This window comes from Scyliorhinus canicula, chromosome 25 (assembly GCF_902713615.1).
Source record: "Scyliorhinus canicula chromosome 25, sScyCan1.1, whole genome shotgun sequence".
Lineage (NCBI taxonomy): Eukaryota > Metazoa > Chordata > Chondrichthyes > Carcharhiniformes > Scyliorhinidae > Scyliorhinus > Scyliorhinus canicula.
Window position 1 is genome coordinate 19,474,642 of NC_052170.1, and position 143,732 is coordinate 19,618,373.

Consider the following 143,732-nt stretch of genomic DNA (forward strand, 5'->3'; position numbering starts at 1 on the left):
TTGGGATTGACGTTCCCCCTGTTTGGGATTCACGTTCCCCCTGTTTGGGATGCATATTTCCCAAGTTTGGGATTGACGTTCCCCCTGTTTGGGATGCATATTTCCCAAGTTTGGGATTGACGTTCCCCCTGTTTGGGATTGACGTTCCCCCTGTTTGGGGGTCTATCAGACAGCAGGTAGGTGGGGGTTATTTTCCAGTCCAGGCTGCAGGATGGTCTTTGCCCCTCTGCCATGTGTGGCAGCCGCCCGATGCGGGAGCTCCGCCCGCCCGGGAGGTGGAGCGGGGAGCGGCGCTTCCGCCTTGGGCAGAGCGGGGCGCTGGGGGGTGGGAGGCAGGACGGGGAGAGCTGGGGGCAGCGCCGGCTGCGGGATGTCGGAGGCCGAGTGCAAGCAGTGGATCCTGGACACCATCGAGTCGCTGCGGTGCCGGAAGGCTCGGCCGGACCTGGAGCGGATCTGTAAGATGGTGCAGCGGAGGCACGGGCTGGCCCCCAGCCGCACCCGGCGCCAGCTGGAGCGGCTGCTGCGCTCCCGCACCGTGCTGCGGGTCAGCTACAAGGGTTCGCACTCTTACCGCAGCGCCGAGCGGGCGGCGGCGCCGCCGCCAGCCGAGCGGGGGCAGCCCCAGCCCCACGCCGTGCTGACCCGAGCCCGCCTCAGGGGGCACCGCCAGCAGCAGGTGGACCCGGCCGGAGGCAGGAGGCAGCGGCCGGCGGAGCGGAGCGGCACCGGGAGCCGGAGGAGGATCCCCGAGCCCGGAACCGGCACTGAGCGCAAGGCGAGTGACAGCTAGTTAGTGAGGGAGTGACTGGTTACTGAGGGAGTGACTGGTTACTGAGGGAGTGACAGCTAGCTAGTGAGGGAGTGACTGGTTACTGAGGGAGTGACTGGTTAGTGAGGGAGTGACTGGTTACTGAGGGAGTGACTGGTTAGTGAGGGGGTGACTGGTTAGTGAGGGAGTGACAGCTGGTTAGTGAGGGAGTGACTGGTTAGTGAGGGAGTGACAGCTAGTTAGTGAGGGAGTGACTGGTTACTGAGGGAGTGACTGGTTAGTGAGGGGGTGACTGGTTAGTGAGGGAGTGACAGCTAGTTACTGAGGGAGTGACTGGTTACTGAGGGAGTGACTGGTTAGTGAGGGAGTGACAGCTAGTTAGTGAGGGAGTGACTGGTTAGTGAGGGAGTGACTGGTTAGAAGTGACAGCTAGCTAGTGAGGGAGTGACTGGTTAGTGAGGGAGTGACTGGTTACTGAGGGAGTGACAGCTCGTTAGTGAGGGAGTGACTGGTTAGTGAGGGAGTGACAGCAAGTTAGTTAGGGAGTGACCGGTTAGTGAGGGAGTGACTGGTTAGTGAGGGAGTGACAGCTAGTTAGTTAGGGAGTGACCGGTTAGTGAGGGAGTGACTGGTTACTGAGTGAGTGATAGCTAGTTAGTGAGGGAGTCACAGCTAGTTAGTGAGGGAGTGACCGGTTAGAAGTGACAGCTAGTTAGTGAGGGAGTGACTGGTTAGTGAGGGAGTGACAGCGAGTTAGTTAGGGAGTGACCGGTTAGTGAGGGAGTGACTGGTTACTGAGGGAGTGACAGCTAGTTAGTGAGGGAGTCACATGTAGTTAGTGAGGGAGTCACAGCTAGTTAGTGAGGGAGTGACTGGTTAGTGAGGAAGTGACAGCTGGTTAGTGAGGGAGTGACTGGTTAGTGAGAGAGTGACTGGTTAGAAGTGACAGATAGTTAGTGAGGGAGTGACTGGATGGTGAGAGTGACAGCTGGTTAGTGAGGGAGTGACTGGTTAGTGGGAGTGACAGCTAGATAGTGAGGGAGTGACAGCTAGTTAGTGAGGGAGTGACTGGTTAGTGAGGGAGTGACTGGTTAGTGAGGGAGTCACAGGTAGTTAGAGAGGGAGTAACTGGTTAGTGAGGGAGTGACACGAGTTAGTTAGGGAGTGACCGGTTAGTGAGGGAGCCACAGCTAGTTAGTGAGGGTGTCACAGCTAGTTAGTGAGGGAGTGACTGGTTAGTGAGAGAGTGACATGTTAGTGAGGGAGTCACAGCTAGTTAGTGAGGGAGGGACAGCGAGTTAATGAGGGAGTGACAGCGAGTTAGTGAGAGAGTGACTGGTGAGTGATGGAGTGACCGGTTTGTGAGAGTGACAGCTGGTTAGTGAAGGAGTGACTGGTGAGTGAGGGAGTCACAGCTAGTTAGTGAGTGTGTCACAGCTAGTTAGTGAGGGTGTAACTGGTTAGTGAGGGAGTGACAGCTAGTTAGTGAGGGAGTGACTGGTTAGTGAGGGAGTGACAGCTAGTTAGCGAGGGAGTGACTGGTTAGTGAGGGAGTCACAGGTAGTTAGTGAGGGATTGACTGGTTAGTGATGGAGTGACAGCGAGTTAGTGGGGGAGTGACTGATTAGTGAGGGAGCCACGGCTAGTTAGTGAAATTGTCACAGCTAGTTAGTGAGGGAGTGACTGGTTAGTGAGGGAGCCACAACTAGTTAGTGAAGGTGTCACAGCTAGTTAATGAGGGAGTGACTGGTTAGTGAGAGAGTGACTTGTTAGTGAGGGAGTCACAGCTAGTTGGTGGGGGAGTGACAGCGAGTGTACATAGAATTACATAGAATTTACAGTGCAGAAGGAGGCCATTCGGCCCATCGAGTCTGCAGCGGCTCCTGGAAAGGACACCCTACCCAAGGTTAACACCTCCACCCTATCCCCATAACACAGTAACCCCACCCAACACTAAGGGCAATTTTGGACACTAAGGGCAATTTATCATGGCCAATTCACCTAACCTGCACATCTTTTGACTGTGGGAGGAAACCGGAGCACCCGGATGAAACCCACGCACACACGGGAACGATGTGCAGACTTCGCACAGTGACCCAAGCCGGGATCGAACCTGGGACCCTGGAGCTGTGAAGCGATTGTGCTATCCACAATGCTATCGTGCTGCCCAAAGCTAGTTAATGAGGGAGTGACAGCGAGTTAGTGAGAGAGCGACTGGTAAGTGTTGGAGTGACCGGTTCATGAGGGAGTGACAGCTGGTTAGTGAGGGAGTGACTGGTGAGTGAGGGAGTCACAGCTAGTTAGTGAGGGAGTGACTGGTTAGTGGGAGAGTGACTGGTTAGTGAGGGAATCACAGCTAGTTAGTGAGGGAGTGACAGCGAGTTAGTGAGGGAGTGACTGGTTAGTGAGGGAGTGACAGCTAGTTAGTGAGGGAGTGACAGCGAGTTAGTGAGGGAGTGACTGGTTAGTGATGGAGTAACTGGTTGGTGATGGAATGTCTGGTTAGTGATGGAGTGACAGCTGGTTAGTGAGGAAGTGACAGCTGGTTAGTGAGGGAGTGACAGCTGGTTAGTGAGGGAGTGACTGGTTAGTTAGGGAGTGACTGGTTAGTGAGGGAGTGACAGCTAGTTAGTGAGGGAGTCACTGGTTAGTGAGGGACTTACAGCTAGTTAGTGAGGAAGTGACAGCTGGTTGGTGAGGGAGTGAAGCTGGTTAGTGAAGGAGTGACTGGTTAGCGTGGGAGTGACAGCTGATTAGCGAGGGAGTGACAGCTGGTTAGTGAGGGAGTGACTGGTTAGTGAGGGAGTGACTGGTTATTGAGGGAGTAACAGCTGGTTAGTGAGGAAGTGACTGGTTAGTGAGGGAGTGACTGATAGGTGAGGGAGGGACAGCTAAATAATGAGGGAGTGACTGGTTAGTTATGGAGTGACTGGTTAGTGAGGGAGTGACTGGTTAGTGAGGGAGTGACTGATTATTGAGGGAGTAACAGCTGGTTAGTGAGGAAGTGACTGGTTAGTGAGGGAGTGACTGGTTACTGAGGGAGTGACAGCTAGTTAGTGAGGTTGTTACTGGTTAGTAAGAGTGTCTGGTTAGTGAGTGAGTGACAGCTGGTTAATGAGGGAGTGACAGCTAGTTAGTGAGGGAGTGACTGGTTAGTGAGGGAGTGGCAGCTGGTTAGTGAGGGAGTGACTGGTTAGTGAGGGAGCCACAGCTAGTTAGTGAAGGTGTCACAGTGAGTTAGTGAGGGAGTGGCTGGTTAGTGATGAAGTTACTGGTTGGTGATGGAATGTCTGGGTAGTGATGGAGTGACAGCTGGTTAGTGAGGGAGTGACAGCTGGTTAGTGATGGAGTGACAGCTGGTTAGTGAGGGAGTGACAGTGGTTAGTGAGGGAGTGACTGGTTAGTTAGGGAGTGACTGGTTAGTGAGGGAGTGACAGCTAGTTAGTGAAGGAGTGACTGGTTAGTGAGGGAGTGACTGGTTAGTGAGGGACTTACAGCTAGTTAGTGAGGAAGTGAAGCTGGTTAGTGAGGGAGTGAAGCTGGTTAGTGAAGGAGTGACTGGTTAGTGAGGGTGTGACAGCTGATTAGCGAGGGAGTGACAGCTAGTTAGTGAGGGAGTGACTGGTTTGTGAGGGTGCGACAGCTGATTAGTGAGAGAGTGACAGCTGGTTCGTGAGGGAGTGACAGCTGGTTAGTGATGGAGTGACTAGTTAGTGAGGGAGTGACTGGTTAGTGATGGAGTGGCAGCTGGTTATTGAGGGAGTGACTGGTTAGTGAGGGAGTGACTGGTTATTTAGGGAGAACCAGCTGGTTAGTGAGGAAGTGACTGGTTAGTGAGGGAGTGACTGATTAGTGAGGGAGCCACAGCTAGTTAGTGAAGGTGTCACCGCTAGTTAGTGAGGGAGTGACTGGTTAGTTAGGGAGTGACTGGTTAGTGAGGGAGTGACAGCTAGTTAGTGAAGGAGTGACTGGTTAGTGAGGGAGTGACTGGTTAGTGAGGGACTTACAGCTAGTTAGTGAGGAAGTGAAGCTGGTTAGTGAGGGAGTGAAGCTGGTTAGTGAAGGAGTGACTGGTTAGTGAGGGCGTGAAAGCTGATTAGCGAGGGAGTGACAGCTAGTTAGTGAGGGAGTGACTGGTTTGTGAGGGTGCGACAGCCGATTAGTGAGAGAGTGACAGCTGGTTCGTGAGGGAGTGACAGCTGGTTAGTGATGGAGTGACTAGTTAGTGAGGGAGTGACTGGTTAGTGATGGAGTGGCAGCTGGTTAGTGAGGGAGTGACTGGTTAGTGAGGGAGTGACTGGTTATTTAGGGAGAACCAGCTGGTTAGTGAGGGAGTGACTGATTAGTGAGGGAGCCACAGCTAGTTAGTGAAGGTGTCACCTCTAGTTAGTGAGGGAGTGACTGGTTAGTGAGAGAGTGACTTTTTAGTGAGGGAGTCACAGCTAGTTTGTGAGAGAGTCACAGCGAGTTAATGAGGGAGTGACAGCGAGTTAGAGAGAGTGGTGAGGGATGGAGTGAACGGTTCGTGAGGGAGTGACAGCTGGTTAGTGAGAGAGTGACTGGTGAGTGAGGGAGTCACAGCTAGTTAGTGAGTGTGTCACAGCTAGTTAGTGAAGTTGTTACTGGTTAGTAAGAGTGTGTCTGGTTAGTGAGTGAGTGACAGCTGGTTAATGAGGGAGTGACAGCTAGTTAGTGAGGGAGTGACTGGTTAGTGAGGGAGTGGCAGCTTGTTAGTGAGGGAGTGACTGGTTAGTGAGGGAGTGACAACTGGTTAGTGAGGGAGTGACTGGTATGTGAGGGAGTGGCAGATGGTTAGTGAAGGAGTGACAGCTGGTTAGTGTGGGAGTGACTTGTTAGTGATCGAGTGACAGCTAGTTAGTGAAGGGGTGGCTGGTTTGTGAGGGAGTGTCAGTTAGTTAGTGAGGGAGTGACTGGTTAGTAAGGGTGTGAAGCTAGTTAGTGAGGGAGTGACTGGTCAGTGAGGGAGTGACAGCTAGTTAGCAAGGGAGTGACTGGTTGGTGAGGGAATGGCAGCTAGTTCATGAGGGAGTGACAGCTAGTTAGTGAGGGAGTGACCGCTAGTTAGTGCAGAAGCAATAAATGGTTACTGTGGGTCTCACAACAAGCTGGTCGAGGAATAATAACTAGTTAGTGAGGTAGTGACACCAATTAGTCCAGGAATAAAAACAACTAGTCAATAAGGGAGTAATAACTAGTTACTGTGGGAGTGCCAACTTGTTAGCGAGGGTGTGAGAGCATGCTCTCTGGTAGTTGTTGATGCCAGCCTACAGCTGGGTGATCACTACTACTGCGTTCACTATTGGTTAGCGTTGGAGTGGCATGTCCACTGGTTACGTTTGGACCGTCTCTAATGATTAGACTGAAAGAGACCTTACTGCAGGTTACTGCCAAGACTGTGGACCTGCCCACTGGGTAGTTTCAGACTGTGCTTGCCTCGTAGTTAGTGCAGGACATTTCCTAACCAATGGTTAGTCTCAAACTGTTGTCCAATTAATTTTGGTCTTGAAGTTGCTGTGAAACAGGAGTTAGTGTTGACCGTTTGTAATTAACTGTTATTGTGGAACCCTCCCAAATTAGCAATAGATGTTGGCTGTGGCTAATGATTGGTGTCAGATTGCATGACAGTTAATGACTCACCGTGGCCAAGAATTAGGGGCTGGTTTAGCTCACTGAGCTAAATCGCTGGCTTTTAAAGCAGACCAGCAGCACGGTTCGATTCCCGTACCAGCCTTCCCTCAACAGGCGCCGGAATGTGGCGACTAGGGGCTTTTCACAGTAATTTCATTGAAGCCTACTCGTGACAATAAGCGATTTTCATTTTCATTTCATTTCAATTAATGTTGATTTTGCTCAACTAATGGTTAGGGTCGGTCTGTACCTCTTATACTGCTGGGCTATGCTCAGTTATATTTGGGTTAGTACTCTAACAATAGTTGTTATTGAACTGTGCTCACTAGTTTGTGTTGGATTGTGTCCACTGTAGAATGTGCCTACTATTTAATATTGCCTGTGCCAATCTAATGGTTACTATAGGACTCTACCCACTAGTTAGTCATGGTTTCCTGCCCACTAGTTCACCTTGGACTGTGTCTACCTGTTCCGTGTCCAACTGATGGATTATGTTTAATGTTCTACCGACCCATTCATTAGTTTTCGACTGCGTCCATCAGTTAGTGTTGGACTGTATCTAAGTAATACTGTGTCTAATTAACTATTAGTAATAATCCAACAAATGGTGTGGCCAATGTCGTTGTGTCGAGGTAATGATTAGTTTCGGACATTGCCCATTCGTTAGTGTCAGATTCCACTTGTCTAACAGTCGACGTGTCTCAGACTGTACCCGCTAGTTAATGTCAGACTGATTAATGTCAGAAAGGGCCAGTTAGTTGGCACCAAACCATGTCTAACTAATGGTTGGTGTTGGACTCTGACTGGTGGTTAGTGTTTGACTGTGTATGATGGATGATAATGTCAGACTCTGCCCATTTGTTGGTACTGGATCAACTAACTAAGGGTTAGTTTCAGACTCTGCCCAGACAATGTCTGGGGTTAGACTGTGACCACTAGTTAATGTTGAGCTGTGTCTGTTTAGTGGTTGGTGTCGGACTACGCCTTGCTAATGATTAATATCAGACTATGGTATGTCAAACTAAAGATTAGTGTCGGACTGTCGCCCCCGGGTTAATGAAGGACTGTGTCTAACTAGTGGCTCAAACCAATCTTGACCATGAAAGGGCTAGGCTGTGTGACTCTTGAGAGTGGCTTGGTGATCCTAGTTAATGGTGGACTCTATATTAGGGTTGCCACCAGCCGATGCTGGACTGCTTCCGACTAATCATTGCCTCACACGACACAGAACGTGGCCATTTGGCCCATCATTCCATTACTGGTGCTGAAATAGCCATCCATATCCTGCTCCCTGTGGCAGTGCAGTCGAGATCGCCGCTGCATTAAAATAAATTCTCCTCCCCTCCCTCTTGATTGCATTTCTCAAATCTGTGTCCTCCAGTGGAATTATTATCTCCTTATTACCCCTCGCAAGCTAATAGTTAGTCCAGACCGCATCTAACTAATGTCAATATCAGACTGTATTGCACTAATTCAGGATGGCCTTGTACCTATTAGGTAACTAATGGCTCGGATTGACTGGACTCATGAAATCCCTACGGTGCAGAAGGAGGCCATTCGGCCCGTCGTGTGTGCACAAACCCAAGGGATAGCACGGTGGCGCAGTGGGTCAGCCCTGCTGCCTCACGGCGCCGAGGTCCCGGGTTCGATCCCGGCTCTGGGTCACTGTCCGTCTGGAGTTTGCACATTCTCCCCGTGTCTGTGTGGGTTTCGCCCCCCACAACCCAAAGATGTGCAAGGTAGGCGGATTGGCCACGCTAATCTGCCCCTAATATGGAAAAAATGAATTGGGTGCTCTAAATTTATTTTAAAAAGAAGAGCCTGCACCGACTCTCCGAAAGACCCCCCTACCTAGTGTGCACCGAACCCACTCCCCCGCCCTATCCCCGTTACCCTATCTAACCTGACATTCACAAACACTAGTGGTTGTACAGTCAAAGGTGCTCGAATCATTGGTGCGTTACAGCAATAATACAGGGGGGGGGGTTGGTTAGCTCAGTCGTAAATGCTGATGGCAGAACAGCCTGGAGTAATGGACAATTCACATTGGAATAAAGGGCGTACCATGAAATGAAATGAAATGAAATGCTCTTATTGTCACGAGTAGGCTTCAATGAAGTTACTGTGAAAAGCCCCTAGTCGCCACATTCCGGCGCCTGTTCGGGGAGGCCGGTACGGGAATCGAACCGTGCTGCTGGCCTGCTTGGTCTGCTTTCAAAGCCAGCGATTTAGCCCAGTGAGCTAAACCAGACAAGGTAATGTCAATGTCGCCACAGTTCCCTTTGAGGTGGTTTAACCTGAGGGTCACCACACCTCAGGCGAGGGGCGGGGTTGAGAGGGCGGGGCCTGCATGAATCAGCTCAGCCGGTGCGGGAATTGAACCCGCGCTGCTGGCCTCGCTCCGCATCATGAACCAGCCGCCCAGCCAACTGAGCGAAACCGATCCCATTGTTTGCACCCTCTGCTGCCAGAAACCCCAGGTCGGCGGGGTGGGGGGGGGGGGGGGGGGGGGTGGGGGGTCAGCGTTGGCGGGATGCGCAGGAAAAATCCCGCCCAATGTTTCAAGTCCGAACCTTCGGAATTTGGTTCTTGATTTTGTTTAACCGATGTTGGTTGGGCAGGGAGGGAAACCCCCCCCCCCCCCCCCCCCCTTCCTCTTCAAAATCGTGCCACGGGATCTTTTACATTCACCGTAATCCCTCCGTCCTGTCCCCCGAATTGCAGCAGTACAGGATAGCGATCGGAATGTGAGACTTTCGTCCGGTGCGAAAGAACAATCGGATTGGTGAATCCCGACAAGCGAGGGGGGACAAAATTGAAGTCGAACCTCTGCCCCGTTATAATCCTCATCTGTGAAATATCTCCAGCTCATTGGCCCAGAGGTGATCTTCATCGATTGGCTTTCACCCCGCCAGTTGCTGACGTGATTGGTTGGAAGTTATGTACAAAGATGCGTTACTGAGCTGATATCATTTTGGTTCTTTGTAGGGTCCTTGGGTTTTCTAGACTTTAAGGTGGGCAACGATAGTCGCAAGAGCAGATTTTAAAAATCCCTGGAGTCTGTTCTGCCATTGTTCTTACATCAATACTGACTCGTATCTCACTTCCGTCTACTCAGCTTGGTTCCTCAATGTCCTTATTTGAGACAAAATCTATCGCTCTCAATTTAGGAAGTTTCAATTGAAGCTCCGAACATTTTTCGGGAAGAGAGTTCCAGGTTTCCTCACATTTCCCCTGATCGGCCTGGCCTCAATCTTAACATCGATCCCCCTTGTTCTGGATTCCCTCTCTGGAGGAAACAGTTTCTCCCCATCTAACCTCTCAAATCCTTTAATCATCTTCAAAGGGCAGCAGGGTAGCACAGTGGTTAGCACAATGGCTTCACAGCTCCAGGGTCCCAGGTTCGATTCCGGCTTGGGTCACTGTCTGTGCGGAGTCTGCACATCCTCCCCGTGTCTGCGTGGGTTTCCTCCGGGTGCTCCGGTTTCCTCCCACAGTCCAAAGATGTGAAGGTTAGATGGATTGGCCATGCTAAATTGCCCTTAGTGTCCAAAATTGCCCTTAGTGTTGGGTAGGGTTACTGGGTTATGCGGATAGGGGGAGGTGTTGACCTTGGGTAGGGAGCTCTTTCCAAGAGCCGGTGCAGACTCGATGGGCCAAATGGCCTCCTTCGGCACTGTAAATTCTATGATCTATGATCACAATACTTCAGTCGGGCCCCTCCTCAATCTTCAGTAGTGTCTCTAGTTGGGTAACTGATGAATTACTGTGGTTCCCGTTACCAACGCCATTCATCTGTGCTGGCTGAGGATGGCACTGCCACTCCTGAATGGGCAACCACAAGTGTCCAGTCTAGAAGTGGCGTACACCCCGGGGGCAGTCCATCGTCTGCCGAGACAGACGGGTGCCAATAACCGAAGCTCGGTGTATTTCCTGTGTCAGGTTCACCGCGTCGAAGATGTCTGTAGCACATCCCGTGTCTGAGCACTGTTGCTTTGTCTCTCTGCAGAAGGCCAGGAGATCGAAAGAAGCTGACCCATCAGATGGTGAAGAAGGAGCCCCACAGGAGGAGCAGGACTCCGTTAACCAAACCTTTAGTGGGGCGCAGAATGGGCCGGTACCGTCGGTCACTGACTGCGCCAGTGAGGAATGTGACACTGAAGAGAGCGCCACCAAACCGCCGACCCCCGAAGAGCGGCCAGCTGGAGATGTCATCGAGGAACTGCCCGCAGACCAGCCGGTCGAAGCATCTTCGGCCGTGGAGCGCAGTCCCTCGCGTTGTCCAAGTGTCAGGAGCAAGGATCCCCTTGGTGTCGAGGCGAAGCTCGACGTTGAGGCTGTTAAGGCCGTGCAAGAGCGACTCTCTCCGGACGGGTCAGGCAATGTTGGCTCGTCTGAAGAATCATTCCCTGTGGCGGAGGGTGAGGAACGCTCCCAGGAACCCTGCACCAATCAAGGTAACTTGGATTTAGAGCTGGTGGAGGGCAATATAATGGTAGCACGACCCGGAACAAGGTTCCACTGCCAGTGATTTGCACAGAATAGAATCCCTGCACTACAGAGGGAGACCATTCGGTCCATTGAGTCTGCACCAACCCTCCGACAGAGCCCCTTATCTCGGCCCACTCCCCCGTCCTACCCCCAAAACCCCACCTAATCTTGACAACCCTGGACACTCGGGGGCTGTTTAGCTCACTGGGCTAAATCGCTGGCTTTGAAAGAAGACCAAGGCAAGCCAGCAGCACGGTTCGATTCCTGTACCAGCCTCCCCGAACAGGCGCCGGAATGTGGCGACTAGGGGCTTTTCACAGTAACTTCATTCGAAGCCTACTCGTGACAATAAGCGATTTTCTTTTTTTTTTTCATTTTTCACTAAGGAGCAATTTAGCATGGCCAATCCACCTAACCTGCACATCTTTGGACTGCGGGGGGAAACCGGATCACCCGGAGGAAACCCAAGCAGACACGGGGAGAACGTGCAGACTCCACACAGACAGTGACCCGAGGCCGGAATTGAACCCGGGACCCTGGCGCTGTGATGCAGCAGTGCTAACCCACTGTGCCACCGTGCCGTGAAGCTTCATAACATAACGTTTTAATGACAGAAATAAAGTTTTAATGTCAGAAGCTTTAGCAGAGTACTCCCTATTGTTAAATCGGCAGTTTGGCATACATTCCCCTAAATCTGTATTTCATGTAAAACTATTCACAAGAACATGAAATGAGTGGGTTAACCGAAGGTGGGATGGGTCAGTGATTTATCGCCATTGCGATGTTGTGTTGACTGCAACACTTAATGTTTCAACCCCAGAATCATATTTGCAGTGATATTAAATTATTAAGGAATATACATAGTATTGTTCTGGGGTAACCTTTTGAGTTTTAAGGTAGCCCTTAATCCTCTTTTTTTTCACTCTCATACAGCTTGCTGTGTCTATCCATAGAAATCAATGGATATGGGGGTGGGATAGGGCAGCAAAGTGGGATAGGAGATCAGCCTTCTGATATTGAGGCAGAGTGCGATCAAGGAACTGTGTATCCTCCTGCTCCTATAGCCCATCGGAGTTCTGTCTGGCCAGCAGGTATCCCTCCAGGAACACCGAATCCGACTAGCCATTACAACTTGCTACTTAGATACATAGAAAATAGGAGCAGGAGGAGGCCGTTCGGCCCTTCTAGCCTGCTCCGCCATTCATCACGATCGTGGCTGATCATCCAACTCAACAGCCTAATTCCTCTCCCCCCCCCCTTCTCTTTGGGTGAAGAAATTGCTCCTCAGCTCCCTCCTAAATGTCAGCCTTGTCCTCAGACTGTGACCCCTGGTTCTGGACCCGCCCACCATCCTCCCTGAATCCACCCTGTCCAGTGCTGTTCGAAGGTTACTATGAGATTCGCCCCCTCGTTCTTCTGAACTCCCAACGAATACAATTCTAACCAACTCAATCTCTCCTCGTACGCCAGTCCCAGGAATCGGCCTGTTAAACCTTCGCTGCACACCCTATACAGCAAGAACATCCTTCCTCGGATAAGGAGACCAAAACTACACATAATATTCCAGATGTGGCCTCAATAGTGCAGCAATAATGAGACTGAGAGCAGAGCCGGGAGAGAAAAGAGCGTGAAAGAGCGAGACTGAGCGCGGGGCCAGGAGGATAACAGAGTGAGAAAGAGCAAGACGGAGAGCGGAGCCTGGGAGATAAAAGTGCGAGAAACAGCGAGACTGAGAGTGGAACCGTGGAGGAGAAAGAGCGAGACTGAGAGCGGAGCCGGAGGGGTGGGGGGGGGGGGGGGGGGGGAGACCGCAAGAAAGAGCGAGACTGAGAGCGGAGCCGGAGGGATGGGGGGGGGGGGGGAGAGCGCAAGAAAGAGCGAGACTGAGCAAGGAGCACAAGTTTGGAAATCCTGAAGTGGCATCAGGATTCAAAGCTGACGCGGGGCAAGTGGAAACAGCTGATTGGGAGAGTACAATTGGGTCGGGATTTACCACTAATATCGCTTATAGTTTGTAAAGTCCAAACTTTGTGGTCTACTGTTTTTAAGGGCTATGTTGGGGAGTGACAAGGAGCAGGGAAGGGTGGCCTGAGAGAACTGATACGATTTGATTTTAATTATCTTCCAAAAGGTTTAATTTAAAGTCACGGCAGGAGAGCCCAAAGCCGTGGTGTGTTCCTCCTGCTCTATGTGGGAAGCCGGGAGTTTTTCCAGTGCCCAGGACCAGCATGTGTACAGGAAGTATCTCCAGCTGCAGTTCCTGGAAACCCAGGTTTCGGTGCTGGAGTGGCGGCCGGGGTCACTGTGGAGCATCCGCGAGGTAGAGAGTATTGTGGACAGCACACCAGAGGCTAGGACTCCACGGGCAGGAAGGGAATGAATGACCACCAGGCAGAGCAAGGGGACGAGGCAGGACCTGCAGGAATCTCCTGTGGCCATTCTCCTACAAAACAGATCTATCACTTTGGATACTGTGGGGGAACGATCTCTCTGGGGAAAGCAGCAACCGCCAAATTTGTTGCACCAGTGGGAGAGCAGAGTGACGCAGTGGAAGTGCGCTGGGCCCATAACCCAGAGATCAATGGATCGAAACCAACCTCTGGTATTTACCTTCTCCATTACAGCAAAAAGGAAATATTCAGCTGCTCCTCACGAATAAATCTGATATTTCTCGGGCGGCGCAGTGGTTAGCACTGCTGCCTCGCAGCGCCGAGGACCCGGGTTCGGTCCCGGCCCCGGGTCACTGTCGGTGTAGAGTTTGCACATTCTCCCCGTGTCGGCGTGGGTCTCACCCCCACAACCCAAAGATGTGCAGGGTAGGTGGATTGGCCAGGCTAAATTGCCCCTTAATTGAGAAAACAAAATTGGGTACTTTAAATTTATTTATAAAAATGTGCTGCACCATGGTTGACTGCTGCACAAGAAAGGAGTAAAAGGTGTGGGAATTCAATAGTTATCGGGGATTCAATTGTAAGGGGAATAGATGGGGTGTTTCTGTGGCCGCAGACGAGACTCCAGGATGGATATGTTGCCTTCCTGGTTCTCTGGTCAAGGATGTCTTGGAGTGGCTACAGGACGTTCTGGAGGGGGAGGGTAAACAGCTAGTGATTGTGGTATGCATTGGCACAAACGATATAGGTTAAAAAATGGGATGAGGTACTAAAAGCAGTGTGTAGGAACTTAGGAAGATGAAACGTGGGACCTCAAAGTTAGGTGATCTCAGAATCACGACCAGTGCCACGTGCTGGTCAGAGTAGAAATAGGATATATCGGATGAATATGTAGCTGAAGGGATGGTATGAAGGGTTTCAGATTCATGGGACTTTGGGACTGGTTCTGGGTGAGGTGGAACCAGTACAAACTGGGCGGGTCCCACCTGGGCAGGGGCAGGACCGATGTCCTCGGGGGAGTATTTGCCACAGTGGTTGGCGAGGGTTTAAACTAAAATGGCAGCGGGTATGAAATGAAATTTAAATCGCTTATTCTCACGGGTAGGCTTCAATGAAGTTACTGTGAAAAGCTCCTAGTCGCCACATTCCGGCGCCTGTTTGGGGAGGCCGTTACGGGAATCGAACCGTGCTGCTGGCCTGCCTTGGTCTGCTTTCAAAGCCAGCGATTTAGCCCAGTGTGCTAAACCAGCCCCTATGAACATGTGCACAGTCATCCCTTTAAGTAAAGTTTCCCAATCGATCATAGCCAACTCGTCCCTCATATCATCGTAGTTTCCTTCATTACATTTCGGGACCCTAGTCTCAGAATCAACTACGTCACTCTCCATCTTGATGAAACATGGATTGGGGACATTCCTTAAAGTTGGATAGGCAATGGCAAACATTCAAAGAGCACAGGGGTGAACTTCAACAATTGTTCATTCCCGCCTGGCACAGAAATAAAACAGGAAAGGTGGCCAAACCATGTCTTACAAGGGAAATTAGAAAGAGTATTAGATCCAAGGAAGAATGATACATATTGGCCAAGAAAAAACAGCAGAGCTGAGGATTGGGAGCAGTTTAAAATTCAGCAAAGATGGACAAAGGGATTGATTGAGAAGGAGGAAAAGGGAGACAATAGAGTCCGAGAGTGGGGAATATAAAAACAGACTGTAAAAGTTTCTACAGGTATGTGAAGAATGGTAGGCAGTCACTAGCGGTGTATGCAGGGATCGGTGCTAGGACACTATCTATTCCCAATATATATGAATGATTTCAATGAGAGAAAGGAATGTGCAACGAGACCATTGTACTCCAGTCGCTGAAACTAAACTGTTGGTGCAGGAGGCGGCAAGTCCAAATGCAACTACTTTCTGCACACAATCCCCTCTTTCACCTAAATCATTAATCTAATCTAACAATCTGCAACAACTCCTCAAACCGCTCCCTCTGCCCCGCCCCAGCGTCCACACACTGTTGCTATATTTATCTGGTTCTAAATATGTCGGTCAATATGGTCGCCTTCCTTCATCCTGATTATGTTTGCTCTAGAGTCGCCAGGTATCTTTCGATACCGCCACACGGTTCAAACCCGAATACTGATCAAAGAACCAATGCACCAGTTAGTTAGTTCAAAGTTAATACTATTTAGTTACACACACAGTAATATCTACTCATGCACAGATACCATAAACTAAACTATCTCTAACGCTAACGCCTATACTTAACTTTGGGTGCCCACTCAGTCAGAGGAACAGTGGCCGTTCGGATCTGAGGTTGTTGGGTTCGAGGAGGTAACAGGAGAACAGCTAAGGGCGTCCGTCTGATAGCGAGCGTTGACCTTGGACTTACTGCTTCTGGTGCAGCTGGTGGACGGATCTCTCCGCTTCGAGAGCCGAGTCCAAGAGAGCGATTCTCTCTCGGGGGTTTCTTCTTATACCCAAAGGGGCTTCGCACGCTTTGGGCTGGCCTTGAACTTGGCCCCGATTAATTGGGCCGCATCCTGATCATTGGTATCGATCTCGACCAATAAAGGGGTGGGTGCCCTGATGGCTGGGCGTGTCCTAGGTGGCCGTTGGCCTTGCTTTGTGTCTTTCTGGCGCCGGGGTGTCTGCCTTAGTATCAGTTACTTGAGTGTCATTCCTTTGTTCCCGGAGATGGGCCATCAATATGCTAATTGACCCACAGTTTCAGTCTCGTCTGGGAGTTGCCTTCTCAATAAGCACCCAGGCTCTGTGCCTGCCTGCTTTCTTAGCATTGTCCGTGTGTCACTATAGTCTTTGCAAACATCCATTTTGTATTCTGGAAGTGGCCACCCTAGATGGCTCCAACCCCCCCCACCACAGTGACCCCTTTGCCCTGCCATTCTGCCCCTCCCCGGCATCCAACCCCCCCCACCCCGGTGCCCGCCCTGCCCAGCCCCAGCGCCCCCTCTGCCCCGCCCCAGCGTCCAAACCCCCCCCCCCCCGCCAGCGCCCCCTCTGCCCCTCCCCGGCAGCCACACACACCCCCCCCCCACCCCGGTGCCCGCCCTGCCCAGCCCCAGCGCCCCCTCTGCCCCGCCCCAGCGTCCAACCCCCCCCCCCCCGCGCCAGCGCCCCCTCTGCCCCTCCCCGGCATCCACACACACCCCCCCACCCCGGTGCCCACCCTGCCCAGCCCCAGCGCCCCCTCTGCCCCGCCCCAGCCTCCAACCACCCCCCCGCCAGCGCCCCCTCTGCCCCCTCCCAGGCATTCCCTCCTGGAGTGGGATTTGAACCCACAATCGGAGCTCAGGAACGTTTCGTCACCCCTCCTGCTGCCTGTTCAGAGGTGCCTCTGAAAAGTGTGTTTACACGGTTCTATACAACGTTATACAGTCTTGTTCCGTACTGCATTGCCTGTATCGCCACATTAATTGTGTCCGAACACGACCTTCTTTTTTCTCCTCAATCCTCTATTTAATTGGGTGAGGTTACTTTAGGGTGTGTTCAGATCGCAGCAACAGAAGTTGTCAGATGATGTTTCCTCTCACGCAGGAGAAGGCAGACCTTGTTTATCTCTCTGCTCAACTCGTATTGCAAAACGTTGATTGTACTGAGACAGTATCCGGGGGGGGGTCAGGAATTGGTGTTTTGGGTCATTTAATAAAGACCTACTCTTTGGGAAATCATATTCTTAATGGGGTGAGAAGGAGACAGTTCTGGGGGGGGGGGGGTTAGAGGTAAAAATAACCACAACTAGAGGCACCATTTCATCAGGCCCCAAAATGCCAGTGAAACTTTGGGCTGTGTGAGGATGAGAATTCAGAAGAAGAGATGTTTAGACCTGTGTCAAACCTTGGCAGAGCTTCTGGGAGTGCTGTGCACCGATCTGATCTCTGTACGACATGCCAAAGACTGTAAAATACTGGAGAAAGTGAAAATAAGATGCACAAGAATGATACCAGAAGTGAGAGGACGGAACTGAATGAGCCTCTTTCCTCTGGGAGAGAGAAGGCCGGGAGACCTAGTAGAGGTCTTTACAATGGTGATGGGTTCATTAGGATCGACGTAGGGAAGATAATTCAACTTGTGAGGGGATCAAGACTCGGGGCCCTATATAGTCACAAATAAATCCAACAGGGAATTCTGGAGAAACAACTTTACCCAGACAGGGGTAAGAGCTTGTTACCAAAATGAACTATTGAAGTAAATCCTATCAATGCCTTCAAGGGAATCAAGGTAAGGACACTAGGTAGGGTTGATGGGCCGAATGGCCTCCTTCTGCACTGTCGGGATTCTATTCTAAGACACAGCTGGCTTGATGAGCACTCCTAACACCAACTTCAACATTCACTCCCTCCACCAACTTCAACATTCACTCCCTCCACCAACTTCAACATTCACTCCCTCCACCAACTTCAACATTCACTCCCTCCACCAACTTCAACATTCACTCCCTCCACATCACTCCCTCCACCAACTTCAACATTCACTCCCTCCACCAACTTCAACATTCACTCCCTCCACCAACTTCAACATTCACTCCCTCCACCAACTTCAACATTCACTCCCTCCACCAACTTCAACATTCACTCCTTCCACATCACTCCCTCCACCAACTTCAACATTCACTCCCTCCACCAACTTCAACATTCACTCCCTCCACATCACTCCCTCCACCAACTTCAACATTCACTCCCTCCACATCACTCCCTCCATCTTCAACATTCACTCCCTCCACCAACTTCAACATTCACTCCCTCCACCAACTTCAACATTCACTCCCTCCACATCACTCCCTCCATCTTCAACATTCACTCCCTCCACATCACTCCCTCCAACTTCAACATTCACTCCCTCCACCAACTTCATCATTCACTCCCTCCACCAACTTCAACATTCACTCCCTCCACATCACTCCCTCCACCAACTTCAACATTCACTCCCTCCACCAACTTCAACATTCACTCCCTCCACATCACTCCCTCCACCAACTTCAACATTCACTCTCTCCACATCACTCCCTCCACCAACTTCAACATACATTCCCTCCACATCACTCCCTCCACCAACTTCAACATTCGCTCCCTCCACCAACTTTAACATTCACTCCCTCCACCAACTTCAACATACACTCCCTCCACATCACTCCCTCCACCAACTTCAACATTCACTCCCTCCACCAACTTCAACATTCACTCCCTCCACCAACTTCAACATTCACTCCCTCCATCAACTTCAACATCACCTCTCCCCTCTTTCCCCCTCCCCCGTGGGCTTGAGTAGCCAGGATTGGATCAACCGGAGTGTTCCTGATTGAATTCTCTTGTTCCTGGATTCGGAATCCTGCCCGCTCTCAGTGCGCCTCAATCATTGCGCTCACATAAGTTCCGGTCAGTGTTTTGCACGTTTTATTTCTTTTCCTTCACGTTACAGGGGAGACAGAGCCTGACCTGGGGCGAAATGCTCACGAGGAAGCCAAGCTGTGTGATTCCAGTGAGGTGTCCCACGATGTGCCGGAAGTGAGTATTGCGGCATTTTCCTCCTTTTGACGTGTTAATCATAGCTCAGGGGTCTTCTTTCCCCACCGATTCCTGGGATTCTGATCTTCCCCCCCCCCCCCCCCTCCCAATTTGGAAAAAGTGCAGGATGGGTTAGAGGGGGAGGGACATGGGAAGGGAATTGGTACGGGGGGGGGGGGGGAGGGGGGGGGGCAATGGGGCACAGATGGGGATGCGGTTCAAGTGGATGGGAGAGGGGGAAGGACATAGGCTGGGGGCACCAGAACGAGATAGGGAGGGTTGCGGTGACAGGTGTGGGTACTGGTAACTTCCTCCCCGAACACGAGATCGGTTCCTTCCTCTGAAACCTGGTGGTTCCCTCCCTGATAATCCCTGCTGCCATCTTCTACTTTTTCAAACTGGTGACCTTGCTTATTTCTTCAGGCCTTGTGAGAGGGTGTTCCAATCTGTAGACAGAGCGTCTGGGTGGGTGGGTGAAGGGATGGAGGAGTGACAGAACCAAGTTGACACACTGATTTCTCCTTTTCAGAAACCCCACGAAGAATCCTTGGCTTACCAACAACCAGAAGCCGACGTTACTGAAGGTAAGGAATGTTTAGCCCCGTCACCCATTACCTGTCCCCTCGTGAAACACTTGGACCTTTTGTTTTGCCCTGGTTGAGATGAAGCTCCACAGACCACCTCCCCCCCCCCCCCCCCCCCCCCACCCCCCCCCCCCTCCCCCCCCCCCCCCCCCCCCGACCAAATTGGGGTGTTTACTGACGATGGGACAATATTCAGTACCACTCGCAGATACTGCAGCGCTCCACGCCCATATGCAACAAGACCAGGACAACATTCAGGCTTGGGCTGATAAGTGGGAAATAGCATTTTGTGCCACACAAGTGCCACATCAACAACAAGAGAGAGCCTAACCATCTCTCCTTGACGTTCAATGGAATCTGCCCCATCATCAACATCCTGGGGGTTAGCATTGACCAGACACTGAACTGGACCAGCCATGTTAATACTGTGGCTACAAGAGCAAGTTAGAGGGTGGGGATTCTGTGGCAATGAACTCATTCCCTGACTCCCCAAAGCATGTCCACCGTCTAGAAGGCGCAAGTAAAGACTGTGATGGAATGTCGTCCACTTGCCTGGATGAGCGCACCAACAAGAAGCACAACTCCATTCAGGACAAAGCAGCCCACTTGATTAGCACCCCATTCCTCCATTCCTCACCTTCCACATTCACTCCCTCCACCACCGACGCACAGTGGCGGCCGTGTGCACCATCGCCAAGATGCACTGCAGGAACTCACCAAGGCTCCTTCGACAGCACTGTACGGACCTGCAATCTCTACCCACGCCAAGGATAAGAGATAGATGGGATCTATCCCACCACCTGGAGGTTCCCCTCGAAGTCACCCACCACCCTGACGTGGAAATATATCGGCCGTTACTGCACTGTCCCTGGTTGAAAATCCTGGAACTCCCTTCCTAACAGCACTGTGGGTGTACCTACATCTCACGGACTGCTGCGGGTCAAGTAGGCGTCTCACCACCACCTTCTCAAGGGCAATTATCAACTCCATGAAAGATTTTTAAAATCCTAAGTTCCCATTTGCAACACCTCAAGTTTAAAAAAAAAATATTCCATGGGATGTATTTGTGAAGGGAGGGCCATTGACCCATGCCTTTGGTATAGACTAATCTGCTGAAACCAGAGATGTCCCAATATTAATATACCCAGGCCATCAACTTCGTACCATTCTGGAATAGTTGATCTTCACACAGTGATGTACTTTGCTCACTGATGTATTAAATCTGATCACAGTTGCTGAGGCAACGCGTAACCATGACGACTTGTTCAGCTGCCACTTGAACAAGACTATTCTTATCAATTTCCACAGAATTTGGATGTGGGTGTCGCTGGCAAGATCAGCACCCTTAACTGCCCTTGATCTGAGTGGGGTTTGTTGGGCCATTTCAGAGGGCAGTTCAAGGGTCAACCACACTTCCAAGGGTCTGGAGTCACATGTAGGCCAGGCCTGGTAAGGACGGCAGATTTCCTTCCCCGTCCCAAAGTCCATTCGACCCAAAGTGCTGAGGACATTTTTTTTATTCGTTCTGAGGACGTGGGTGTCGCTGGCATTGCCCATCCCTTGAGAAGGTGGTGGTGAGCCGCCACCCTGAACTGCCGCAGTCCGTGCGGTGTAGGTACACCCACCGTGCTGTTAGGGAGGGAGTTCCGGGATTTTGACCCAGCGACGGGGAAGGAGCGGCCGATATATTCCCGGGTCGGGATGATGTGCCACCCGGGAGAGGAACTCGCAGGTGCGGCTGCAGGATTATTTTCTGCTGCAGGGATTGCGCTGGGTTTGACGGTGGCCCATCGCCTCATCCTCTCACGTGCCTTGGGTGCCTTTTCAACAGACCTGGAACGCGTGGGAAAAACTGCCAGTGGGCACTGAAGTATCTGCTTGAAAACAGGATGAGTGGACCCGACATGTGGGCACCAGCCATGGCCGATTCTACATTTCAAGTTCCCGATCACGCTCTAGTCGCCTCCAGTTGGGGCTGGTTTAGCTCACCGGGCTAAATCGCTGGCTTTTAAAGCAGGCCAGCAGCACGGTTCGATTCCCGTACCAGCCTCCCCGGGCAGGCGCCGGAATGTGGCGACTAGGGGCTTTTCACAGTAACTTCATTGAGGCCTACTCGTGACAATAAGCCATTTTCATTTCATTTCAGTTACTCCCTGCCAATTTCAGGTTCTCACCATTCCCTGCCAATAAGACCTTGCTCCAGAAGGCCTCGCTCTGATTTATGAATGGTCTTCATTCTTACGAAAGGTCGTGTGGCTCAGTGGCTATCGCCCCTAGCTCTGGGCCAGACGCTCCGGGTTCAGGACCTGACAGCCATGGAAAGGTGCCTTCGTAACGTGGCCGAACCGGTCGATTATCCTACAATCCTTCCCACATGCCTGAGGGGCGGGTATTGAGAGCAAGGGTTTCCTGGTCAGCCATATTGCAGAAGGGGAGGGCAGGCCGCCATTTTGCTTTGCCAAGCATAATGGTGCGCCAATCCAATGGACCGCCATGGTCGCCTGTGCCTGAAGGTAGAGGAAGGTCCCCCTTAAAGGTGTACCATCGGTTAGGGTCAAGCCAGCTCCAGCATTAAGACCGCCACAATAAACCTCGGAGCTAGGGTGCCACAAGGCATCCTTGGCTTCATTCAATACTTCTTTTCCTATTCATCCATTGGATGTGGCAAGGACATCCTTAACTGTCCTTGAGGATTAGCTCGGCACTAATTGGCAATGGGGTGGGGAAACCGATTGTCAATAAGCAGCACTCGATGCCAGTTTGAATTCAGCTCATTTCAGTCCTGTTGGCAAAGGAATGATCAAAAAGGGGGAAAAAAAGACATTTGATTGACCAGCAACAGTTTATACATAAATAGATACATAGAAGATCGGAGCAGGAGGAGGCCTTTTGGCCCTTCGAGCCTGCTCCGCCGTTCATCACGATCATGGCTGATCATCCAACTCAATAGCCTAATCCTGCTTTCTCCCCATAGCCTTTGATCCCATTCTCCCCAAGTGCTATATCCAGCCGCCTCTTCAATATATTCAATGTTTTAGTATCAACTACTTCCTGTGGTAATGAATTCCACAGGCTCACCACTCTGTGGGTGAAGAAATGTCTCCTTATCTCTGTCTGAAATGGTTCACCTTGAATCCTCAGACTGTGACCCCTGGTTCTGGACACACCCATCATTGGTAACATCTTCCCTGCATCTACCCTGTCTCGTCCTGTTAGAATTTTATAAGTCTCTGTAAGCTCCCCCCTCATTCTTCTGAACTCCAGCAAGAACAATCCTAACCCAGTCAACCTCTCCTCATAGGACAGTCCCGCCATCCCTGGAATCAGTCTGGTAAACCTTCGCTGCACTCCCTCGAGAGCAAGAACATCCTTCCTCAGAGAAGGAGACCAAAACTGCGCACAATACTCCAGGTGTGGCCTCACCAAGGCCCTGTATAATTGCAGCAACACATCCCTGCTTCTATACTCGAAACCTCTCGCAATGAAGGCCAACATACCATTAACCTTCTTTACCGCCTGCTGCACCTGCTTACCTTCAGCGACTGGTGCACAAGGACACCCAGGTCCCGCTGCACACTCCCCTCTCCCAATTTACAACCATTCAGGTAGTAATCTGCCTTTCTGTTTTTGCTTCCAAAATAAATAACCTCACACTTATCCATATTATACGCCATCTACCATTGGTTTGCCCATTCGCCCAACCTGTCCAGATCTTGTTGTCGGATCCCTGCAACCTCGTCACAGTTCACCCTCCCACCCAACTTGGTATCATCTGCAAACTTTGAGATGTTTTTATTCCCTCATCCAAATCATTAATATATATTGTGAATAGGACGGCACGGTGGCGCAGTGGTTAGCACTGCTGCCTCACGGCGCCGAGATCCCGGGTTCGATCCCGGCACTGTCCGTGTGGAGTTTGCACATTCTCCCCGTGTCTGCGTAGCTTTCGCCCCCACAACCCAAAAAGATGTGCAGGGTAGGTGGATTGGCCACGCTAAATTGCTTCTTAATTGGGGGGAAAAAAATTAGATACTCAAAATTTTTTTTACAAATATATATATATATTGTGAATAGCTGGGGTTCCAGCACCAATCCCTGTGGTAACCCCACTGGTTACTGCCTGCCAATTTGAATAGGACCCATTAATCCCTACTCTTTGTTTCCTCTCTGCCAACCAGTTTTCTATCCACCTCGATACACTTCCCCCAATCCCATTGGCTTCAATCTTGCATAATGGGGCAATTGCTTTGGGGCAGCACGGTAGCACAAGGGGATACCACTGTGGCTTCACAGCGCCAGGGTCCCAGGTTCCATTCCCCGCTGGGTCACTGTCTGTGCGCAGTCTGCACGTTCTCCCCGTGTGTGCGTGGGTTTTCTCTGGGCGTTCCGGTTTCCTCCCACAGTCCAAAGACGTGCAGGTTAGGTGGATTGGCCATGCTAAATTGCCCTTAGTGACCAAAAAGGTTAGGAGGGGTTATTGGGTTATGGGGATAGGGTGGAAGTGAGGGCTTAAGTGGGTCGGTGCAGACTCAATGGGCTGAATGGCCTCCTTCTGCACTGTATGTTCAATGTTCTATGTTCATAATAATCTCTTATGTGGGACTTTGTCAAACACCTTCTGAAAGTCCAAATAAATCACATTGACTGACTGGCTCCCCCTTCTCAACTGTACTGGTTACGTCTTCAAAGAATGCAACAAATTTATCAAGCATCATTCCCCTTCAAAAATCCTTGCTGACACTGACTGATCCTGCCACTGCTTTCTAAATGTTCTGCAATAAAGTCCTCAATAATGGATTCAAGAATTTTCCCTACTACCGATGTTAGACTTACTGGTCTATAATTCCCTGCTTTCTCTCTACCTCCCTTTTTGAATATTGGAGTGATGTGAGCTACCCTCCAATCTGTAGGGACTGTTCCAGAGTCTACAGAATCCTGGACGATGACCATCAAAGCATCCACTATTTCCAGAACCAAAGTATGTATTCAATTGCTCAGCCATTTCTTTGTCCCTTATTATGCATTCCCCTGTTTCTGTCTGTAGGGAGTCCTACATTTCTCTTTACCAATCTCTTTCTCTTCACGTTTTTATAGAACTCTTTGTGTCAGTCTTTATGTTCCCTGCAAGCTTCCTTTCATACTGTACTTTCCCCATCTTCATCAATCCCTTTGTCCTTCTTTGCTGAACTCCAAACTCTTCCCAATCCTCAGACCTATTATTTTTCTTGGCCAATCTGTATGCTTCTTCCTTGTATCGGATACTATTTCTAATTTCCTTTGTAAGCCATGGATTGGCCCTCTTACCCATTTTGCTTTTGTGCCAGACAGGAATAAACAGTTGCTGTAGTTCCTCCATGCATTCCTTGAATGTTTGCCATTGTCTATCCACTGTCATCCCTTTAAGTAACTCTCCCCAATCACGGCCAGCTCACACCTCATGTCCTTATAGTTCCCTTTATTAAGATTCAGCGCCCTGGTCTCCGAATCAACTACTTCACTCTCCACCTTGATAAATAATTCTATTATGTTATGGTCACTCATCCCCAAGGGGTCTCGTACAGCCAGGTTGCCAATGATTCCCTTCTCACTACACAGTACCCAGTCTCAGATGGCCTGCTCTCTAGTTGGTTCCTCCACATATTGGTCAGGAAAACCATCCCGTATACACTCCAGGAATTCCTCCTCTACGGCATTGTGGCTAATTTGGTTTGCCCAATCTATGTGCAGATTAAAATCACCCATGATCACCGATATTCCCTGATTACATGCATCTCTAATTTCTTGTTTAATGCCATTCCCAACCTCACCAGTGCAGTTTGGGGGTCTATATATGACACCCACTCATGTTTTGTCCCTTGGTATTTCTCAACTCTGCCCATACTGATTCCACATTGTCAGAGCTAATATCCTTTCTCACTAAACATTGAAACATTGTTCCGCTAGAAAGGGTTTGTCGGAGCTTGATGTGCACAAATTGGCTGCCAGCAGTGACCACACTGCATTGGCTGTAAAAAAAACAGTACCTGGAGGAGGAAGAGGAGGATGTCATCTCTAACATAAATACTGACACTAAGAGTTTCTATAGATACATAGAACATAGAACAGTACAGCACAGAACAGGCCCTTCGGCCCTCAATGTTGTGCCGAGCCATGATCACCCTACTCAAACCCACGTATCCACCCTATACCCGTAACCCAACAACCCCCCCCTTAACCTTACTTTTTTATTAGGACACTACGGGCAATTTAGCATGGCCAATCCACCTAACCCACACATCTTTGGACTGTGGGAGGAAACCGGAGCACCCGGAGGAAACCCACGCACACAGGAGGAGGACGTGCAGACTCCACACAGACAGTGACCCAGCCGGGAATCGAACCTGGGACCCTGGAGCTGTGAAGCATTGATGCTAACCACCATGCTACCGTGAGGCCCCTAATACGTAATACGTGAAGAGAAAGAGATTGGTAAAGACAAATGTAGGACTCCCTGCAGACAGAAACAGGGGAATGCATAATAAGGGACAAAGAAATGGCTGAGCAATTGAATACAAACTTTGGTTGTGTTGAATACATACTTTGGTTCTGTCTCTTCATAAAAGAGGACACAAATCAGATACCAGAAGTGTTGGAGAATGAAAGGTTTAGTGAGAGGGCGGAACTGAGGGAGATCAACATTAGTAAAGAAATGGTGCTGGGAAGACTGGTGGGATTGAAGGCGGATAAATCCCCCGGGCCTGAGAATCTGCATCCCAGAGTGCTTAAGGAGGTGGCTCTGGAAATAGTGGACACATTGGTGGTCATCTTCTGGGATTTTATGGACTCTGGAACTGTCCCTGCAGATTGGAGGGTAGCTCACGTCATTCCAATATTCAAAAAGGGAGGTAGAGGGAAAAAAGGGAATTATAGACCAGTAAGTCTAACATCGGTAGGAGGGAAAATGCTTGAATCCATTATCAGGGACTTTATAGCGGAACATTTAGAAAGCAATGGCAGAATGAGTCAGAGACAGCATGGATTTATGAAGGGGAAGCCAATCGATGTGGTATATTTGGACTTTGAGAAGGCGTTTCACAAAGTCCCGCATAAGAGATTATTGTGCAAAATTAAAGCGCATGGGATTGGGGGAAGTGTATTGAGGTGGATAGAAAACTGGTTGGCAGAGAGGAAACAAAGAATAGGGATTAATGGGTCCTTTTCAAATTGGTAACCAGTGAGTTACCACAGGGATCAGTGCTGGGACCCCAGCTATTCACAATATATATTAATGATTTGGATGAGGGAACAAAATGTAACATCTCAAAGTTTACAGATGATACCAAATTGGGTGGGAAGGTGAATTGTGACAAGGATGCAGGGACCCTACAACAAGGTTGGGTGAGTGGGCAAACCAATGGCAGATGCAGTATAATTTGGATAAGTGTGAGGTTATTCACTTTGGAAGGAAAAACAGGAGGCAGATTACTACCTGAATGGTTGTAAATTGGGAGAGGGGAGTGTGCAGCGGGACCTGGGTGTCCCCGTACACCAGTCGCTGAAGGTAAGCAGGTGCAGCAGGCGGTAAAGGCGGCTAATGGTATGTTGGCCTTCATTGCGAGAGGTTTCGAGTACAGAAGCAGGGATGTGTTGCTGCAATTATACAGGGCCTTGGTGAGGCCACACCTGGAGTATTGTGTGCAGTTTTGGTCTCCTTCTCTGAGGAAGGATGTTCTTGCTCTCGAGGGAGGGCAGCAAAGGTTTACCAGACTGATTCCAGGGATGGCGGGACTGTCATATGAGGAGATATTGACTAGGTTGGGATTGTTCTCGCTGGAGTTCAGAAGAATGAGGGGGGATCTCATAGAGACTTATAAAATTCTAACAGGACCAGACAGGGTAGATGCAGGGAAGATGTTACCAATGATAGTGGTGTCCAGAACCAGGGGTCACAGTCTGAGGATTCAGGGTAAACCATTTCAGACAGAGATAAAGAGACATTTCTTCACACAGAATGGTGAGCCTGTAGAATTGTTACCACAGGAAGTAGTTGATCCTAAAACAAATATATTCAAGAGGCGGCTGGATATAGCACTTGGGGAGAATGGGATCAAAGGCTATGGGGAGAAAGCAGGATTAGGCTATTGAGTTGGATGATCAGCCATGATCGTGGTGAATGGCGGAGGAGGTTCGAAGGGCCAAAAGGCCTCCACCTGCTCCTATCTTCTCTGTATCTGTGTAATGACCAGATAATCGGTTTTTGTCATGTTGTTTGAGGCATACATATTGACCCTCCCCTGCCCATCTTCGAAGTATTGGTGTGGGATCTTTTACATCGACCCGAAAAGAAAGGGGCCTTGGTTTAGTGGTTGAGCACTCCCAACAGCGCCGTGCTCCCAACAGCGCCGCGCTCCCAACAGCGCCGCGCTCCCAACAGCATCGCGCTCCCAACAGTGTCGCGCTCCCTCAGCTCTGCCCTGGGGTGTCGGCCTTGGGTTCATGCCCTTGAACTTGAATCGAGCGTTGTGATGAAGAGGTGAGAGAGCTGCCAACGGAGCCACGGTTCGTCCCCAAAACCAGAATGGTGGCACGGCGGTTAGCACTGCTGCCTCACAGCGCAAGGGACCCGAGGTTTGATTCCGGCCTTGGGTGAATGTGCGGAGTCTGCACGTTCTCCCCGTGTCTGCGTGGGTTTCCTCCGGGTGCTCCGGTTTCTTCCCGCAGTCCAAAGACGTGTAGATTAGGTGGATTGGCCGTGCTAAAATTGACCCTTAATGTCCAGAGATGTACAGGTTCGGTGGGGTTACGGGACAGGCTGGGGGAGTGGGCCTAGGTAGGTTGAACTTTCAGAGGGCCGGTGCGGACTCGATGGGCTGAATGGCCTCCTTTCTGCACTGCAGGATTCTATGGATAACATCTTAAGAACAGGAGGTGACTACTTAACCCTTTGCGCCAACTCGGCTATTCAGTGGCTGGTCTGTGAGTTAATTCCAAATACCTGCTTTTGCTCCACATACTGGGGTAAATCTCCAAATTCAAATTTGCAATTGATCACGTATCAATTTCCACTCGCAGAAAGAGAGTTCCAAATTTCCGTCCATCCTTTGTGTGTAGAATTGTTTCCCAGTTTCATTTATGAATGGTTTCATTTGAAACTATACCCGCTAATCCTCGACTCCCAACGAATATGAATAATTCCCCACCCTACCACAGGGATGCCTGGTTCCCACCAGTCCTAAATTTTCAAAGCATTTTTTGATTACTTAAGTAAATGGTCATTTTGCTTAAGTGGCATCCAGCTCTTAGACAAAGGTGCATTTCAAATGTTAGTTAAGTATGTCATGCCTCTTGATTTCCATTCAAGGTTGATGGCTCCATTTCAAGGTTGAGTGATGCAGTGGGTTAGCATCCCTACCTCTGGGCCAGTAACTCTGGGATCCAGTCTCACTTCAGGACTTGACGGCCACGGAATATGCCGAACAGGCTGTACACCCCTCCAATACGCCTGACAGCAGGCAGTAAGACCGGCAGAGCTCCCTGATTAGCCATACTGCGGAAGGCAACGGCAAACCACTGCCGTTTTTTGCCAGTGGACTCCCATGTCGCCAATGCCTACTCAGGGTACAGTACCTGGAGGGGGAGGAGAATGCCATCTCTAACATCTTGGGCATATTACAGGGCGGCACGGTGGTTAGCACTCCCGCCTCGCAGTGGGGTTCAATTCCGACCTTGGGTGACTGTGTGGAGTCTGCACGTTCTCCCCGTGTCTGCGTGGGTTTCCTCCGGGTGCTCCGGTTACCTCCCGCAGTCCAAAGATGTGCGGGTTAGTTGGATTGGCCATGAAAAATTTCCCCTTAGTTGGTTTCCTCCCACAAGTGCCCAAAGACGTGCTTGTTAGGATAATTGGACATTCTGAATTCACCCCCAGTGTGCCCGAACAGGCGCCGGAGTGTGGCGACTAGGGGATTTTCACAGTAACTTTGTTGCAGTGTTAACGTAAGCCTACTTGTGGCAATAATAAAGATTGGAATAAGGGTGTGCAGGATAGGGCGAGGGAGTGGGCCTAGAGAGGGTGCTCTTTCAGGCTCGATGGGCTGAATGGCCTCCTTCTGCATTGGAGGGATTGCAAGATTCCTTGGTCATCAGCGGCTGCCGGCCAGTCAGTTTAATCCAGCAACTACAGAGCTGAAGGAATAAAAGGTACAGTAGCAACAAGGATATGAAATTAGCTGAGTGACAGTTTTGTGGCCAATGGATGTTATTCAGACTGGAGGAAGATTTATAATGGAATTCCCCAGGGTCGGTGTTAGGACCCCTGCTCTTCCTGATAATATATTAATGACTTTGAGCACATACCTAGGCCACTCCCCCACACTGTCCCCATAATCCCACCCAACGTTTTGGACGGTAAGGGGTAATTGATCATGGCCAATCCACCTAACCTGCACATCTTTGGACTATGGGAGGAACCCGAAGTACCCGGAGGAAACCCACGCACACACGGGGAGAACATCCAAACGCCGCACAGTCACCCAAGGTCGGAATCGAACCTGGGTCCCTGGCGTTGTGAATCAGCAGTGCTGGAACCTGTCACCTGGATGGTTAAGCTCATCCTTTGCATTGGGACATCACATCGCAGTCACCCATCTTCTTGAACTTGAATGTATCTTGATGTTCCTGAACCCTGGAACATTTTCTTCATCAATAGTGCGGGCAGGACCTTTACCACTCATACAGCATGGCGCCTAGTCTCAATTCCATAGTGCGGCCAAGCTCGGACCAAGGTAGCTGTGATAAGCGGGCACCCAAATTGCGTGAAAGCCTCCTCGACGATGGCGGGGCCTTTAAATTGGGCTGGGGATGAGGAAGTTTCCTATTTGGAGCGAAATATCCTCTTGCGGTCCGGAAGGAAAGAAATATAATCTTCAGAGTCATTGTTTGGCTTTGTGTTGTCTGCAGAAGGAGCCTGGATTCCGTGAAAGGTAGGAATTAGGAGCGGAAGGAGGCCGCTCAGCCCCTCGTGCCTGCTGCACCATTTGGCCAGATTATGGCTGATCTACCTCCACGCATTACCCACTCGCAATATCCCCATCCCTTTATAATAATTCATTATTATAACATCTATAATTCCAATGGTGGTGACCAGAATTCTGGAAAAGGCCTCTCTTTGGCTACCAGGCTTTGGGATCTTGCTGGCCCCCTCTGGGTGAGGCTGCGGTACCTTCCCCCTTCCTCCAGGGGGCGGTGAGGGAGGGACGGCGCGCGCTCAGTCTGCGTCGCCGCACGTTCCCGTCGCGTGCGTGCGTCGTGACGCACCCGCGCAAATGGGGCCCGCCGCAGAGCGCGCCGGATAGCGGGGGGGCGGACGGGCGGCTCCTCCCGCCGGAGGGGTTGCTCGGCGCCACTCAGGTAAAGCGGAAAAGGCGCCGGCCGGGCGGCCGCCAGCCATCCCCGGCCGGCCTTGTCGCGGTGCGCGTTGCCCCCCCCCCCCCCCGCCCCGGCGGCCAGCGCGGCGCCTGATTGGGTGAGGGCCCGGTTGAGTGATAGCCCCGCCAGCCAATCGGAGGGGCGGCCGAGCGCGGGCGGTGGGGGGTGGGGGGTGGGGGGGGGCGTGTCAATGGGCGGGGCTACATTGGAGTTCAGAGGGTCGTGTGGCTATTGTTTGGCTAGGGGATGACGATGGTCAAACTAGCCTCAGCGAGGGTCACCGCGGCAACCATCATCCATTGTTGTAAAAACCCATCTGGTTCACGGACGTCCGATTGGGAAGGAAATTTTCCGCCCTTACCCGCTTTGCCCTACAGACCCACCGAAAATGGGGTTCACCCTTAACTGCCCTCTGAAATATTCCAGTTTGAGGTCAATTAGGGATGGGCAGCCTCTCTGTCTTGGCCACTGACACTCCCATTCGGTGAAAGAATGAAGAGGGAAAGAAAATCACTATGGGGGAGAATTTGGCTCATCGGGTCTGAATTTGGCTCATCGGGTCTGCAACGACCCTCCGAAAGATCACCCTAGATGCAACCATAGAACAGTACAGCACAGAACAGGCCCTTCGGCCCTCGATGTTGTGCCGAGCAATGACCACCCTACTCAAACCCACGTATCCACCCTATACCCGTAACCCAAACAACCCCCCCTTAACCTTACTTTTTAGGACACTACGGGCAATTTAGCATGGCCAATCCACCTAACCCGCACATCTTTGGACTGTGGGAGGAAACCTGAGCACCCGGAGGAAACCCACGCAGGCACGGGGAGGGCGTACAAACTCCACAGAGTCACCAGAGGTCGGAATTGAACCAGCGTCCCCGGCGCTGTGAGGCAGAAGTGCTAACCACCGGGCCACCTTGCAAAGTGGAGAATGTTGGCATCGATCCCAATAACCCCTCACGTGCTAAGCGAGTGCTCTATCACTTGAGCTCATTCCCCCCTATGTACTTGCATTTATCCGGCACTGTGGACTATCTCAGCTTGTACCAGAGCCAACAAAGTTCTCTGAAAGTACAGCGGGCCTGGCAGCCAATTTGCGCACAGCAAGCTCCCCCTCCCCCACCCCGAACAGGCAATGTGATCAAGACCAGATGGGCTGATTTCAGTCGAAGTACGAATATTGACCAGCCTGCCTTGCCTCAGTGGGTAGCACGCTCATTGCTGAGGCAGAAGGTTGTGGATTTGCTCCTGGGACAAGTGCATAACCCAGATTGGCAATCGGCAGCACGGTAGCATGGTGGTTAGCATAAATGCTTCACAGCTCCAGGGTCCCAGGTTCAATTCCCGGCTGGGTCGCTGTCTGTGCGGAGTCTGCACGTCCTCCACGTGTGTGCGTGGGTTTCCTCCGGGTGCTCCGGTTTCCTCCCACAGTCCAAAGATGTGCAGGTTAGGTGGATTGGCTATGCTAAATTGCCCATAGTGTCCTAAAAAATATAAGGCTAATTGGATTGGGGTTGTTGGGTTACTGGTATAGGGTGGATATGTTGACTTGAGTAGGGTGATAATTGCTTGGCACAACATCGAGGGCCGAAGGGCCTGTTCTGTGCTGTACTGTTCTATGTTCTACCCACCCACACCAGCGGTTCGCTTTAATGCCCAGCTTGTAAGTCAGTCCCTGTTTTTTTTCACGAGGCTTCGGAGGCTGTCATATTACACACCTTCGTTCAGCACCAGGGTATTCCCGGGGTTTGACATCACAGCCAGTTTTCTGCAATCTGACCCGCAACATCGAATCCTCAATGCATGGGCAACGTTCCACTTATGTCGTATTTCTGTTCCAATTCTGAACAGTTAAATTGTGATCTGTTCTTCTTGTCCTTCCCACCAAATAATTTTGCCTACTTTTTTTATTGGAAAGGGGTAATTGTGCCATTGTCTGGATTTAAATTCCATTTTAAATCTGTTCCGAGGTTGTGCTATTTAAGGAATCGTGAAGTGTTATCCCTGTGTGCTATATCCCAATATGAAGTGGGTCTGCGGCTTGCTGGGTGACACTCTGGGACGTGGAGCTATCTGGCCTTTCAAATCCAACAGCGTTCAGCCAATCCCGCGCTGACCCCTAGCAAAAAGAGTCCTTGTTGAGACAATCATTTCTAAAGAAAGCAAACGTGTGAAACAGGCCTGGAAAAGCCATTCCTACTAGTCTTGGGGACGCGGGAGTTAATTGCGACAGGTGCTTCAGTAAACATTTCCAGAATTCGCTGGGTCCCAAAGGCGCAGTTTTGTCGGAAGCTGTATTGCTTCAACACCAAAGGATCCAAGGATCTGGATGCCTGTCTGAGGGGGAGGGAATAGCGGACTGGTGCTGAAGTGTCCCAACCCTAACAAGGGGCACTGCGTCCAGGTGAAACATGGGGCAGGATTCTCCATCCCGCCAGCTTTGCACAGTCCCACGCGGTCAGGAAATCCGCAGGCGTGAGTGAGTTGCCGGCACAACGGAGCATCCTGCCAGCAGAGAATCCAGCTGCAAAGACCCAGAACCTGACAGTACTTTGAAACCTCGCCCCACCAATGCTCTGGCCGGAGGACATCCGTCCGGCAATAAAGAGGGTTTCGGAAGATCACCTCACAACCTTGGCACTCCGCACTCTTCACAACCTTATCATCCCCCTCGCCCTCGACCATTAGGGACCAAGCATTTTACCCTCGTGAGATCCACAATTTATTTAGTAGTTGCAATCATTTGAACTGAGAAACTTGATATCGAAGGGGATTGTCCGTACGGACATACGAATTAGGAGCAGGAGGAGGCCACTCGGCCCCTCGAGGCTGTTCCATTCAATAAGATCATGGCTCAACCAACCTCGATAACCTGAGCGGAGGAGGATGAGAGGCGACTTAATAGAGGTGTGTAAGATGATGAGGGGGATAGATAGAGTGGACGTTCAGAGACTATTTCCTCGGGTGGATGTAGCTGCTACAAGGGGGCATAACTATAAGATTCAGGGTGGGAGATATAGGAGGGATATCCGAGGTAGGTTCTTTACTCAGAGAGCGGTTAGGGTGTGGAATGGACTACCTGCTGTGATAGTGGAGTCGGACACTTTAGGAACTTTCAAGCGGTTATTGAATAGGCACATGGAGCACACCAGAATGACAGGGAATGGGAAAGCTTGATCTTGGTTTCGGACAATGCTCGGCACAGCATCGAGGGCCGAAGGGCCTGTTCTGTGCTGTACTGTACTATGTTCTATTTCTATTTCACCCCCTTGTCAATCAGTTATCTATCTTTTGGTATACAATGGAATTGGCCGTCCTAAACTGGTCTGGCCTCCCATGTGACTCCGCGCCCGCAGCAATGTGCTGGACTGTTTACTGCCCTCCGAAATGACCGAGCAAGCCACTCGGTTATCGCCGCCACCTTCTGGAGGGCACTTAAGGGTGTGCAATAAATATAAACCTCGCCAATTGTGCCCCATGTGCAGTGAAACAAAAACCAATCAATTGAAAACTGAGGCAGTCCTCTTCGCGCGCCCCCCCCCCAAATGCACCAGGACAACCCGGCATGCGAGAAATCTTAAAAACTAACAACGAGTGAATGCCCGGGGCCTGAGGGTTCAGAGCGCACAATGTCATTGTTTGCAGATTGAACATTATAGTTGCACTTGAACTGTGGTTGGTAACATTGGAGAGCAAAATCTGAAATATGTTCGCATTGAGAATCAGGAACAATGGTTTTCTTGATGCTTTAATCCTGGATTTTATTTTAGTACTTCTTTCTAATCTTTGGATCACTTTGTCTGTCTTTTGCTCTCTACCTCTTGTGTCATCCACAGCTCAGGGAGCACTCCCACTTCCGAGTTTCTTTTCTCTTCCATGTGATGTAGGCATCGTTGGCTGGGCCGGTATTTATTATCCATCCTAACTGCCCTTGAGAAGCCGTCTTCTTGAACCGCTCCAGTCATTGTGGTGTAGGTACAACCACAGCGCTGTTAGGAATGAAATTAAATGAAAATCGCTTATTGTCACAAGTAGGCTTCAAATGAAGTTACTGTGAAAAGCCCCTGGTCGCCACATTTCGGCCCCTGTTCGGGGAGGCCGGTACGGGAATTGAACCCGCACTGCTGGCCTTGGTCTGCTTTCCAAGCCAGCTATTTAACCCACTGTGCTAAACCAGCCTCTGAGGGGTGGACAATAAATACGGGAGAGAGTTCCAGGATTTTGATCCAGCGGCAGTGAAGGAATGGCCGCTATATTTCCAAGTTAATTGGGTGGCGCGGTGGTTAGCACTGCTGCCTCACGACGCCGAGGCCCCAGGTTCGATCCCGGCTCTGGGTCACTATCCATGTGAAGTTGGCACATTCTCCCTGTGTTTGCGTGGCTTTCGCCCCCACAACCCAAAAACCACAACCCACGCTAAATTGCCCCTTGATTGGAAAAAAATGAATTATGTACTCTAAATTTAATAAAATATATATTTCCAAGTCGGGGTGGTGAGCGGCTCGGAGGGGAACCTGCAGGTGGTGGGGTTCCCACGTGTCTGCTGCCCTCGTCCTTCTAGGTGGCGGAGGTCGCAGGTTTCGAAGTTGCTGCAAAGTCAAGACGGTTGTGGGTTGGAGACTGGCTGCAGAGAACGTGGCAAACAATAAGCCCGTCTTTCCACTCCAGTCCAGAATGGGCGAGTGTTGTACCATCGGCGACGCTTGTTTCCAGGCGAGACGTTAAACCGAGGCCACATCTTGCCCCTCGGGTGGAGAATGTGAAAAGATCCCGTGACACTGTTTCAAAGAGGAGCGAGAGAGCTCTCCTCTGTGCCATGAACAGTACTTATCCCACAATCAACATCACAAAAATAGATTCATCTGTTCATTGCTGTTCGTGGGCAAATTGGCTGCCTCTCATACATCACCACAGTGACTACACTTCAAAAAGTACATCAGTACGGTAGCATAGTGGTTAGCACAATTGCTTCACAGCTCCAGGGTCCCAGGTTCGATTCCCGGCTTGAGTCACTGTTGTGCGGAGTCTGCACGTTCTCCCCGTGTCTGCGTGGCTTTCCTCCGGGTGCTCCGGTTTCCTCCCACGGTCCAAAGATGTGCTAAATTGCTCTTAGTGTCGAAAATTGCCCTTGGTGTTGGGTGGGGTTACTGGGTTATGGGGATAGGGTGGAGGTGTGGGCTTGGGAGGGTGCTCTTTCCAAGAGCCAGTGAAGCCTCGATGGGCCGAGTGGCCTCCTTTCTGCACCGTAAATTCTATGATTCAGCCGCTGCACAATACCTTGGGCCACGCGAAAGGCTTAAGTGAAAATAGTTCTTTCTTTTTCTTATAATTTGCCATCTCACAATCTTTCTTCCCTTTGATGTATTTTCAGTATTGAAGATGCATTGTTAGATATAACTGCAAACACCCATACCGTATTCCTTTTTCCTCTCCTGTGATCTGTCTTCTGCGCCTGACCCTTTATCTTGTGCTTCGAACTTACCCGCCTCTGCTGCTCGTTTCTGTGCAACATGGTGGGGGCGTAATATATTTTTTTAACATTTCCAGTTTCGCGCCTGATCAATGCTGCACTAGTTACTTCATGTTGGTGAACTGGTGAAGTGAAGTCATCAGACAAAAGCAATAAAACATAATAAAAGATCCCTTGAGGAAAGGGTGATCATAAGACAATTGAAATGCAAATTAGGTTTGAGAATGACATGTCCCAATTAAGAATCTTAAACTTAAGCACAGGCAACATGGGTCTGAGCGGACAGCTGGCAACAGACTAAGCATTGTGGGAGACAACACCCATTGGGAACACTTAAAGCAATGATTCTCGATGTTTAACAAAAATACATTCTCTGTTAGATTTTTTAAAAAGAGGTTTAGAATGTTGCAAAGAATAGTGGTGACTTGGGAGATTCGGAGAGCTTTAGAAACCAGCAAAGTTATTAAAAGGAGAAAAGGTAGAAGGAGAGTAAACTAGCCAGGAATATCAAAATAGATTGTCAGAACTTTTGCAACTACATAAAAAGGAGGAGAGTAGCTAAAGTAAACACGATTCCTTAGAGACAAGGACTGGAGAATTATCATGGGGAATGGATAAATATTTTTGTGCCTCTCTTCACAGTTGAAGACTGAAATTACATACCACAAATAGAGAGCAACCAAGGAGCATTCAATATCAATATGAGCAGAGCAAAAAGGAGGCACTTCAGGGACTAAAAAACACCAAAGCCCCAGGACCTGATGGCCACAATGCAGAGGCCGAGCATTCTCCGCTGAGGTCCCCTATCTAACCCGAGTACCGTTCGATAACATTGCATTTCTCTGCACTGCGAGCGCCGGGAAACAGGCAGCAAAATGCGTTCGCTATGGGACCATGTTCGGTAAAGTTTTTTTAAGGACACGACTAGTAGGGTAGATAAAGGGGAGTCAGTAGATTTAGTATACTTGGATTTCCAAAAGACATTCGATAAGATACCACACACAAAGGTTAATGTGCAGGATAAGGGCTCATGGAGTTGGGGGTAATAGATTAACCCAGGTGGAGGATTGATTAAAAGCCGGGAAGCAGACAGTCGGTATAAATGCGCCATTTTGAAGTTGCCAGGCTGTAATTAAAGAGCAAAGAACAAAAGAACAAAGAACAGTACATCACAGGAACAGGCCATTTGGCCCTCCAAGCCTGTACTGGTCATGATACCAACCTTGGCCAAAACCCTCAGCACTTCCTTGTGCCGTATCCCTCTACACCCATCCTTTCCATGTGTTTGTCAAGATGCCTTTTGAACGCCGTTAATGTATCTGCTTTCATAACCTTCCCTGGCAGCACGTTCCAGGCACTCACCACCCTCTGCGTAAAAAAAAACCTGCCTTACACATCACCTCTAGACTTTGCCCCACGGACCTTAAACCCCGTGGTGACTGACCCCTCCACCCTGGGAAAGTGCCTGCCCATCCGCTCTATCCATGCCCCTCATAATCTTGTAGACCTGAATCAGTACATGGGCCTCTGCTGTTTATACCATCAGTGAGGTTATTCTACATATTATAGAAAATTAGAATACAATTTAAAGGCATGAAACTTTTACGTGTTGATATTCAGAGAGGCTTGAAAGTGCTCGTGCAAAGAAAGTTAACATCAAGGTGTAACGATCAATTAGACAAATGACATATTGGTCTTTGTTGCAAGAGAATTGGAGTACAAGAGTAAGGAAGTCTTGCTTTAATTGTGCAGATCTTTGGTGAGACCACATCTGGAGTAGCGTGTGCAGTTTTGGCCTCCGTATGGAAGAAAAAATATACTTGAATTGCATATGGTACAGTGAAGGCTCACTCGATTCGTTTCAGGGAAGAGAGGGTTGTCCGATGATGAGAGGTTGAGTGGAAAGGGCCTCTACTCCCCAGAGTTCAGAAGAATGAGAGGTGATCTCATTCAAACGTCCAAGGTTGTGAAGGGGCTTGACAGAGTAGACATTGAGAGCTTGTTCCCTGCTGGCTGGAGAACGAAGAACACAGGGACAGAGCCTCAACATCAGGAATTGATCATTTAGGTCGGACATTCTTCAGGCGGTGGGTTTTAAACCTTTGCAGTTTTCCAGCCCAGAGCGTGGCTCTTGTCCCGGCATGGAAGGTACCCGAGGCTGGGTCTTTAGATTTTCAATCACCCAGGAAATCATGGGATGTGGGTTGCTGGCAGGAAAGCGGAGTTGAGGCAGCAGACGGGCCATGGTTATATGGAATTTGGAGCAGGCTGGAGGATCCCGATAGCCATCAGCCTAGTGGGGCCCGGGTCACTTCCTGTGAGCTGAATTTCATGTTGGCTGATGGATGATGTATTTTCTTTGTGTGCAGATACGCCGCTGTCCAAAGATTGCAGCCCCAACAACGCGGACCGCCCCTTGGACACTATGCTGCTGGGCCAGAACCCTGCAGCCAATCCGAGCCCAAAGCCTGAAGCCGTAGAGTCTGCAGCAGGGTTGAGCCCTGGCCCCAGAGACTTGGGTAGGTTTAAAACTCCGCACCCGACAAACAAGCCGGCAGCTTTTTCTGTGTATCTGTGACTTCTATTTTCTGGATAGTGATCGCAGCGAATCTTTGGCAGCCAGCAGCGCGTCACAGTCAATGATGGGCAACTCCCTTGACCTAATGCAGAGCTTCTAAACAAACAATAGAAACTATACACGTGGGAAATAAATTCAGGAAATACTGCAAATGCACAGTGGGGCTGCAGTATCTGTGAAGAGGAAAAAACGCTCTACATTCTTCTATGATATAGTTTTGAGATTGATAGCATTTAGTGAAATTAATTTGTCCCCTAGAAGTCAGAAGCTGCACATTCTCAGTTGCTGGCCTTGAGGAATAACCATGATCCTGCTTTTAACCTCTGGGTGGCTGGATATCTTGGTGTGACATTATGCTTTTGTGTTTATTTCACACTGCCGCTTCATTAACATCAGATATAGGTGGCCCTAAAGAGGAATGTTAAGATTATACTTAGTTTCCCCTTAGTAATAGGATAGTCCGTTATGCTTTGCAAAGTAAATGTTCATCACCATGAAACAGCCTATCCACTGTTTTACTGTAAGCGGCAACACGAGGAAGAGCATAATGGGGTCCAGTGTCATTGGATCAAAGCAAATCACTGCGGATGCTGGACTCTGAAACCAAAAGAGAAAATGCTGGAAAATCTCAGCAGGTCTGGCAGCATCTGTAAGGAGGGAAAATAGCTAACGTTTCGAGTCCAGATGACCCTTTGTCAAAGGTAACCTGGACTCGAAACGTTAGCTCTTTTCTCTCCTTACAGATGCTGCCACGCCTGCTGAGATTTTCCAGCACTTCCTCTTTGGGTCCAGTATCGTAGTGGTTATGTTACAGAGCGAGTAATCCAGGCATTTGGACAAGTGATTAGCAGACGTGAGTTCATATCCCACCGTTTTGAAGGGGGAATTTAAATGCAATTAATTTACTGCACATGAAAGGCGGTGTGCCAACTGAGACGAGCAAGGAGTGCAGTTTACGGACATGGAGATAAGTATGTTAGCAGGTCAGCTCCGGAGGGAAGCAGCGGCAAGGGAAATTGTGCAGGTGAGGGATAGCAACAGGGAAGTTGGTGGTGGCTCCGGATCTGATTAACAACGTTCTTGAGGAATTTTATCAGAGGTTGTACAGGTCAGAGCCACCTGGGCGAGACCGTGAGATGCAGGAATTCCTAGATGGGCTGGAGTACCCGAGGCTAGGGGAGGGGGACAGGGCTACATTAGAAGGAGCGATAGTGGAGCAGGAGATAAAGGATGCGATTGGGAGGATGCAGTCGGGGAAGGTGGCAGGGCCGGATGGGTTTCCGGTGAAATATTATAGAAAATTCAAGGATAAGCTGGCACCCCTGATGGTGGGGATGTTTGAAGAGGTGATAGGGAAGGGGGTGTTGCCACAAACTTTGGGGCAGGCATCGATTTCTCTGTTGCTAAAAAAAGATAAGGATCTGACGGAGTGTGGGTCTATAGGCCCATATCGTTTCTGAATGTGGGCGCAAAAGTATTGGCAAAGGTACTGGCGGGTAGGCTGGAGGAATGCCTCCTGAAGGTGATAGGTGAGGATCAGACGGGGTTTGTGAGAGGGAAGCAGCTCTTTTCAAACATTGGAAGGGTATTGAACGTCATTATGGCACCGATTTTCCTGCCAAAGGCTTATTTCAGAGAGATTGAGGGGAGGATAACGTCGTTCATATGGGGAGGGAAGGTGGCCAGAGTTAGAAAGGTGCTGCTACAGGGGGGAAGGCAGGCAGGGGGTTTGGGTCTTCCAAATCTGATGTATTACTACTGGGCGGCGAATGTGGAGAAGGTGCGGAGCTGGGTCAGAGGGGTTGATTCCCAGTGGGTCAGAATGGAGGAGAGTTTGTGCAGGGGGTCGGGATTAAGAGCACTAGCAACAGCGCCGCTCCCGATAGCTCCGGGGAAATACTCAGGGAGTCCAGTAATAATAGCTTCATTGAGAATGTGGAGGCAGTTTCGCCAACACTTCGGGTTGGGGGCAGATCAAGGGAAAGACCAATTCGGGGGAACCATAGATTTGAGCCAGGGAGGTGGGATGGAAATTTTGGGAAATGGGAGAAGAAGGGTATTAAGACACTAAAGGATTTGTTTCTTAGGGGTCGGTTTGCAGGACTGAAGGAGCTGGAAGCGAAGTATGGGCTGGAGCAGAGGGAAATTTTTAGATACATGCAGGTTCGAGATTTTGCCAGAAAGGAGATACAGGGCTTCCTGGTGGAGCTGGCCTCCACATTGCTGGAGGAGGTGCTGACGACAGGGGGACTGGAGAAGGGGTAGTGTCAGTGGTTTACGGAGCTATTTTGGAAGAGGAGAAGGCACCGCTGTAAGGGATCAAAGCAAAGTGGGAGGAAGAGTTGGGAGAGGATATGGGGGAGGGGTTCTGGTGTGAGCTGGTCCGGAGAGTGAACGCCTCCACCTCGTGCGCGAGGTTGGGGCTGATACAGCTGAAGGTGGTATATGAGGATGAGCCGATTCTTTGAATGAAGATATGTGTGACCGTTGCGGGGCGGACCCCGCTAATCACGTTCATCTGTTTTGGTTCTGTCCAAAGCTAGAGGATTACTGGAAGGAGGTGTTTAGGGTAATTTCTAAAGTGGTGCACGTGAAACTGGACCCGGGCCCCCGGGAGGCCATATTCGGGGTGTCGGACCAGCCGGGGTTGGAAACGGGCGCGGAGGCAGATGTTGTAGCCTTCGCCTCGTTGATCGCCCGAAGGCAGATCCTGATGGGATGGAGAGCAGCCTCTCCACCCTGTGCCCTGGCGTGGCGGGGGGACTTGTTGGAATTCTTGACTCTTGAGAAGGTTAAGTTTGAACTGAGGGGAAGGATGGAGGGGTTCTACAATTCAGGGCCATTATTCATTATGCACTTTCAAGAACTGGATAACATCGAACATTAGTGGGGGGGGGGGGGGGGGGTTGGGGGGAGGGGGGGCTGTGTGTGTTAATGGTGGCTCTGGGTGATTCCTGATTCCTTTTTGTCATTTGTTGGTGTGAACATGCGGGCCAATGTTTGGGGATTTGGTGGGAGGATGGGATTGTTTGTTATTGATATGGGGATTGACATATTTGTTACTGATTATTGTTTATTGTTGGTGGGTGTAAATTTGGGGGAAAATGTGAAAAAGGAGGAGAATAAAAAATTTTTTTTTTTTTTTAAATTACTGCACATGAATCTGGAATAAAAACCCTTCTGATTCCTAAATGTGCTTCAGGGAATAAAATCTGCCGCCCTTGCCTTATCTGGCCTACATCTAACTCCAGAACCACGGCAATGTGATTGCTCTTAACTGCCCCCCGGAACCAAGCTTGCAAGCCACTCTGTAAACAGGGCAGGGCATTAAGTGCTGCTCTTATATCCCATGAATGATCAACAAAAAAATTCTAGGTTCAAACTTCATTACAGTGCAGAGGGGATGCTGAAATTGGCAGTGAAATTATTTGGATGAACCTGGAACTGATTCTTAATGTGCCTGTTGGGATGCCTATGAAAAATTCTCAGTGGCACTAAAAGAAGAAAAGAGAGTTTTCCAAGATGCCTGGGCAACATTCCTCCCTCATTCACTCCTGGCAAAAGGCCCCGGGTCCATTGGTCCCACACCTCTTGTTGTTTGTACTGCAAGGAATCCGGAGGCACTGATAGGGCCCGATCTATATAGTGGCATAACCCTTCTTCTTCAAGCAAATTTTGTTTGATTGGACTCTGCGAAGTGCATTTTACAGTGTGAAATGCACCATACAAACCTAAATTGTATTGTTACTGCAGCAAGTTAAAAATAAATCTCCTGGCCGATCTATCAAAGGGTTCAGCCAGAATTGCGATATTGTTTCAGAAAGCTGCAGTGCTTTTGGAGTGAGGGATTTGGAGGAACGTAACAATCGCTGTATTCATGATTCATTGGGTAAATTATATGCATTGAAATATCTGAATGACTACTGTTAAGATCCCAGCCCAGACCCCAACATGTGCTAGGATACCAGACAGAACCCCAAGCACTTTTTGTAAATTTATAAAACTGAGGAAAGGATACTTTGCTCCAGAAATCCACTGACAAATAAGTGATATGTTATATTGAAAAAGCTTTATCATTAACACAGAAAATAGCTTACAATTAACAGTTAAACAATTCTCAATAATAAAATGAAACACTTTAATTTCTAACTGATACCTTTTCTATCTCCAATCAAGCAAAACCCATCACAGGTCAAAGGCCACTTGTAAAATCAGTTAGCAAACACAGGGATACTTAGAATCATAGAATTTACAGCGCAGAAGGAAGCCATTCGGCCCATCGAGTCTGCACCGGCCCTTACAAAGAGCACCCTACTCAAGCCCACATCTCTACCCTATCCCAGTAACCCCCACTTAACCTTTTTGGACACTATGGGCAATTTAGCATGGCCATTCCACCTAACCTGCACATCTTTGGACTGTGGGAGGAAACTGGAGCACTCGGAGGAAACCCACACAGGCACGGGGAGTACGCGCAGACCGTCCGCGCAGACAGTGACCCAAGCCGGGAATTGATCCTGGGACCCTGGAGCTGTGAGGCAACTATGCTAACCACTATGCAACCGTGCTGCCTACTTGCTGCATACTTGAATAGATATTTCTTGGAAATACTGGTTGAAGAGAGAGAGGGATCCTGTAAGGAGGCAGCCTGTAGATCCTTGACTGTGTCAGACTACTGCTTACCGTGATGGCCTCTTTCAAAACCTGCTGCTCAGCTCAAAGCTCCCAGCAAAACTAAAAAAAACTGTCTGCTACAGACCCAGCTCCTCCCATTTATTACATCATCTTTATCCCATTCAGATCCCCTGACCTGCGTATCCAAGTCTAAACGCAATGTCTCAAATTATCAGCTCCCAAGGGAATCTCCAACAATTGTAACAAAATTCCATTCATTCTCTCTTTGCAAGCGTATGTATGGTTGGAATGAATGATGATCTCACCTTTACGACATCTTGATTACACCTTCTGTAGCCACAGTATTTGGAAACCTTAACCTGGATTCTTTAATAATCCTACTGCGACATATTTATATGCCTGAACTCCGGCGTCAAAAAATATTACTGCAACAGAGATAAAATAAACTATATATATACCAATTTCTTAAATTCATCACACTAATTTGTGTAACTCTAGATTTCAACGTGCAGGCAATAGGCGAATCCTACTTTCCTCTTCCATGAGTTAATTTGTGCGCTGTTCTTTGGACAAGTAGATCTGTGAGCTAATGTTTAACCAGCCATTCGCACTGGACAAAAGGCAACTCAAATTGCATTCAAGTGAGCATCAGCACTTTCAATGAATCAGTCCAATCTAGGATCTAAAGACACCAGCTGCTCCTCTTTAATTACAAATGAAACAAAGTAAATTCCACTCTCTATTTGATAGGAGAATCCAGAGTTTGCTTTTTAACCTGACTGAGTAGCTCTGATCACAGGTCAGTGTTTCAGGAGCGATGCGCGTTGCCGGTGGACTGCGCTTACCACCCTCGGTGTGAAGTTTAGGACTTTGGTTGAGAGGTTAGACGGAGGCTCCACCTGTCGTCAGGGCTGGTGTCAAAGATGCCACAGCACGTTTTGAAGAAGGGCAGGTGTGTTCGCCCCAGTGCCCTGTCCCACATTTACCTCGTGTACAACTTCACTACGACAGATTGCCCGGTCAGTTATCTCAGCGCTGTTTGCGGAATCTCGTTGTGTGTAAATTGGCTGTCGCGCTTCCGACATTACCGCAGTGACTACAATTCCGAATTATTTAATTGGCTTTAAACCTTTTTGGAGGATCTTGTGGTCATGAAAGGCGCGATAGAAATGCAGCTGCTTTCTTTTAAGCTCGTGGGCGGGGGAGTGGGGGCGGTTTCTGACTTTGGCTGATTCTTTCCACAGCTGCGTTGTCACATAATAAACCAATTTGTGGTCAACCGTTAACTTTCAGCTGCAGGACAGAGTGTACACTCATCATATTATGGCAAGGGCAGTGAGAAACTCTGTTCGGACCTTTTGTACAGCTGCCTGGGGTTTTAGTCGGGGGGGGGGGGGGGGGGGGGGGTTGGGAGTGGTCCAGGATCGCCATTCTAGTCAGGTTTTTCTTGGAAGTTCTGACTCTGCGTACCATTGGCAAAGCATGTTTCAAGGAGCATGTATATGTGCTGTAGCTGCAGCAAAATTGGCCACTGCGCACGTGCTTGATATAATTGCATCAGGACCCTGTCAGCAAGGTGCGGCAAAATTCTGCCGCCATCTTGATTGGCGTGCTTGGGTTCCCTTGCATGTGAATCATTGCTGTCACCTGGTGGCGTTTTCTTCTTGCCCGGTTTTAGATGTCAGTTCTTTTATCCTGTAAACCCGCTGTTTGATTGCATTAGGAGGCAGGTATGCGAATGACATATGGTTTTAGCAGCAAGCAGATTTATTTATTTATTTAAATTTAGAGTACCCAATCAATTTTTACCAGTTAAGGGGCAATTTAGCATGGCCAATCCACCTAGCCTGCACATCTTTGGGTTGTGGGGGTGAAACCCACGCAAGCACGGGGAGAACGTGCAAACTCCACACAGACAGTGACCCAGAGCCGGGATCGAACCTGGGACCTCGATGCCGTGAGGCAACAGGGCTAACCCGCTGCGCCACCGTGCCGCCTGGGCAGGCAGATTTATGAGTCATCCAAACTCGAGGCGTTAGCTCCGTTCGCTCCCTCGCCACAGATGCCGTCGGACCTGCTGAGATCGGCCAGCATTTTCTGTTTCTGTTTGAGGCAGTTTTAAATTCAACGAAGATTGAGTTGCCACTACCGCATTACCTTTACTACCCACAGTCTGAGTGTAGGCAGATGCTTGTCAGGAAATCCTGGCAGGTCAACAATAAACACGCAGGCATTTATAAAGTGCCCCAAGCTGCTTCGCAGGAGAGTTACTGAGCCAAAGGGGATATTAGGACAGATGGGCAGCATGTTAGCACAGTGGTTAGCACAATTGCTTCACAGCTCCAGGGTCCCAGGTTTGATTCCCGGCTTGGGTCACTGTCTGTGCGGAGTCTGCACGTTCTCCCTGTGTCTGCGTGGGTTTCCTCCGGGTGCTCCGGTTTCCTCCCACAGTCCAAAGATGTGCAGGTGAGATGGATTGGCCATGCTAAATTGCCCCTTAGTGTCCAAAATTGTCCTTAGTGTTGGGTGGGGTTACTGGGTTATGGGGATAGGATGGAGGTGTTGACCTTGGGTAGGGTGCTCTTTCCAAGAGCCGGTGCAGACTCGATGGGCCGAATGGGCTCCTTCTACACTGTAAATTCTATGAAAGATGGCCCATGTCTTGGTCAAAGAAGTAGATTTTAAGAAAGGTCCACCGCTCTATTTTCCTTCTTTAAGATTAATTTTAAAACGTACCTCTTTGGGGGGTGGGGGGGGGGGGGGGGGGGGGGGGGGGGCGGCATGTGATGTGAGCGCGGGGCCCGGTTGCGTTTTTGCCCGCTCCGGCTCCGTTCATCTTTTAATCCATTAATTTATCCTTGTGCGCATTTCATATTTGCTTTCTCCTGGGATGCATGGATGCACTATGTCCCTGATTGGCAGGTTTGTGATGAAGAGCCCGGATAACAATCCTCATTTATTTATGATAATTGGAGGGGGCCCAGCTTTGCAGTGGTGTAGTTGCTGCTCAGCCGGGGGGTGGGGGGATCTCACCCTGGCGGCGCCGTGTGCGAGTTACCGGGCAGGTCAGCAAAGGTCACGGAGCAAACGGGAAAGTCGCAACACGGATGCCGAAATTGGCTGAGCGACGGGAAACGGTTTAGTCTCAGACTGGGGGAAAGTATTCAGTGGGGGTTCCCCAGGGGGTGAGGACCCCCTGCATTCCCTGATCTATATTAATGACCTAGATTTGGGGGAATTGGGCACAATTTTAAAATCTGCAGATGACACAAACCTTGGAAATGCTGTGAGCTGTGAGGAGGATACTGAGAAACTGCAAAGTGACATCGGCTGGTAGAATGGGCAGACAAGTGGCAGAAAACGTTTAAAGCAAGGAAGTGGGAAGTGATTAATTTTGCAAGGTAGCATAAGTTGAGGCAATAAAAAAATGAAAGTAGAATTCAAAAGAGTTTGCAGGAGCCCACGGACCTGGAGATACACGTGCACGACATGTATCAGAACAGGAAGGTAGCAGAACAAGTTGAGAACGTGGTGAATAAAGCATATGGGATCCTGGCCTTCGTAAATAGACGCATCGAGTACAAAAACAAGGGTAAATCTGAGTAAAACACGAGGCGGCTGAACTGGAGTATTGTGTCCATTTCTGGGCAGCGCACTTGAAATAGGGTGTGTCAGGAATTAGTCTGTACAGGAGAAATGTGGTGAGAATGGCCCAGGAATGAGGAACCTCAGTTGCTTGGATAAATCGGAGAAGCAGCGAGCATTTGGGATGTGGAATGCGCGGCTTAGGAATGGTGGAGGCGGGTTCAATTGTGGCTTTTGGATCATTATCTGAAGAGAAGAGAAATCGCAGGGGTATGGGGAAAAGGCAAGGGAGTGGGGCGTAGCTGAGTTGTTGCAGAGAGCAGGCGTGGACCAAATGGCCTCCTGTGTCATAATCATTATAACATTCTCTCTGTCCCACGACAGAGACTTGTTTACAATATTGGCTGATAGTTCACTTGAGTAATAAAGGTATGTTACACAATAGAAGGTGTAGTCTTTCGGGTGAGACCTTATGTCGACAATCCGCCTGTTAGATCGTAAAGATTTGAAGAGAAGGTGTTCTGGCCAAAACTCAACCCTCAATCAGCAACAAAATAAAAGCTGACCATTCTCACCTTGATGTTGGTGCGACTTTGCTCTGCGCAAATTGGCTGCCGTATTTACCTGAAAAAGCAGAAGTTAACACTTTACGACATCCTAGGAATGTGAAAGGCACGGTGGCACAGTGGTTAGCACTACTGCCTCACAGCGCCAGAGCCCCGGGTTCAATTCCGGCCTTGGGGGACTGTCTGTGCGGAGTCTGCACGTTCTCCTCGTGGGTTTTCTCCGGGTGCTCCGGTTTCCTCCCGCAGTCCAACAATGAAATGAAATGAAAATCGCTTATTGTCACGAGTAGGCTTCAAATGAAGTTACTGTGAAAAGCCCCTAGTCGCCACATTCCGGCGCCTGTTCGGGGAGGCTGTTACGGGAATCGAACCGTGCTGCTGGTCTGCTTTCAAAGCCAGCGATTTAGCCCTGTGAGTCATGCTAAATTGCCCCTTGGTGTCCATGGATGTGGTTTACGGGGTTGCAGGGGCTAGAGCGGGGTAGTGGGACAGTTGTACGGTACTCTTTTCAGAGGGTCAGTGCAGACTCGATGGGCCGAATGGCCTCCTTCTGCACTGTAGGGATTCTATGAATCTACAGAATGTACTGTGGCGGTGTGCCGTTTTGAGTAAAGAGTGTTTGTATCAGTCTTTCTGCAATGTAATTGTTTTACTGGCATCTGTTGAGGTTTCTCAACACGTACGAGCTTTGGGTGGGCTTTTTCAGTCTGCAAGAAGTGACTTGGAAGCAAGACCTGGTTTACAGGAGCTCTTGTTTTCATAGTCATTACTGTACCTACTGCTCTGCTCAGTTACTGTTATTGTTAAACTTCATTATTTATTTATATTAAGTTCCCCTTTTAAACAACGCACCCAACTATCTCCTTTGTGGTCTCAAGTTACCACATGTATGTTTGTTCAAAATGGCTCCCTTTCTTCCTTAACACATAAGAAGGGACTTCTGAAATAAAAGCACTGATCTGGTTGGCCTATTTCTGTGCTGCAGCAGTCTATGATTGTAAAGTGCGATGGATGCTCTCATAATACAGCTCAGTACACCCTACAGGGAAATGGGGAGTGTAGCTGAATGAAGACATGGGGCCCGAGTGATACCCCTGTGGGGTGACAACCATCCTCGACCTCAAACCCACCACCGTGGCCAAAACAAGCTCTGCATCGCTTTCGAAGTCAGGCGGGACCAGGGGCTTTCAGACAGTAACACGGAACCCGTGTTAGACACACCGAGATCGGTGAACATTTTTAGGAATATAGACTGCTGGAAATGCTCCGCAGGGCTGGTGGAGTCTTGTGGAGAGAGGAGGAGAGATAACGTTTTGAGTCAAACATTACTTATCCCGTCCTGAAGAAATCCTATTCGACTCGCAACAGATCTGTTTCTCGCCCCACAGACGCTGCCAGACCTGCTGAGTATTTCCAGCGCTGTCTCTTTTTATTTCGGATTTCGTACATCTGCCCATCGTTTGGGTTGATTGTTCAATTTGGTTATGCAAAAAAAAGTCGCTGGCCGAGAACAAAGGTGCAGCTTTCAGCTCATAAAAAAGACTCGCGTCTGCTTGCGTAAACTATAGCCTCGCAAGGTCATCGTTGGAGTGACAAAGATTGAAATGTAACACCAAAGGAGGTTGCTGTCCCAAGACCGAGGAAATACATAAGAGACAGCATCCCTTCGGGACGTTTAACATTACAATGTTGACAGAGAGGCGCTTGTAGTTTTTCTCACCCTGCCCCCTTAAAGTAGAAAAGGCACATTGTATGTTTTGCTTCAAAGGCAAATGTTCTGGGTTCTGCCACATTCAAATTGTCTCCAAGTAACTTATTGAGATTGGTTGGAAAGGATGTGTAAGGCTTTGGGGATAAGGCGGGGTGGGGGGGGGGGGGGGGGGGACTAAGTAGAATGCTGTTTCAGAGCCAGTGCAGACCCGATGGGCTCAATGGTCTCTTTTTGCACTATATAAAGATTCTGTGGTCCTAATCAGTCCCAGGATTCACTCAAACTGGAAATGAGTTGAACAGAAGTAACGTATAAAGTTCCGGTGTACTTTTACTGTCCCTGGATGTGACGTCTGGTGCCGGGACTGTCTCTGTTCACATTTCCCTTGACCACAATGCCAGCAATGCCCTAGTCAATGTTTTGGAATTGGGGCTTCGTACCACACACACACACACACACACACACACATTCAACCAACTGGTGCCACCCATGGGCCCAAAAGGACCGATGGTGTTAGCTGAGAGTATGTCATTGACCAATTTCACTCGAGGGCCGTCTCAATCACCATCTTATTATGTTTCACAACTGATTGATTTGCTGATACCCTCTCACCATTAGCTGTTGACCCCAATACTCAATGGAGGAAACAGAAGGGGAAAGAGTAAAAGCAAATTTACTGCGGATGCTGGAATCTGAAACCCAAAGAGAAAATGCTGGAAAATCTCAGCAGGTCTGGCAGCATCTGTAGGGAGAGAAAAGAGCTAACGTTTCCAGTCCGATGGCTCTTTGTCAAAGCTAACAGACAGAGAAAGTTGGAAATATTTATGCTGTGGAGTTAGAATGAAAGATGAGTCATAGCCACAGAAACCCAGAGAAACCGGGTGCTGATGGCCACAGAAACCAAGGGGAAAGAGTGCTAATGGCAGTCCCCAGAGAGGACAAAAGATGTGAAAGGTCAAACAGCAGAGAAACTAACATCAGAGGGTAAGCTGTAGGTGTGGGGGGAGGGGAAGGGGGAAGCAAAGAGGAGAAAGGTGCAGGAAAGATGGATAAGTTTGGGAGGGGGGGAATTTAAATCTATATTAAGAAAGAAAGAAATGGTAAAAGACAGTTAAAATGAAATGAAAACAAATGGGGCGAGGCGGGGCTGATCATCTAAAGTTGTTGAATTCGATGTTCAGGCCGGAAGATGAGATGTTGTTCCTCCAGTTTGCGTTGCGCTTCACTGGAACATTGCAGCAGGCCAAGAACAGACATGTGGGCATGGGAGCAGGGTCTTGTGTTAAAATGGCAAGAAACAGGAAGGTCAGGATCCTGAATGCGCACAGACCGAAGATGCTCAGCAAAGCGATCACCCAGTCTGCGTTTGGTCTCCCCGATATAGAGGTGACCACATTGGGAGCAGCGAATGCAGTAGACCAAGAAGGGGAGAGAGATTGCCAGGAACTGAGCCCAGGGGAGTGGAAACAAATGGCTAGGTACTTGTAATACAAGTGCTTTGGTGCAGTACCAAGGGGGTACTTGCACTGTCAAACGTGTTGCCTTTCAGATGCGACACTGTACCAAGACCCTATAAGTTCTCTCAGGCAGACCTAAAAGATCCCTGGGTGCACTGTGCCTAGGCTTGCCTACCTGTTGCTCACTTTAATAGTAGTGGAAATTGTGCAATCCAATCCTAGCAAGGCTATCGGCCAGGACAGAACTCCTGCCACTGTCCCTCCGCACCCCTAACCCAGCCCATCGACCAGATAGACAAATGCATGGGACAGGTGACTCTTTACATAGTGTTGATCCCGGGCGTGGTTACCATGGAACTGGTCTTTCCCATAAGCGGGTGTTCCAGCTTCGGGCTATGGATTGGGCTGTGCAGAAACACCGAGAAAAACATATCATATTACAGTTTGGCAACCTTGTGAAGGCAGTCTCGCCCAGTGATAGGCGGGGACACACCTGACGTAGGAAGGTCACTGAATCCACCTACTGGCTCAGTATAAAAGGTAAGGGAGAGGCAAAAATAGACATTGGACCAGTAGAAAATGTGGCTGGAGAAGTAATAATAGGAAACAAAGAAATGGCAGAGGAACTGAATAGTTACTTTGCATCAGTCTTCACGGTGGAAGACACCAGTGGGATGCCAGAGCTCCAGGAGAACCAGGGGGCAGAGGTTACTAAGGAGAAGGTTCTGGGGAAACTGAAAGGTCTGAAGGTGGATAAGTCACTTGGACCGGATGGACTACACCCCAGGGTCCTAAAAGAGATAGCTGAGGAGATTGTGGAGGCATTGGTGATGATCTTTCAGGAATCACTGGAGGCAGGAGGGGTCCCAGAGGACTGGAAGGTGGCTAATGTAACAGCACTGTTTAATAAGGGAGAGAGGCAGAAGATGGGAAATTATAGGCCGGTTAGCCTGACTTTGGTCATTGGTAAGATTTTAAAGTCTGTTATTAAAGATGAGATCACGAAGCACTTGGAAGTGCATGGTAAAATAGGACTGAGTCAGCACGGCTTTGTCAAAGGGGAAATGGAAGGGAAAATGGAGGCTATTTTCTAATTGGGGAAATGCTTCGGAAAGCAGAAGCACAAAGGTCCTTGGGAGTACTTGTTCACGATTCTCTTAAGAATAATGTGGAGGTTCAGTTGGCAGTTAAGAAGGCAAATGCAATGTTAACATTCATGCCAAGAGGGCTGGAATACAAGACCATGGATGTACTTCTGAGGCTGTATAAGGCTCTGGTCAGAACCCATTTGGAGTATGAGAGTAATTTTGGGCCCCAAATCTAAGGAAGGATGTGCTGGCCTTGGAAAGGGTCCAGAGAGGTTCACAAGAATGATCCCTGGAATGAAGAACTTGTAGTATGAGGAATGTTTGAGGACTCTGGATCTGTACTCGTTGGAGTTTAGGAGGATGAGAGGGGATCGTATTGAAATGTACAAGGTTCTGCGAGGCCTGGATAGAGTGGAAGTGGAGAGGATGTTTCCACTTGTAGGAAAAACTAGAACCAGAGGACACCATCTTAGATTGAAAATGAAATGAAAATCGCTTATTGTCACAAGTAGGCTTCAAATGAAGTTACTGTGAAAAGCCCCTAGTCGATACATTCCGGCGCCTGTTCGGGGAGGCTGGTACCGGAATTGAACCATGCTGCTGGCCTGTCTTGGTCTGCTTTAAAAGCCAGCGATTTAGCCCTGTGCTAAACCAGCCCCAAACCAGATTTAAATCCCTTTAAAACAGAGATGAGGAGGATTTCTTTCAGCCAGAGGGTGGTGAATCTGTGGAACTCTTTGCCGCAGAAGGCTGTGGAGGCCAAATCACTGAGTATCTTTAAGACAGAGATAGATAGGTTCTTGATTAATAAGCAGATCAGGGGTTATGGGGAGAAGGCAGGAGAATGGGGATGAGAAACACATCAGCCGTGATTGAATGGCGGAGCAGACTCGATGGGCCAAGTGGCCTAATTCTGCTCCTATGTCTTATGGTCTTACAGTACACTCACAGCTATTGACCCCAAAATCAAAACATTGGTGGGGGGTGGAACGGGCACCTCCTTTTATGGATTCTCAAATCTTCTCCCTATCTCTGTAACCTCCTCCAGCCCAACAATAATCCCAGGATCTTTCAATGCTGGTCTCTTGCGCATTCCCATTGGCTGCCGTGCCTTCAGCTGCCAAGACCCGCAGCTCTGAAATCCTCTCCCTAAAGCTCTCCGCCTCTCTACCCCCCCTGTCCTCTTTGACCAAGCTTTTTGTCTCCTGTCCAAATATGTAATGTGGCTCGCCGTCAAATTGTGTTTGATAATGCTCTCCTGTGAAACGCCCTCTGGATGTCGCGCTGCATTAGGGGCACCGTATAAGTGCAGGTTGTTGTACATTCTGCAGTTTATCCTCCTCTTGTCCCTTTCGCCTCAGCTGAGGTAGCTTCCTGTTCCCAGTATTGACGCTAATTGAATTTGATATATAACCAGCTGCACACAAAGCCTCCCTCTCTGAGCTATTATTAGAAGCTTCTGAATGGGTGATGGTGTTTGATCTTTTCTTCTGCGTCTGCAGTGCTGGAGCAGGAGTGTTCACCTCCGATTAATAATGACAGCTTTATAGCAGAATTAAAATAAAGCTGTGTTTCTGTGGCAGGCCCTGTAAGTGACAAACATTACTCCTCAGTACTTTACTTGCTGGTCTTGGATGCGGTCCAATTGACCTGTCATCCACAGTAATTGCCAAAAGTGGCATGTTTATTCCACTGGTGTTTGGGAGCCGGTTAGAGGAGAACTGGGAGGTGATATTGAGCAGAAAGTGGATCTTGCTTTGAATGGACGTGGCGTGAAGTTTTTAAGCCGATCTTATAGGTTTCAAAAACAAATTGTGACTTCACCGTCTGTGCCGGTTAGCTGTTTAAAAAGTGGATGAGCACCTGACACGTCATAAGATTCAATGATATGGGCCAAGTGCTGGCAGATGGGACTAGGTCAGGTGTTCTTAATGTGTCAGTGCCAACTCGATGGGCCGAAGGGCATCTTCTGCACTGTATTGTTCTGTGATTCTGTGGTGTGAAAGCGAGTGCCTGTAATGGTGAGCACGAGAGTACTGAATTGTCCTAAAAACCCATGTGGCTCACTCGCGCCCTTGAGGGAAATAAATCTGCTATGCTTACCGGTCGGGCTTGTAGGTGACTGCGGACCCGCTGTGGTGTGGCTCACCCTTTGCAGATCATTAGAGAAGGACAATAAATGCCATTTGTCCCCTCGGGTGAGGGCAAAAGATCCTGTGGCACTATTTGAAGAAGAGGTCGAGTTTTCTCTGGCTATTAAACTATCATCGTTTGTTGTATAAAACCCACCTAGTTCACTGTTGCCCCTTTAGGGAAGGAAATCTGCCGTTCTTACCCGGTCTGGCCTACACGTGACTCCAGACCCACAGCAGCACAGCCCTCTGAAAGGGCCGAGCAAGCCGCTAGGTTATGCCAGAGTAGTTGGGGACGGGCAGCAAGTGTTGGCCTCGCCCTATCCCAGGAAAACAAAAATTAAAAGCAACGGGAACCTGGTTTATTAAAATCAAAAACCTTTTTTCAGGTTTGTTTCTTCCGAGTTATGGAACAATACAGCACGGAAGGAGGCTGTGCAGGCTGTTTGAAAGAGCTGTACAATGAGTGCCACTCCCCCACATGGCTCTGCAAAGTTTTCCTTTTCCGGTTCAGGGGATGTGGGCGTCGCTGGCCGGGCCCAGCATTTATTGCCCATCCCTAATTGCCCTCGAGAAGGTGGGGGTGAGCTGCCTCCCTGAGACGCAGCAGTCCCATCGTGCTGGTAGGGCGGGAGTTCTAGGAATTTGACTGTGACGGAACGGCCGATATGTTTCCAGGTCAGATGAACCTGGAGGGGAACTTGCAGGGGACGGTGGTCCCATGCATCTGCAGCCCCTGTCCTTCTAGACGCTAGCATTCGTGGGTTTGGGAGGTGGAAGCACCTTCAGCTTCACCAGTTGAAGCACCTCCTCCCCACCTATGGCACCAAAATACATGACAAATTTGAACACCTCTGTTCAGTCTTCACCTTCGCAATTTCGAGGGACACAGCTCCAGCTTCTCTGGGTGCTCCATTAGTGTGTCCGCACTTCAACAATTGGTGACATTTAAATTTGTTGCAGCAAGTTGCGTACGTTTTTGTGTTTTTGTAATCTTATTTTTACGGTAACCAGAGTGTCTGAATATTTGTATTTTTATTCTTTGCTGGACAGTTCCTGAGGTTGCTGGGGCCTCCTGCCTCCTTACACCATCAGCATCCCCAATAGACATGGTGCCTGAAGAGAACGGCCCCACCGACAGACACCTGTAAGTACTTGACTCGGCTCGTCCACGGCGTGCGTTCCGGTGCCTGCTCTCCCACATTCCGATCAGAACTTTCCTGCGCGCTTCACGTTTCGTCCTGTCTTCCCTTTCAGCGCGACGGTTAAACTCAACATCAGTCAATGCTCAAAGCAACTTTCGACTGTGACCTTTCTCCTCCCATCTTTCCCCTCTTTTTAATCTTTCCCAAAGATGTTCCTGTGCCTATGCAAGAAAACCCTTCCTCCCCCCCCCCCAGTGGGCCATCTGTCACTTGATCTTCAGTTTTGCTGATCACTCCCCACTGTTCCACCCCCTCATATATAATCACACCTCTCCCATTCTTCAGCTCTGAGGAAGTGCCGTTCAGACTCAAAATGCTTTCCCCTCCTAAGGATGCCGCCAGACCTGCTGAGCATTTCCAGCTTGCTCTGTTCCTGTATCAATAAATGTACAGTGGTCACCTGCAGAATCCTCCAGCTATAACTGTAATCCACATCAGTGTGCAGCGTGACGGTTATCATCCACTTTGGCAGCAAAAACGGGAAGGCAGATTATTATCTGAATAAGGGATTGAGGGAGGGGAACGTGCAACAAGACCTGGGTGTCCTCGTACACCAGTCGCTGAAGATAGGCATGCAGGTGCAGCAGGCGGTAAAGAAGGTAAATGGCAGGAGGAGCTTGGTGGGGAGTTGGAGGGAGGCGTATGGGCAGACGCTCTGAGGAGGGTAAATGCAACCGCAACATGTGCCAGGCTCGGCCTGATTCAGTTCAAGGTGGTTCACCGGGCCCACATGACGGTGGCCCGGATGAGCAAATTCTTTGGACTGGAGGACAAGTGTGCTAGATGTGGGGGAGGACCAGCGAACCATGTCCACATGTTGAAATGAAATGAAAATCGCTTATTGTCACGAGTAGGCTTCAAGGAAGTTACTGTGAAAAGCCCCTAGTCGCCACATTCCGGCGCCTGTCCGGGGAGGCTGGTACGGGAATCGAACCGTGCTGCTGGCCTGCTTGGTCTGCTTTATAAGCCAGCGATTTAGCCTTGTGAGCTAAACCAGCCCCTGTTCTGGGTGTGTCCAAAACTCAGGGGATACTGGCAGGGATTTGCGGACGTCATATCCCGGGTACTGAAAACAAGGGTGGCGATGAGTCCAGAGGTGGCGATGTTTGGGGTGTCGGAAGACCCGGGAGTACAGGAGGGGATAGAGGCCGACGTTGTGGCCTTTGCTTCCCTGATAGCCCGGCGACGAATACTGTTGGCCTGGAGGGACTCAAAGCCCCCAAGGACCGAAGTATGGATGTCGGACATGGCAAGCTTTCTCGGCTTGGAAAAAAAATCAAGTTCGCCTTACGAGGATCACTATCGGGGTTCGCCCGGAGGTGGCAACCATTCATCGGCTTCTTCGCGGGGAACTAATCGTCAGGGGTGGGGGTGTAGAAGAATAGTGTAGAGTAGGGGGGAAGAATAGGCGGGTCTATCTGCGAGAGAGGTACTGTTATTTGCACTATGTTTTTTGTAATTGGTACCTGCATACTAATGTATATTGTTACTGTTTACAATGCCAAAAATACCTGAATAAAATTGTCTGTTTAAAAAAAAGAAGGCAAATGGCATGTTGACCTTCACAGCGAGAGGATTCGAGTACAGGAGCAGAGGTGTCCTGCTGCAATTATGATGAGACCACTCCCGGAATATTGTCTGCAGTTTTGGTCTCCTTATCTGCAAAAGGATATTCTTGCTATAGAGGGAGTGCAGCGAAGGTTTACCAGACTGATTCCTGGGATGGCGGGACTGATGTATGAGGAGAGGTTGAGCCGGTTAGGATTATATTCGCGGGAGTTCAGAAGAATGAGGGGGGGAATCTCGTTGAAACCCAGATAATTGTAATGGGACTAAACAGAATAAATGCAAGCAGGATGTTCCTGATGGCAGGGGGTGTCCAGCACCAGGGGCCACAGTCTAAGCATACAGGGTAGATCATTTAGGATAGGGGTGAGGAGAAATATCTTTACCCAGAGAGTGGTCGGCCTGTGGAATTCGTTACCACAGGAAATAGTTGAGGCCAAAACATTGTATGTTTTCATTGCATGCAGTTAGATATAGCACTCGAGGGCGATGGGATGAGAGGATATGGGGGGGAGGCGGGACAAACTATTGAGTTGGATAATCAGCCATGATCATAATGAATGGCGAAGCAGTCTCCTCCTGCTCCTATTTTCTGTTGCTTCTGACCGTGAGTCCATATTTTACAAGCACTTCATTCATCACGGTAGCATTGTGGTTAGCACAATTGCTTCACAGCTCCAGGGTCCCAGGTTCAATTCCGACTTGGGTCAGTGTCTGTGTGGAGTCTGCACATCCTCCCCGTGTGCGCGTGGGTTTCCTCCGGGTGCTCCGGTTTCCTCCCACAGTCCAAAGATGTGCAGGTTAGGTGGATTGGCCATGCTAAATTGCCCATAGTGTCCAAAATTGCCCTTAGTGTTGGGTGGGATTATGGGGATAGGGTGGAGGTGTTGACCTTGGGTAGGATGCTCTTTCCAGGAGCTGGTGCAGACTTGATGGGCTGAATGGCCTCCTTCTGTAAATTCTATGATAATCAATGCCGATCAACTTCTAAAATTATTCCTAAAAGGATATTTCACATAAACACAACTGCACTGTGATAGCACATAAATATTCAGCATCACTAACCCGTGCTAATTCACTTACTGTGCACAACAGCATGAGATACATTAATTTCAATTCAAATTAACATACTAATTGTAACATCTGCCCTCCTATTGATGTTTTTCTCTTCCTGTTTTCCTTTGATGATTCTCATGTTCTTCTGGTTTCTGTGCTTTCTATTTGCTGACCCATGGAAATGCCCCCCCCCCCCCCCCCAATGGCTTTTCCCAGTAAACTCAGCGACAACAAAGGAGCTCTTCATTTTGAGGCAGGCGTCAGGAGTCTGATTGTGATCCAGGCGGGGACTGTGACTAAACATCCGAGACCGAATCTTTCTTCCTGTCCCGAATGGAGGATCGCCATCAGATGGGGGTTGCGGGACTGTTTTTCTGTTCCTCCCTTATCATGTCTCATTCTTCATCTCACTTTCTTCCACCCAATTATCACTGCTCCTTTACCCCCCCTGCCCTCTCACATTTCAACTGGCTGAGAAGCAGTGGGCTGCCTGGGTAAACTGGAACCACGGCCCCAGTATATTTCGACAGCCTTGGGGGGGAAATGTAATAATGGTGTCTTTGTTAACAGCTTGGAAGAGAATGGCAAGCCTGTCGACCCAACTGAATGGAGCATCGCTGATGTGGTCAATTATTTTAAGGAGGCAGGATTCCCAGACCAGGCTAGTGCTTTCGAGGATCAGGTGAGTGTGGGACCTTTCTGGTGCTGGGATTCTTCCGTGTGAGTTTGAATTTAGGAACGTTACCATTGGTGTGGGACTATTTTCTGAATGCACGCTGCAAAATATTGAAGAGTGCACTTAAAATGTGTGTTTAGAATAGCTTAAACAAGAAATAACACGTCCCACACTTGTCATTAACTCTAGTGGAATTCTCTTTGCGAAGGATGGAATAGTGTATCCCCTTACAGCAGGGGATAAAGCGATATCCGGGATAGTGACTTCCTGCTCACTGCAGTCAGTTCAGGCTCTGGAGTGTCAAGGTTCTAGATGTCAATGGTCCATACCCATTGGATTTTGTGCCGGTGCCTCCCAAAGTGTGGGTCCTGAATCTCAATGAAGGAAACAATGATGATGTCAGGCATGAGTTGGCTATGATGGATTGGGTAATGTTAAGGGATGACGGTGGATAGGCAAAGATTCAAGGAACGGATAGGGGAGCTGCAACTGCAATTGTTCATTCCTGTCCGGCGCGAAAATAAAATGCGAGAGGGGCCAAACCACACAGTGGTTAGCACTGTTGCTTCACAGCGCCAGGGTCCCAGGTTTGATTCCCGGCTTGGGTCACTGTGCGGAGTCTGCACGTTCTCCCCTTGTCTGTGTGGGTTTCCTCCGGGCGCTCCAGTTTCCTCCCACAAGTCCCAAAAGACGTGCTTGTTAGGTGAATTGGACATTCTGGCAGCATGGCGGCGCAGTGGTTAGCCCTGCTGCTTCACGGCACCGAGGTTCCAGGTTCGATCCTGTCTCTGGGTCACTGTCCGTGTGGAGTTTGCACATTTTCCCCGTGTTTAACATAGAACAGTACAGCACAGAACAGGCCCTTCGGCCCTCAATGTTGTGCCGAGCCATGATCACCCTACTCAAACCACATATCCACCCTATACCCGTAACCCAACAACCCCCCCCCCCCCCCCCCCCCTTTAACCTTACATTTATTAGGACACTACGGGCAATTTAGCATGGCCAATCCACCTAACCCGCACATCTTTGGACTGTGGGAGGAAACCGGAGCACCCGGAGGAAACCCACGCACACAGGGGGAGGACGTGCAGACTCCACACAGACAGTGACCCAGCCGGGAATCGAACCTGGGACCCTGGAGCTGTGAAGCATTTATGCTAACCACCATGCTACCCTGCTGCCCCTTGCGTGTTTGCGTGGGTTTCGCCCCCACAACCCAAAAATGTGCAGGGTAGGTGGATTGGCTACGCTAAATTGCCCCTTAATTGGAAAAAATGAATTGGGTACACTAAATTTATATTACAGAAAAGAATTGGACATTCTCAATTCTCCCTGTGTACCCGAACAGGCAGTGGAATGTGGCGACGAGGGGATTTTCACAGTAACTTCATTGCAGTGTGAATGTTAGCCTAATTGTGACAATAAAGATTATTATTATTAGAATTAGAGGTAGTATTAGATGCAAGGAAGAGTCAATCAAACTGGCCAAAAGAAGCAAGAGCTGAAGATTGAGAGCAGTTTAGAATTCAGCAAAGGAAGACAAAGGGATAGATAAAGAAGGTGAAAATAGAGTAAGAAAGTAAGCTTGCAAGGAACAGACGAACTGTCTGGAGAAGCTTCTCTAGGTATGTGAAGAGAAAAAGATTGGTGAAGACAAATTTAGGACCCTTACAGTCAAAAATAGGGGAATTTATATATATTTTAAAAATTAATTTTTTAAGGAATGTGGGCATCACTGACTGGGCCAGGATTTGTTGTCCATCCTTAATTGTCCATCAGAAGGTGGTGGTGAGCTGCCTTCTTGCACAGCTACAATCCATGTGGTGTAGGTGCACCCACAGTGCAGTTAGAAAAGGGGTTCCAGGATTTTGACCCAGTGAAGGAACGGCGATATATTTCCAAGTCAGGATGGTGAGTGACTTGGAACTTCCCGGTACTGGGGAAGAAAGAAATGACTGACCAACTAAATACATGCTTTGGTTCTGTCTTCACAAAGGAGGATTGGGATTGGATTGGATTTGGGTTTATTGTCACGTGTACTGAGGTACAGTGAAAAGTATTGTTATGCGTGCAGTCCAGACAGATCATTCTATACAAAAAAACAAGATAAATACGTAACGTAAATATACAAACGCAGGCATCGGATGAAGCATACAGAGTGTAGTACTACTCAGTGGAGAAGATGTGTGAAGTGATCAGTTCAGTCCATAAGAGGGTCATTCAGGAGTCTGGTAACAGCGGGGAAGAAGCTGTTATTAAATCTGTTAGTGCGTGTTCTCGCATAAATGACATGCCAGAAATGCTGGGGAACACGGAGTTTAGTGAGCGGGAAGAATGGAACGAAATCAGTATCACTAGGGAAAGTTGTTGGGGAGATTGATGGGATTGAAGGCCGATAAATCTCTAGGGCTTGATAATCTATATCCCAGGGTATTTAAGGAAGTGGTGCTAAAAATAGTGGATGAATTGGTGGTCATCTCCCAGGATTCTATAGACTCTGGAACAATTCCTACAGATAATAATTTTATTAGTATAATAATTTTTATTGGTCTCACAAGTAGGCTTACATTAACACTGCAATGAAGTATTGGAAGGTAGCTAATGTAACCCCACTATTTGGAAGGGGAGATTGAGAGAAAACAGGGAATTATAGACCAGTCAGCCTGCCGTCAGTAGCAGGGAAAATGCTAGAGTCCATTATGAAAGATTTACTAGCAGTACACTTGGGAAAACAGTTGCAAGATCGGACAGTCAGCGTGGATTTATAACGGGGAAATCATGCTTGACAAATCGACTGGAATTCTTCGAGAATGTAACCAGCAGAGTTGATGAGGGAGAGCCAGTGGATGTGGTTTATTTGGACTTTCAGAAGGCTTTCGACAAAGTCCCACATAAGAGATTAGCGTGTAAAATTGAAGCGCATGGGATTGGGGGTAGTGTATTGAGATGGATAGAAAACTGGTTGACAAACAGGAAACAAAGAGTAGGAATAAACGGGTCTTTTTCCAAACTGTAGGCAGTAACGAGTGGGGTACCGCAGGGATTGGTGCTAGGACCCCAGCTAGTCACAATATATATCAATGATTAAGATGAAGGGACTAAATATAGCATCTCCAAATTTGCAGATAGTACAAAGCTGGGTGGGGGTGTGGAGAGTGAGCTGTGAAGAGGATGCAGAGATGCTTCAGTGTGATTTGGACAAGTTGAGTGAGTGGGCAAATGCATGACAGATGCAGCATAATGTGGATAAATGTGAGGTTATCCACTTTGGTAGCAAAATCAGCGAGGCAGATTATTATCTGAATGGGTATACATTGAGAAAGGGACTGTGCAACGAGACCTGGGTGTCCTCGTACACCAGTCGCTGAAAGTAAGCGTGCAAGTGCAGCAGGCGGTAAAGGCAAATTGTATGTTGGCCTTCATAGAGAGAGGATTTGAGTACAGGAGCAGGGATGTCTTGCTGCAATGATACAAGGCCTTGGTGAGACCACACCTGGAATATTGTGTGCAGCTTTGGTCTCCTTATCTGAGGAAGGATATTCTTGCTGTAGAGGGTGTGCAGCGAAGGTTTACCAGACTGAGTTCTGGGATGGCGGGACTGACGTAGGTGGAGAGTTGCACTGTTTAGGATTATATTCGCTGGAGTTTAGAAACAGGAGGGGGGGTCTCATAAAAACCTATGGATAAGGGGCAAACCATTTGGATTTGGATTTTGTTTATTGTCACGTGTACAGAGGTACAGTGAAAACTATTTTTCTGCGAGCAGCTGAAACAGATCTTTAAGTGCATGAAAAGAAAATATATAATAGGGCAACACAAGGTACATAATGTAAATATATAGACACCAGCATCGGGTGAAGCATACAAGGGTGTCGTGTTAATCAAGTCAGTCCATAAGAGGGTTGTTTAGGACAGAGATGAGGAAAAATGTCTTCACCCAGTGAGTGCTCGGTCTCTGCAATTCGCTACCACAGAAAGCAGTTCGGGCCAGAATATTGTATGTGTCCAAGAAGGAGTTAGACATAGCACTTGGGGCGAAAGGGATCAAAAGATATGGGGGGAAAGTGGGAACAGTTACATGGAACATACAGTGCAGAAAGAGGCCATTCGGCCCATCGAGTCTGCACTGACCCATTTAAGCCCTCACTTCCACCCTATCCCCATAACCCAATAACCCCTCCTCACCTTTTTGGACACGAAGGGCAAATTAGCACGGCCAATCCACCGAACCTGCACGTCTTTGGACTGTGGGAGGAAACCAATGCACCCGAGTTACTGAGTTGGATGATCAGTCATGACCATAATGAATGGCGGAGCTGGCTCGAGGTGCCGAGTGGCCTCCTCCTGCTCTTATATTCTATGTTTCTATGGGTCACGTGCAGCTGAGTAGCAACCCAAAAGCCTTCCGGCTGCATTTTCCTTAAGGACAACCCCTATGAAGGTCCGGGTAACAAAATGGCTCTTTTTGGTGGCTGTCTCTTAATACGTTTATGCTGGGACTCTCTCAGGCTTCTGGTATTTCCACTGACTGTCTAAACCTGCCCAGCTTTTTAAGTTGGTTATCAGCCTCTTGCCTCAGCAGTGCCCTCATTAGTGAAGAGAGCGCTCATCAGAAACTTACGGTAAATGAAAAAGCCCTGAGGAAAATTGATGTACAGAGAGCTCTGGGTGTTCAGGTCCATTGTACCCTGAAGGTGGCTGCGCAGGTCGATAGAGTGGTCAAGAAGGCATACTAAGCTGGAACAAGCCTTTCCATTCACCTGAGGAAGGAGCAGTGCTCCGAAAGCTCGTGTTTGAAACAATCCTGTTGGACTTTAACCTGGTGTTGTAAGACTTCTTACTGTGCTCACCCCAGTCCAACGCCGGCATCTCCACATCAAGAAGGCATACAGCATGCTTTCCTTCATCGGAAGGGGTATTGAGTACAAGAGTCGGCAGGTCTCGTTACAGTTGTATAGGACTTTGGTTAGGCCACATTTGGGTTACTGCGTGCAGTTCTGGTCGCCACATTACCAAAAGGATGTGGATGCTTTCGAGAAGGTGCAGAGGAGGTTCACCAGGATGCTGCCTGGTATGGAGGGCGCTAGCTATGAAGAGAGGTTGAGTAGATTAGGATTATTTTCATTAGAAAGACGGAGGTTGAGGGGGGGCCTCATTGAGGTCTACAAAATCATGAGAGGTATGGACAGGGTGGATAGCAAGAAGCTTTTTCCCAGAGTGGGGGACTCAATTACTAGGGGTCACGAGTTCAAGGTGAGAGGGGAAAAGTTTAAGGGAGATATGCGTGGAAAGTTCTTTACGCAGAGGGTGGTGGGTGCCTGGAACACATTGCCGGCGGAGGTGGTAGAGGTGGGCACGATAGCGTCATTTAAGATGTATCTAGACAGATACATGAATGGGCAGGGAGCAGAGGGAAACAAATCCTTAGAAAATAGGCGACAGTTTTAGATAGAGGATCTGGATCGGCGCAGGCTTGGAGGGCCGAAGGGCCTGTACCTGTGCTGTAATTTTTCGTTGTTCTTTGTACCATCGTTTTGCAGTAAATGGCACTTGTTGGTTGAATGAGAAGCAGAACACTGTACACGCTGGAATCTACTTAGCGACAGCTGGCTGGACCATAAATGGACCGGAACTACCTTCTGGCCTCAAGGCATGGGAGTGGCTATCGGACTCCCGTTCAGAGGGATCTGATGCACCTTATTTCTGGAGGGATCTAATTGAAAATTAGGGAATCCACACCGAAACCGTCTAGAACCTTGGTTGGACTGCACATGGAGAGCTCCATGCGGTTCTGACACCGTGTTAGAAAGAAAAGGGTGTTGGGGACATTGGAGAGGCTGCAGCGAAGACTTGCTAGGATGATGTCAGAAATTCCTGGGTGTACGTATCAGGAAAGGATCGATAAGCCGGGGTCTCTTTTTTTTCTTGAAGAAAGAAGGCTATGGGGTGAGCGGTCTCAAAGAAAAGATGCTTTTGATAAGAGTAGATACGGAGAGAATGTTTCTGCTTGTGGGGTAGAGCTTGTACTGGAGGTCATCAGTGTAAGGTGGCCATCGAGGAACCCAGAAATGAAATTCGGAAGAATCCTTTTCACCCAGAGAAAGTGGTGAGAACGTGGAACTCGCGACCACAGGGAACGATTGAAGCAAATGGCATTGAGGCAGTTTAAGTGAAAACAGGCAAGCGCATGAAGGCGAAAGGAATAGAGGGTTACCGCTAGACTTAGATGATGTGGCGCAGTGGTTAGCACAGCTGCCTCACCGCGCCAGGGACACGGGTTGACTGCCTGTGGAGTTTGCACGTTCTCCCCGTGTCCGCGTGGGTTTTCCTCCGGGTGCTCCCGTTTCCTCCCACAGTCCAAAGATGTGCAGGTTAGGTGGATTGGCCATGCTGAATAGCCCCTTGATGTTCAACGGTTCGGTGGGATTAAGGGGATTGGGCCTGGGTAGGGTGCTCCTTCGGAGGATCGGTGCAGACCTGATGGGCCGAATGGCCTCCTCGGGATTCTATGGTGGGAGGAGGCTCAAGTGAAGTGTAAACACCGGCATGGACTGAATTGCCTATTTCTGTGCCTTGTAGCCTCTGTATGTAATAACGTTCCTCTATATGCATGAATGTGGGCTTCCCGAATCCAGCGGGGTCTGGTACCCCAAGCAATGATTGCCGGATGTCCACCCAGAGCGTCTCCTCTCCTTGTGTGTACATAGATTCCAAGTGCGCGAGTTGGATGTTGTAGTTGAGGCGTAACGGGGTCTGTGGCTGGGACAGGAGCGCACACCTCATTCTAGTGAAGTAATGATGTTATTGAGTTAAAGATTCTTATTCTTCCTTATTGCAGGAGATTGATGGCAAGTCCCTGCTCCTAATGAAGAGGAACGATGTTCTGACGGGACTGGCAATTAAACTGGGCCCCGCACTGAAGATATACGAGTATCATATCAAGGTGCTGCAGTTACACCATTTTAACAATGAGGCGCTCTCATGCTGATGGATGCCTGCCATTGGCAGCAGATTGTGTGCCCTGTCCACCCAGCTTCTAACTGCACGTGCTCCACTGCAGCCTCACTTTAATGTATTCCCAAATTAAATTCGTCCGATTTTTAAAGGGAAAGGAGGAACGCCGGCAGGAATAAGACATTTATTTAAGAAGAAGTGCTGGGTTTGTACAAAGCAGGATTTGGGGAGCGTTGAAACCTCTCTCGTCACGGTATGACCCACACTGCACTGGAATCCCCCACCCCCCTCCCTTTTCTGTGGCCCAACTGAGTGCCCCGTGCTGGGCTTGTTGCGGGATCTCGTCACCTGGCTGGCGCCAAGAAAATGGCCGTGCTGAATTGGCTGCGATTGTGAGTGTGCCGGCCTGTGATGGGGGAGGTGGCGGAGGGGAAGATAGAGCAATAAGTACTGAACAGAATGAGCGTCTTCCGACAGTCGGGGTGGGGGCAGGCAGCTCGATTGTAGCTCCCCAATAAAGGGAAATCCCCTTCAAAATGAACACTCAATCTTTTCGTGGGGGCCCATAGGTTGCGGTGCAGCGGGATTGTTATAAATGTTATCCCCCATGCTCTCTATCTCTTCACAATTACGCCCTCGTTACGTTAATTACTTTTGGAGTCTTGCTTCAAGCGAGTACAGTTGTCACTGGTGCTGGAAGTGTGCCTCGTCTATTTTGAAAGTTTTTGTTACACTAGATGTCACCTGTGTGCTCCGAAATGCAACAAGCCTTAAATTGAAATCTTGTGAGCTGGGGGTTCTGACTGTTTACTCACACTCGCAAGATTTTGTGTGTTGCCGAATGAGTCTGCAGAATAAAAAAAAATGTATTTAAAATGTTCGCAATTCCTCTCAACTGTTTTCTTCCTTTGGCTATCCCTGTATGGAATTCTGGCTGTGTAAACTTGCCATGTAACTGCGCCCCCGCCTGGCAGAAGGATGTAACTGCAACGTGACGTGTTTACATGGGCAGTTTGTATTATAAATCTGGAATTTATTTGGGGAAATATCAAAATGAGTACAGGATGTATTCCTTTGTAATGGAAGCATAATTCAGTGTGCTCTAGTCTGGTTATTCCTCGCTCAGTCTGAAACTATGCTTGACCTGACTCTTCATCTCCAACTCCGGGGCAGGTTGTTTTGCCGTTATAACCACCCTCTTGGGGTGTTCAGTGGGTAGAGCTTTAATGCAGTGTTGCTCAGTGAAGGTGACAGATTAGCCAATTCCTTGCTTTCGGGGATTCATTTCCTGTAAATCTTTTGGGACATTTGCCTTCAGAAGATTTAAGTGCAAACTTGGCTTGTGTTCACGTGCAGGGTTCTGGAAGTTTCTGCCCGCGTGTGTCCAGATGCTGGGTTAAAAACGTGGCCTTTTTTTATTTAGCCTTTCTGCTTGGCAAACCTTTGAGCTAAACCTTTCTTCCTGTGACCTACGTCTGGTTTTCCCTTTTGAGTTTTTTTTCCCCCCGCCAGTTTCAGCTGATAGTTTCACTCACAGTCTGGTTGAATCACCTCGAGGGGTTACCTTGGGCCCATCTGCGCGCCTGAGGCCCTGGTTTGAAAATGACTAAAGCGGAAGGTGCCTTTGTTGGCCAGCTCTTGCTCAGGCTGAGGAATTATAGGGTATTCGGTCCCGCTCATTTTAAACGCTCGTCGTCTGGGCCACGTGAGAAACCCTTCTTTGGCGAAATCAAAATCGGGGCGTTGGTGCCACCATAAGTTACCCCACAATTCAGCTCAATTGCAGAAGTGATTCAATAAAAGTTGGGATGGGGAAGAACTCGACTTGGGAGTATTTGCCTTGGTTTCAGGAAGACATCACTCAGCATCTTCACTGCAGCTCTGCACGGTAGATACAGAGCGAATGCCGTGCATCGTGAAAACATAGCGTACCGTTACGAAGCATTAAATCCACCACATAGCCAACCCACCAACATAGAATAGTGTTCTGTTCTATTATAATAATCGTATTCTGTTCTATGATGGTGAGTTTATTTGACTACTTGGCGCATTTAACATTTCGTAGAATATTCATAGAATTTACAGTGCAGAAGGAGGCCATTCGGCCCATCGAGTCTGCACCGGCCCTTGGAAAGAGCACCCCACTCAAGCCCCCGCCTCCACCCTATCCCAGTAACCCCACCTCACATTTTTTTGGACACTAAGGGCAATTTAGCACGGCCAATCCACCTAACCCGCACATCTTTGGACCGTAGTAGGAAACCGGAGCACCCGGAGGAAACCCTCGCAGACACGGGGAGAACGTGCAGACTCCGCACAGACAGTGACCCAAGTCGGGAATGAAACCTGGGACCCTGGAGCTGTGAAGCAATTGTGCGAACCCCACCGTGCTGCCCATTTCACAAGCCTATTGTGGTCCCAAACTGACTTTGGAACAGGAGGAGGCCGTTCAATTAGATGAGGGCTACTCTGTATCCGAGCCCCGTCGACACCACCAGCTCTGTACCCCTGAACAGCCTTAACCAACTTCATCTTATAAATCTCCGTTTTGAAATCTTCAGTTGAGCCTCCAGCATCTTTTTGCAGGGGAGGAAGTTCCAGGTTTCCAGCAGCCTTTTGAAAGTTTGCCTATGAACAACAATGCTGTGCGGCCTAGCCCTAATGTGAGCAACATCCTTTATTCGGGATCTTATCATTTCAGGAGTGGTCGTGGACGCTACCAGTGAGGGGACAGTGTGACCCTAAGTTAGGGATCTGGCTGGGGACGGTGGCATTGTGGGGGGGGGCTTTATAAAAAGAAACAGGGGCCTTTATAAAAAGCAATGAGGATAATTTGAAAAATCTCGCACATGTGTTAGGAATTGCTGAAAAGGGAATGAAAATTAAAAGTTCTGTCCACCGGGTTTACGGCAGCTTTTCCTGTGCATTTACGTCCTTGCCCAGCTGGAGAATGATCAGCTTTTCTTTTGCACTCCAGGTGTGCTGTGCTGTTTTCAGAGTTGTCTCTCTCAGTCAGTCGTCGTACTCGTATTCCCGCGGTGGGAGGGGGCTCCATCCCAGGTTCCGAGACAGGTGTGCCTTTTCCTGCCGAGCCTCACCGCTCAAGAGCCCTGCGGCCTGCGGCACTAAGGCGCACGCCTGTGCAATGGGCCTCCCGTGTGGTGCAAAACGCTACATTGCCACAACCTGGGCCGCTGCCCTTTCCCTTTGAGTGAGGCGGGGGGGGGGGGGTCCCAAGCTGGTGCGGAGAGATTGAGCCCTGCAAACAACAGCCGTCAATGCGCTTTACCGATTCTTTTTGTGTGTTTGAATTGTGAGATTTTATAATAAAGGAGTAACAAAAAGCCATGTGTTTTGAATGGAATGCACAAAATGGATAGTGTGAGTTTTTAAAGAGGTTATTCTTGCTAACTGAGATGCTGTTAAGCAATAAAAGTAACAGTGTTCAAATGAAAAGTGTTTAATAAACTTGTTGATTCAAAATGGTTCTTGTTGGTTTGTGGAATTTCTCAGGCATGTTCATTTTATAGCAACAACCCGCCGTTGGATAGTGACTTATACATTACTTGGGAGTAAAATGTCCCACGGTGCGTTAGAGACGCATTATCCAACTTCAATACCGAGCTATGTGAGATCATAGAATTTACGGTGCAGAAGGAGGCCATTCGGCCCATCGAGATAGGACATGTGACCAAAAGCTTGGTGAAAGAGGCAGATTTTCAGGAATTCCTTTGAGGCGATTCCTGAGCTTGGGCGCAGCTGGCTGGAGTCACATTGGAGCCGCATGTAGGCCAGACAAGGTAAGGACGGCAGATTTACTTCCCCAAAGGACATTAAGTGAAACCAGATGGGTTATCACGGCAATCAATAGTATTTTCACGGTCATCGTTACTGAGGCTAGCTTTCAATTCCAGATTTATTCAATTGAGTTTAAATTGCACCCACTGCCACAGTGGGATTTGAACCCACGTCCCTGTAGCTTTAGCCTGGGCCTCCACATTACTAGTCCAGTGAGATTGCCCCCACTCCACCGTCTCCCCTAACGCCACGTGACATGCACATCCAAGTATTTTCCGAACAGATGCTGATTGGTCTCTGAGTCAAAACAATCATCAACTCCCCTCTAATTCTCCCAATTGCTTTAAATCTACTCCCCCTGGTTAATCAGCTCTCTGATAGATGAAATAGGCCCTTCCTGATCCACTCCATTAATTTTATATACCTCGGTGAAATCTCCCATGAAAGGTTAGATAGGAAAATCCTAATCTAACTCGTGGGTAACTATACAACTGAACCCCCCCCAATTACACACTGGCCCCCTTCTCCCCCGCCTGCCTCCTCGTTCCGACTTGCCACCCAACTGCCCTCCATCCTGACCTCGCCACCTTACTAACCACACCACCCAGGTGTCACCCTACACGTACCTGCTGCTGGAATATTGACTGTGGGGACTGTTGCCTCTGGCAGTGCCGGGACTAGAGAGCTGCCAACCAACCAGATTACCCTCCAGAAGGCCTCTGAAGGCGGATCTCCCTCCTGAAGGAAGGAAATTCGCTGTCCTTACCTGGTCTGGCCTACATGTGACTCCAGACCAACAGCAATGTGGTTGATCCTCAACTGTCCCTCTCTGAAATGGTCTCGCCTGCCACTCCGTATGAGGACAATTAGGGATGGGCAACAAATGTTGGGCCCAGCCAGCGATGCCCGTGTCCCATTGAAATATAAAGAGAGAAAAAATATGGCACTCCCTTCATCGGCCCTCTCCGTCATTTCGTCAAACAATGTTTATCAAACAAGATTAGTCTCGCAACAAATCCATCCCTTATTACTTCTTGTTATTGGGGCGGCATGGTGGCACAATGGTTAGCACTTGCCTCACAGCGCCAGGGACCCGGGTGACTGCCTGTGTGGTGTTTGCACTTTCTCCCCGTGTGTGCGTGGGTTTCCTCCGGGGACTCCGGTTTCCTCCCACAGTCCAAAGATGTGCAGATTTGGTGAATTGGCCAGGCTAAATTGCCCAAACGTTAGTTGGGGATATGGGGTTCAGGCCTAGGTAGGGTGCTCTATCGGAGCAAGGGCCAGTGCAGACTCGATGGGCTGAATGGCCTACATCTGCACTGTTGGGATTCTATGAACCGTTGCTTATCGAACTGAGAATTCATCCGTACCCAAGCTACCTCAAAAGGCGGCGTGTTTACAATTTGCGTTTGCAGTCCGTCAGTGCAAGATCCCTTTTCTTTTTATATAAAACATTTTATTGAGGTATTTGTGATTTTGTAACAATAACAGAAGAAACTGTACATACAAATATAAACATAGTGCAAAGGACGTCTTTGCAAGATCCCTTTTGCAATCATTGAGCTTGGCTCTCTCCCAGATGGGCATTTTCACTTTTGATTTTTCTCTGCTCTTTTACGTAACTACTTTGCTTCTAATGATATTAGATCTGACACTGCTCCCTTCTTCGTTGGACGAGAAACAAACTGATTAAGCGTGTTCTCCTGCACACATTTTCCTCAGCTTCCTCACCCAGTATTCTCAATTATTACCCAGTCCATATTAGGGTCATTGAAACCCCTTTCTGTTACTACTCCTATTATTTGTATCTGGCATGTGAATTTGCTGATGGATGGGCTGATCTATCCCCTCCTCAATATGTACCTGACAGTCTATTGTAAACAGCCACCAATGCAAAAAGTCGGGGATAGGGCGGAGATGTGGGCTCAGGTAGGGTGCTCTTTCCAAGGGCCGGTGCAGACCCGATGGGCCAAATGGCCTCCTCCTCTACTGTAAATTCTATGAAGTCCTTTTCGATCCCTAACTGTAACCATATAGATTTGGTCGAGTACGTCATCCCCCTTTTGACCTGTAATATTATCGCTAATTTTCATTGTCACTTCCCAACCCGTGTCTTTTTTCCCCCTATCCCTTGTGAGCCAGGAATGTTGAGTTCCCATATCATCCCATGTTTAAATCAAGTCTCTTTTACAGCCCACTTTATCGTAATCCCACTTGGCAAATTGTACCTCCACCTGATTTGTAACACTCCTCAGATTAACATGCATACATTCCAGGGGGGGGGGTCGGGTAATGTGAGGGCAAGAGCAACTACGTTTTTGCAAGCTCTGACTCCACTCGTCTTTTAAATCCTTTATTTTATCCTCATGCACATTCTGTAATTATCTTTTGGGGGGGGATCTATGATGCCTATGTACTGTGGGATTGTAGCTAGAATGAACTTGATGCGACCATCAATTCACGCGAGACAGTGAGTGGAAGTAAACTGTGGCTTTAATCGACTAGAACAGTGCCTGCCTGCGACTTCTCCGCTAGTGAGAGTCACCTACTGGGCAGCTGCTCTTTATATCTCCCCTCAAGGGGGCGGAGCCCACAAGGGCACCAACATGATACATTCCGTGTAGCACAGTACAATGGTCCATAGGTGGAGCCCACATGGGCTACAATGTGATACAGTGGTGAATGGTTGGTACAATACGTTCACACCAGAACTATGTACTAAGAACTAAACTTTATAAAGAGAAGGACATTGAGATTTCAGCAGCAATGACCCTGGGATCAACATTCGGAAAACAGGATCCCAGGGTTTGGAAACTGAGCAGCACACACCCTCCAGTGTGGCCTGCCCAGTTCACCCTTATCGGGTAGTATTTTGAGTTCAGGTTGTGAGTCTTGAAACTTATGTAACTCTTCAGATAAGCACATAACTGAAACCTGAGTGAGATAACTAAAGCTGTATTAAATCAAGCTTGTATTGAGCACTGATTTGTCTGTTGCACCAGTTGAATAGTAAGAAGTCTTACAACACCAGGTTAAAGTCCAACATGTTCGTTTCAAATACTAGCTTTCGGAGCACTGCTCTTTGGTTCCTCAGGTGAGGAAGGAGCAGTGCTCCGAAAGCTAGTGTTTGAAACGAGCATGTTGGACTTTAACCTGGTGTTGTAAGACTTCTTACTGTGCTCACCCCAGTCCAACGCCGGCATCTCCACATCATGGGCGCCAGTTGAAGCCAGTAGAGGGCAGCAAAAGTTGGTCACAGTAAAAGCTTTCTGGTCCAGTGGTTCACTTTCCTTTGGGGCCCCGGAGATTCCTTCATTTGCAACGGGTTATCGGGCTCCACGGGACATAATCCACAGAATGAACTGATCCTCTGTACGACGTCTGGCCCGTTTCAGATGAACAGCATCACGGCTGCTTTGGTACGGTGAGAATTAAGGTTTGACTGTGCAGAACATGGGAACAGGAGGAGGCCATTCAGCCCCTTGCATCTGTTCCATTAATCTATCCACCTTGGTCATCGAAATTTGAATTGTCTGAACATGAAACTTTTTTTTAGGGAATTTGGCTCCAGATCAGAACGATAATTCCTGTGACAAACTGCTTCCTGTCTCGCACTAAATTGAAGATTCCTGCCGCTCCTTCTGGTCAGCCCTACCAAAGGAAATTGTCCCTGTGTATCTATCCCAACCAACCACTATTATTTTAAAGACCTCAATTCGATCACTCCCCAGCCTGCTGAACTCAAGGGATTATAAATCTTGTTCGTACAACCTGGCCTCGTAATTTACCATTCGGCCCTAATAGTCAATTTAGGTAAGGTTTCTGGAGTCTTGTATGGAACAAAACTCCAAAACTTTGGGGCCTCACGGTAGCATGGTGGTTAGCATCAATGCTTCACAGCTCCAGGGTCCCAGGTTCGATTCCCGGCTGGGTCACTGTCTGTGTGGAGTCTGCACGTCCTCCCCGTGTGTGCGTGGGTTTCCTCCGGGTGCTCCGGTTTCCTCCCACAGTCCAAAGATGTGCGGGTTAGGTGGATTGGCCATGCTAAATTGCCCGTAGTGTAAGGTTAATGGGGGGATTGTTGGGTTACGGGTATACGGGTTACGTGGGTTTAAGTGGGGTGATCATTGTTCGGCACAACACCGAGGGCCGAAGGGCCTGTTCTGTGCTGTACTGTTCTATGTTCTAAAACACATCAGGCTAGGTGGTGACCTAGAATCGAATGGGGAGGTAGTGGCACTGTTGCTGGGCTACTAATCCAGAGACCCTGGGGGATCGAATCCCACCACGGCAGAAGGTGGAATTTGAATTAAAATTCTAATGAAAACGATTGTCGTAAAAACCAGGGATTGGTTTAGCACAGTGGGCTAAACATCTGGCTTGTAATGTAGAACAAGGCCAGCAGCGGGGGTTCAATTCCCGTACCGGCCTCCCTGAACAGGTGCCGGAATGTGGCGACCAGGGGCTTTTCACAGTAACTTCATTGAAGCCAGCTTGTGACGATAAGCGATTATTAGTATATTATCTGGCTCACTAATTTTTTTTACATTTAGAGTACCCAATTATTTTTTTCCAATTAAGGGGCAATTTAGCGTGGCCAATCCACCTAGCCTGCACATTTTTGGGTTGTGGGGGTGAAACCCACGCAAACACGGGGAGAATGTGCAAACTCCACACGGACAGTGACTCAGATACCTTGGACCTGGGATCTTGCCGCTGTGAGGCAGCAATGGTAACCGACTGCCCCACCGTGCTGCCCCATCTGGCTCACGAATTACCTTCAGGGAAGGAAATCTGCCGTCCTTACCCGGTCTGGCCTACATGTGACTCCAGACCCACAGCGAATGTGGTTGACTCTGAAATGGCCTCAGTTCTAGGGCAATTAGGGATGGGCAATAAATACTGGGCGACGCCCACATTCCCGGAACAAATAGAAAGAGATTGCTCAAGAAAATGCAATGATTACCCAACATCACTGGCATCCACATATAGCAAGGATAATCCAGGGAACTACTGAGCCTTACGTCAGTGGTAGGGAAATTACTGGGGAGAATTCTTCGAGACAGGATCTACTCTCATTTGGAAGCAAATGGGCGTATTAGTGAGAGGCAGCACAGTTTTGTGAAGGGGAGGTCGTGTCTCACTAACTTGATAGAGTTTTTCAAGGAGGTCACAAAGATGATTGATGCAGGTAGGGCAGTGGATGTTGTCTATATGGACTTCAGTAAGGCCTTTGACAAGGTCCCTCATGGCAGACTGGTACAAAAGGTGAAGTCACACGGGATCAGGGGTGAGCTGGCAAGGTGGATGCAGAACTGGCTACGTCACAGAAGGCAGAGAGTAGCAATGGAAGGGTGCTTTTCTGATTGGAGGGCTGTGAGTAGTGGTGTTCCGCAGGGATCAGTGCTGGGACCTTTGCTGTTCGTAGTATATATAAATGATTAGGAGGAAAATGTAACTGGTCTGATTAGTAAGTTTGCAGACGACACAAAGGTTGGTGAAATTGCAGATAGCAATGAGGACTGTCAGAGGATACAGCAGGATTTAGATCGTTTGGAGACTTGGGCGGAGAGATGGCAGATGGAGTTAAATCCGGACAAATGTGATGTAATGCATTTTGGAAGGTCTAATGCAGGTAGGGAATTTACAGTGAATGGTAGAACCCTCAAGAGTATTGAAAGTCAGAGAGATCTAGGTGTACAGGTCCACAGGTCACTGAAAGGGGCAACACAGGTGAAGATAGTCAAGAAGGCATACGGCATGCTTGCCTTCATTGGCCGGTGCATTGAGTACAAGAATTGGCAAGTCATGTTGCAGCTGTATAGAACCTTAATTAGGCCACACTTTCTGGTCGCCATACTACCAGAAGGATGTGGAGGCTTTAGAGAGGTGCAGTAGATATTTACCAGGATATTGCCTGGTATGGAGGCATTAGCTATGAGGAGAGGTTGAATAAACTCGGTTTGTTCTCACTGGAACGAGGGAAGTTGAGTGGCGACCTGATAGAGGTCTACAAAATTATGAGGGGCACAGACAGAGTGGATAGTCAGAGGCTTTTTCCCAGGGTAGAGGGATCGATTACTAGGGGGCATAGGTTTAAGGTGCGAGGGGCAAGGTTTAGAGGAGATGTACGAGGCAATTTTTTTACACAGAGGGTAGTGGGTGCCTGGAACTCGCTGCCGGAGGAGGTGGTGGAAGCAGGGACGATAGTGACATTTGAGGGGCATCTTGACAAATACATGAATAGGATGGGAATAGAGGGATACAGACCCAGGAAGTGTAGAAGATTTTAGTTTAGACGGGCAGCAAGGTCGGCACGGGCTTGGAGGACCGAAGGGCCTGATCCTGAGCTGTACTTTTCTTTGTTCTTATTTTTTTTAATACATTTTTTGCTGGATGTGAACCTTGCGGTCCAGCATTTGTAGCCCATCCCTAGTTGCCCTTGATATGGTGGTGCTGAGCTGCCTGCTTGAGTCCTTGTGGTGTACGTACATCCACAGTGCTGTCAGGGAGACAGTTCCAGGATTTTAACCCAGCAACAGTAAAGAATCCCACAGATTCACTCTCCTCTGGGAGAAGAAATTCCTCTTCATCTCTGTCTGAAATGGGCGACCCCCTTACTCTGAGATTCTACCCTCTGGTCCTAGACTCTCCCGCAAGAGGAAACAACCTCTCAGCATCCATCCTGTCAAACCCCCTGAGAATCCGACATGTCTCAATAAGGTCGCCTCTCTCATTCTAAACTCCAATGATTACAGGCCCAACCTACTCAACCTCTCCTCATAGGAACATACTTCCATACTCAGATATGACCTAGTCAACCTTCTCGGGATTGATCCAATGCCAGTGCATCTTTCTTTCGATAATGGGGCAAAACTATCCTGGGAGGTTCAAGGCGTCGTATCAATACAAATTATTGTTTTCACATTCAAAAATAGCCAGATGTTATTTGTGCACAATGAGCAACTTGATGCAAAGCGTTACCAAACTTGCATTAGGTCTGGACCCAGGCCAGTGTTCAAATGATGACGATCTACGCCTCACTATAGTTCGGAGCTAATGGGGTTAAAACTAGAGCGACCAAGTAAGATGCGTTCTGTTGCTGTTACAAAGAGGTGGGGTTTTGCCCTGGTGCTTTGGGCAATCACAGGCCCAGAACCAGTCACAGTGTTTATAGCGCCTGAGCTGAATGCGTGCGGGCCATTTGAAACCTGATTATCGCTGTAGTCACACTCAGGCGAGGGGAATGCAAACCAGCAACATTCCACAAGCAGGTGTACCCGTCAATTCCTGCAGCTTGCCAGATATGAATCCCACTTTGTTTCATTGCACTGGGCAGCACAGTGGTTAGCACTTTTGCTTCACAGCTCCAGGGTCCCAGGTTCGATTCCCGGCTTGGGTCACTGTCTGTGCGGAGTCTGCACGTCCTCCCCCGTGCCTGCGTGGGTTTCCTCCGGTTTCCTCCCGAAAGACGTGCCTGTTCGGTGAACTGGACATTCTGAATTCTCCCTCTGTGTACCCGAACAGGGGCCTGGAATGTGGCGACGAGGGGATTTTCACAGTAACTTCATTGCAGTGTTAATGTTAGCCTGCTTGTGACAATAATACAATAATAAAGATATTTATTATTACTTGGGGTCCATTCCTGCAGCCATGGCTCTGTTAAGCTTGGCGACTGCCCACTGGGAAATTCCCAGTCGCTGTGATTGACGTTACAAGCCAGGCTTCCTCCTGCTTTATTCGTGGACTCTCTCACGTCTTGCAAAGGCAGTGTGAGCACTTCATTACACAAGGGCTGCTGAGAGGACAGGTGGAGCGGGGTACAGCTCCAGGAGGTGACGTGGGCCTGTGACTTGTCAGGCTGGCGATGAGGGAGCAGCCTTGTTATGCCTGGCCTCACTGTCCTCAAACAGCTGGAGGGAAGGGAGGAAAGCAAACGCCTCTAAAGCAATCAATGCCGGGGTGATCTTCCCATTAGCTGTTATTAGTGGTAATCCGAGACGGTTTTACATATTCATGAACCGAGTCACTGTGATGACAGGCTCCTCTGACCTGATATTCAGCAACAGATTGCCTCACCCTTCAAGATCCGGAGGAATTCCAACTGGGAATGAGTAGTGAATGGCAGGGGAGCGATCTTTAATTACTGCCACTTTCTCCCCTTACCCCAGCCCACCCCCTCTACCCTCCTCGCCTCTCAGGGGTTAGACACCCCCATCCCATCTCCTGGCAGCGATGGGTTTAAACTTCTCCACACAGCTGGACAACAGAATGCTGGAGTACCTAAAAGGTAAGGAGGGTTTTCAATAAATAGTTTAATTGGAGTTTGTTCAAGGGCAGGGGTAGGGTCCCCATTGCGCTTGCCGTCTGCAAGTCACAGAATTGTTACACAGTGCAGAAGGGGGCCATTCAGCCCACTGTCTCTGGCACCAGCCCCTCCTTAAGTACCATCCTCCAGCCTTCTTTCCCTAACCCTGCTGTTAAATCCTGGCTGCTGTTACCTGGCACCTGTTAAGTAATGAAGTCCATGCTGGCACATGGCAGCTCGTGAATATTTGAAATTACGATTGAATCTGTCGAGGATATCTGTCAGCTTCGGCAGTGCCTGGAGATATTGTCAATGGAGCACCCGTTACAGTAACCTGCCTTTCTGCAGATGTGGTCCACTGGCTGTATTACCTGCTCTTCAATTCCACTTCTCGACAAACTCCCGGCAACTATTCTGCAGTCAATCAAACCATCCTATTGTGTTTTCCTGCAACTGCTAAAAGCAGTTTGTGTCATAACACACAAATATCAATGTCTCTGTGACAGACACAGCTATTGATGTCTGTGACAGATACAGGTATCAGTATCTCGGTGACAGATACAGGTATCAGTATCTCTGTGACAGATACAGGTATCAGTATCTCTGTGACAGATACAGGTATCAATGTCTCTGTGACAGATACAGGTATCAGTATCTCTGTGACAGATACAGGTATCAGTATCTCTGACAGATACAGGTATCAATGTCTCTGTGACAGATACAGGTATCGATGTCCCTGTGACAGATACAGATATCGATGTCACTGCAACAGATACAGGTATCAGTATCTCAGTGACAGATACAGGTATCGATGTCACTGTGACAGATACAGATATCGATGTCTCTGTAACAGATACAGGTATCAGTATCTCGGTGACAGATACAGGTATCAGTATCTCTGTGACAGATACAGGTATCTATCTCTGTGACAGATACGGGTATCAATGTCTCTGTGACAGATACAGGATATCGATGTCTCTGTGACAGATACAGGTATCAGTATCTCGGTGACAGATACAGGTATTGATGTGACTGTGACAGATACAGATATCGATGTCTCTGTGACAGATACAGATATCGATGTCTCTGTGACAGATACAGGTATCAGTATCTCTGTGACAGATACAGGTATCAATGTCTCTGTGACATACAGGTATCAGTATCTCGGTGACAGATACAGGTATCGATGTCACTGACAGATACAGGTATCGATGTCTCTGTGACAGATACAGATATCGATGTCTCTGTGACAGATACAGGTATCAGTATCTCGGTGACAGATACAGGTATCAGTATCTCTGTGACAGATACAGGTATCAATGTCTCTGTGACAGATACAGGTATTGATGTCTCTGAGACAGATACAGGTATCGATGTCACTGTGACAGATACAGGTATCAGTATCTCGGTGACAGATACAGGTATCAATGTCTCTGTGACAGATACAGGTATCAGTATCTCGGTGACAGATAGGGGAATCAATGTCTCTGTGACAGATACAGGTATCAGTATCTCGGTGACAGATACAGGTATCAATGTCTCTGTGACAGATACAGGTATCGATGGCTCTGTGACAGATACAGATATCGATGGCTCTGTGACAGATACAGGTATCAATGTCTCTGTGACAGACACAGGTATCAATGTCTCTGTGACAGATACAGGTATCAGTATCTCGGTGACAGATACAGGTATCGATGTCTCTGACAGATACAGGTATCAATGTCTGTGACAGATACAGGTATCGATGTCTGTGACAGATACAGGTATCGATGTCACTGACAGATACAGGTATTGATGTCACTGTGACAGATACAGGTATCTATGTCACTGTGACAGATACAGGTATCGATGTCACTGACAGATACAGGTATCGATGTCTGTAACAGATACAGGTATCGATGTCACTGTGACAGAAACAGGGTATTGATGTCTCTGTGACAGATACAGGTATCGATGTCTCTGACAGATACAGGTATCGATGTCACTGTGACAGATACAGGTATCAGTATCTCGGTGACAGATACAGGTATCGATGTCACTGCGACAGATACAGGTATCGATGTCACTGTGACAGATACAGGTATCGATGTCTCTGTGACAGAAACAGGGTATTGATGTCTCTGTGACAGATACAGGTATCGATGTCTCTGACAGATACAGGTATCGATGTCTCTGTGACAGATACAGGGTGTTGATGTCTCTGTGACAGATACAGGTATCGATGTCTCTGACAGATACAGGTATCGATGTCACTGTGACAGATACAGGTATCGATGTCACTGTGACAGATACAGGTATCGATGTCACTGTGATAGATACAGGTATCGATGTCTCTGACAGATACAGGTATCGATGTCACTGACAGATACAGGTATCGATGTCTGTGACGGATACAGGTATTGATGTCACTGTGACAGATACAGGTATCTATGTCACTGTGATAGATACAGGTATCAGTATCTCGGTGACAGATACAGGTATCAATGTCTCTGTGACAGATACAGGTATCGATGTCACTGTGACAGATACAGGTATCGATGTCTGTGACAGATACAGGTATTGATGTCACTGTGACAGATACAGGTATCTATGTCACTGTGATAGATACAGGTATCAGTATCTCGGTGACAGATACAGGTATCGATGTCTCTGTGATGGATACAGGTATCGATGTCTGTGACAGATACAGGTATTGATGTCTCTGAGACAGATACAGGTATCGATGTCTCTGACAGATACAGGTATCGATGTCTCTGACAGATACAGGTATCGATGTCTCTGACAGATACAGGGTATTGATGTCTCTGACAGATACAGGTATCGATGTCTCTGACAGATACAGGTATCGATGTCTCTGTGACAGATACAGGTATCGATGTCTCTGACAGATACAGGTATCGATGTCTCTGACAGATACAGGTATCGATGTGTCTGTGACAGATACAGGTATCGATGTCTCAGTGACAGATACAGGTATTGATGTCACTGTGACAGATACAGGTATCGATGTCACTGTGACAGATACAGGTATCAATGTCTCTGACAGATACAGGTATCGATGTCTCGGTGACAGATACAGGGTATTGATGTCTCTGTGACAGATACAGGTATCGATGTCTCTGACAGATACAGGTATCGATGTCTCTGTGACAGATACAGGTATCGATGTCTCTGACAGATACAGGTATCGATGTCTCTGACAGATACAGGTATCGATGTCTCTGACAGATACAGGGTATTGATGTCTGTGACAGATACAGGTATCGATGTCTCTGACAGATACAGGTATCGATGTCTCTGTGACAGATACAGGTATCGATGTCTCTGACAGATACAGGTATCGATGTCTCTGACAGATACAGGTATCGATGTCTCTGTGACAGATATAGGTATCGATGTCTCAGTGACAGATACAGGGTATTGATGTCTCTGTGACAGATACAGGTATCGATGTCACTGTGACAGATACAGGTATCAATGTCTCTGACAGATACAGGTATCGATGTCTCGGTGACAGATACAGGGTATTGATGTCTCTGTGACAGATACAGGTATCGATGTCTCTGACAGATACAGGTATCGATGTCTCTGTGACAGATACAGGTATCGATGTCTCAGTGACAGATACAGGGTATTGATGTCTCTGTGACAGATACAGGTATCGATGTCACTGTGACAGATACAGGTATCAATGTCTCTGACAGATACAGGTATCGATGTCTCGGTGACAGATACAGGGTATTGATGTCTCTGTGACAGATACAGGGTATTGATGTCTCTGTGACAGATACAGGTATCGATGTCTCTCTGACAGATACAGGTATCGATGTCTCAGTGACAGATACAGGTATCGATGTCACTGTGACAGATACAGGGTGTCGATGTCTCTGTGGCAGATACAGGTATCGATGTCTCAGTGACAGATACAGGTATCGATGTCACTGTGACAGATACAGGTATCAATATCTCTGTGACAGATACAGGTATCGATGTCTCTGTGACAGATACAGGTATCGATGTCACTGTGACAGATACAGGTATCGATGTCACTGACAGATACAGGGTATTGATGTCTCTGTGACAGATACAGGTATCAATATCTCTGTGACAGATACAGGTATCAATGTCTGTGACAGATACAGGTATCGATGTCAAGATGACAGATACAGGGTATTGATGTCTCTGTGACGGATACAGGTATCGATGTCTCTGACAGATACAGGTATCGATGTCTCAGTGACAGATACAGGTATCGATGTCACTGTGACAGATACAGGGTGTTGATGTCTCTGACAGATACAGGTATCGATGTCACTGTGACAGATACAGGTATTGATGTCTCTGAGACAGATACAGGTATCAATGTCTCCATGACAGATACAGGTACAGATACAGCGATACAGATGCAGTGTGTCACTGTCACAGTGTGATACAGATGCAGTGTATCTCTGTGACAGTGTGATACAGATGCAGTGTATCTCTGTGACAGTGTGATACAGATGCAGTGTATCTCTGTGACAGTGTGATACAGATGTAGTGTATCTCTGTGCCAGTATGATACAGATGCAGTGTATCTCTGTCACAGTGTGATACAGATGCAGTGTATCTCTGTGACAGTGTGATACAGATGCAGTGTATCTCTGTGACAGTGTGATACAGATGCATTGTAACTCTGTCACAGTGTGATACAGGTGCAGTGTATCTGTGACAGTGTGATACAGATACAGTGTATCTCTGTCACAGTGTGATACAGATGCAGTGTATCTCTGTCACAGTGTGATACAGATGCAGTGTAACTCTGACAGTATGATACAGATGCAGTGTATCTCTGTGACAGTGTGATACAGATGCAGTGTATCTCTGTGACAGTGTGATACAGATGCACTGTATCTCTGTGACTGTGATACAGATGCAGTATAACTCTGTGACAGTGTGATACAGAAGCAGGGTAACTCTGCGACAGTGTGATACAGAAGCAGTGTATCTCTGTGACAGTGTGATACAGATGCAGTGTATCTCTGTGACAGTGTGATACAGATGCAGTGTATCTCCGTCACAGTGTGATACAGATGCAGTGTATCTCCGTCACAGTGTGATACAGATGCAGTGTATCTCTGTGACAGTGTGATACAGATGCAGTGTATCTCTGTGACAGTGTGATACAGATGCAGTGTATCTCTGTGACAGTGTAATACAGATGCAGTGTATCTCTGTCACAGTGTGATACAGATGCAGTGTATCTCTGTGACAGTGTGATACCGATGCAGGGTATCTCTGTGACAGTGTGATACAGATGCAGTGTATCTCTGTCACAGTGTGATACAGATGCAGTGTATCTCTATGACAGTGTGATACAGATGCACTGTATCACTGTGACAGTGTGATACAGATGCAGTATAACTCTGTGACAGTGTGATACAGATGCAGTGTATCTCTGTGACAGTGTAATACAGATGCAGTGTATCTCTGTGACAGTGTGATACAGATGCAGTGTATCTCTGTGACAGTGTGATACAGATGCAGTGTATCTCTGTGACAGTGTAATACAGATGCAGTGTATCTATGTGACAGTGTGATACAGATGCAGTGTATCTCTGTGACAGTGTGATACAGATGCAGTGTATCTCTGTCACAGTGTGATACAGATGCAGTGTATCTCTGTGACAGTGTGATACAGATGCAGTGTATCTCTGTGACAGTGTGATACAAATGCAGTGTATCTCTGTGACAGTGTGATACAGATGCAGTGTATCTCTGTGACAGTGTGATACAGATGCAGTGTATCTCTGTGACAGTGTAATACAGATGCAGTGTATCTCTGTGACAGTGTGATACAGATGCAGTGTATCTCTGTGACAGTGTGATACAGATGCAGTGTATCTCTGTCACAGTGTGATACAAATGCAGTGTATCTCCGTGACAGTGTGATACAGATGCAGTGTATCTCTGTCACAGTGTGATACAGATACAGTGTATCTCTGTGACAGTGTGATACAAATGCAGTGTATCTCTGTGACAGTGTGATACAGATACAGTGTATCACTGTGACAGTGTGATACAGATGCAGTGTAACTGTCACAGTGTGATACAGATGCAGTGTATCTCTGTTACAGTGTGATACAGATGCAGTGTAACTCTGTTACAGTGTGATACAGATGCAGTGTATCTCTGACAGTGTGATACAGATGCAGTGTATCTCTGTGACAGTGTGATACAGATACAGTGTTTATCTGTCACAGTGTAATACAGATGCAGTGTATCTCTGTCACAGTGTGATACAGATGCCGTGTATCTCTGTTACAGTGTGATACAGATGCAGTGTAACTCTGTGACAGTGTGATACAGATGCAGTGTATCTCTGTCACAGTGTGATACAGATGCAGTGTAACTCTGTCACAGTGTGATACAGATGCAGTGTATCTGTCACAGTGTGATACAGATGCAGTGTATCTCTGTGACAGTGTGATACAGATGCAGTGTATCTCTGTGACAGTGTGATACAGATGCAGTGTATCTCTGTGACAGTGTGATACAGATGCAGTGTTTCTCTGTGACAGTGTGATACAGATACAGCGTATCTCTGTCACAGTGTGATACAGATGCAATGTAACTCTGTGACAGTGTGATACAGATGCAGTGTATCTCTGTGACAGTGTGATACAGATGCAGTGTATCTCACTCTGGAAACCCTTCAGCCTCAATTTCGGTGTGGGCTCACTGTGCTAATCTATATAACTCTGGTTCTCCTGGGCCTCAATCAATGAAGCCCTACCAAACACTTCATCGGAATTACCTTCACTCCTGCCAAATCATTCCCCAAAATTAAGTCTACTGCATCTACTGGTAACTTTCTAACTATTCCGACAACTACTGGACCCGATAATAAATCACTCACCGATTGTACTTTGTACAAAGGAAGAGGGATATAACCTCCACGTATCCCATTCACCAACACCTTAACTTTCATTGAACTTTCCACAGGGAAATCCAAAATCCTCTCCAATAGGAGAGTTTGCGTAACACTTGTGTCCTTTAAAATAGTTATGGGTTTGGCTACATGATTGATCATCTCCTTAAACAAAAACCCTGGATATCTCTCATCTGCCTTATTCACCACACCTGCTTCCACAACAGTGTTCAGCTGATGTCTCCAAGTTCCAGTTCTAGCCAGAACTACAGTCTGACCTATAGTATTCTCCACTTTCTTTCTGTTTTTAAAATCCTCCTTTACTCTCAACTTCCAACATGCTGAACAAACATGTCCCACTTTATTGCAATGGTAACACTTATGCCTTCGAGTCTCACTTCCACCCTCAGTACCTTCCTGGTCTGAGGAACAGATCTTGGAGCATTCCCAGATATCCATTCCTTACCTTGGCAATCTGCCTTCCTTTCTCTCTGCCACTTCCTATTCTTTTCAAAATTATGGGGGTGAAGGAACAAAGGTTTAAATGCCTTCAACATGGGTTCTTATCACAGAAGGGAATGAAGTCTTAAATTCTTTCAAGAAACTGATTTCTCTCAGAGCCTCATCAGTAGTTTCAAATCCCAAAACACGTATCCACCTATTTAAATTGTCCTCCTTAACCTTTTCAAACTCACCAAATGCCTGTCCCGGCTGTTTCCTCAAATTCTGAAACTTCTGCCTGTATGCTTCCGGAACTAATTCATATGCACTCAGAATAGTCTTTTTTTCCTTGTCATAATTATTCGACACCCCTTCGACAGGGACACATAAACCGCCTGCGCCCACGGCTTTCTTTCCATGGCAAATGTCCACTTTTCCTTCAGCCACTCCATTTGAGTTGCTATTTTCTCAAATGCCTTGAAGAATGCCTCTATATCCTATTCCTCAAATCTTTGTAGGGCCTGAATAAACTTAAACATATCCATACTGGTTTCTGTTCTAAGGTTAGGTTTCCCTCTAGCTCTTGGCAAACACGGGGAGAGCATGCCGGCTCTGCACAGAGTGAGCCAACAGAGAATCTAACCTGGGACCCTAGCGCTGTGAAGCCACAGTGCCATCCACTTGTGCTACCGTGCTGCCTATTTGCAATTTGTAAAACTGCGAGGAAAGGATATTTCACCCCAGGAGTGATTCCGTACACAAATAGGGACCTTTTAGTTCAAATCAAACTTTATTTTTAACACAGTATTAACCACAATAACATCACAGAAATAGCTTTGCAATTCACAGTTAAAGAGTTCTTAAAATAAAAGGAAACACTTCAACTTATGCCTACGCATTAATTATAAATATTCGAGGAAAGCAACCCAATATAGTTCAAATGTGGGCAGCACGGTGGCCTAGTGGTTAGCACAACCGCCTCACGGCGCTGAGGTCCCAGGTTCGATCCCGGCTCTGGGTCACTGTCCGTGTGGAGTTTGCATATTCTCCCCGTGTCTGCGTGGGTTTCGCCCCCACAACCCAAAAATGTGCAGAGTAGGTGGATTGGCCACGCTAAATTGCCCCTTAATTGGAAAAAATAATTGGGTAATCTAAATTTATAAAAAAAAATATAGTTCAAATGCAGGCGGTAAAGGCGGCTAATGGTATATTGGCCTTCATTGCAAGAGGTTTCGAGTATAGAAGCAGGGATGTGTTGCAATTGTACAGGGCCTTGGTGAGGCCACACCTGGAGTATTGTGCGCAGTTTTGGTCTCCTTCTCTGAGGAAGGATGTTCTTGCTCTCGAGGGAGGGCAGCAAAGGTTTACCAGACTGATTCCAGGGATGGCGGGACTGTCATATGAGGAGAGATTGACTAGGTTGGGATTGTTCTCGCTGGAGTTCAGAAGAATGAGGGGGGATCTCATAGAGACATAAAATTCTAACAGGACTAGACAGGGTAGATGCAGGGAAGATGTTACCAATGATGGTGGTGGCCAGAACCAGGGGTCACAGTCTGAGGATTCAGGGTAAACCATTTCGGACAGAGATAAGGAGACATTTCTTCACCCGAAGAGTGGTGAGCCTGTGGAATTCATTACCACAGGACGTAGTTGATGCTAAAACAATGAATATATTGAAGAGGCGGCTAGATCTAGCACTTGGGGAGAATGGGATCAAAGGCTATGGGGAGAAAGCAGGATTAGGCGATTGAGTTGGATGATCAGCCATGATCGTGATAAAGGCGGAGCAGGCTCGAAGGGCCAAAAGGCCTCCTCCTGCTCCTATCTTCTATGTATCTATGAACAGTATATTTCATTAAACAGACAGAAATTGTAGCTGGCTACCTACTACCCATTTTCCAACCCTCCCCCTGCCCGGCCAATACTCACTTTCTAACTTGCTCCACTCTTTATACACACACACAAACACACGCAAACAACATAGTTGGAAAAGGGTAGCGGAAGGGGAAAGGGAAAGGAAACATTGATGAAATAAAAAGATTGGGATCTTTGATTCACAGCGATGACTTCCAGTCAATGTCTTTCTGAAGTTCAGGGCTTCCTTCCTTCCAGGTTTGATGTGATCTTCTCAGGCAAGGTTGTCTACCTTCCCTGCAGACCCAGCATCATTTCAGGTCCACAGCAGAGGATCTCGCTACTTTCAAAGCAATAGATCAGTTACTTTACTTCAGCCCCTCAAGAGCAACAAAGCCACTGGTTTTGATACACTTCAAAGATCTTCAGCTTCCACATGTAGGCGGCAGGAGGCAGAGAGAAAAAACATCTCCCATCACTTCCGAGGTCTGATCACTTCTGGAATGTTCTATCAAAAAAAAATCACCCAGCAGGAACCAATCTTGACTGTTGTCCGGCGGAACACTGTCCCTGTCCAACCCATTGGTTTCCAGTGAACCAATCAAACTCATTCCCTCCAAAACCAGTTCCTCCCATCTACTCGGTGCTGAAGAGCCTGTCTTCTGCTTTTCCCAAACACAATGCCTGAGAATTCAGTATCCTGGCATAAAGGCAGTTTTGAACTTAGAGCTTTCCGCGTTCCTCTCTCTACTTAATGACACATCCCAAATCTTGATCCACGGACCAAAACAATCAAATAAAAGAAATGGGAAAGAAGGAAGTAGACAGGAAGGAGTCCTACACCATGAACCATTCAAAGGGACACCCTCAAAAAAATCTCCCAATTCGAGATGCGAGTTATGTCTGCTGCAACCACGTTAATAATTCCCACATTACAATATTGACTCCATTTCAACAAAAGCTTCACTGGGGTGATAAGCGCTTTCGGAAAGCTTGAGGCTGTGACGGGTGTTACGTAAATGCAACTTCTTCCTTTATTTCTATGGCAACGACACAGACGGGCAACTCTGGATTAATCAATCTCGTTGCAGCTACAAAAACAGACTCCGCTTCCACTAAGACACACACAGTCCGCAGAGTAGCAGGGTAGCATGGTGGTTAGCATAAATGCTTCACAGCTCCAGGGTCCCAGGTTCGATTCCCGGCTGGGTCACTGTCTGTGTGGAGTCTGCACGTCCTCCCCCTGTGTGCGTGGGTTTCCTCCGGGTGCTCCGGTTTCCTCCCACAGTCCAAAGATGTGCGAGTTAGGTGGATTGGCCATGCTAAATTGCCCGTAGTGTCCTAATAAAAAAGTAAGGTTAAGGGGGGGGTTGTTGGGTTACGGGTATAGGGTGGATACGTGGGTTTGAGTAGGGTGATCATGGCTTGGCACAACATTGAGGGCCGAAGGGCCTGTTCTGTGCTGTACTGTTCTAGTAAACAACTACAGTCCAGGGAAGCAAGACTTCATAGATATGCAGCATCTTTTGCAACCTCTGCAGCCCCTCACAATCTGCTTCACAGCTAATCAAACACGTTTATGGTGCATTAATTGTTGCAATGTTACAAGTTCCCTCTCTTCAGCAGTAACCATTGAGTCTGCACCGGCCCTTGGAAAGAGCTCCCTACTTAAGCCAACGCCTCCACCCTATCACCGTAACCCAGTAACCCCATTTAACCTTGTGGACACTACGGGGCAATTTATCACAGCCAATCCACCTAACCTGCACATCTTTGGACTGTGGGAGGAAACCAGAGCCAGCCGGAGGAAACCCACGCACACACGGGGAGAGCGTGGTTGCTGCGTTTGTCTGGGTTTCGGAGTTGCTTATTGAGTTGGCGATTTGGTTTCGAAGTTTGCAGGTTGGGAGCTTACTTTGACAGCTGTAACCCAGTAATAATAAGTGTACTTGAGGCGAACTTTGTGGCGAAATCTGCTGGGCAATTTTTCTTGAATTGTCTTTAACTCCCTGCTGCACGGAAGTGTGAATGTCCTCATAACTCTATCGAAATCAACGATAAGTCGCAAACTCCAAATTCAGGGAGCCAGATGCCCACAATGTTTATTCCAATAATAAATTGCATGTGCTGGATCTGTGTGGCGTCTCTGTCCTTAACAGGAGGGAGTGATCAGCTCTGGGAACTTTGACTGAACACGTCAGACAATCCCACAGAGTTGATACATCAAACCTTCCACCCCCCCCCCCATGTCAGAACCAGGAGCTGCTGTTTGTTCCAAAACAAAGGACAAATCTCCGAGTGTCCTTCACACTAGCGTGTGACCTCTATTGTTTAAACGGACCGCTAACAAAGTACTTCCCACCCCTCCCCCCCGGTACACTGCGTTAGTGTACATTTTTGTAAAGAATACTTGAGAAGCCCGAGTTCCCAGGAGATTTTGGGACGGCGCCGTGGCACAGTGGTTAGCACTGGTGCTTCACGGCTCCCGGGTCCCAGGCTCGATTCCCGGCTTGGGTCACTGTCTGTACGGAGTCTGCACGTTCTCCCCGTGTGTGCTTGGGTTTCCTCCGGGTGCTCCGGTTTCCTCCCACAGTCCAAAGACGTGCAGGTTAGGTGGATTGACCACGATAAATTGCTGCTTAGTGTCATAAGATGTGCAGGTTCGGGCGGTTACGGGAGAGGGCATGCTGAGTGGGCCTAGGTAGGGTGCTCCTTCAGAAGGTCAGTACAGAATCGATGGTCTGAACGGCCTCCTTCTGCACGGTAGGGATTCTATGACTTACCCGATCACAGTCACTTTGCGATTTATGCTTGGCGTTTTATTTTACTGAGGGCGGTTTATTGGGGTCACTGTGGTGGGTTATTGGGGTCACTGTGGTGGGTTATTGGGGTCACTGTGGTGGGTTATTGGGGTCACTGTGGTGGGTTATTGGGGTCACTGTGGTGGGTTTATTGGGGTCACTGTGGTGGTTTATTGGGGTCACTGTGGTGGGTTATTGGGGTCACTGTGGTGGGTTATTGGGGTTACTGTGGTTGGTTATTGGGGTCACTGTGGTGGGCTATTGGGGTCACTGTGGTGGGTTATTGGGGTCACTGTGGGGGGTTTGTTGGGGTCACTGTGGTGGGTTTGTTGGGGTCACTGTGGTGGGTTTGTTGGGGTCACTGTGGTGGGTTTGTTGGGGTCACTGTGGTGGGTTATTGGGGTCACTGTGGTGGGTTTGTTGGGGTCAGTGTGGTGGGTTTGTTGGGGTCAGTGTGGTGGGTGTGTTGGGGTCACTATGGTGAGTTATTGGGGTCAGTGTGGTGGGTTATTGGGGTCATTGTGGTGGGTTATTTCGGTCACTGTGATGGGTTATTGGGGTCACTGGTGGATTATTGGGGTCACTGTGGTGGGTTTGTTGGGGTCACTGTGGTGGGTTATTGGGGTCACTGTGGTGGGTTATTGGGGTCACTGTGATGGGTTTATTGGGGTCACTGTGGTGGGTTATTGGGGTCATTGTGGTGGGTTATTTCGGTCACTGTGATGGGTTATTGGGGTCACTGGTGGATTATTGGGGTCACTGGTGGGTTTGTTGGGGTCACTGTGGTGGGTTATTGGGGTCACTGTGGTGGGTTATTGGGGTCACTGTGATGGGTTTATTGGGGTCACTGTGGTGGGTTATTGGGGTCACTGTGGTGGGTTATTGGGGTCACTGTGGTGGGTTATTGGGGTCACTGTGGTGGGTTTATTGGGGTCAGTGTGTTGGGTTATTGGGGTCACTGTGGTGGGTTTGTTGGGGTCACTGTGATAGGTTTATTGGGGTCACTGTGATGGGTTTATTGGGGTCACTGTGGTGGGTTCATTGGCGTCACTGTGTTGGGTTATTGGGGTCACTGTGGTGGGTTTATTGGGGTCACTGTGGTGGGTTATTGGGGTCACTGTGGTGGGTTATTGGCGTCACTGTGGTGGGTTTGTTGGGGTCACTGTGGTGGGTTATTGGGGTCACTGTGGTGGGTTTATTGGGGTCACTGTGGTGGGTTCATTGGCGTCACTGTTGGGTTATTGGGGTCACTGTGGTGGGTTTATTGGGGTCACTGTGGTGGGTTATTGGGGTCACTGTGGTGGGTTATTGGCGTCACTATGGTGGGTTTGTTGGGGATACTGTGGTGGGTTATTTCGGTCACTGTGGTGGGTTTGTTGGGGTCAGTGTGGTGGGTTATTGGAGTCACTGTGGTGGGTTATTGGGGTCACTGTGGTGGGTTATTGGGGTCACTGTGGTGGGTTATTGGGGTCACTGTGGTGGGGTTATTGGGGTCACTGTGGTGGGTTATTGGGGTCACTGTGGTGGGTTATTGGGGTCACTGTGGTGGGTTTGTTGGGGTCAGTGTGGTGGGTTATTGGAGTCACTGTGGTGGGTTATTGGGGTCACTGTGGTGGGTTATTGGGGTCACTGTGGTGGGTTATTGGGGTCACTGTGGTGGGGTTATTGGGGTCACTGTGGTGGGTTATTGGGGTCACTGTGGTGGGTTATTGGGGTCACTGTGGTGGGTTATTGGGGTCACTGTAGTGGGTTTGTTGGGGTCAGTGTGGTGGGTTTGTTGGGGTCAGTGTGGTGGGTTATTGGGGTCACTGTGGTGGGTTTATTGGGGTCAGTGTGGTGGATTTGTTGGGGTCAGTGTGGTGGGTTATCGGGGTCACTGTGGTGGGTTTGTTGGGGTCACTGTAGTGGGTTTGTTGGGGTCACTGTTGTGGGTTTGTTGGGGTCACTGTGGTGGGTTATCGGGGTCACTGTAGTGGGTTTGTTGGGGTCACTGTGGTGGGTTTGTTGGGGTCAGTGTGGTGGGTTTGTTGGGGTCAGTGTGGTGGGTTATTGGGGTCACTGTAGTGGGTTTGTTGGGGTCAGTGTGGTGGGTTATTGGGGTCACTGTGGTGGGTTATTGGGGTCACTGTGGTGGGTTTGTTGGGGTCAGTGTGGTGGGTTATTGGGGTCACTGTGGTGGGTTATTGGGGTCATTGTGGTGGGTTATTGGGGTCAGTGTGGTGGGTTATTGGGGTCACTGTAGTGGGTTTGTTGGGGTCAGTGTGGTGGGTTTGTTGGGGTCAGTGTGGTGGGTTATTGGGGTCACTGTGGTGGGTTATTGGTGTTACTGTGGTAGGTTTGTTGGGGTCAGTGTGGTGGGTTTGTTGGGGTCAGTGTGGTGGGTTATTGGGGTCACTGTGGTGGGTTATTGGGGTCACTGTGGTGGGTTATTGGTGTCACTGTGGTAGGTTTGTTGGGGTCAGTGTGGTGGGTTTGTTGGGGTCACTGTGGTAGGTTTGTTGGGGTCAGTGTGGTGGGTTTGTTGGGGTCACTGTGGTAGGTTTGTTGGGGTCAGTGTGGTGGGTTTGTTGGGGTCAGTGTGGTGGGTTATTGGGGTCACTGTGGTGGGTTATTGGTGTCACTGTGGTAGGTTTGTTGGGGTCAGTGTGGTGGGTTTGTTGGGGTCAGTGTGGTGGGTTATTGGGGTCACTGTGGTGGGTTATTGGTGTCACTGTGGTAGGTTTGTTGGGGTCAGTGTGGTGGGTTTGTTGGGGTCAGTGTGGTGGGTTATTGGGGTCACTGTGGTGGGTTATTGGGGTCACTGTGATGGGTTATTGGGGTCTCTGTGGTGGGTTATTGGGGTCACTGTGGTGGGTTTGTTGGGGTCACTGTGGTGGGTTATTGGGGTCACTGTGGTAGGTTTGTTGGGGTCACTGTGGTGGGTGTGTTGGGGTCAGTGTGGTGGGTTATTGGGGTCACTGTGGTGGGTTTGTTGGGGTCAGTGTGGTGGGTTTGTTGGGGTCAGTGTGGTGGGTTATTGGGGTCACTGTGGTGGGTTATTGGGGTCACTGTGGTGGGTTATTGGGGTCACTGTGGTGGGTTATTGGGGTTACTGTGGTGGGTTATTGGGGTCACTGTGGTGGGTTTATTGGTGTCACTGTGGTGGGTTATTGGGGTCACTGTGGTGGGTTATTGGGGTCACTGTGGTGGGTGTGTTGGGGTCACTGTGGTGGGTTATTTCGGTCACTGTGATGGGTTATTGGGGTCACTGTGGTGGGTTATTGGGGTCACTGGTGGGTTATTGGGGTCAGTGTGGTGGGTTATTGGTGTCACTGTGGTGGGTTATTGGGGTCACTGTGGTGGGTTATTGGGGTCACTGTGGTGGGTTATTGGTGTCACTGTGGTGGGTTTATTGGGGTCACTGTGGTGGGTTATTGGGGTCACTGTGGTGGGTTATTGGGGTCACTGTGGTGGGTTATTGGGGTCACTGTGGTGGGTTATTTTGGCCACTGTGGTGGGTTATTGGGGTCACTGTGGTGGGTTTATTGGGGTCACTGTGGTGGGTTATTGGGGTGACTGTGGTGGGTTTGTTGGGGTCACTGTGGTGGGTTATTTCGGTCACTGTGATGGGTTATTGGGGTCACTGTGGTGGGTTATTGGGGTCACTGTGGTGGGTTATTGGGGTCACTGTGGTGGGTTTGTTAGGGACACTGTGGTGGATTTGTTGGGGTCACTGGTGGGTTTATTGGGGTCACTGGTGGGTTTGTTGGGGTCAGTGTGGTGGGTTTGTTGGGGTCAGTGTGGTGGGTTATTGGGGTCACTGTAGTGGGTTTGTTGGGGTCAGTGTGGTGGGTTATTGGGGTCACTGTGGTGGGTTATTGGGGTCACTGTAGTGGGTTATTGGGGTCACTGTGGTGGGTTTGTTGGGGTCAGTGTGGTGGGTGTGTTGGGGTCAGTGTGGTGGGTGTGTTGGGGTCAGTGTAATGGGTTTGTTGGGGTCAGTGTGGTGGGTTTGTTGGGGTCAGTGTGGTGGGTTATTGGGGTCACTGTAGTGGGTTTGTTGGGTTCAGTGTGATGGGTTATTGGGGTCACTGTGGTGGGTTTGTTGGGGTCAGTGTGGTGGGTTATCGGGGTCACTCTAGTGGGTTTGTTGGGGTCAGTGTGGTGGGTTTGTTGGGGTCAGTGTGGTGGGTTTGTTGGGGTCAGTGTGGTGGGTTATTGGGGTCACTGTAGTGGGTTTGTTGGGGTCAGTGTGGTGGGTTATTGGTGTCACTGTGGTGGGTTATTGGGGTCACTGTGGTGGGTTATTGGGGTCAGTGTGGTGGGTTTGTTGGGGTCAGTGTGGTGGGTTATTGGGGTCACTGTAGTGGGTTTGTTGGGGTCAGTGTGGTGGGTTTGTTGGGGTCAGTGTGGTGGGTTATCGGGGTCACTGTAGTGGGTTTGTTGGGGTCACTGTTGTGGGTTTGTTGGGGTCACTGTGGTGGGTTATCGGGGTCACTGTAGTGGGTTTGTTGGGGTCACTGTGGTGGGTTTGTTGGGGTCAGTGTGGTGGGTTTGTTGGGGTCAGTGTGGTGGGTTATTGGGGTCACTGTAGTGGGTTTGTTGGGGTCAGTGTGGTGGGTTATTGGGGTCACTGTGGTGGGTTATTGGGGACACTGTGGTGGGTTATTGGTGTCACTGTGGTAGGTTTGTTGGGGTCAGTGTGGTGGGTTTGTTGGGGTCAGTGTGGTGGGTTATTGGGGTCACTGTGGTGGGTTATTGGTGTCACTGTGGTAGGTTTGTTGGGGTCAGTGTGGTGGGTTTGTTGGGGTCAGTGTGGTGGGTATTGGGGTCACTGTGGTGGGTTATTGGTGTCACTGTGGTAGGTTTGTTGGGGTCAGTGTGGTGGGTTATTGGGGTCACTGTGGTGGGTTATTGGGGTCACTGTGGTGGGTTATTGGGGTCACTGTGATGGGTTATTGGGGTCACTGTGGTGGGTTATTGGGGTCACTGTGGTGGGTTTGTTGGGGTCACTGTGGTGGGTTATTGGGGTCACTGTGGTGGGTCTGTTGGGGTCACTGTGGTGGGTGTGTTGGGGTCAGTGTGGTGGGTTATTGGGGTCACTGTGGTGGGTTTGTTGGGGTCAGTGTGGTGGGTTTGTTGGGGTCAGTGTGGTGGGTTATTGGGGTCACTGTGGTGGGTTATTGGGGTCACTGTGGTGGGTTATTGGGGTCACTGTGGTGGGTTATTGGGGTCACTGTGGTGGGTTTATTGGTGTCACTGTGGTGGGTTTGTTGGGGTCAGTGTGGTGGGTTATTGGGGTCACTGTGGTGGGTTATTGGGGTCACTGTGGTGGGTTTGTTGGGGTCACTGTGGTGGGTTATTGGGGTCACTGTGGTGGGTTTGTTGGGGTCAGTGTGGTGGGTTTGTTGGGGTCAGTGTGGTGGGTTATTGGGGTCACTGTGGTGGGTTATTGGGGTCACTGTGGTGGGTTATTGGGGTCACTGTGGTGGGTTATTGGGGTCACTGTGGTGGGTTATTGGGGTCACTGTGGTGGGTTTGTTGGGGTCACTGTGGTGGGTTTGTTAGGGACACTGTGGTGGGTTTGTTGGGGTCAGTGTGGTGGGTTATTGGGGTCAGTGTAGTGGGTGTGTTGGGGTCAGTGTGGTGGGTTATTGGGGTCACTGTGGTGGGTGTGTTGGGGTCACTGTGGTGGGTGTGTTGGGGTCAGTATGGTGGGTGTGTTGGGGTCAGTGTGGTGGGTTTGTTGGGGTCAGTGTGGTGGGTTATTGGGGTCACTGTGGTGGGTGTGTTGGGGTCAGTGTGGTGGGTGTGTTGGGGTCAGTGTGGTGGGTGTGTTGGGGTCAGTATGGTGGGTGTGTTGGGGCAAGTGTGCTGGGTGTGTTGGGGTCAGTGTGGTGGGTGTGTTGGGGTCAGTGTGGTGGGTGTGTTGGGGTCAGTATGGTGGGTGTGTTGGGGTCAGTGTGGTGGGTTTGTTAGGGTCAGTGTGGTGGGTTATTGGGGTCACTGTGGTGGGTGTGTTGGGGTCAGTGTGGTGGGTGTGTTGGGGTCAGTGTGGTGGGTGTGTTGGGGTCAGTATGGTGGGTTTGTTGGGGTCAGTGTGGTGGGTGTGTTGGGGTCACTGTGGTGGGTTTGTTGGGGTCACTGTGGTGGGTGTGTTGGGGCAAGTGTGCTGGGTGTGTTGGGGTCAGTGTGGTGGGTGTGTTGGGGTCAGTGTGGTGGGTGTGTTGGGGTCACTGTGGTGGGTTTGTTGGGGTCAGTGTGGTGGGTGTGTTGGGGTCACTGTGGTGGGTTTGTTGGGGTCACTGTGGTGGGTTATTGGGGTCACTGTGGTGGGTTTGTTGGGGTCAGTGTGGTGGGTGTGTTGCGGTCAGTGTGGTAGGTTTATTGGTGTCAGTGTGGTGGGTTATTGGGGTCAGTGTGGTGGGTTATTGGGGTCACTGTGGTGGGTTATTGGGGTCACTGTGGTGGGTTTGTTGGGGTCACTGTGGTGGGTTATTGGGGTCACTGTGGTAGGTTTATTGGTGTCAGAGTGGTGGGTTATTGGGGTCAGTGTGGTGGGTTATTGGGGTCAGTGTGGTGGGTGTGTTGGGGTCAGTGTGGTGGGTTTGTTGGGGTCAGTGTGGTGGGTTATTGGGGTCACTGTGGTGGGTTTGTTGGGGTCACTGTGGTGGGTTATTGGGGTCACTGTGGTGGGTTTGTTGGGGTCAGTGTGGTGGGTTTGTTGGGGTCACTTTGGTGGGTTTGTTGGGGTCACTGTGGTGGGTTTGTTGGGGTCACTGTGGTGGGTTTGTTGGGGTCACTGTGGTGGGTTTGTTGGGGTCACTGTGGTGGGTTTATTGGTGTCACTGTGGTGGGTTATTGGGGTCAGTGTGGTGGGTGTGTTGGGGTCAGTGTGGTGGGTTATTGGGGTCACTGTGGTGGGTTATTGGGGTCACTGTGGTGGGTTTGTTGGGGTCAGTGTGGTGGGTGTGTTGGGGTCAGTGTGGTGGGTTTGTTGGGGTCAGTGTGGTGGGTTATTGGGGTCAGTGTGGTGGGTTTGTTGGGGTCACTGTGGTGGGTTATTGGGGTCAGTGTGGTGGGTTATTGGGGTCAGTGTGGTGGGTTATTGGGGTCACTGTGGTGGGTTATTGGGGTCAGTGTGGTGGGTTATTGGGGTCAGTGTGGTGGGTTATTGGGGTCACTGTGGTGGGTTTGTTGGGGTCAGTGTGGTGGGTTTGTTGGGGTCAGTGTGGTGGGTTATTGGGGTCAGTGTGGTAGGTTTGTTGGGGTCAGTGTGGTGGGTTTGTTGGGGTCACTGTGGTAGGTTTGTTGGGGTCACTGTGGTGGGTTTGTTGGGGTCACTGTGGTGGGTTTGTTGGGGTCAGTGTGGTGGGTGTGTTGGGGTCACTGTGGTGGGTTATTGGGGTCACTGTGGTGGGTTTGTTGGGTCACTGTGGTGGGTTTGTTGGGGTCACTGTGGTGGGTTTGTTGGGGTCAGTGTGGTGGGTTTGTTGGGGTCACTGTGGTGGGTTTGTTGGGGTCAGTGTGGTGGGTTTGTTGGGGTCAGTGTGGTGGGTTATTGGGGTCACTGTGGTGGGTTATTGGGGTCACTGTGGTGGGTTTGTTGGGGTCAGTGTGGTGGGTTTGTTGGGGTCAGTGTGGTGGGTGTGTTGGGGTCAGTGTGGTGGGTTTGTTGGGATCAGTGTGGTGGGTTTGTTGGGGTCAGTGTGGTGGGTTATTGGGGTCACTGTGGTGGGTGTGTTGGGGTCAGTGTGGTGGGTTTGTTGGGGTCAGTGTGGTGGGTTTGTTGGGGTCAGTGTGGTGCGTTTTTTGGGGTCAGTGTGGTGGGTTTGTTGGGGTCAGTGTGGTGGGTTTGTTGGGGTCAGTGTGGTGGGTTTGTTGGGGTCAGTGTTGTGGGTTATTGGGGTCACTGTGGTGGATGTTTTGGGATCTGCAGATGTGTATTCCCACATTCCCACATTGAAAGATGCCCCAACCTGGCGTCTTTCTGGATGAAAGATCACAGCTGCTGAGACACAAGCCCTGTGGTGGGAGGTGTCGGAGGTAGTACAGTGAGATCTGGAAGTCACGAGCTTCGGACGGGCAAGTTAAAGGGTGCAGTTTGATTCCCTTGTCTCGCTCTGAGAATAGGAACAGGAGAGAGTTTCGGCAGCTTTCTTCACGACTCTTCAGGGTCCACTCTGCTCATCCCACGTGGAGAAAGGGCTGGAAAAGGTACCCTAAAAATGGTCTGTTCCACCCCCAACCTTTCTGGAAAACCTCATCCAGCAGCTCATCCACCTCCGGTTCGGAAATCAAATTTAAACTCCGTTTCAGAACCTGGAATGTACCAATCCTCATGGATATTGAGCAAAACAATCGACCGGAATCGAGGGCTGCCCATGTTGATGTGAACACGACGTTGTTGCCCGAGAGAGAGAGAGAGAGAGAGGCAAAGAGCAGGCGGAGGGCAGCTGAGGGAAGGTGGCCGTGGTTACACCTTCCTCTGGAGAGGAAAACACGAATATCAGACCATTGGAATTGGATGGAATTGGATTCGCCATCAAGAACAGACTCGTCACCTGACTCTCAGAGCTCCCTGTCGGCATCAACAAGCATCTCATGACCCTCCGTCTCCAACTTGCCAAGAACCAGCAGGCAGCAGTCGTGAGTGTCTACGTCCCAACCCTTGATGTCAACGATGAGTTCAAGTAGGAAGTCTGACAACACCAGGTTAAAGTCCAACAGGTTTGTTTCAAATCACTAGCTTTCGGAGCACTGCTCCTTCCTCGGGTGAATGAAGAGGTAGATTCCAGAAACATTTATATAGACAAAGTCAAAGATGCCAGACAATGCTTAGAATGCGAGCATTTGCAGGTAATTAAGGCTTTACAGATCCAGAGAGAGGAGTAATCCCAGGTTAAAGAGGTGTGAATTGTCTCAAGCCAGGACAGTTGGTAGGATTTTGCAAGCCCAGGCCAGATGGTGGGGGGTGAATGTAATGCGACATGAATCCCAGGTCCCGGTTGAGGCCGTACTCATCTGTGCGGAACTTGGCTGTAAGTTTCTGTTCAGCGATTCTGCGTTGTCACGCGCCTGAAGGTCGCCTTTGAGAACGCTTAGCCGGAGATCAGAGGCTGAATGCCCTTGACTGCTGAAGTGTTCCCCGACTGGAAGGGAACATTCCTGCCTGACGATTGTCGCGCGATGTCCGTTCATCCGTTGTCGCAGAGTCTGCATGGTCTCTCCAATGTACCACGCTTCGGGACATCCTTTCCTGCAGCGTATGAGGTAGACAACATTGGACGAGTCACACGAGTAAGTACCGCGTACCTGGTGGGTGGTGTTCTCATGTGTAATGGCGATACCAATGCCAATGATCTGGCACGTCTTGCAGAGATTGCCATGGCAGGGTTGTGTGGTGTAGTGGTCGCTGTTCTGAAGGCTGGATAGTTCGCTGCAAACAATGGTTTGTTTGAGGTTGCGTGGTTGTTTGAAGGCAAGTAGTGGGGGTGTGGGGATGACCTTGGCAAGATGTTCGTCTTCATCGATGACGTGTTGAAGGCTGCGAAGAAGATGTCGTAGTTTCTCCACTCCGGGGAAGTACTGGATGACGAAGGGTACTCTGTCGGTTGTGTCCCGTGTTTGTCTTCTGAGGAGGTCGATGCGGTTTTTAGCTGTGGCGCGTTGGAACTGTCGATCGATGAGTCGAGCAACATATGCCGTTCGTATGAGGGCATCTTTCAGCGCGTGTAGATGTCTGTTACGCTCCTCCTCGTCTGAGCAGATCCTGTGTATACGGAGGGCTTGTCCATAGGGAATGGATTCTTTAATGTGTTTAGGGTGGAAGCTGGAGAAGTGGAGCATCGTGAGGTTATCTGTGGGCTTACGGTAAAGCAAAGTGCTGAGGTGACCGTCCTTGATGGAGATGAGTGTGTCCAAGAACGCAACCATTTCTGGAGAGTAGTCCATGGTGAGTCTGATGGTGGGATGGAACATATTGATGTCATTGTGTCGTTGTTTCAATAATTCTTCGCCGTAGGTCCAAAGGAAAACTGTCGGTTGAAGGTCCTGTGTGGTGAGGATACCTTGTGCAAGAAGATATTGGCATATTGAGGTGTGAATTTGGTCCCCATGGCTGTTCCGTGCATCTGGATGAAGAACCTGTTGTCGAAGGTGAAGACGTTGTGATCCAGAATTAAGTGGATGAGTTGCAGAATTGCGTCTGGAGATTGGCAGTTGTCGGTGTTGAGGACTGAGGCTGTTGCAGCAATGCCGCCGTCATGGGGGATGCTGGTGTAGAGTGCCGAGACATCCATTGTGACGAGGAATGTTCCTGGTTCAACTGGTCCATGGGTGCTGAGTTTCTGTAGGAAGTCCGTCGTGTCGCGACAGAAGCTGGGCGTTCCTTGTACGGTGGGTTTCAAGATGCCGTCGATGTAGCCAGAGAGGTTCTCACACAGGGTCCCATTGCCTGATACGATAGGACTGCCTGGTGTGTTGACCTTGTGTATTTTCGGGAATCAGTAGAGATCTCCAATGCGGGGAGTACGTGGGATGAGAGCATGTAGGGTGCTCTGAAGGTCTGGATCCAAGGTCTTGATCAGTCTATTGAGTTGGCGGGTGTGTTCCTTGGTCGGATCTGCGGGTAACTGTCTGTAGTGTTCCTGGTTGTTCAGTTGTCGGTACACTTCTTTGCAGTAGTCCGTTCTATTCAGTATGACGGTGGCCCCTCCTTTGTCTGCTGGTTTGATGACGATGTTGCGGTTGGTCTTGAGAGCGCGGCTGGTGTCACGTTGTGTTTGGGTGATGTTCGGGGCTGCCTTGTGAATGCGACTGATCAATCTGGCATTGACTCGACTCCTGACAGCTTGAGCATACATGATGAGTCTAGGGCAGCAGCCTTCCGGAGGGGTCCAATTCGACTCTTTCCTCTTTGGATGCCGTGCCGCAGATCTCTCGGTCTGTTGTTCCGGTTCATTGATTGTCTCATTGGATTTGATGTCAGCCTCTTGCGGTCTGTGGAAGAAATCGCCTGAAGAATTTTTCCGTGTCTGCCGCGAGACTGATGGGGTCCATTTTGGTGGTGGTGCAGAAATTGAGCCCTCTGCTGAGGACTTTGATTTTGTCTGGTTGAAGGGTGTAGTCCGACAAGTTGACATGGGTCCCACCATTACACGTGAGAACATCACCCACCAGGTACGCGGTGCATACTCATGCGACTCGGCCAACGTTATCTACCTCATACGCTGCAGGAAAGGATGTCCCGAAGCGTGGTACATTGGCGAGACCATACAGACGTTGCGACAACGGATGAACAGACATCGCGAGACAATCACCAGGCAGGAATGTTCCCTTCCAGTCGGGGAACACTTCAGCAGTCATGGGCATTCAGCCTCTGATCTCCGGGTAAGCGTTCTCCAAGGCGGCCTTCAGGACGCGTGACAATGCAGAATCGCCGAGCTGAAACTTATAGCCAAATTCCGCACACATGAGTTCGGCCTCAACCGGGACCTGGGATTCATGTCGCATTACATTCATCCCCCACCACCTGGCCTGGGTTTGCGAAATCCTACCAACTGTCCTGGCTTGAGACAATTCACACCTCTTTAACCTGGGATTACCCCCTATCTCTGGATCTGTAAAGACTTGCAAATGCTCACATTCAAAGTATTATCTTGCATCTTTGACTTTGTCTATGCATATTTTTCTGGAACCTACCTCTTCATTCACCTGAGGAAGGAGCTGCGCTCTGAAAGCTAGTGATTTGAAACAAACCTGTTGGACTTAAACCTGGTGTTGTGGGACTTCTTACTGTGCTCACCCCAGTCCAACGCCGGCATCTCCACATCATGAGTTCAAATAAGGCAGAAATTCCACTTTATTCTCCAAAATCCTAAGCAAATAGTGTGATCCTCCCTGGGGACTTCAATGCCAGGGTTGGGAAGGTCTCCCAACTAAGGGAATGAACCATTGGAAAGGAAGGAGCTGGGAATTGTAACTCCAACAGGGTTATCCTCACCAAATGCAGGAAAAACCAGATTGTCATCACTTACACACTGTTTCTACAAAAAGACAAGCTCAAAACTTCCTGGGGACATCCACAATCAAATCACTGGCACATGATCGACTTCATCATCACCCAGTCCAGAGACCAAAAGGATGCCCACATCACCCAAGTGCTGACCAGTGCAGATGACTGCTGGGCAGACCACCGACTCATCCGTTCCTCAATGTCCATCAAACTCCACGAGAAGCAGCGGAAGATGAAGAAACAGCTTAGAAAAAAAAATCAACATTGAGCCGTTTCAACAGTCAAGCATTCAAGCGGACTTTCAACAACGTCTCCACCAAAATCTCCAAAGCCTTCATTCTAATGGAGTGGAAGAAAAACTGGGAAGAGCTGAAGACAACCATCATCTCAAGCTGCGAAGAAGCCATCGGCTACAAGACCAGGAAACACTAAGACTGGTCTGACGAGAACAAACACAACATCCAACACCTCATCGACAGGAGGGGGGAAACTCTCCACTCCTGGCAAAACAACATGGCCAAAAGGCAAAGCGGAAATCTCCTCAAACAGCAACAGTGGAGATACAAAGAAGATCTAGGGAAATAAAGAACCAATGGTGGACTGAGAAAGCTAAGAGCTGCAATGCCTCTCTGATGAGCTGAGGCCTCAAACTGGGTGCAGAGCAAGGACTGAACCCTTTTGAGAAACAGAAACATCTGCCTTCGATGGAGAGAACACTTCATAGAATTCTTAAACTGTGATACAACCATAGATTGTGTTTGAGGAAAACCTCCAACTCCCCTTTGAAGATGACCTTTGACTCCCATCAAGCGTTGATGAAGTCGAAGCCGCCATTAAACACATGAAGAATGGAAAAGTCGCAGGACTGGACAGGATTACGACAGAGATTTTCAAACTTAGAGGAGAAGAGATCACCCGTCATCTCTATCAGCTGCTCCTGATTTCATAGAATTTACAGTGCAGAAGGAGGCCATTCAGCCCATCGAGTCTGCACCGGCTCTTGGAAAGAGCACCCTACCCAAAGTCAACACCTCCACCCTATCCCCATAACCCAGTAACCCCGCCCAACACTAAGGGCAATTTTGGACACTAAGGGCAATTTATCATGGCCAATCCACCTAACCTGCACATCTTTGGACTGTGGGAGGAAACCGGAGCACCCGGAGGAAACCCACGCACACACAGGGAGGATGTGCAGACTCCGCACAGACAGTGACCCAAGCCGGAATTGAACCTGGGACCCTGGAGCTGTGAAGCGATTGTGCTATCCACAATGCTACCATGCTGCCCAGTCCACCATGCTGATAATCTGGGACAGAAGAAATCCCTGCCGACCTCAGCGATACAGCCATCGCCACCATCTTCATGAAAGGAGACAAGGCTGACTGTGGGAATTACCAAGGAATCTGCCTATTCTCCATCGCCAGGAAGATCATCGCCCGGATCCTCGCTAGCCGCCTTCTCTCAGTCTCTGAAGAAATCCTTCCGGAAAGCCAATGTGGCTTCTGACGAAAACCTTGGAACAATGGACATGATTTTCACCGCTCGACAATGTCAAGAGAAAAAGCAGGAGCAACAACAACTATTCTGGGTGGCCTTCATCAGTGTGACCAAGGTTTTTGACCTCAAGTCAATCAGGGAGTGCTGTGGAAGACCCTGTCAAAGGCCAACTGTCCAGAGAAATTCATCAACATTCACGGCTCCTCCACGACAAGATGTTGGCGACAATCAGCACTGATGGAAATGAAGCAGAAACCTTTGAGTGGAGGCAAGCAGGGATGTGTCATTGCTCCCATCCTTTTCTCTATCTCTATCACCACCATCCTTCCACGCCTTGCCAAGCGCCAGCTTCCCGGTGGAGTGGACATAGTCTACAAGGATGGACCCAACATATTTCATCCTCAACTGATTGAAATCCAAGAAGAGAACGACACTGCCGTTGCTCCTGGAACTTCAGGGTGTGGATGGCATTACCATCTCCACTCTCTCAGGAGAGAATCTCCAGGCCATGCTTAACACCTTTGCGGAAGCATACCGAAGAATGGGTCTCAGCCCCAACCTCAAGAAAACTCACGCCCTTTACCAACGAGTCCCAGGGCACGATCCGATCTCTCCCTCCATCAGGATCAATGGAGAACCCCTTCTAAATGTGGAACTTTTCCCATACCTGGGGAGCCCCCTCTCAGCTAAGCCAGGCGTTGATGCGGAGATCCAACATTGTATCCAATTCGCGAGCGCCATCCGAGGAGGAGGGTCTCCGATGACTGTGACATCTGAACTGATACCAAGACCCTTGTGTACAAGGCAGTAGTCCTCCCAAAACTTCCATATGGCTTAGAAACTTGGACCATGTACAGGCAACACCTCAAAGCCCTGGAGAGGAACCATCAACGCTGTGTGAGGCAGATTCTCCACATCAGCTGGGAGGACAGGCCAACTAACATCAGTGTCATTGAAGGAGTCAAAGCACCAGCATCGAGGCCACGATCATCCGGAGCCAACTCTACAGGGCCGTCCAAGTGCCAGAGCAAATCTTCACCCAGCTCAAGGGGGGGGCTCCCAAACCAGAGGAGGGCAGAGGGAGCACTTCAAAGGCGCCTTGTCGGCTTCCCTCAAGAAATGCAACATCGATGTCAACACTTGGGAGGCCCATGCTCAGAAGAAACCTACCCGCTCGCAAACAGTTAGTAAGAAATGAAAAAGGTGCAATCAAGCAGATGTATACAAACCAACCAGTGGTGGACAACGATCTTCTAAGATCAAGCCTTCGGCTGTTCAAACGGAAGGCGCTGTGTCATGGCCCTGGACAGGAAAAAAGTGATGAAGCCAAGATTTCTCGGCCAAAGCTGAAACATGAAGTTTGTGTTACATAAATGTTGGGCAGCATCATGGATTGATTTTGATTTTGGTGAACCTGTATATAAAGAACTGGACCCCGCACTTGAACAATTGGATGGATACCACTTGTTTGTTTACAAGCCTGCCTCAGGGCCTGTAATGGTCAAACTTAAAATTCCAGCTTTCAAGAGTATTTGTTTTAGGAGTTCAGATTACCTTGTCAGATACTGTTCTATGTACTGTATAAGTGAATGTTTCATTTTTGCAGTACAGTTTTGAAGTCTTTAATAAAACCTTGTCAGCTTTGTGCTTTGTTTTGTTGAAAAGTGTTGTTTCTTATTGAGAAGTGTATGCAAAAGGAGGTGATTCATTGGAATTCTAAGCAATCACAGTTTCATATCTTGCCATTTTGTGTAACGACCGTTGATTTTCAGCCTCAGCGTTGGTAATGGATAGAGAGGTGAGTGTTTTGTGTATTATATCTTTATACTAATTATTCTGAGCCACACTCAAATGTTTCTTTTCATCCAGTAGAACTTGAAAGAAGGTAACCTCATCAACTAATAAGAAAACATATTCACTCCATTTAATTTTTCATTAAAGAACCAGGCAATATCTTTGATTTTAGATCCATTGATTTTAAATCAGTCCACCTATTTTCAATTTCTTACATTGATGTAAATATCAGGGATTTCCTTCAAACTAAGTAATAAGAGACCATTGTGAATGCCTGGTTGCAGTTCAGTTAAAACACTTCTTTGATTATGGTTAGTTGTGGACGAGTGAATTTTTACATGCAAAATTCAGTGTTCCTGTTGTCAGGCTATGAATTTTGTTGAGTTCTGCACTTGCATAAATGTGTTTGAGTATTTTCATACATGTTATTTATATTGTCAAGACCATAAAACCATAGACTGACACAGCACGAAAGGAAGCTGTCACCATTTGAAGATATGACTTCAAAGAAATTAAGAGATTAATGCAGGTCTGTAAAACTGTACGGCACTCTTTCACCTTCTGGTAACTGAGCACATAGAGACCTCACCCACTTACTCGTTGGAGGAGTCGATTTGACACCACGTGTTACAACAAAATGGATATGGTGCAAGAAGACAAAAATTATTGAATTTACCTCCTTGGTAGCAAAGATTTTATTTTGCCAAATTTATGACTATTGTTCTTCAAAAATACATGCAAAGTGTACTTGGCCCATGGCAGACATTTTTCATATCTTATATATTGCACTGTTAGTATTTTTTATGAACTTTATGCTTTACATCCCTATTTAATTTTCAATAAATATATTAGTTGGTTCAGCCTGTAAAAAAAAAAAAAAAAAAAAAAAAAAAAAAAAAAAAAAAAAAAAAAAAAAAGAAGAAACCTACCCGGAGGAACCTCCTGACTGGAGGGACACAATCCTTCGAGGACACCCGGCGACAAGAGGAGGTCCGGAAAAGGAGCCTCAGAAAGGAATACCGGCAATCTAGAGTCCGAGGACCGATCCAACCTCCCGGAAATACCTGCCGAGCGTGCAGTCAGTGATGCGACTCGAGTATCGGACTCGTCAGCCACGCAAGGAACTTCTTAGGTGGCCAATCATATTCTTTCTGGGCAGCACAGTGGTTAGCATTGCTGCCTACGCCGCTGAGGACCCGGGTTCGAATCCCTGCCCTGGGTCACTGTCCGTGAGGAGTTTGCACATTCTCCCCGTGGCCGCGTGGGTTTCACCCCCACAACCCAAAAGATGTGCAGGCTAGGTGGATTGGCCACGCTAAATTGCCCCTTAATTGGAAAAAATAATTGGGTACTCTAAATTTTTTTTTTTTTAAATCATATTCTTTCTGCCGCAAGGTGCAGAGGGATCTGGGTGTCGTCTTGCATGAATTATAAAGGGCTAGTATGCAGGTCCAGCAAATAATTAGGAAAGCTAATAAAATGTTATCATCTATTGTGAAGGAAATTGGATACAGAAGTAGGGAGGTTATGCTTACAGTTGTACAGAACACTGGAATATTCCACATCTGGAGTATTGTGCACAGTATTGGTCTCCTTATTTAAGGAAATATGTAAATGTTTTGGAAGCAGTTCTGAGGAGTTTTACCAAAATAGCATCTGGAAGGGCGGGTGGTCTTATAAGGAAATTTAGGAGAGGTTGGGTTTGTATCTGCTGGAGTTGAGAAGATTAAGAGGCAACTCGATCGAAACATTTTAAGATGCTGAGGGGCAGTGACAGGGTGGGTGTGGAGAGGATGTTTCCTCTTGTGGAAGAATCTAGAACTCGGGGGTCACTGTTTAACAATAAGGGGTCGCCCATTTAAGACGGAGATGAGGTGAAATTATTTCTCTCAGATGGCCGTGAGTCTCTGGAACTCTCTTTCTCAAAAGGCGGTGGAAGCAGAATCTTTGAATATTTATTTTTAAGGCCGAGGTGGATAGATTCTTAGTAAGCAAGGGGGTGAAAGGTTATCGGGGGGGGGGAAGGTTATCGGGGGTGAAAGGTTATCGGGGGGTTAAAGGTTATAGGTGGGATGCAGATTTGAGATTACTATCAAAGCAGCCACGGTCTTATTAAACAGCGGAGCAGGTTGGAGGGGCAGTATGGCCTTCTCCTGCCCCTTGTAAGAGAACTCCACAGACTAACAACCGATTGAGAGGAAAGATTTCTCCTCATCTCTGTCCGAAGTGGAAGACCCGTTATTCTTAAAATGCCCCCCCCCCCAGCCCCGGTTCTAGTCTCTCCCACAAGTGGAAACACCTTCCTGGTGTTCACCTCATTCAAATGTCCTCTTTCATTGAGTTCACCTTGTTCTTCTAACCTCCAACAGATGTAGGCCTGTCCAACCCTAGAACATAGAACAGTACAGCACAGAACAGGCCCTTCGGCCCTCGATGTTGTGCAGAGCAATGATCACCCTACTCAAACCCATGTATCCACCCTATACCCGTAACCCAACAACCCCCCCCCCCCCTTACTTTTTTAGGACACTACGGGCAATTTAGCATGGCCAATCCACGTAATCCGCACATCTTTGGACTGTGGGAGGAAACCGGAGCACCCGGAGGAAACCCACCCACACACGGGGAGAACGTGCAGACTCCGCACAGACAGTGACCCAGCCGGGAATCGAACCTGGGACCCTGGAGCTGTGAAGCATTGATGCTAACCACCATACCACCGTGCTGCCCAATTCAACCCTGTTCAACTTTTCCTCATAAGATAAGCCTCAGGAATGAGCCGAGTGAATCTTCTCTGAATTTGCTTCTAGCGCAATGATATATTTTCTCAAATGAGACCAAAACTGCGCGCGGGATTTTAGATGTGTTCTCAACAAGGGTCCTGTACAATCCCGGGAAGAGAGGGTAAGAAAGAGTGGATTGGAGTTAAACGCCAGCCCAGTTGCTTGCTATGAATCTGTCGGGGTCAGTACGGACACAGGTCACTTTTAGGCAGCGGCTGACCAATAACAATTCCCGCCGGAACGCAGTGACTCAATCCCTCTCTGTTCTGTCCGTTGCTTCCTCAGGTAGGGCTGACGTACTACTGAACGATGTCCGCCCTCACTGCCGGGAGCAGTACGCAGCGGCATTCCTCAACAAAGTTTGGAATGAGGTGGAACCGCGGCCGAGCCAATCCCCTCAGTTACTGAAGAACAAGGTAGGAAAGCCGGTCCCACTCGGCCCGCGATCGGAAACCTTGACCTCTCGTTGTCAATGTGGTGGCTCGAGACAGGCACGGGAGGCTTAATCGTTACCAAAGAGGTTCATGGATGAAAGGCAAAGTTAATTCAGTAACAGAAACAGAACTCAATCCACCAGGTCTTAACACATCATCTCCCTGGTCCACACTGCCTGGGGGTCCTCCTCCCCAGGGCCCCGTGCAAATTCCCTCAGGGGGCTGGTTTAGCACAGTGGGCTAAACAGCTGGCTTGTAATGCAGAACAAGGCCAGCAGCGCGGGTTCAATGCCCGTACCGGCCTCCCCCAACAGGCGCCGGAATGTGGCGACTAGGGGCTTTTCACAGTAACTTCATTGAAGCCTACTTGTGACAATAAGCGATTATTATTATCATGGTTGGGCTTCACGCGTTCCTGCACGTTTGGTCCCGAGCTAATCACATGTTTTTTTTAAAATTTAGAGTAGCCAATTATTTTTTCCAATTAAGGGGCAATTTAGCGTGCCCAATCCACCTACGCTGCACATCTTTGGGTTGTGGGGGCGAAACCCACGCAGACACGGGGAGAACGTGCAAACTCCACACAGACAGTGACCCAGGGCCGGGATTCGAACCCGGGTCCTCAGCGGCGTAGGCAGCAGTGCTAACCACTGTGCCACCGTGCTGCCCCTCCAATCACATGTTGGTGCAGCCCGCCCCCTTAAAGGGGCTGCGCTACCACATACCTCAATAATTTAGGCTGGTAGCCGGAGAAGCCAGGCCTCTTGATTAAGGACGGCAACCTTCTGCTGTAAGCACGTTACTGGGCGGGCTGTTAGATCACCATTGGGGTTTGACTCTGAAGTGATTTAATCGCGCGCGGCCCACTCTGGAGGGGAATCCAGGCCCCTTGCTCTGAAAAGCTGAAGGACCTAAAGGAGGTGGCGTTGAGAGGGGTGTGGGGACCAAGATGGGGCTCAGTCGTTGCCTTGTTTCCTCAGGTGCTCGTGGATACCCAACAGGTGATTGCCCAGGGTTACCTCATGCAACACGTGGAAAACAGGAAGAAATGGAAGGAGTGCTACTTTGTCATGAAGGCTAGCTACCACTTGGAGTATTACGAAACTAAAGAGGTACGGGGGTTTATAAGTTCACCTCCAGGTTTATTGCTGATACTGCAAAGCGTCTGGTTGGCGTGTATGCCTGGATAGACGGGGGTTTCAGTCTGCGGGTGGGGAGTGTGTCTGGAAGTGTGTTTGGTTGGTTTGGGTGCTGTCTCTGCTGGTGCAGCTGAACATAACTGAACGTAGGATGAGACCTCAAGTCAGGAGTGTGATGGAACACTCTCCACTTGCCCGGATGAGCGCAGCTCCAAAAAATGCTCAAGGAGCTCAACACCATCCAGGACGAAGCAGCCTGATGATTGGCACCTGATCTATCACCTCAAACACCCACTCCCTCCACCGCTGACGCACCATGGCAGCAGTGTGTAGCATCTACACGATGCACTGCAGCAACTCACCAACTCACCTGCGACAGCACCTTCCAAATCCTCGACCTCCACCACCAAGAAGGACGAGAGCAGATTCATGGGAACACCACCATCTGCAGATTCCCCTCCGATCCAGTCACCATCCTGACTTGGAAATGTATCGCCGTTCCTTCTCTGTCGCTGGGTCAAAATGCTGGAACTCCCTTCCCAATCGCACAGTGGTTAGCACTGTTACCTCACAGCGCCAGGGACACGGGTTCAATTCCTGCCTCGGGTCACTGTCTGGGCGGAGTCTGCTCGTTCTCCCCGTGTCTCCCTGGGTTTCCTCCGGAAATAAGCGAATAAACACCCCGGGAAACATACTTCCCAATAATCAACAATACAATCTGTACAGATTTTTCCCCTTTTTCACTCCCCCTCGCGAACAGCCCCTCAAACACGGTCACAAACAACCCCCACATTTCCTCAAACCCCCCCCCCTTCACTCAGACTTTATCTTCTCTAATCGCAGGTAGTCTTGCAGGTCACCCAACCAAGCCGCTACCCCCCGGTACCCCTCGGTGGTGATGCCGACCGCCACTCCAGCAAAATTCACCACCGTGCAATCAGAGAGGTGAAGGCCAAGACATCGGCCTTCCTCCTCTCCATGAGCTCCGGCTTCTCTGAAACCCCAAATATCGCCACCAAAGGGTCCGGGTCCACCTCCTCGTCTAATATTCTGGCTAAGACCGCGAACACTCCCGTCCAGAATCTTCCCAATTTTTCGCAACCCCCAAAACATGTGCGCGCGATTCGCTGGCCCCCGCCTGTGCTGTATTTCTCTATCTAACACCTCTCACACTCATCTGCTACCCCCTGAAAGAACCCACTCATTCTCGCCCGAGTCCTATGCACCCTGTGCACCTCCTTAAACTGTATCAGGCTCATCCTTGCACAAGAGGAGGTCCCGTTTACCCTTCGCAGTCCCTCACTCCATACTCCCCAATTGATCTCCTCTCCCAACTCCGCTTCCCATTTCTCCTTGATCTTCACCACCCGCTTGCCTCCCTGCTTCCCCCAGTCACTTGTATATATCCCCAATTCTTCCCTCCCCTTCCACATCCGGAAGCAGCAGTCGCTCCAGCAGGGTGTATCCTGGCAACTTAGGGAACCCCTTCCAGACCTTTCGCGCAAAGTACCTAACCTGCAGATACCTGAACTCACTCCCCCTCGGCAGCTCCACCCTCTCCCTTTTCTCCTCCAGACTGGCGAACCCTTCCTTCAAACACAGATCCCTCACCTTGGAGTGCGTGTGTGTTTGTGCGTGTATCTGGGTCAGTGAGTGTGTGTGTGTATCTAGGTCAGTGAGTGTGTGTGTGTGTGTGTGTATCTAGGTCAGTGAGTGTGTGTGTGTGCGTGTATCTGGGTCAGTGAGTGTGTGTGCGTATCTAGGTCAGTGAGTGTGTGTGTGTGTTTGTAAGTTTTAGTGAGAGTATTCGTGTGTTGTGATGATGAATGTGAACCTGGGTCAGTGAGTGTGTGTATATTTGCGAGTATTTGTGGGAGTGTGTTTGTGAGCCTGAATCAGTGTGTGCGTGTGTGTGTGTGTGTGTGTTTGTGCATTTGTCAGTGGTGAGTGTTGTGTGTGGGCGTGTGTGTTTGTGAGTGTGTGTGTGTACCTGGGTCAGTCATTGAGTGCGTGTGTCTGTGAGTGTGTGTTTGTGTGTGCATGTACCTGGGTCGGTCATTGAGTGTGTGTACGTTTGTGTGTGTATGTGTGTGTCTGGGGTCAGTGTGTGTGCATGTGTATTTGTCAGTGTGTGTGTCTGAGTCAGTGACTGTGTGTGTATGTTTGTCAGTGTGTGTATATCTGGGTCAGTCATTGACTGTGTGTGTGTATGTTTGTGAGTGTGTGTGTGTATGTTTATCAGAGTGTGTGTCTGGGTCAGTCAGTGACTGTGTGGGTATTTTTGTGAGTGTGCGTGTGTGTGTGTGTTTGTGTGAGTGTGTGTGTGTATGTTTGTGAGTATGTGTGTGCTTGTGAGTGTGTGTGTCTGGGGTCAGTGTGTGTGCATGTATGTTTGTGAGTGTGTATGTATCTGGATCAGTCAGTGACTGTGTGTATGCATGTTTGTGAGTGTGTGTGTGTCTGGGTCAGTCAGTGACTGTGTGTGTGTATTTTTGTGAGTGTGTGTGTTTATGTTTGTGAGAGTGTGTGTATGTTTGTGAGAGTGTGTGTCTGGGTCAGTGAGTGTGTGTGTGTATTTTTGTGAGTGTGTGTATGTTTGTCAGAGTGTGTGTCTGGGTCAGTCAGTGACTGTGTGGGTATTTTTGTGAGTGTGCGTGTGTGTGTGTGTTTGTGTGAGTGTGTGTGTGTGTGTTTATGAGTGTGTTTGTGAGTGTGTGTGTTATTATGGGCCAGGATTTAGAGATCCCCAAAGTGTATCATTGAGTTCACCTGATCCATAACTTTTAATAGATTTTGGTTATGGGGAGCACAAGGGCCCAATTTACAGATGCGGTGCAACAGAGTTAAAGTACTTTTAAATTAAAACAATGTTTATTATATGAATCCAGTTAACATTTTTATAAACACATAGTAAACATCTTAGCAACTACCAATTCAAATACTCCCCCCAAAGAATACAGTATTCTATAAGTAACCCTTAATCTTTCCTAGCAACATCCATAAGGCAAATACCCTCTTCAACACAGACATCAGGTTTAAATTCTCTACTGAGAGCAGTTATCACTTTTAAATTAGCAAGTGATCTGAAGACATTCCTTTCATGCAGAAAGAAATCAGAATTACACCTGGTTTTGCTGGATGCAGCTCCCAATCTGCAAAACGAAACTAGACACAATGTAGCTGTCAGCTCAAAACCGAAAGTAAAGCAGACAGACAGCCCAGCTCCACCCACACTCTGGCATCACTGCAGCTATTTGATAAACACCCATTTCTTAACGATACTCTCACATGACAGTGTACGTTTGTGAGAGTGTGTGTGCAGGTCCGCGAGTGTTTGTGAGAGTGTGTGTGTATCTGGGTCAACGAGTATGTGTATGTATGTCTATGAGTGTCTGTGAATGTATGTGTGTGTGTTTGTGTCTGGATCAGTGAGTCTGTGTGTATATGTTTGGGATTGTTTGTGAGAGTGTGTGTGTTGGTGTGTCCGGGTCAGTGAGTGTGTGTGTTGGTGTGTCTGGGTCAGTGAGTGTGTGTGTTGGTGTGTCTGGGTCAGTGTTTGTGTGTTGGTGTGTCTGGGTCAGTGAGTGTGTGTGTTTGTGTGTCTGGGTCAGTGAGTGTGTGTGTTGGTGTGTCTGGGTCAGTGAGTGTGTGTGTTGGTGTGTCTGGGTCAGTGAGTGTGTGTGTTGGTGTGTCTGGGTCAGTGAGTGTGTGTGTTGGTGTGTCTAGGTCAGTGAGTATGTATGTTGGTGTGTCTGGGTCAGTGAGTGTGTGTGTTGGTGTGTCTGGGTCAGTGAGTGTGTGTGTTGGTGTGTCTGGGTCAGTGAGTGTGTGTGTTGGTGTGTCTGGGTCAGTGAGTGTGTGTGTTGGTGTGTCTAGGTCAGTGAGTGTGTGTGTTGGTGTGTCTGGGTCAGTGAGTGTGTGTGTTTGTGTGTCTGGGTCAGTGAGTGTGTGTGTTGGTGTGTCTGGGTCAGTGAGTGTGTGTGTTTGTGTGTCTGGGTCAGTGAGTGTGTGTGTTTGTGTCTGGGTCAGTGAGTGTGTGTGTTGGTGTGTCTGGGTCAGTGAGTGTGTGTGTTGGTGTGTCTGGGTCAGTGTGTGTGTGTGTTTGTGTGTCGGGGTCAGTGAGTGTGTGTGTTTGTGTGTCGGGGTCAGTGAGTGTGTGTGTTGGTGTGTCTGGGTCAGTGAGTGTGTGTGTTGGTGTGTCTGGGTCAGTGAGTGTGTGTGTTGGTGTGTCTGGGTCAGTGAGTGTGTGTGTTGGTGTGTCTGGGTCAGTGAGTGTGTGTGTTGGTGTGTCTGGGTCAGTGAGTGTGTGTGTTTGTGTGTCTGGGTCAGTGAGTGTGTGTGTGTGTCTGGGTCAGTGAGTGTGTGTGTTTGTGTCTGGGTCAGTGAGTGTGTGTGTTGGTGTGTCTGGGTCAGTGAGTGTGTGTGTGTGTCTGGGTCAGTGAGTGTGTGTTGGTGTGTCTGGGTCAGTGAGTGTGTGTGTTGGTGTGTCTGGGTCAGTGAGTGTGTGTGTTTGTGTCTGGGCCAGTGAGTGTGTGTGTTTGTGTGTCTGGGTCAGTGAGTGTGTGTGTGTTGCTGTGTCTGGGTCAGTGAGTGTGTGTGTTGGTGTGTTTGGGTCAGTGAGTGTGTGTGTGAGACTGATGAGTGTTGTGTAAGTGCCTCTGTTTCTGGATCAGTGAGTACATGTGTGTGAGTATGTTTGTGAATATTTGTGAGAATGTGTGTGTGTCTGGGTCAGTGAGTGCATGTGTGAGACTGTCAGTGTGTGTGTTTGAGTGTGTGTGTGTGTTTATTTGAGTGTGTGTGTGTGAGACTGTGTCAGTGAATGTATGTGTGTTTGAGTGTGTCTATGTGACTGTTTCAGTGAGTGCATGTGTGTGACTGTCAATGAGTGTGTGTGTGAGAGACAGTGTCAGTGTGTGTGTGTGTGTGTGTGAGACAGTGTCAATGAGTGTGTGTGTGAGACAGTGTCAATGAGTGTGTGTGTGTGTGTGAGACAGTGTCAGTGAGTGTGTGTGTGAGAGACAGTGTCAGTGAGTGTGTGTGTGTGAGACAGTGTCAATGAGTGTGTGTGTGTGTGTGTGAGACAGTGTCAATGAGTGTGCACATGTGAGTGTCTGTGGGGAGGGGGGGGTGTATATTGTAGGGTGGGGGATTTGTCGACTCCCAGAATTCTGTTATCCGTTGCGATGTGTTCCAGGCTGAACAGAGGAAACAGAAACCTGAAGGCAGTGTGCTGCTATCAGGTTACATCTTGCTGAACACAATGAAAGATTACAGAGACATGCTACATCGGAGCTGGCCACACTTCAACGGTGAGAGCTCAAAGGGAATAGAGGTAATGGTGCATTTGGGCCATGGGGGTGCTCACACATTCTGAATTGTTACTTTATGTGAGATGTGGTTGGTCTCCATTACTCTCTTGGTGCTGCCACATGGCGTTAGGTGGGCAGTGCCTCAGCTGATGTCCTTCCGGAACAAACTGAGATGTAAAATGGCGCAGTGGCAGCCGTGTGTGCCATCTACAAGGTGCACGGCAACAACTCACCAAGGCTCCTCTGACAGCACCTTCCAGAGGCGTGACCACTATCACCTGGAACAACAAGGGTCCACCTGGGGACTCCACCACCTGGAGATTTCCCTCCAACTCACTCACCACCCTGGCTCAAGAAGGCAGCTCAACACCACCTTCTCGAAGGCAATTAGTGATGGGCAATAAATGCTGGGCCAGCCAGTGACGGCCACATCCCAAAAATGAATATTTAACAATAATAATAATCTTTATTAGTGTCACAAGTAGGCTTACATTAACACTGCAATGAAGTTACTGTGAAAAGCCCCTAGTCGCCACATTTCGGCGCCTGTTCGGGTACACTGAGGGAGATTCAGGATGTCCAATTCACCCAACAGGCACGTCTTTCGGGACTTGTGGGAGGAAACCGGAGGAAACCCACGCAGGCACGGGGAGAACTCGCAGACTCCGCGCAGACAGTGGTCCAAGCCGGGAATCGAACCCGGGACCCTGGCGCTGCGAAGTAACAGTGCTAACCGCCGTGCTAACGTGCCGGCCCTTATTTTTAATAAGTGCAAGCTGTTTTTCATCTTCCCCTGCCAGGAGTGGTTGAACCTTACGTTTGGTCAGTGTTTGGGATGTGTGTGTGTGACATGGCACTGTCCCCTGGCGGTGCGGTGGGGTATGTTCCAGGCTGAATAACCCGAGACCCTGGATTAATGTTCCAGCTGGTGACGGTTCAAATCCCACCCCGAGAGTCCGCAATCTGTTTCTGGGTCTGCGATGCCCTGTAGCCTCTGTCGATCGAAAAGCAGCGTTGTTTCAGGAGCCTGACCCGCTAACTCTTGCGTTTCTCTCTGCGCGGGGTCCTGCCTCCGGCCTGCTGAGTGTTCGAAGGGTTTCCTGTGTTTTTTTCCCACCTCTCCTTTCAGCGTTTGGCTTTGGGAAGCGAAGTGCTGGTCTCAGGAAAATGGGTTCACGGAGCTGTTGGATTGTCCGGTCCCCGAATGACCGTTTTACGGGAGGATAAACCTTGCCCAACTGTGACCCAAAGGTTGACGCTGAAATGGTCCAACAAGACACTCAACTGGGGTTCTGGGGAGGTCCTGAAAGGTGCAATCTTAACGCGAACGTTTCATCATTTGCAACCACTCTCCCGCCATGTTTTCCAGGTATCGCAGATACGTCCTGGGAGGAACAGTGCATGAACTGTCCATCGGGTCACCCCCTCTTCCTGTGGCATCGCTATCGGCCGCATCTCCTGCTCTGCTGCCACAGTGCGGATGACCAAGACATCTGGAGCACACTCCTGTCAGACGCAATTCGACACCTCAACACCGGTACAAACTTGCCAACCTCTCCCACCTTACCCGTGTCCCCTGTCGCGAAGCGGGCTCCATATTGTCAGGCACAGTATTGTACACGGCAGCTTTACTTGAGGTTCAGAAACCGGCCCATCTGGCCCCATCCCGGGGTTTGGAATACTTTCTCCCCCCCCCCCCCCCTCAGCCACCCAGCTTAGTGTTTGCCTCGAGGCCTCTTCAGCCGCTGTCTGAATTATTCCCTCGCCCGGCCCAAACTGAGGAGAGCCACGTTGTTCAGCAGCTTCATTCCTGACCACGTTTCAATCCAGCTTGCAGAGAGGGACGAGAAATCTCTCCCTCTGGTTCCCGGAGTTCCTGCTGGAAGGAGATTCAAACAGCTACAGAGCAGGTATCGACTTTCCCTTAATGCACATGTGGACAAAAGAGAAAAGTTACACTGGAATTTGGCAACTTCACACTGTACCTGTCCTGGGAGTGTTTGATGGGGACAGTGTAGAGGGAGCTTTACTCTGTATCTAACCCCGTGCTGTACCTGTCCTGGGAGTGTTTGATGGGGACAGTGTAGAGGGAGCTTTACTCTGTATCTAACCCCGTGCTGTACCTGTCCTGGGAGTGTTTGATGGGGACAGTGTAGAGGGAGCTTTACTCTGTATCTAACCCCGTGCTGTACCTGTCCTGGGAGTGTTTGATGGGGACAGTGTAGAGGGAGATTTACTCTGTATCTAACCCCGTGCTGTACCTGTCCTAGGAGTGTTTGATGGGGACAGTGTAGAGGGAGCTTCACTCTGTATCTAACCCCGTGCTGTACCTGCCCTGGGAGTGTTTGATGGGGACAGTGTAGAGGGAGCTTTACTCTGTATCTAACCCCATGCTGTACCTGTCCTGGGAGTGTTTGATGGGGACAGTGTAGAGGGAGCTTCACTCTGTATCTAACCCCGTGCTGTACCTGTCCTGGGAGTGTTTGATGGGGAGAGTGGAGAGGGAGCTTTACTCTGTATCTAAGCCTGTGCTGTACCTGTCCTGGGAGTGTATGATGGGGACAGCGTAGAGGGAGCTTTACTCTGTATCTAACCCCGTGATATACCTGTCCTGGGAGTGTTTGATGGGGACAGTGTAGAGGGAGCTTTACTCTGTATCTAACCCTGTACTGTACCTGTCCTGGGAGTGTTTGATGGGGACAGTGTAGAGGGAGCTTTACTCTGTATCTAACCCCGTGCTGTACCTGTCCTGGGAGATGTTTGATGGGGACAGTGGAGAGGGAGCTTTACTCTGTATCTAACCCCGTGCTGTACCTGTCCTGGGAGTGTTTGATGGGGACAGTGTAGAGGGAGATTTACTCTGTATCTAACTCCGTGCTGTACCTGTCCTGGGAGTGTTTGATGGGGACAGTGTAGAGGGAGCTTTACTCTGTATCTAACCCCATGCTGTACCTATCCTGGGAGTGTTTGATGGGGACAGTGTGGAGGGAGCTTTACTCTGTATCTAACCCCGTGCTGTACCTGTCCTGGGAGATGTTTGATGGGGACAGTGTAAAGAGAGCTGTGCAAAATGGAAGACCGTGAGCAGCAGTGTGGGATATGCTGTTGAGTAAATCCATTGCGATGACAATTTAAACACCTGTTGATGATGTTTTCCTCACAGTGATCTATAGAAGGGATTCCTTTGAAGTTCGAGCATTCCTGGAAGCGGTGCGCATGTACAGGCAGCAGAAAGGACAGTATGGAATCTGTGACTTGTACTTGGGCTCTGAGACCGAGGTAAATTTGATTGATATCTTTGTCCCTGTTTTCCAGTGTGACTGCTGTAAGGGGTAGTTTTGCATTGACATAGCCCCTTCCACAACCTCAGGGTGTCCCAAAGCACTGCAACTACTTTCGAGGTGTTGCAACGTAGGAAACGCAGCAGCCAAGTTTTGCACAGTAAGATCCCACAAACAGCAACGTGTTAAACATCCATTTTTTTTTTGAACCAATGTTTGTTAAGGGACAAGCAGTGGCTAAGATGCGTCTGGGGTGTTGGGAGGAAGTTGGTTACAGAACAGCTTCACTTAAAGATGTCTTTGTGTTCTTCAATAATTTAACAGCAGGTTTTTATTAACTAATTTTGTCGCTTTGGATATTTTTACAGTAGAGGTTTCAGGCTATGAATTATCTCAGTATCCAGGTCTTTCCTCAACACCACACTGAGCCTTGGACTGGGTCATCTGCTCTTACACCACTGTGTGAACATAGAACATACAGTGCAGAAAGAGGCCATTCGGCCCATCCAGTCTGCACCGGCCCACTTAAGCCCTCACTTCCACCCTATCCCCCTAACCTAATTACCCCTCCTAACCTTTTTGGACACTATGGGGCAATTTATCATGGCCAATCCACCTAACCTGCACGTCTTTGGACTGTGGGAGGAAACCGGAGCACCCGGAGGGAACCCACGCAGACACGGGGAGAACGTGCAGACTCCGCACTGTGTGGGTGGTACTATTCCCAACCTCACATTAACCCTCTCTTTGCCAGACTCACATAACACCACAGAGAGGGGATCTCCATCCGCTTATTCAAAAAGTGCCAAGGAATCTTCTACGTCAAACTGAGGGGGGCTAGGGGCAGCACGATGGCGCAGTGGGTTAGCATTGCTGCCTACGGCGCTGAGGACCCGGGTTCGAATCCCGCCCCTGGGTCACTGTCTGTGTGGAGTTTGCACATTCTCCCCGTGTCTGCGTGGGTTTCACCCCCACAACCCAAAGATGTGCAGGGTAGGTGGATCGGCCAGGCTAAATTGCCCCTTAATTGGAAAAAATAATTGGGTACTCTAAATTTATTTTTTTTAAACTGAGGGGGGCAGATAAGGCTTTGGTCCTCCCCGCCCAGTCCTCCCGCATAGTCCGTCCCACTCAGTCCTCCCCGCACAGTCCACCCGTCCAGTCCTCCCCACCCAGTCCTCCCGTCCAGCTACTGATCTGCAGAGGAATGGCCCATCCAAGAAATGGAGTGGGTTCCTTATCAAATGAGTCAAACTGGTTTGGATGGTGGCACGGTGGTGCAGTGGTTAGCACTGGGGCCTCACGGTGCCGAGGACCCGGGTTCAATCCCGGTCCCAGGTCACTGTCTGTGTGGGGTTTGTACATTCTCCCCATGTCTGCATGGGGCGGGTCTCACCCCCACAACCCAAAGATGTGCAGGGTAGGTGAATCGGCCACGCTAAATTGCCCCTTAATTGGAAAAATATTTTAAAAACAATTTTAGAAATTAAACCCGTTTAAAGGTGGGCTTTCGTGGAGTAAATATGGGGACGCTGACAGAAGGGTTGGTAATGGATGTTAGTGCACCCTGGGCTAGTGCGCGGTCAATTCCAGCCCCACAGGCCCCAGAGTCCCAACACGAGTGAATTAACCAATAATTTGTATAATGTTTCATGAGATATTTGATCTTGAACTGCGCCAATGACTTAAAGGCAGCAGATTTGTAAATGAACACAACAGCTGTTTGTAACAAAAATAGAGATAAGACATGCAATAATTACAATAGAGTAACAGCCATCTAATCTCCTTCTCCCTGCTTTCACCGTTCCACCCTCCTACCACGCACAGAAGACAGACACACACAGAGGGAGGGGGAGGGGTAACAATAAGATGATTTATATGAAATGAAAGATGAGTTTCCTCGCTCCAGATGTTGAGGTTGTTGCAGCAGCAGACTATCCTGCCAGGATGCGGAGTGATTGTAACCACCGGCTGGATTGTCAACAAGGATCTTCTGGCTGTTGCATTCAGTCAGAACTCCCAGGCTGTACGGTTTTCTCTGGGGGAGTCACTTTAACTTTTATTACCCTGGGCCTTCATTCACAAGAACAGCCTCAGGCCTGGGCAGTCCCAACACCACAAGCATGACCAACAACCGTTCTGAAATAAAAGTTCCCCACACAAGAGTTTTAAAAGGTTTTTAAATAACTGACCCCGCTTTCAGCTGATGGCTTGTCTGAATTTTGTTAAGGTTTACCTGGTCACCCCTCAAACCACCGAGAGCTGCCTCAGCCTGAGTTTTACTCTTACTTGGTTTCCAGTCTCACTAGAATGTTCTCCAGCCGTGCTGAGGAGAAAACAGAGTCTCCAATCAGGTGTCTGAGAGAGATTACCCTTTCAGGGAGAGAGAAGCTCAAAGGGCCTCCTTCAGCTCTGAGTTCAAAACAAATCTAAAAACTGGGAACACGCAGGAAGGAACATTCCAGCGCAGTCAGTACCAATCAACATGGATTATCAGCTAAACCCCGGCAATCTGAAACAGCTAATTGGCCCACAACCAAGTCCATCAAGGTGTGTCATCACCGATGTCAGACCTGCTGGAGGTTTTTAAAAAAATTAAAGGTGAAGTCTATCTTAAAGGCATAGGTCCCATTAACAGTCCAGGTACAGAAATAGCAGAGTAACAGAAATTAAAAGGAAACAACAAGGGAAAGCCAGGGACTAACAGGAGGATCCTTACGCGAGGGAACGTGGGCATAAAATCAATCGCAAAACCACATGAATTTTTGAGACGGGAATTTATTCTGCAGCAAGATATGATGGTCTGCCATATGCTGCCAGAAAGGTCGGTGGAAATAGAACTTTAAAATCAATTGTTTTAGTATGTGAAGGAGGTGTTGGTGGGGGAGGGGAGGGGGCAACATTGTGGGACAACGTTGGCAGAACCACAGCTAAGGAACAGGGACACTGAGATAAATGGACAGCTGCTGCGAGGAGCCAGAAGAGACGTGATGGGCTGAACGGCTTCCTTCTGTTCCGTATGAGATTCTACCTCGGTTGACAGCCCCCTCTGCTTGTACCAGCAGAGGGCAGCGCTCTGTCGCCTCAGTCAGAAGGTTCAAGCCCAGCTCCAGGGATTTGAGTGGCAGTGCAATTCTGCGGGAATGCTGCACTGTCGGAGGTGCCGTCTTCCAGGTGAAACTTTAAACCGAAGCCTCTTTAAGCCGGATGTGTACGATCCCCTTGGCACCATTGGACTGTGACCTGGGCAACTCTCACCAGCGTACAGGCCAATAAGCGGGGTCGCTCATTTAAGACCGAGATGAGGAGACATTCTTTTTTTCTTTCTCAGAGGGATGTGAGCTTCCGGAACTTTCTCCCTCACATGGTGGTGAAAGCAGAATCTTTGAATATTTTTTTTTGAGGCAGAGCGGGAGAGATTCTTGATGAATAAGGGGGTGAAAGGTTATCGGGGGTAGGGCAGGAATGTAGGGTTGAAGTTACAATCAGATCAGCCAATGATCTTATTGATGGGGGAGCAGGCTCGAGGGGCCGAGTGGCCTCCTCCAGCTCCTAATTTGTATATTTGTAATGTTAATTCACCAGTTGAATAAGCTAAAGGACATATTACCTTGTCTTTATCTCAATGTGGCACGTGGAGTCTAACTCAGCACCAAGTAGGAACAGGAGTAAGCCATTCAGCCCATCGAGTCTGCTCTGCCACTTAATACTACCATGGCTGATCGGAAACTTCAATACTTTTACCCCCACAATCCCCATAATCCCTCCCCGTAAATTGGCTGCACCTACCCCATAAGCAGGCTCCCACTGAATATTGGTGAGTTAACACAGCTTGATCAGGGCGGGTAGAGTATTGGTAATGTGGAGTGCGATATATTGCAACACAGAGCTGCACAATGCCGGTAAACAGCAACAGGAATGTGGGCAAATGTGTACGTGTCCAGGTGACACAGTGGTTAGCACTGCTGCCTCACAGCAGCAGGGTCCCAGGTTCAATTCCGGCCTCGGGTGACTGTCTGTGCGGAGTCTGCACGTTCTCCCCGAGTCTGCGTGGGTTTCCTCCGGGCGCTCCGGTTTCCTCCCACAGCCCGAAGACGTGCAGGTTAGGGGGATTGGCCATGATCAGGCAGGGTTATAGGATTAGGGTGGGGGAGGGGTCCTAGGTAGGGTGCTCTTTCGGAGGGTCGGTGGTGACTAGATGGGTCGAATGGTCTCCTTCTTAACTCTGGGGATTCTATGGAAAAGCAACATATTATTTAAATGGGGAGAGAAGGGGAGGTCCTCTGTGGTACATGAATCAAGACACTTTAGTGCGCGCGTACAGCTAGTGATTAGGGAGGCGAACGCTTCAACGGTGGGGCTCACTCCCACTCTCCCTGGCGGGAGGAGTGCAGACGATCAAGATGAACGTACTGCCAAGGTTCCTCCTCCTGTTTAGATCCATCCCGATCTTCATCCCCAAGGCCTTTTTCCAAAACGTAGACAGTCTAATCATGCCATTGGTGTGCGGCGGGGTGGGGGGTGGGTGGGGGGGGGGGGGGGGGGGGGGGGGGGGGGGGGGAAGAACCCGAGAATTCCCAAACCAACACTGCAAAGAGGGAAAGTCAGAGGGGGCCTGGCTTTACCGAACCTAAAATACTACCACTGGGCAGCAACGGCAGAAAGAGTGAGGGGATGGGTAACATAACCCGACACAGATTGGGTACAAATGGAGGAGGCATCCTGTAAAGGAACAACCCTCTGGGCCCTGGCCACAGCAGCACTCCCATCCTCCTCAACAAGGTACACAACGAGCCCAGTGGTAGCGGCCACGCTGAGAACGTGGACCCGGTTGAGACAGCACTTCGAGATAACCAAAATGTCCCCTATGGCTCCCATCTGCGGCAATCACAGATCCCCCCCCCCCCCCCCCCCCCAGCCATGCTGGATACCACCTTCAAAAGATGGAGGTGGGACGGGGGCACACTGACGGTCGGGGACTTCTACGTAGGGCGCAGACTGGCGACACTGGACGAACTGACGAGGAAGTGGAAACTAGCAAGAGGACAGGAATTGAGGCACCTCCGAATAAAGCACTTCCTCCGCAAAGACACCTGAGCCCACCCCTCCACCCTATGTCCGTAAACCAGTAACCCCACCCTACCGTTTTTGGACACTAAGGGGAAATTTATCATGGCCAATCCACTTAACCTGCATATCTGTGGGAGGAAACCGGAGCACCCGGAGGAAACCCATGCAGACACGAGGAGAACGTGCAGACTCCGCACAGACAGTGAGCCAAGCGGGAATTGAACCTGGGACCCTGGCACTGTGGGGCAGCAGTGCTAACCGCCGTGCCACCCAAGGGGAATGAAATATCAAAGTAGGAAGTTGTGCTAGAGTTGTACAGGGCGTTGGTGAGGCCACATCTGTCTGCAGTTTTGGCCTCCTTACTGAAGAAAGGGTAGCGAAGCAGTCTTGAGACGGGTCACCTCACTGATATCCGTGAAGGGGGGGTGGTTTTCTTAGGTTGGGCCTGTACCCATTGGAGTGTGTAAGAATGAGAGGTGATCTTATTGAGACGTGTAAGATCCTGAGGGGACTTGACAGGGTGGATGCTGAGAGAGCCCTTTTCCCCGTGTGGGAGAGACTGGAACTGCGGGGAGGGGGGGGGGGGGGGGGGGCACCGTTTAAAAATGAAGGGGTCTCCCATTTAAAATGGAGATGAGGAGAATTTGCACGCTATCTCTCTCAGAAGGACGTGGGTCTCCCTTCACCTCAGACAGCTCTGGGAAGGAGAGATTGGAGAGCTCGTTAGTGTCCTCTCAGGAAATTTGTGTCCAGTGTGTGGTGAATGTGATTCACACTATATATAGTTGCCAATATCACTCCATGTATATATGTCGTTATCTACCCGTTGTAAGATCAATGCTGTATATAGTTGCCAATATAAATCCGTGTATATATGTTCACTATCCACCATTTTAAGTGCAGTTGCACTATCCGACCACCAGGGGGAGTCGCTCTGGGAGTACGCGAGAGTTTGTACTGGGCTCCTCCCTTGGCTCCGCCCAGGACTCCTCCCCCTGGGACCGATGTATAAAGATCAGTGCCTTAGAGCCAGCCTGCAGTTCATCTGAAGTTCAACGACGAATAGGCTGGCTCTGTTGTAAGTGTATTAAAGCCTCTGTTCAGATCCAACTACACATGTTCGCTGAATTGATGGTTCCATCACAGCGAACGGGGACACTGTTGTAAAGAAGGGAGGGGGACAGGAGGGGCTCCATAACCTTCAGAGAAACCCATCTAGAAGGTTCTTTGAAAATACAAACAGTGGCGAAGGTTACTGCAAAGCTGTTTGCGGTAGTCACCACTGTTGTATTATACTGTATATATGGGTTTTACGGTAAGGCCCCTGTATTACAGGTACAGGGGTAGATCCCTGCCTGCTGGCTCCGCCCAGTAGGCGGAGTACTAATGTGTGTGCTCACCGAACAGCAGCCATTTTGTCAGCTGCTGTTGGAGGCCACATATCTCTGTGTAATAAAGCCTCGATTACATTCTACTCTCGTCTCGCAGTTATTGATAGTGCATCACTGTTCCTTCCCAGTCAATGGCTGGAGAATCTCGTGTGTGATGGGAGTTCAGACTGAGTGAGACAGGCCACAGCAGACAGACAGATCCCAGAAGGCCACACTCAGCGCCCCTTGCCTGAACTCAATGCAATGAAGCAAGGAGTGAGCTGCCCCCATTCTGTTCACCAATTCTTTGATGTTTGGTCTCTCCCCAGATCTTGAGTAACCTGGTGATGGAAGACCTATGCCCCGTGCTCGAGTCTCAGCTCGTTCCTCATGTCAGAGGGCCAGAGAGCAAGCGAAAGCCAACCTGGCTGAAAGTGAGTACCACCTGAGCAGGTCAAGATAATAAACATGGTGTCTCTGGTATTTCTCCATGCCCTTTCTTTCTGTGTCCCTGAGTCTCTGTCCCTGTTTTTCTCTCTCCCTGTCTCTCTTTCAGTCTCTCTCTCTCTGTCTCTCTCTCTCGCTCCCTGTCTCTCACTCTCTCTCTGCCCGCTTCTCTCTCTCTGTCTCCGTGTCTGTGTCCTCTCTCTGTCCGTGTCTGTCTCTTTCTTTGTCTGTGTCTCTCTCTCTCTCCCTGTCTCTCTTTGTCCTTGTCCCTCTTTCTCTGTCACTCTCCCTGTCTTTCTCTCTCTTTGTCCCTCTCTCTCTCTCTCTCTTTGTCCTGACTCTCTCTCTCTGTCCCTCTCTCTCTCAGTCCCTGTCGCTCTCCCGCTTTGGCCCTCGCTCTGTCTTTGCCCCCATCTTTCTCACTGTTTTTCTCTATCCCTGTCGCTCTCTCTGTCCCTTTCCCCCACTTTCTCCCTCGCCTTCTATCCCATATCATCCTCTCAGTCTCCTGTGTCCCTGCTTTGTGGATGTTTTATTGCCAGAATACCCCCCTCTCTGTCCATGGCCTTCATAAATTATTTGCGCCTTTGTCTGGGCCGCATGGTAGCACAGTGGGCAGCACTGTGGCTTCGCAGCGCCAGGGTCCCAGGTTCGATTCCCCGCTGGGTCATTGTCTGTGTGGAGTTTGCACGTTCTCCCCGTGTCTGCGTGGGTTTCCTCTGGGTGCTCCGGTTTCCTCCCACAATCCAAAGACGTGCAGGTTAGGTGGATTGGCCATGATAAATTGCCCTTAGTGAACAAAAAGGTTAGGAGGGGTTATTGGGATAGGGTGGAAGTGAGGGGTTAAGTGGGTCGGTGCAGACTCGATGGGCTGAATGGCCTCCTTCTGCACTGTATGTTCTTTGTTTGCCTGTCTGTCCATTTGCTTCCCTTTCTTTTTCTCTCCATCTCCATCCTTCTGCCCTTTTCCTCTCTCCGTGTTCTCTTCCTTCCTGCCCCATTCTCTCTCTATACCTGCTTCTCCCTCTTGTAGTCTGCGACCTGTGCTCCCCTCTCTCAATGCCCCGGTATCTCTCCCTCACAATCCCGCTGCGTCTCTCTGCTAGTCCGCTCCTGTACTTTGTTGCATCTTGATCCCTGGGGCCCTCCCTTGTGTCTCCCACAGTTGGTGCCTTTCCATGGTGCCTCCGTGTGTCTTCTTGTTCTTGTGTGACCCTCTTTGCCCCTTGCCGCTCTCTCTCTCTCTCTCTCTGGCTCAGCGTATCTCTCCTGCTCCCTCTGTCCCTCTCTGCCCCTTCTTTCTCCCTTATCCTCCCCGCCTGTTGTTTAAGACTCCTTGATCTGAGGTCCATACATCAGCAGAAAACTCTTTTCTTCCCTTGTCTGCTCTTGATGTTTCCTGTGATGTCTTGTGCAGCCGTTATGTTTTTGCCATGTGTTACATATATTTTCTTGAAAGGAGCTGGGGGTTTGCTGCATTCCACACTGCAAGTGCAATTTCCTTTTCTCTCCGTCCAGTGGGTCATGTTTCAGATTTCTCGCTCGATTGTATCTGTCTCTCGGCTGAGACTTACCCGAACAGTTGCTAACCCCTCTCAGCTCTTTAATCCTCCCGTTGGTGGTTTAATAATCTTTATTAGTGTCACAAGTAGGCGAACATTAACACTGCAATGAAGTGACTGTGAAAAGCCCCTTGATGTACCATCGATTGCACGCGAGGCGAGTGATTTACCAAAGTCTGGCTTTAATTAACTAGAACACAGCTCTGCGATCGTCTACAGTGGAAAGGGACGATCGTCAGGCGTCTGAGCATTTATACCTCGTTAATAGAGGCGTGGTTAACTCAGCCTCTCGGCCAATCGGTCGAGAGGCACATGACCGACCAGGGCCAATGGTAAGCCGACGTTCTGGCCCAATGTCAGATGAGTATGCAGATCATATCACCACACCCCTCGTCGCCACACTCCGGCGCCTGTTCGGGTACACGGAGGGAGAATTCAGAATGTCCAATTCACCTAACAAGCACGTCTTTCGGGGCCTGTGGGGGGAAACCGGAGCGCCCGGAGGAAACCCACGCAGACACGGAGAGAACGTGCAGACTCCTCGCACACACAGTGACCCAAGCCGGGAATCGAACCCAGGATCCTGGCGCTGTGAAGCAACAGAGCAAACCACTGTGTTACCCTACCGCCCTTCTGCACCTAAATGTGCTGCGGCCTAGGGTGGCGGGAATTGGAGTAGGGGTTTCCCCGGCCAAACAATAACTACCTCAGTGGGTCTATTTGTTTTCCCCCGAATAGGTACGTTTCAAGAAGGGACACATTTCTCAGTCAACTTCCATCAGCCTGACGTTTAAAATAAAGCAGAGGATAGTAATAAGCTTGCCGGGCACACTGAGGCAGTCGGCCCTCTGCCTGATACGTGTCACTAGTTTATCATTAACGTTGCTGTGATTCCCTGGGAAACCGCATTCGGAAGCAGAGTGTGAGCTTCTGTCTGAAAACCGGAATGCAGCTCTCCAGTCACAACGCTGAGCTTTCTCTCCAGGTTCGCTGGCACTGTGAGCACATAGAATCCGGTGCGCGGAGTCACTCTGGCTGGGGGGGTGCCTGATAGAGCCGGCAAGGGTGGCTCCTCAGAGATCGGGGCGCCATCTTTAAAGGGCGCCCTGATCTGCACAAAATATAAACGCACAGACACGGCGAACCCCACGGACATCGGGTAATAGTCGTGAGGGTGGTGGGTGCCCGGAACTCGCTGCCGGAGGAGGTGGTGGAGAGGGATGATAGTGACGTTTAAGGGGCATCTTGACAAATACATGAATAGGATGGGAATAGAGGGATACGGACCCAGGAAGTGCAGAAGATTTTAGTTTAGACGGGCAGCATGGTCAGCACAGGCTTGGAGGGCCGAAGGGCCTGTTCCTGTGCTGTACTTTTCTTTGTTCTTTGTAAACCCCCCCCCACTCCTCCACCACACATAAGGAAGTGCCAGGTTGGCACTGTCAGCTTGGTACTGCAGTGGGTGGTGCCAGGGCACTGCCGGGCATGTCCCTCACCACCAGGTGGGCTATACTTACCCAAGCTACCCCCCTGCATGGTCCTCACGACTAGTGTTTGAAAGCCAGTGGCGGTCGGCTCTGGCGCCATGTCATGCCAGCTGGGTGGGGGTGAAGGGTGGAGGGCAGAAGCGGCGGCGTCACGCCCACTAATGATATTACAATGTATGATAACAAGGCTTACGCCCTTCTGGACGTGAACGTAATCGCATCATCGGGCATCGGAAACCAAATTCCCTCTGGTGCAAATCCCGTTTTTGGCCCCTCGTGCAATCTAGCGGCCATTACAGGATTTGCGCACCCGTGTAACCCCCATCTGGTTCATGAATAAAGATTATTATTATTATTATTATTATTAATGTCCCTTTAGGGAAAGAAATCTGCATTCCTTACCCGCTCTGGCCTACATGTGACTCCAGACCCACGGCAAATGTGGTTGACTCTCATCTGCCCTCAGGGTGGGCAACCCCAGCTAGCCCAGGCCACAGCCCACGAACAAATGAAAAAAAAACCTAGAAGGGTTACAGTGCAGAGAGGGCGGGCACGGTGGCGCAGTGGTTAGCGCTGCTGCCTCACGGCGCCGAGGACCCGGGTTCGATCCTGGCCCATGGTCACTGTCCATGTGGTGTTTGCACATTCTCCCCGTGTCTGTGTGGGTATCTCACACCCCCCACAAACCCAAAGATGTGCAGGGTCAGTGCATTGGTAACTCTAAATTGCAACCCAAAAAACATTTTTTTTAAAAGGTTACGGTGCAGAAAGAAGCCATTCAGCCCATTGCGTCTGCACAAGGAAAAATAAACTAGCCCGCTCAATTTAATCCCACTTTTCAGCACCCAGTCTGCAGTCTTGCCGGTTACAGCGTTTCAGATGCTGATCCAGACACCTTTCCAATGAGTTTTTAAAAATAAATTGAAGGTACCCAATTCTTTGTTTTCCCAATGAAGGGGCAATTGAGCAATCTCTGGGTTGTGGGGGTGTAACCCACACAGACACGGGGAGAATGTGCAAACTCCACGCGGACAGTGACCCGGGGTCAGGATCGAACCTGGGACCTCGGCGCCGCGAAGCTGCAGTGCTAACCACTGCGCCACCGTGCCGACCCCTACCTTTTAAGTGAGTTGGGCATTTCATAGAATCATAGAATTTACAATGCAGAAGGAGGCCATTTGGCCCATCAAGTCTGCATTGGTCCTTGGAAAGAGCACCCCACAGGGCCTCACGGTGGCACAGTGGGTTAGCACTGCTGCCTCACGGCGCTGAGGTCCCAGGTTCGATCCCGGCTCCGGGTCACTGTCCGTGTGGAGTTTGCACATTCTCCCCGTGTCTGCGTGGGTTTCGCCCCCACAACCCAAAGATGTGCAGAGTAGGCCACGCTAAATTGCCCCTTAATTGGAAAAAATTAATTGGGTACACTAAATTTTTTTTTTTTTTTTAAACTTTAATTGCCCCTTAATTGGAATTAAAATTAATTGGGTACTCTAAATTTTAAAAAAAAGAGCACCCCACTTAAACCCTCCACCCTATTCCTGTAACTCAGTAACCTCACACAACCTTTTGGACACAAAGGGCAATTTAGCATGGCCATTCCACCTAAACGTCACATCTTTGGTCTGTGGGAGGAAACCGGAGCACCCGGAGGAAACCCACGCGGACACGGGGAGAACGTGCAGACTGCGCACAGACAGTGACCCAAGTCGGGAATCGAAACTGGGACCCTGGAGCTGTGAAGCAACTGTGCTAACCCTGTGCTACCGTGCTGTCCATAATAATCTTTATTGTCACAAGTAGGCTTACATTAACATTGCAATGAAGTTACTGTGAAAATCCCCTAGTTGCCACACTCCGGCGCCTGTTCGGGGACACAGAGGGAGAATTCAGAATGTCCAATCCACCTAACCTGCACGTCTTTCAGGACTTGTGGGAGGAAACCGGAGCACCCGGAGGAAACCCACGCAGACACGGGGGGAACGTGCAGACTCCGCACAGGCAGTGACCCAAGCCGGGAATCGAACATCGGACCCTGGAGCTGTGAAGCAACAGTGCTAACCACTGTGCTCCCATGCCAATCATCTGTTTTAATGATGGCTGACAGAGGAATATTGGACAGGACATCACAGAATCATAGAACTCCTACAGTTCAGAAGGAAATTAAATGAAATCGCTTATTGTCACGAGTAGACTTCAATGAAGTTACTGTGAAAAGCCCCTAGTCGCCACATTCCGGCGCCTGTCCGGGGAGGCTGGTACGGGAATCGAACCGTGCTGCTGGCCTGCCTTGGTCTGCTTTAAAAGCCAGCGATTTAGCCCAGTGAGCTAAACCAGCCCCTGCAGCCTTCGGGGAAGGCTGTGGTGTTGTCACCCAATAAGAAATCCAGAGACCCGGGGTAATACTTCGGGGGGCCCAGGTTCGAATCCCACCACGGCTGGTAGTGGAAACTTGAATTCAACCAAAATAAATCTGAAATTATAAGTCAAATGATGACCATGAAACCATTGTCCATTGTCGTAAAAACTCATCTGGTTCCCTAATGTCCTTTAGAGAGGGAAATCTGCCCTGCTTACCCGGCCTGGCCTACATGTGACTTCAGACCCACAGCAAATGTGGTTGACTTACCCCTAGAAAGGCCAAACAAGCCCCTCAGTTTCAGGGTGATTAGGGATGGGCAACAAATACTGGGCCCAGCCAGCCACGCCCACCATATCTGAATGAAAGGAATAATCATTAAAAAACGATGCTGGAAATCTGAAACTGAGGAACATAGTTGGAAATAATCGGCTAGCGGCTGTGGAGAGTGGAAAAGAATGAATGACCTTTTAGCGGAAAGGTTCTGTGCTTTTTTTTCTTTTTATTTTTGGGCCTCACGGTAGCATGGTGGTTAGCATCAATGCTTCACAGCTCCAGGGTCCCAGGTTCGATTCCCGGCTGGGTCACTGTCTGTGTGGAGTCTGCACGTCCTCCCCGTGTGTGCGTGGGTTTCCTCCGGGTGCTCCGGTTTCCTCCCACAGTCCAAAGATGTGCAGGTTAGGTGGATTGGCCATGCTAAATTGCCCGTAGTGTAAGGTTAATGGGGGGATTGTTGGGTTACAGGTATACGGGTTACGTGGGTTTAAGTGGGGTGATCATTGCTCGGCACAACATCGAGGGCCAAAGGGCCTGTTCTGTGCTGTACTGTTCTATGTTCTATGTTCTCTCTTCCCAGGTGCTGCTTTACCTGCTGAGTATTTTCAGCACCTTCTGACTTTACCTCACCTCCGGCAGTGCAGCACTCCCTCAGTACTGGCAGGCCGGTCAGGTTTTGGGACATCAACCTTCTGTCTCAGGAATGGGAGTGCGGCTCACTGAGGCCTGGCTGGAGGTGGAGGAACGTGAGAGAAAGATTTTGGGAAGGTGGACATTTTCGACCAGTTGCGTCATGATCAGTGACTGGCTTTTTTTTTTAATGTTTTTTTATTGAGTTTTCATATTTTATATATGACAAATTACAAGTTATTAGAGAGAGAGAAAAAAAAAAAGGAAAACACAAAAATTTAACATGAATGTTTACAGGTAAGCATCTTCATAACAATAATTGTGGCCGCCCCCTTTAGCCAGCATACATATTTTACATTCCCCAATATGGCCGAGGCACATGTTTATAGGCATTTATTTATAGTTTGGTTTTGGGCCTTGGCTTGCCATCAAACCCCCATACCGGGCCCGTAGCCCCCCCCCCCCCCCCCCCCCCCCTCCCCCCGGCTACCTTCCCCCGATTCCCGCCCATTTTCCCCTGGTTCTTGGCCACCCGACTATTCTTCCTCATGTACGTTGGCCACAAACAGGTCCCGGAACAGTTGCATGAATGGCTCCCACGTTCTGTGGAAGCCGTCGTCCGACCCTCGGATGGCGAATTTGATTTTCTCTCCATTTGGAGAGATTCCGAGAGGTCGGACAGCCAGTCTGCAGCTCTGGGCGGTGCTGCTGACCGCCAGCCAAACAGGATTCTACGGCGGGCGATCAGGGAGGCAAAGGCAAGGGCGTCCGCCCTCCTCCCCAGGAATAGATCTGGCTGGTCTGAAACCCCGAAGACCGCCACTATCGGGCATGGCTCCACCCTCACCCCCACCACTTTGGACATAGCCTCGAAGAAGGCTGTCCAGTACTCCACAAGTCTGGGGCAAGACCAGAACATGTGGGCGTGGTTGGCCGGGCCTCTTTGGCACCGCTCACATCTGTCCTCCACCTCCGAGAAGAACCTACTCATACGGTTTCTCGTTAAGTGGGCTCTATGTACCACTTTTAGTTGCGTCAGGCTGAGCCTTGCGCACGTGGAGGTGGAGTTGACCCTATGCAGTGCTTCGCTCCAGAGTCCCCACCCTATCTCCATCCCCAGGTCGTCCTCCCATTTCCTTCTTGTTGCGTCCAGTACGGTGTCGTCCCTGTCTACCAGTCGGTCATACATGTCACTACAGTTCCCTTTCTCTAGGATACTTGCGTCCAGTAGGTCTTCCAATAGTGTCTGTCGTGGCGGTTTGTGGGTACGTCCTTGTCTCCTTCGTAGGAAGTTTTTGAGCTGCAGGTACCGTAGCTCGTTCCCCCCAGCTAGCTGAAATTTCTCTGTCAGTTCGTCCAGTGTTGCGATCCTGTCGTCCGTGTATAGGTCCCTGACTGTCAGTGTCCCCCCGTCCTGCCTCCACCTTTTGAAGGTGGCGTCGGTCAGTGCTGGTTTGAACCTATGGTTGTTGCAGATGGGAGCCTTGTCCGACATTTTGTACAGGCCAAATTGCTGCCGCAGTTGGTTCCAGGATTGGAGGGTGGCTGTCACCACTGGGCTGGTGGTGTGTTTTTTGGGTGGGGATGGGAGTGCTGCCGTGGCGAGTGCCCGGAGGGAGGTTCCCATGCAGGAGGCCTCCTCCGCACGCACCCACTCGGCTTCTGGCTCCTGGATCCATCCCCTTACTCGCTCGGCTGTTGCCGCCCAGTGGTAGAATTGTAGATATCAGTGACTGGCTTAAGTAGGGCGCTCTTTTCAAGGGCCGGCGCAGACTCGATGGGCCGAACGGCCTCCTTCTGCACCATAGGGGTCCCTTGATTCGATGTGACGTGGCCAAAAAAAATGGACTGGCAGTGGAAGGGGGCAAAGAGAGAATGTGTTTGGGAAGAAACGGGAGAGAAAAAAAGGCTCGGAGCTGGAGGAGTCCCAGTTGAGGGAGCTGATGGCTGGTTGAAGATCTAACCCTCTGGGAATACATGGAAGAGAACACATTTGAAAGCCAGTAAGTGGCACTACTCGCCAAACCCTAACCGACGCCAGTGGTTACTGAACACTGCAATAATTACAAGCAAGCTGTTAGATCAGTGGTCACAGCGAGAACAGTTGTGGCAGACCACAGGTGAACAGAATGGATACAGCTCACAAGGAGGCCATTTGGCCCATTGTGTGCGCGCCGACTCTCCGATTGAGCAATTTACCGAGCCCCCACCCTGCCCTTCTCCCCCTATCTCTGTGCATTCTTCCTTTTCAGGTAACAGTCCAACTCCCTCCTAAATGCCTCGGTTGAATCTGCCTCCGCCACACACTCAAGCAATGCATTCCAGATCCCAACCATAGAGTCAGAGATGTTTACAGCATGGAAACAGGCCCTTCGGCCCAGCTTGTCCATGCTGCCCAGTTTCTATCACTAAGCTAGTCCCAATTGCCCGCGTTTAGCCCATATCCCTCTCTACCCACCTTAACCATATAAACTGTCTAAATGCTTTTTAAAGGACAAAATTGTACCCATCTCTACTCCTGCCTCTGGCAGTTCGTTCCAGACACCACCCCTCAGTGTGAAACAATTGCCTCTCTGGACCCTTTTGTATTTCCCCCCCTCTCACCTTAAACCTATTCCCTCTAGCTCTAGACTCCCCTACCTTTGGGAAAAGATGTTGACCATCTACCTCATCTATGCCCCTCATTATTTTAGACGCCTCTATAAGACGATCACCCCTAAGCCTCCTACGCTCCAGAGAAAAAAAGCCCCAGCCTATCCAGCCTCTCCTTTTAACTCGCACCATCAAGTCTCGGTAGCATCCTAGTAATTTTTTCTACACTCTTTCTAGTTTAATAATATCCTTTCTATAATAGGGTGACCAGAACTGTACACAGTATTCCAAGTGTGGCCGTATTAATGTCTTCTACAACTTCAACAAGACGTCCCAACTCGTGTATTCAGTGTTCTGACCAATGAAACTGAGCATGCTGAATGCCTTCTTCACCACCCTGTCCACCTGTGACTCCACATTCAAGGAGCTATCAACCTGTACCCCTAGATCTCTTTGTTCTAGAACTCTCCCCAAATCCCTGCCATTAACTGAGTAGGTCCTGCCCCGATTCGACCTACCAAAATACATTGCCCCACATTTATCTAAATTAAACTCCATCTGCCATTCATCAGCCCACCGGCCCAATTGGTCAAGGTCCCACTTGCTGTTTGGAAAAGTTTTCCCCCATATCGCTTCTGCTTCTCTCCCCAATTACCTTAAAGCCGGGGTCTCTCGTTCCCGATCCTTCCACCAATTGGGAACAGTTTCTCCCTGTCCACTCTGTCCGGACCCCTCACAATTTTGAATATCTCTATCCAATCTCCTCTCGGCCTTCTCCTCTCCAAGGAGAACAGTCCCAACCTCTCCGATCTATCCTCATAACTGAAATTTCTCATCCCTGGTTCCATTTACAATAATAAGAATAATAATGTTCATTAGTGTCACAAGTAGTCTCACATTAACACTGCAATGAAGTTACTGTGAAAAGCCCCGAGTCGCCACATTCCAGGCGCCTGTTCGGGTACACAGAGGGAGAATTCAAGATGTCCAATTCACCTAACAAGCACGTCTTTCGGGACTTGTGGGAGGAAACCGGAGCACCCGGAGGAATCCCACGCAGACACGAGGAGAACGTGCAGACTCCGCACAGACAGTGACCCAAGCCGGGGATCGAACCCGGGACCCTGGAGCTGTGAAGCAACAGTGCTGCCCAGTGTGCCACCGTTCCGCCCAATCGTGAATCTTTTCTGTCCTCTCTCCAATACCTTCACGTCTTCAAGCCTGGGGCACAGAACTGCAACATAATGCTCCAATTTGGCCAAACCAGTGTTCTGAAACAAGTTAACATAGCCCCCTTGCTTTTTGTATCCTATGCCTCTGTTAATAAAGTCTAGGATGGGGTATGTTTTGTTAACTGCATTCAACCTGCCTGGCCACTTTCAATGACAATAAGCACATTTTGTTAAGCATATCTTCACACACTATCTTTCTCCCCTTTTGGGCCTGAGACTGTTTAATGGCCGGATTAGCTCAGTTAGGAACAGCAAGAGGCCATTCGGCCCATCGAACCTGCTTCGCCATGATCCGGGGTCCACCTCAACTTTCCCGCGCTATCTCCATATCCGCTGATGTCACGGCACGGTAGCGCCGTGGTTAGCACTGCTGCTTCACTGTGCCAGGGACCCAGGTTCGATTCCCGGTTTGGGCCACTGTCTGCGTGGGTTTCCTCTGGGCGCTCCGGTTTCCTCCCACAAGCCCCGAAAGTCGTGCTTGTTAGGTGAATTGGACATTCTGAATTCTCCCTCTGTGTACCCGAACAGGCGCCGGAGTGTGGCGACTAGGGGATTGTCACAGTGACTTCACTGCAGTGTTAGTGTAAGCCTACTTGTGAAAACAATAAAGGTTATTATTACTATAAGAAATCTATCACGTTCTGTTTTGAATAGCGGCGATGTCGTGGACGGACTCCAGCCTGATAATCAGCCCATTGAATCCAGCCACAAATGCTTCATCTCCTGGCCTGGGACTTGAACCTGGAGCTGCTGGCCCAGAGGTTGGGTGCTACCACTGCGTTGCCAGGCCTCTATACTTGCACTCAGTTACAGCGAGGTCCCTATGCCCCTGCGTCCCCCTTTAGAGCTTACCCGTTAGTTTGTATTGTCTCTCCGGGTTCTCCCTCACAAAATGAATCATTTCACACTTATTGGAATTATTGAATTCCATCTGCCACTTGTCTGTCCATTGGACAGCAGGGTAGCATGGTGGTTAGCATAAATGCTTCACAGCTCCAGGGTCCCAGGTTCGATTCCCGGCTGGGTCACTGTCTGTGTGGAGTCTGCACGTCCTCCCCCTGTGTGCGTGGGTTTCCTCCGGGTACTCCGGTTTCCTCCCACAGTCCAAAGATGTGCGGGTTAGGTGGATTGGCCATGCTAAATTGCCCGTAGTGTCCTAATAAAGTAAGGTTAAGGGAGGGGTTGTTGGGTTACGGGTATAGGGTGGAGACGTGGGTTTGAGTAGGGCGATCGTTGCTCGGCACAACATCGAGGGCCGAAGGGCCTGTTCTGTGCTGTACTGTTCTATGTTCTATTCCACCAACCTGTCGATGTCCTTTTCGAGGTTCTACACTCTCCACCTCACCGTTCACAAGGTATCCAATTCTCCCCTTCACCAGCAAATTCTGAAACTGTGCCCTGTACCCCTAGGTTAGGGCTAGGTCATCAGGAGGAGCAGGGGTCCCAGCACTGACCCCTGGGGAATCCCTCAAATATAAAAAGTCTTCCAATCTGAAAAACATCCATTAACCACGGGCCTCACGGTAGCATGGTGGTTAGCATCAATGCTTCACAGCTCCAGGGTCCCAGGTTCGATTCCCGGCTGGGTCACTGTCTGTGTGGAGTCTGCACGTCCTCCCCGTGTGTGCGTGGGTTTCCTCCGGGTGCTCCGGTTTCCTCCCACAGTCCAAAGATGTGCGGGTTAGGTGGATTGACCATGCTAAATTGCCCGTAGTGTAAGGTTAATGGGGGGATTGTTGGGTTAGGGGTATACGGGTTACGTGGGTTTAAGTGGGGTGATCATTGCTCGGCACAACATCGAGGGCCGAAGGGCCTGTTCTGTGCTGTACTGTTCTATGTTCTAACCACTACTCTTGATGAAACATGGTGTTCAAATGTATGGTAGCAAAGTGAGATGAAGATGGAGGCTTATGTGGAACATAAAGACCAGCATCGCCCAGTCGGGCCGAATGACCTGTTTCTGTACTGTAACATGAGGTATCTGGTGAAATCGGAGGTTTTTTCATTCCTCCGTAGATGATCGGGGAGATGTATGCAATGGTGGAGGCCCAAATCACTGAGGGGTTCCAGACCATGCTCAGGGAGAATGAAGAGCAAAGTCTTCATCTGGAGAAGACAGTGCGGCCAGACTTCAACCAAATCCTCACCTCCAAGAAGCAGTTGGTGAAGAAGATTCAAGGTATGAGGCTCCCGCGATTGTGGAGATTGAAAAGAGATTTTTAAGGCCAAATAGATCTAAAACTCAACAGTAATAAATTCCTTGCAAAAAAAGAAAAAAACAGGCTGCATCTAGAGTTACACAAACATAGGAGAAGAAGGAGGCCATTCGGCCCCTCGGGCTATTCAATCAGATCACGACTCATCTCTACCTTAATTCCATTTGCCCTCCTGTGCTCTATATCGATTACAGTAAGAAGTCTTACAAAACCAGGTTAAAGTCCAACAGCTTTGTTTCAAACACGAGCTTTCAGAGCGCAGCTCCTTCCTCAGGCGAATGATTCACCTGAGGAAGGAGCTGCGCTCCGAAAGCTCGTGTTTGGGCAGCACGGTAGCATTGTGGACAGCACAATCGCTTCACAGCTCCAGGGTCCCAGGTTCGATTCCGGCTTGGGTCACTGTCTGTGCGGAGTCTGCACATCCTCCCCGTGTGTGTGTGGGTTTCCTCCGGGTGCTCCGGTTTCCTCCCACAATCCAAAGATGTGCGGGTTAGGTGGATTGGCCATGATAAATTGCCCTTAGTGTCCAAAATTGCCCTTAGTGTTGGGTGGGGTTACTGGGTTATGGGGATAGGGTGAAGGTGTTAACCTTTGGTAGGGTGCTCTTTCCAGGAGCCGGTGCAGACTCGATGGGCCGAATGGCCTCCTTCTGCACTGTAAATTCTATGCTCTTATCTGCCCGATGAGATGGCCGAGCGAGACATTCAGTTCAAAGGGCAATTAGGGATGGGCAACAAATGCTGGGCCCTTTGGCGACCCCCACCACATCCCAAGAAAGAATAAATTTTTAAAAATCACTTACGGAGCTGGTAGGTGGTGACAGTGTGGTGTACTTTGTGTTGCTCATCTCAGGATGGTTGGCGTAGTGTTCACAAAGACCACAAAATAGATTGAACTTAAACAAAGCTATAAATTTATCAACACTACTAATTTGGATTTGACACGTACTCCTGAAGAATACACAGTTGATCAATAACATCTAACGACACTCATCTACAGAAATCTCACCACTCGTTTAAACTATGATCTGCTCTCACTTACACTATCTGTTCTTCTGACTCTCTCTAGCTAACTCCTGTATTCACTCCTCCCCCAAGGATTAGCATCACTGCCTTATATAGTTGTAACTGTAGCTCCTTCTAGTGGCTACTCTCGACACTACATTAACCCTTGCAATGCTGATAGTTATGATAATACCACAGGCAGTGGAATGGAGATACGAGGGGATGGATTTGGCAGTGGATGGATTTGGCAGTGGATGGAGATGGCAGTGGATGGAGATGGCAGTGGGTGGAGATGGCAGTGGATGGAGACGGCAGGGGATGGAGATGGCAGGGGATGGAGATGGCAGTGGATGGAGATGGCAGTGGATGGATTTGGCAGTGGATGGATTTGGCAGTGGATGGAGATGGCAGTGGATGGAGATGGCAGTGGGTGGAGATGGCAGTAGATGGAGATGGCAGTGGATGGAGGTAGGAGGGGATGGAGGTAGCAGTGGATGGAGATGGCAGTGGATGGAGGTAGCAGTGGATGGAGATAGCAGTGGATGGAGATGGCTGTGGATGGAGGTAGCAGTGGATGGAGACGGCAGGGGATGGAGATGGCAGTGGATGGAGATGACAGTGGATGGAGATGGCAGGGGATGGAGACGGCAGTGGATGGAGATGGCAGTGGATGGAGGTGGCAGTGGATGGAGATGGCAGGGGATGGAGATGGCAGGGGATGGAGGTAGCAGTGGATGGAGATGGCAGTGGATGGAGATGGCAGTGGATGGAGGTGGCAGGAGATGGAGGTAGCAGTGGATGGAGGTAGCAGTGGATGGAGGTGGCAGTGGATGGAGATGGCAGTGGATGGAGATGGCAGGAGATGGAGATGGCAGTGGATGGAGGTAGCAGTGGATGGAGGTAGCAGTGGATGGAGGTGGCAGTGGATGGAGATGGCAGTGGATGGAGATGGCAGGAGATGGAGGTAGCAGTGGATGGAGGTAGCAGTGGATGGAGGTAGCAGTGGATGGAGGTGGCAGTGGATGGAGGTAGCGGGGGATGGAGATGGCAGTGGATGGAGATGGCAGTGGGTGGAGATGGCAGTGGGTGGAGATGGCAGTGGATGGAGATGGCAGTGGATGGAGGTAGCAGTGGATGGAGGTAGCAGTGGATGGAGATGGCAGTGGATGGAGATGGCAGTGGGTGGAGATGGCAGTGGATGGAGATGGCAGTGGATGGAGGTGGCAGTGGATGGAGATGGCAGTGGATAGAGATGGCAGTGGGTGGAGATGGCAGTGGATGGAGATGGCAGTGGATGGAGATGGCAGTGGATGGAGATGGCAGGGGATGGAGATGGCAGGGGATGGAGATAGCAGGGGATGGAGATGGCAGGGGATGGAGATGGCAGTGGATGGAGATGGCTGTGGATGGAGGTAGCAGTGGATGGAGATGGCAGGGGATGGAGATGGCAGTGGATGGAGATGGCAGTGGATGGAGATGGCAGTGGATGGAGATGGCAGTGGATGGAGATGGCAGTGGATGGAGATGGCAGGGGATGGATATGGCAGTGGATGGAGGTAGCAGTGGATGGAGGTAGCAGTGGATGGAGATGGCAGTGGATGGAGATGGCAGTGGATGGAGGTAGCAGTGGATGGAGATGGCGGGGATGGAGATGGCAGGAGATGGAGATGACAGGAGATGGAGATGGCAGTGGATGGAGATGGCAGTGGATGGAGATGGCAGTGGATGGAGATGACAGTGGATGGAGGTAGCAGTGGATGAAGATGGCAGTGGATGGAGGTGGCAGTGGATGGAGATGGTAGTGGATGGAGGTAGCAGTGGATGGAGATGGCCGTGGATGGAGATGGCAGTGGATGGAGGTAGCAGTGGATGGAGGTAGCAGTGGATGGAGATGGCAGTGGATGGAGATGGCAGTGGATGGAGATGGCAGTGGATGGAGGTAGCAGTGGATGGAGATGGCAGTGGATGGAGGTAGCAGTGGATGGAGATGGCAGTGGATGGAGATGGCAGTGGATGGAGATGGCAGTGGATGGAGGTAGCAGTGGATGGAGACGGCAGTGGATGGAGGTGGCAGTGGATGGAGATGGCAGGGGATGGAGATGGCAGTGGATGGAGGTGGCAGTGGATGGAGATGGCAGTGGAAGGAGATGGCAGTGGATGGAGGTAGCAGTGGATGGAGGTAGCAGTGGATGGAGATGGCAGTGGATGGAGATGGCTGTGGATGGAGATGGCAGTTAATGGAGGTAGCAGTGGATGGAGGTGGCCGTGGATGGAGATGGCAGTGGATGGAGATGGCAGTGGATGGAGATGGCAGTGGATGGAGGTAGCAGTGGATGGAGATGGCAGTGGGTGGAGATGGCAGTGGATGGAGGTAGCAGTGGATGGAGATGGCAGTGGATGGAGATGGCAGTGGATGGAGATGGCAGTGGATGGAGATGGCAGTGGATGGAGATGGCAGTGGGTGGAGATGGCCGTGGATGGAGATGGCAGTGGGTGGAGATGGCAGTGGATGGAGATGGCAGTGGATGGAGGTAGCAGTGGATGGAGATGGCAGGGGATGGAGATGGCAGGGGATGGAGATGGCAGGGGATGGATTTGGCCGTGGATGGAGATGGCAGTGGATGGAGATGGCAGGGGATGGAGATGGCAGGGGATGGATTTGGCCGTGGATGGAGATGGCAGTGGGTGGAGATGGCAGTGGATGGAGGTAGCAGTGGGTGGAGATGGCAGGGGATGGAGATGACAGTGGGTGGAGGTAGCAGGGGATGGAGATGACAGTGGGTGGAGATGGCAGGGGATGGAGATGACAGTGGGTGGAGGTAGCAGTGGATGGAGATGGCAGTGGATGGAGATGGCAGGAGATGGAGATGGCAGTGGATGGAGGTACCAGTGGATGGAGATGGCAGTGGGTGGAGATGACAGTGGATGGAGGTAGCAGTGGATGGAGATGGCAGTGGGTGGAGGTAGCAGTGGATGGAGATGGCAGTGGATGGAGATGGCAGGGGATGGAGATGACAGTGGATGGAGGTAGCAGTGGATGGAGATGGCAGTGGGTGGAGGTAGCAGTGGATGGAGATGGCAGTGGATGGAGATGGCAGTGGATGGAGATGGCGGGGGATGGAGGTAGCAGTGGATGGAGATGGCAGTGGGTGGAGGTAGCAGTGGATGGAGATGGCAGGGGATGGAGATGGCAGTGGATGGAGGTGGCAGTGGATGGAGATGGCAGTGGATGGAGATGGCAGTGGATGGATTTGGCAGTGGATGGAGATCGCAGTGGGTGGAGATGGCAGTGGGTGGAGATGGCAGTGGGTGGAGATGGCAGTGGGTGGAGATGGCAGTGGATGGATTTGGCAGTGGATGGAGATGGCAGTGGATGGAGATGGCAGTGGATGGAGATGGCAGTGGATGGATTTGGCAGTGGATGGAGATCGCAGAGATGCAGATTGCAGTGGATGGAGATGGCAGTGGATGGAGGTAGCAGTGGATGGGGATGGCAGGGCATGGAGATGGCAGGTGATGGATTTGGCCGTGGATGGAGATGGCCGTGGATGGAGATGGCAGTGGATGGAGATGGCAGTGGATGGAGATGGCAGTGGATGGAGGTAGCAGTGGATGGAGATGGCAGTGGATGGAGATGGCAGTGGATGGAGATGGCAGTGGATGGAGATGGCCGTGGATGGAGATGGCCGTGGATGGAGATGGCAGGGGATGGAGATGGCCGTGGATGGAGATGGCAGTGGATGGAGGTGGCAGGGGATGGAGATGGCAGTGGATGGAGATGGCAGTGGATGGAGATGGCAGTGGATGGAGATGGCAGTGGATGGAGATGGCAGTGGATGGAGATGGCCGTGGATGGAGATGGCAGTGGATGGAGATGGCAGTGGATGGAGATGGCAGTGGATGGAGATGGCAGTGGATGAAGATGGCAGTGGATGGAGATGGTAGTGGATGGAGATGGCAATGGATGGAGATGGCAGTGGATGGAGATGGTAGTGGATGGAGATGGCAATGGATGGAGATGGCAGGTGATGGATTTGGCAGTAGATGCAGATTGCAGTGGATGCAGATAGCAGTAGATGCAGATTGCAGTGGATGCAGATAGCAGTGGATGCAGATCGCAGTGGATGCAGATAGCAGTAGATGCAGATTGCAATGGATGCAGATAGCAGTGGATGCAGATCGCAGTGGATGCAGATAGCAGTAGATGCAGATTGCAGTGGATGCAGATAGCAGTGGATGCAGATGGCAGTGGATGGAGATGGCAGTGAATGGATTTGGCCGTGGATGGAGATGGCAGTGGATGGAGATGGTAGTGGATGGAGGTAGCAGTGGATGGAGATGGCAGTGGATGGAGGTGGCAGTGGATGGAGATGGCAGTGGATGGAGATGGCAGGTGATGGATTTGGCAGTAGATGCAGATTGCAGTGGATGCAGATAGCAGTGGATGCAGATCGCAGTGGATGCAGATAGCAGGGATGCAGATCGCAGTGGATGCAGATAGCAGTGGGGCGAGGCCCGATCCTGACCGTGAATTATTTTATTCGCAGCTTCGTTTGGCGATCGGGTGCGATGGTGCTGCGAGGAACAGGTGCGGCCCCACCTCACCTCAGTGGGTGACAGGGTGGCCGTCCTCATGAAGACCAGCCTCCTGGAAACCCGAAGACTCTTCTCCGAGGAAGTTAGCCGAGTAATTAGCTTGGTGAAGAGCAAAGAGCACAACTACAGCTCTCTCATCGAGGTAAAGATCAACAATCCCTCTGTCGTTGCTTCTGATTGCGGCTGGGAATTTGGGAGTAGCATGTGAGCTGGGAAACTGAAGCACGGTCAATGAGGTAGTCACTGGGTCACAGGTCACTGGGTCACAGATCATGGGTTACTGGATTTCAAGTCACTGGGTCACAGGTCATAGGTTACTGGGTCACAGGTCATTGGGTCACAGATCGTGGGTTACTGGGTTTCAAGTCACTGGGTCACAGGTCATAGGTTACTGGGTCACAGATCATAGGGTCACAGATCGTGGGTTACTGGGTTTCAAGTCACTGGGTCACAGGTCATAGGTTACTGGGTCACAGGTCATTGGGTCACATGCTACTGGGTTTCAAGTTACTGGGTCGCAGGTCACTGGATCACAGGTCACATGGCTACAGGTCATTTAGTATCTAGTCATCAGGTCACAGGTTGATGGGTTATGGGTTATTAGCTTTCAAGTCACTGAGCCATAGGTCACTGGGTCACAAGTCACATGGTTACAGGTCAAGGGTCGCTAACCTTGTTGGGTTTCCCAGGAGTTTCCCAAAATGTGGCATGCATCTCCCAGGCAAGCTAGTGGCTAGGAGTTGGGGGCAGTGGTGGAGAGAGGGAGCGAGAGAAGGAGCGAGAGGGAGAAGGATGGAGAGACAAGAGCTGAGGGACTTGGTTGGGAGAGGGTGAACAGCAACCAGTAACAAAGGGAGGTGCGGAGGGGGGGGGGAGGGGTGTAAGGACAGTGGTTGACTGGTGACTGGGATGAGAGAGTGACAGCACACTCTGTGATAGTAGACAGAAGACTGGAGGTTTTAAAGGTGAGGGTTAGGGATTAAGAGTGGGGCACGGGGTTAGCTCTGAATCACCGGACACTGGGTCAGAGATCATTGTGG

The 143,732-nt window shown here is 49.5% G+C and overlaps 2 protein-coding genes across 2 annotated transcripts in view; both read left to right on the plus strand.

Annotated features, from left to right (window-relative positions):
* The first annotated feature begins 317 nt into the window (after positions 1-317).
* samd1b (sterile alpha motif domain containing 1b) lies at positions 318-66,381 on the plus strand. Its single transcript, XM_038784693.1, has 8 exons — positions 318-778; positions 10,431-10,878; positions 18,741-18,826; positions 19,356-19,410; positions 38,659-38,808; positions 55,095-55,188; positions 58,439-58,550; positions 65,386-66,381. Exons 1-8 carry the CDS (start codon positions 371-373, stop codon positions 65,533-65,535), a joined length of 1,503 nt encoding a protein of 500 aa, XP_038640621.1. The 5' UTR covers positions 318-370; the 3' UTR covers positions 65,536-66,381.
* Positions 66,382-77,129: 10,748 nt separating this feature from the next.
* The window catches only part of LOC119957012 (protein Niban 1-like), an 80,629-nt gene continuing 14,026 nt past the window's right edge, over positions 77,130-143,732 (plus strand). Inside the window, exons 1-9 of the mRNA XM_038784594.1 lie at positions 77,130-77,589; positions 107,974-108,104; positions 109,103-109,234; positions 114,459-114,573; positions 115,943-116,110; positions 117,737-117,852; positions 124,624-124,728; positions 136,893-137,055; positions 142,644-142,834. Coding sequence (XP_038640522.1) covers positions 77,535-77,589; positions 107,974-108,104; positions 109,103-109,234; positions 114,459-114,573; positions 115,943-116,110; positions 117,737-117,852; positions 124,624-124,728; positions 136,893-137,055; positions 142,644-142,834 — 1,176 coding nt within the window. The 5' untranslated portion in view covers positions 77,130-77,534. The remainder of the gene's footprint in view (positions 77,590-107,973; positions 108,105-109,102; positions 109,235-114,458; positions 114,574-115,942; positions 116,111-117,736; positions 117,853-124,623; positions 124,729-136,892; positions 137,056-142,643; positions 142,835-143,732) is intronic.

Coding starts and splice junctions, on each gene's coding strand:
- samd1b (XM_038784693.1), top strand. CDS start 371: ATGTCGGAGGCCGAGTGCAAGCAGTGGATCCTGGACACCATCGAGTCG. Junction 779..10,430: donor GAACCGGCACTGAGCGCAAG/GCGAGTGACAGC, acceptor GTCTCTCTGCAG/AAGGCCAGGAGATCGAAAGA. Junction 38,809..55,094: donor CCCTGGCCCCAGAGACTTGG/GTAGGTTTAAAA, acceptor TTTGCTGGACAG/TTCCTGAGGTTGCTGGGGCC.